General features: G+C 44.0%; 1 protein-coding gene across 1 annotated transcript; it reads left to right on the forward strand.

Annotated features, from left to right (window-relative positions):
• The first annotated feature begins 2,500 nt into the window (after positions 1–2,500).
• Positions 2,501–79,606, forward strand: VAPA (VAMP associated protein A). Its single transcript, XM_030187660.1, has 8 exons — positions 2,501–2,892; positions 5,874–5,926; positions 7,923–8,075; positions 8,632–8,735; positions 25,294–25,374; positions 44,531–44,779; positions 45,981–46,136; positions 78,793–79,606. The coding sequence occupies exons 1-8, from the start codon at positions 2,501–2,503 to the stop codon at positions 78,940–78,942; spliced, it is 1,338 nt and encodes a 445-aa protein (XP_030043520.1). The 3' UTR covers positions 78,943–79,606.
• The last annotated feature ends 44,761 nt before the right edge of the window (positions 79,607–124,367 follow it).

A 124,367-nucleotide genomic window follows, 5' to 3' on the forward strand; every position in this document is an offset into this window, starting at 1 on the left:
TACTTGTTTGCGTGTCCCTGCCTTACCCTGCGACAGCCCTTTCTCTCTGTGCCTTTGCTTCTCTGATAACTTCCTCACCAAAAACAAAACAACCCCCCCTCCCCCCCAAAAAACGGGTGCCATCTTGGAATGTCCTGCGGTAGCTCCCTCAGGCTCGCTGCAGTTGGCCCCTGCTTCCTCTGCCAAAACTCTGAGGGATTCGGCCGGCATGGAAGGGTGATGGTGCTTCTAAGGGGCCTTGGATTTTAGCTGGCATAGAGGCAACAGCAGGGACGGGACTAGTGGATTTGGGTGAAGGCTTCTGTCCAGAATTCATTCTTCTCTATCAAGCTTATCTGATGAAGCTCACCCTTCCCCCTCGGACTCCTGCAGGAGGTCTGGGGAGCCGGGGAGTTCCCTGGAAGGGTACAGGTCGGAGTCTGTTACCAGTAGTTCAGGATCAGGCTCATAAGCACAGGCGCCTTGATTCTGGGACTGATGGGAGTTCAGTTGGACCACTGTCACTTGCCCCTTCTCTCCGTGGGTGCTGAGGGGGGGCTCGTTGAGGACTGTTGACACAGAGGATTTGGAGGAGGGGGAGTTCATGTCGGAAGAGCTGGATGATCTTACGGCAGTGAGGATTTTTCATAGGGTGGAGCTGACCTCCCTCATTCTTACTGCCTTGGATGTATTACATTTTGAAGACCCTGAGGCGCAGGCAGCTGCGGTGGTGAATGTTCGCATGGCTAGCATGAGAAGATCATCTAAGGCCTTCCGGCTGCATGAAGCCATCCAGGAGATCATCATGGTGCAATGGTCTGATCCAGATGCGCCTCTGAAGGTGAAGAAAGCCATGTCGCGCTTGTAGATGCCTGGAGGCTATGCTGAAGCACGCATTTGAGGTTTCAGCTTTGGCCCTCAAAACATCCATTTGCAGTTCGTATTTGGCCTGGGCCTCCCTCGATTTGGCTTCAGCAGTCTGCAGAGCAGGAGTCAACTCCCTCCCCTTTCCCTAAGATGGAGGCTGCTCTGGTGGACGCATTGCATGATCTGGTGCGCACTTCGGCAAAGCTAATGGCTTTGGCAGTCACTTCACATAGATTGCTGTGGCTTCGTCATTGGACCGCGGATATGGCCTCTAAGCAGCATCTTACCAGGTTACCCTTTAGTGGCAAACTCTTGTTCGGAGAAGATTTGGAAAATATTGTGAAGTATTTGGGGGACTCCAAATCCCTGTGGCCACTGGAAGATGAACCTAAATCCTCGACTTGGACTGGGGCCACAAGACCTTGGTTTAGTAAGGCCAGGTGCTTTTGACCGGGTAGACTATCTTCAACCTTTCAACATCCTCGATTTCAACAACGATCTTCCTTTCGTGGTGACAAGAGGGGATCAGGTACAGCAACCCGGCAAAGTGCAGCTGCTCGCCCTTCGCAATGATGGGGCACCAGTCCATTCTTTGGGGTTGGAGATAGGGGGTTGGCTGGCCTCCTATTACCGGGAGTGGGTGAAGATCACCTTGGATCAGTGGGTTCTCAAGGTTATCAAAGAAGGTTACAGGATAGAGTTTGCTGCGCAGGTTGGAGATTCTTTCTTGGCGTCCAGTACGCTACTTCTACCAAGCGGGAAGCAGTTCTAGCAACATTTTGAGAACTGATGGCCATTGCGGCTGTTGTTCCATTGCTGTCGCTTGAAATCAGCACAGGTCGATGTTCGATATTTTTTATGGTTCCCCAAAAAAGGGGGCTCCTTCAGGCCTGTTCTCGATCTCTGGAAGGTGAACCAATTCCTCAGAGTTCGACATTTCCGCATGGAAACTCACTGGGTAGTGATAGCGATGGTGCAACCTCAGGCATATCTGACAGCCTTGGACCCCAAGGGGGCTTATTTCCATATTCCAGTTTGGCCTCTACATCAGAGATTTTTGCGGTTTGCAGTGTTGGGACAGCATTTTCAGTTCCGGGCGTTGCCCTTCGGTCTAGCCAATGCGCTATGCACCTTTTCCAAGGTAATGGTAGTGGTGACAGCTTCACTATGAAAAGCAGAAATTCGAGTTCATCCCTATCTGGATTATTGGCTCATTCAAGTGTAGGCAGAATTGGAGAGCTGTTGGGCTACTGTGTGAGTGGTGGAGGTACTTAAGTCCTTCAGATGGATGATCAACTTTTCTTAGAGTCATCTGCTCCCATCCCGGAAGCTGGAATACTTGGGTGTGGGGTTCAATACAGCCCAGGGGCTAGTCTTCCTGCCAGAGGGCTGGAGGCTCAAGTTGGTGGCTCAAGTGCTTAGTCTCTTGTATCTGCCAAATCCTCGGATTACTCAAGGCGTCTTCTGTGGTTACCTTGGGCGCAAGGCAGTATGGCATGGTGGCTCTTCCCTTCCCACTTGAGACGGAGGATGCCCTTGGCAGCCCTTCAGTGGGTGGTAGTGGTTGGGGGGCTCATTGCTTCTCACTATGCGTAGGGATGCTGGTCAACAGCGGAAGCAACCTGGCCCATTAGTTCATTGGAGTTGAGTGATGATGAATGCCCTGCTGGCGTTTCAGAAGACGCGATGTGAGTATTTTTGGACAACACAATGGCAGTTGCCTACATCAACTGACAGGGCAGAACTCAGTCGGGCTCTGCACTCTGAGGCGAGCAGGATCCTGTCTTGGGGGGAACAGCATCTTCAGCTTCTGTTGGCAGCTCACATTGCAGGACAACACAGTGTTGAGGCGGACTTTCTCAGTCGGCATCTGTTGGATGTGGCAGAGTGGGAGCTGTCAGACAACGCGTTTCGGCTGATCTGTTGGTGGAACTTGCTGGAGGTCAACCTCATGGTGTCATGTCAGAATGTCAAAGTGTCGCAGTTCTTCGGCAGGCGAAGGGAGGTCGGCTCCACAGGACTTGACGCGCTTCTTCAGCAGTGGCCGTAAGCAAAGCTGTTATACGTTTTTCCTCTGTGGCCTTTCACTGGCCGGGTTCTGCATAGGATCACCGGGGGTTAGTGATTCTAGTGGCTCTGGATTGGCCTCGATGCCTGTGGTATGCGGACTTGATCTGGTTGTTTGTGGAGACTCCGCTTTGCCTTCCTTTGTCGCTGAACCTGCTCCATCAAGGTCTGGTTCTGATGGCATATCCCTCCCACTTTGGTCTTATGGCTTGGTCTTTGAGAGGTCTAGATTAGGAAGAAGGGCTATTCGGATGCGGTGATAGCAACATTATTGTGGTCTCGTAAGTGCCCCACTACAACAGTGTATGCTTCAGTGTGGCACACCTTTACGGACTTCCGTTACCCAAATGATGGATTTCTTGCAGGAGGGACTCCAGAAAAGATTGGCTTATAATTCCCTCTTCAACTGGCGGGGCTTTACTGCTACCGAGGTCGTCTTTCAGGGTCGTCCTTAGCAGCCCACACGGACATCGCACAAGTTTTAAGGGGGGCTTTCCATCTTCGGCCCCCCTGTCGGCATCCGTGTCCGGGCTGGATTCTCAGTTTAGTGCTTTGGGTGTTAGGGCAGTCTCCCTTTGAGCCGCTACGTAAGGTGTTGGAGGACTTGACCCTTAAGACCGTTTTTGGTAGCCACGGCTTCAACTCGCATGGTCTCGGAGATCCAGGCATTATTGTGCCGGGATCCCTTTCTTCGATTTTCAGAGGCTGGCATAACTTTGCTGACGGTACCATCCTTTCTGCCTAAAGTGGTGTCAGCCATTCCATCTTAATCAGGATCTCTTTCTTCCTTCTTTTCGTCAGGAAGATTATCCAATGCAGTTTGCTTCTCTTCGGCTACTGGATGTTCGGAGGGTTCTGATACAGTACTTACAGGTGTCCAACGACTTTAGGTGCTTGGACTATCTTTTCGTTCTTCTGACGGGTCCTCGCCGAGGGGAAGCGACATTGAAACCTACCATTGCATGTTGGCATAAGGAAGCCATTATGTTGGCGTATACCCTAGCAGGTCACTTCCCTTCGGCAAGGCTTACATGCTCATTTGACCCGGGCTCAGGCTATCTCTTGGGCAGAAACTGGGGTCCTGTGGTTGGAGGAGATTTGTAGGGCAGCTATGTGGGCGTCATTGCATTCATTTTCCAAGCATTACAGAATAGATGTAGCTGCGCGCGGGGATGCGAGATTTGGTTCAACTGTTTTGGCGTGGGGAGTGGCGGCTTCCCACCCTATGTAGGAAGTGCTTTGGTACATCCCACTAGTTTCTGGATTCATCTGCTGCTGACACTAAGGTAGAATTATGCCTTACCTGATAATTTTCTTTCTTTTAGTCGCAGCAGATGAATGTGGGATCCCACCCTGATTTTCAGTCTCAGATCTTTTTCTGCATGGCTCCCTTTGCTGGGATTGGCCATGTGATTTCCATTCGGATTGGAATTCCTGTCTTCAAAACAAAAAAAAAAAAAGTTAAAGGTGCACTTTTGACACCTTGTGTCTCACGGAACTGAGATGTTTTTAGTTAATGTGTTTGGGTTGCAGTATTGCGGTGCAGGCCGCACTATTGTGGTTCGCTATTTGTGAGGAAGTTTTCTGTTCTATTGAATATCTACTGCTTTGTGATGAGACATATACTAAATGGCTTAGGGGCTGGCTGTTGGTTATGGCTCCCTTCAATTTAGTTCTCTATCTCCACCTGCTGGTAGACGGATACAACCCTCTGGTTTCTGGATTCATCTGCTGCAACTAAAGGAAAGAAAATGATCAGGTAAGGCATAATTTTACCTTTTAAACTATTGTTAGTAATTGAATGCTTTTGACTTTTAATAATATTAGTAGTCCCATGTTTGATGAAATTAACAATGTGTGCTACCCTATTTTAGAGTACAAGACCATGAAAGTTTTTTTTTTTTTTTTTAATATTTTGTGCTACTGAATTAAACGCAACTATATTTTTGCAACACGTAAGTTCGTGGATATTAATATAAAATCTGGATGTGACTGATACAGTAATAAGACTAATTTATTGATGTTGGTATAGCATTCTTTTATATTACACTGAAGTTAGGGATAGAAATCTTTTCAAATGTTTACGTTCAGAAGATTGGCTACTATAGTTGAAAATCAGCAGACATAAATCTTGTCAAAAATTTGTGTTTTTTATAAGCAAATTGAAGTTTTTTTTCAAAGTAAATGTTTAGAACATTGGCTGCTGTTTGCCACATAAAACACAATTTGTCTTATTTTCAGTATTAGTCTTTTATATATGCACATTTTTTCATACCATTTGTTTAATTTCTTTGAGTTAAATCTCTTTGTTGCTTCTTGCATCAGTTGATTCTTGTTTGAACACAGTTTGACTTTTAGAATCAATATGATGTGGATCTCGTAGATAACTCAAACAGGGTTGTCGAACCTTGGCCCTCGCCAGGTCGGGATTTTAAGCATTTCTCCAATGAATATGCATGAATTCTATTTGCATATAATAGAGGCAGTGCATGCAAATAGATCTCATGCGTCGGTGTTCTTTGGAGCTTTGGTCGTGGATTGGAGCGCATGAGTTGGAGCCTCTGACCGTCTTATGTCCATGAATCAGTTTAAGTTGTAATCTGAATCTGACCCCTGATGCTGCTAACGGGAGCGACACGGACTGTGTTGGGTTTGGTAGTGGAGTGTTGCGTGAATCTCCTTTGTGATGTCTACTTTGGCTGATGTGTAGTATTGAAATACTGAAGTACTGCAGCATACAACCTGGCACCTGGAGAGGATATCTAGTATAGTCTCCGATCCTGGAGGATTTGTCCATATTGAATGAGTGAACTTAGCAATTATATATGATACTTGGTTGGATGTTAGAAGCGCTTGGAGAACATATTGTGTGTTTTGCACGAGATAAGTTCATTTTTTTTTAATCACGATTGGGTGGGACACCATCTGTATGGTACTAATAAGTTGAATGTTTATGGCAGCCCCTGTGCTGCCTTGGAAGAGGGAGGCCTCCTAAATGGAGAGCTTCACCCTGGTGAGGCTGGAAGTTATCCTGTAGACAGGACCAGCACACCAGGGAATGCAATATCCTCTCGCACCGAGGATCTGTCTCCAGGGGCTACTGCCCAGGTGGGAAGGGTTAGGACAGCTGTTGTAGTGGGTGATTCGATTATTAGGTATGTAGATAGCTGGGTGGCTGGTGGACGTGAGGATTGCCTGGTGACTTGCCTTCTGGTGAGAAGGTGGCAAACCTCACGTGTCACCTAGATAGGATTTTAGATAGTGCTGCGGAGAACCCGGCTGTCTTGGTACATGTGGGTACCAATGACATAGGAAAATGTGGGAGAGAGGTTCTGGACTGTTCTGGTATGATTAAAGGAAAGAAGGTAAGAACATAATTTTTCCATAAATGTCTGATTGTTCTGCTGGTACGTCCCACATAAATTTTATTTATTTGTTTACATTTGTATCCCACATTTTCCCACCTATCCATACGGACATATAATAAGATAAACTACATTGGTTGACAAGCAATTTGTGTTCGCTCTTAATTTGTAAATTTGTAAGGGGTCTGGATATTGTCACGCATTCAAAATCAGAAACATGGGGCAAGCTTTGCAATGACCACAAGGTTTATGGCTTCCATTATTATCTTCCAATCCCCAATGAGGGGAAAAGGTGGCAGATACCAGGTGGTTAGACAAATTCTTGCCCCTTAAACGCTATACAAGGGTGATCCTGGAATACCTGATGATGTTGCAGGACATGCCAATGCTTATGTATACTCTGAGCTATAGCTGCTGATTTTTTCAAATGAGTACACAAATATGTTTCTCTTGAAGCTCCTTTTTAGTGTAATTTAATAACAATTCAGGGTTAGCTTATCAGACACGGCGATAGGCTTGCTTCACTACACGTGCGGGATAACCTTTAGCTAAAAATCGTCGATTCATTTGTTTTTGTCTCTCCCTTGGGGTTTTTGTATTGCTACTGTCAGAAGAGAGAGCAGTGACTTAGAGGATGACCGAAACTGGGGCTTTTGGTTCTGGCCAAAGCTGAATGTACGGCTGAAATTCGCCACTTTGTTTTGACCAGAACTGAAGCTGAAACCATAGTTCCACCCTGCCGCAAGCCCATCCCCATGAGCCAGCCCCTGACAAAAAAAAATTCTTTCTTCTGCACTGCCCACCAACTCCACCCTCCTCCACTCTTTGTAGGCCCTCCCCTGGTGTACTGTCTAAAAGCCCTGGTGGTCTAATATCCTTTTCGGAGCAGGAACAATCCCAAGTTGCTCCTTCTGCTGCTCATTCAAAGTGAAAATGGTGACTATGATTGCTTTTGACAGCGGCTGCCATTTTGAGATTGGAAATGACATGAGCAAGAGCGACTAGGGATTGCGCCTACCCAAGCTGGTTCCAAACACCAAATGGCCACTGCTACATCTCCATGGGAATTTGTGGCCGCCATTTTCACAATGCAGCATTCATGATTAGGAGCAACTTGATCATTCCTGCTCCAAAGAGGGCACTAGACCACCAGAACCGTTTAGAAGGTATTCCAGGGAGGGCATATGGGTGGGGGAGGGCAGAGTTGGAGGGTGACCCAGGAGGATGGATTTTTTGTTTGTGGGGGGTAGGGGCTGGCCCAGGCTTGCAGCACCGGCATAGACTGAGGGTAGGGAGTTTGTTTCAGTAGAAAATCTGCTGTTTTTTTGGGGCCTAAACCTGAACCCAGATTTTCAGCCGGTTTTGGTGCCGAATGTGTTCCCCGATACATCTGATTAGGTTTGATGCCACATGTTGGGGAATACTGATTTATTTATTTATTTATTTTATGAATCATCTTGAGTTTTTTTTTTTTAAACCAGAAAATACAAAACAGATGATTGCAAATAAACAACGAAATGAAACATCCCAAACTCCACTCCCCTCCTCATGTGATTGGGGAATTTTGATTTAGAAGTACGATTTAAGATTTTCATCCAGACAGTATTATATTTGAGTTTGATAATTTTGTCTTTTTAATGACAGGTCCTTTTACAGATGTAGTTACTACAAATCTTACACTTCGAAATCCGACGGAGAAGAAAGTATGTTTCAAAGTAAAGACTACAGCACCTCGTCGATACTGTGTTCGACCAAACAGTGGAATTATAGATCCAGGGGCCACCATAACTGTGTCAGGTAAAATGGATGCTTCTGAAGCAGATTGTGTCTAGTTTATTGTCTGTATTATTTCAATCTCTGTATTCAATTTTTATTTCTGTAAATTTCTGTACCACACAATCTACCATTCTTGGTGGAGATAAAATAATAAATGTAATTTTAGGTAAGAAGGGGGGAGGGGAGAATAAATAAAAAGTAAAAAATGTTCTGCTTGCCTTGTGGCATTTATTTACAAACCTTCAAGATACTCCTCTAAGCATTGCCAAATTTCTTTTGTCTTGTCAATTTACATTTTTCAGATGCAGTCTTTTCATAGCTGTAAATCACACATGGATGTTTTCCCCAGAGTTGCTAGGAATGTAAATCTTCATTCGATTATGTCCCACAGATCAATCCAGAAAACAATTTGATCATATTCAAGAACTCTGAATTGTGTTTAATACCATGTCTAAATACTATATCTTTAGTTGCTAGTATTATTCTTTTTTCCCAGTCTCTTTACCTTCTGTGGTGGGAATGCCAAGGAGTTTGACAACTAATTGTAGATACTTTTTTTTTTTTTTCCCCTTGGCAGTAATGTTGCAGCCGTTTGACTATGACCCAAATGAGAAAAGTAAACACAAGTTCATGGTACAAACTATATTTGCTCCACCTAATACTTCAGATATGGAAGCAGTGGTAAGTAAATGTTCCTGTTCATCTCAGATTTGTATGTCTGAAGGAGTTCATGTTGATTTCAGCGGTTGGCCTTGTTCTTCTGATACTATTCCCTGCTTTGTGTTTTATGTTTTAGATTTTTTTTTTTTTGCACTTTGGATTGCATTGGCTTGTGCTGTTATGAAGCAATGAAACTTACTGAATTCAAATTTGTATATCTGGTTAGAACCCCGCATTCCTTGTCATCAGCAGCAGATGAATCCATTAATTGATGGGTTGTATCCGCCTACCAGCAGGTGGAGATAGAGAACACTGAAAACCATAGTGCCTCTAGGACGGCTAGCCCCAACTGCCTTCAGTATTTCTCTATCTCCCAGCAGGTGTGGATGTAGCTTGATCAGCTCCTAGATTTCAGACTGCCTGTGGTGGCTCCTGTGCTTTGCCAGTTAAGCAGGGGTGTTGTGGCTGGTGGTGCCCACTTTAAAGGCATATAGGTTCGCCCTTTCCCTGCCTTACCCATTCCCCATGCCTCCTGGAGTCCCTCTGTTGCTGCCTGCCTCCAACTTTCCTCACAGCGTTTAAAAAAAAACAAAAAAAAAAAAACCGCGCTTTTACTGCGAGGCTGTTCTGAGGTTTTTTCCAGTGATTCTGGTTCTGTGCAGCTTGGCCAGAGCTCGTTGACTCGGTCCTCTGAGGTGACAGTGGTGCCCAGCTCCTCCGGTGAGGTCCCGCGGACGCTGTTCCGATCAGGGTAAGTTTTGGCGCGAAGCTGCCATTTTATTGCTATATTCCCGTCCTGTAGGACGATGGCTGCTGAAGGAGTTAAGCGCTGCTCCTGTTGTGGTAAACGCAGATCAGCAGTGGGGCTGTGTAAAACATGCTCCTTAGACGCTCACGCTAGTATGAGCATGGCGAGCGATGTTTCTTCCCGCTCGATGGAGCTGGCAGCGGGTGCCATTTTGGATGCGCCGCATGTCTCGACCTTGCAGTTGCGGAGGACTCTGAGTGCAGGGGGACGCCTCGTTTAGAGGCAGCCAGAGGAGCTACTACATCCGTTTCCCCTAATTCGGAGGCGGAGGGTCAGGGTGAGTTTTTTCTTCCCTGTGTTTGTGCTTTTAATGCAGGCCTTTATGCTGAAAAGAGCTCTGCCGCAGGTGTCTAATGCTGCATTGCATCCTGGCTTCCCTCCGGATGTTGATACCCCGGGGATGACTTCAGAGGTTATTTCCTCCCCTGAGCGTTGAAAACACGCTAAACATAGACGGGTACATTTCCCGTCTGAAAGTGGCGCATATCCTCCCCCCCCCCCTCCCCCCCCCCCGTGGTCGGGCTGTGGAGAGTCTGAGGGATCTGGCAGGCCCTCAGGGACGGATGATCCAGGGGAGGGTGCCTGTTTGCCACTGGATTTGGATGATCCCAGTGCGGTCTGGATTTTCCACCGCGACGAGCTGCCAGCTCTCATTTATGACGCCTTGCAGGCCCTCTCGATTGATGATCCTGCTGAAGGTGAGGCCTCCTCTATTAATCTTAGGATGGCGAGTACTAGAAGCCTACTCGGGCCTTTCCAGTGTGACTCCATCCAAGAGCTTATTTCTGCTCAATGGTCTGACCCCGATGGGCCTTTGAAAGTGGCCAGGGCTATGGGTCAGCTTTACTCTCTGCATGAGGAGCACTTGGCCCCTTTGGGGATGCCTAAAGTGGATGCATTGGTCACGGCGGTGACAAAAACACCACTCTCCCAGTAGAGGGAGGGGTCGCTTTGAAAGACATGCAGGACCGGTGGCTGGAGTCCGCGCTGAAGCGCTCCTTTGAAATTGCGGGCCTTGCCTTGAGGGCATCTATTTGCAGTTCCTATGCAGCCCGGGCATGTCTCTCCTGGCTACAGCAGGCGGTGGAACAGCCCGCCAATGGTGCGGGTCCCCTTTCTGAGGTTGCCCCGCGGATGGAGTTGGCCCTGTCATTTTTGGCTGACGCCCTCTATGATCTGATCAGAGCTTTGGCTAAACAGATGTCTGTGGTGGTGTCTGCCCGCCGCCTTCTTTGGCTGTGGCATTGGGCGGCTGACATGGCTTCTAAGCAAAGACTGGTGAGGCTACCCTTTCGGGGCCTCCTGTTATTTGGAGAGGAATTGGAGAAGATTGTGAAAGACCTTGGGGAATCTAAACCCCAGAGGTTACCTGAGGATAGGCCGAGGCCTTCTTCCAAGGGTTCTGTGTTTCCCTCCTCTTCCAGACCTCACTTCCGTGAAGCTTGCAGGTATCGCCCGGGGCGCTGTGCTGGGTTTTCTCAATTTGCCCGCAGAGGAACTCCTTTCGTTCGGACAAACGTTCCGCAGGGGCCGGTTCAAGGCCAGGAGCTCAGGGGTGTCCTCCACAACAATGGGACGCCGGTCCACTCCTCCTTGCCTGCAATAGGAGGACGTCTTTCCCTCTCTCTAGAGGAGTGGACCAAGATTACCTCAAATCAGTGGGTCCTGGACCTGATCAGAGAAGGTTACCGACTGTAATTCGGTGCCCTGGTGAGAGACGTCTCTGCTGCACGTCTTATATTCCGCCAGAACCGATATACTCATATCACCCCTCTTCTCAGGTCACTTCACTGGCTTCCAATCAGATACCACATTCAGTTCAAGCTTCTCCTTCTTACCTACAAATGTACTCAATCTGCTGCTCCTCACTACCTCTCTACCCTCATCTCCCCTTATGTTCCCACCCGTAACCTCCGTTCACAGGACAAATCCCTCCTCTCAGTACCCTTCTCCACCACTGTCAACTCCAGGCTCCGCCCCTTCTGCCTCGCCTCACCCTATGCCTGGAACAACCTTCCTGAGCCCTTACGTCAAGCCCTCTTCCTGCCCATCTTCAAGTCTCTGCTTAAAGCCCACCTCTTCAATGCTGCCTTCGGCACCTAACTCTTACCTTCAGGATATCCAGACTGCCCCAATTTGACTGCCCCTATTCGAATTGACTACTCACTTGTCCTTTAGATTGTAAGCTCTCTGAGCAGGGCCTGTCCTTTTATGTTAAATTGTACATCGCTGCGTAACCCTAGTAGTGCTTTAGAAATGTTAAGTAGTAGTAGTCCCGATGCGGCACTGCCGTAAAACGGGCGGCGGTAGAGGAGACCTTACAAGTCTTGCTGCACCTCGGGGCGGTGATCCCGGTGCCTCCCAACGAACGCGGCTGAGGCCACTATTCCATTTATTTTGTCGTGCCTCGAAAAGGCGAGTCTTGCAGTCCGATCCTTGACTTACGAAGAGTCAACGAGGCTCTGAGTATGACATTTTCGCATGGAATCCCTGCGCTCCGTCATTGCGGCGGTACAGCCAGGAGAGTTTCTCATGTCTCTGGACCTAAAAGAAGCTTATTTGCACATTCCTATCTGGCTTCCACACCAGCGGTTCATCCGCTTTGCGGTGTTGGGAAAACATTTCCAGTTTCAGGCCTTGCCTTTCGCCCTAGCCACAGCTCCCCCTACCTTTTCCAAGGTTATGGTGATCGTAGCTGCCTGTCTCAGGCGAGAGGGTATCAGAGTTCACCCTTATCTCGACGACTGTCTCATCAGAGCGTATTCAACAACCGAGAGTCGTCTTGCCACAGCCAGAGTGGTGGCAGTCCTGCAGGCGCTGGGCTGGGCGGTCAATATACCCAAAAGTCACCTGACCCCCTCTCAGTCTCTCAAGTATTTGGGGGTCTGGTTCGACACAACATCGGGGTTTGTCTTTCTCCCCGACCAAAGGCGGTGCAAGCTTCAGAATCAGGTCCGTCTGCTCCTGCGGATGCCTCACCCGCGAGCTTGGGACTTTGTCCAGCTGCTGGGGTCGATGACGGCCACCGTAGAGGTGATGCCTTGGGTGAGAGCGCATATGAGGCCTATGCAGATTGCCCTGCTTCAACAATGGTCTCCGATGTCCCAGGAATATCAACGCAGACTAACGTTGCTCCCTGCGGCCCGACTCAGTATGGAGTGGTGGCTCTCTGACAGGATGCTGCACAAAGGAATGCCTCTTTCGCTTCCTTCTTGGGGCCTAGTGATAACAGATGCCAGCCCTCTAGGCTGGGGAGCGCATTGCCAGGGAAGCTATGCTCAGGGTCTGGGGACACCCGTTGAAACGGGGTGGTCCATCAATCGCTTGGAACTGAGAGCGATATTCCAGGCTCTTATGGCCTTTCAAAAGACTCTGAAGGGGCTTGCTGTCTGGGTTCTGTTAGACAACACGACAGCGGTGGCATATATAAGTCCTCAGGAAGGCACTCAGTGCAGGGCCCTGGCCCTGGAGGCCGCCCAGATTTGCCACTGGGCCGAGCTACACCTGCAGCTTCTGTCAGCAGCTCACATAGCAGGTCAGAGCAACGTGCAAGCCGATTTTCTCAGCAGGCATCAAATCGACCCGGCGGCATGGGAACTGGCAGAAGAAGTTTTTCTTCATATTTGTGCCAAATGGGGGACTCCCAGAATGGATCTAATGGCGTCAAGTGCAAACGCCAAGGCACCTCGCTTTTGCAGCAGAAGGCGAGATCCTCACTCGGCAGGGTTGAATGCTCTGGCTCAACCCTCCTGTATGTGTTCCCTCCTTGGCCCCTGATAGGGCGAGTCCTACTGCAGATTCGACAACACCGAGGTCTGGTGATTCTCATCGCTCCAGATTGGGCAAGGCGTTTGTGGTATGCGGATCTCCGCCGGATGTTGGTGGACCCTCCGGTGCATTTGCCCCTGGTGCTGAACCTGTTGGTTCAGGGTCTGGTTTCGATGGAGGATTTGTTCTTACGGCCTGGCTATTGAGAGTTTGCAATTGAGAGACAAGGGCTACTCTAACAAGGTTATCTCCACTCTCTTGCAGGCCCGCAAGTGGTCCACCTCCGCAGCTTATGCTCGGATCTGGCGCAAATTTGAGGCGTGGGGTGTTTCAAAGGCGATCACACCCACGCGGGCTACAGTCTCGACAGTGCTGGACTTTTTGCAGGAGGGCTTACAATTCCCTGCGGGTGCAAGTGGCAGCATTATCATGCTATTGAGGGAAGGTCGCTGGCTGGTCCCTTGCTGCTCATCCGGACATTTCCCGATTTCTCAGAGGGGTGCCTAGGCTCCGTCCTCCTGTCTGGTTGCCCTGTCCGGCCTGGAACCTGGGGCTGGTGTTGAAGGCTCTTTAGTGTTTGCCCTTCGAGCCGCTTAAGCAAGCTTCGGAGAAGGATGTGACTCTCAAGACAGTCTTTTTGGTGGCCATGACATCGGCTAGACGCGTCTTGTCGGGACCCTTTTCTGCAATTCTTGGAGTCCGGAGTAACGGTACGTACAGTGCCTTCCTTCCTGCCTAAGGTGGTTTCAGCGTTTCACCTGAACCAGCCCATTTTTCTTCCTTCCTTTTCTAGGGAAGAGTTCCTGGACTCCTTTGGGCAGTTACATCTTCTGGATGTCTGTAGGACGCTGTAGCAGTATCTACAGATGTCAAATGACTTCAGGACTTCTGATCGCCTTTTTGTCTTGATGTCAGATACTCGGTATGGAGGCCCAGCGTCTAAGGCCACTATAGCCCGTTGGCTCAAGGAAGTCATTTTTTCTGCGTATCTGCTTTCAGGTCGCTCTCTGCCTGAAGCGTTTAAGGCGAATTCCACGAGAGTGATTTCCTCCTCGTGGGCTGAAACGGGTGCACTCTCTCTTCAGGAGATCTGTAGTGCGGCTACTTGGGCTTCTCAGCTCTCTTTTGCCCGGCATTACAGGCTGGATGTTGCAGCGAAGCAGGACGCTGTTTTTGGAGCTCAAGTTTTGGCTCGTGGTGTGGCCTGTTCCCACCCTAAGTAGGGATTGCTTTTGTACATCCCATCAGTTAATGGATTCATCTGCTGCTGATGACAAGGAAGGGAAAATTAGGTTCTTACCTTGGTAATTTTCTTTCCTTTAGTTACAGCAGATGAATCCATGATCCCTCCCTGTCTGACTATTTTTTGTTCAGTTCTTTCATGCAGATATAAATCTCATTGGGAGAAGTTGGAAAATAGTTATCAGAATTTCTACATGATGATCTACTACAGGAGGTTGAGATCGTCCCTCCTTTGATGCTCCTGTTCTGGGGCGATTGTTCGCTGTGAGGAAAGTTTGTTGTTATACCTTTATGGTTCACTCTGCTTTGGAAATCTCAAATACTGAAGGCAGTTGGGGCTAGCCGTCCTAGAGGCACTATGGTTTTTCAGTGTTCTCTATCTCCACCTGCTGGTAGGCGGATACAACCCATCAGTTAATGGATTCATCTGCTGTGACTAAAGGAAAGAAAATTACCAAGGTAAAGAACCTAATTTTCCCTTAGTTCAGAGAGATTGGTGACTATTCTGAGTGCTGGACTGTAGAGTTGGCAGTGTGGGGAGCTGCCACAAACATCCTGGCATGCTAGAGGTGGAAGAGAGTGTTACTGGAGGGAAATACTGCCCTTGACCCATCATCTGCTGCTTTAAAAGGGAGTCTCCCTGTGGATACCTGACCAAGGGGAACATGATGCTTTGCAGCTGCTTTGGGGGCTTTTGGAGGCTTCATGGACTAGATATTTCCCATTATAATCATGATGGGTAAGAGGAAAGTTAAAACTTGGACTGTATCTGAGCACCAGCCACTGACTTTGTGGATAAACATTTTGCAACACTCGGTCTGGCATTTTTCCTCAGTTTTCCTCCCGTTTGGGAGCTTCTTTTAGCCCTGTTGTTATGCCGCCTCTTCCCTCCCAGGAATGTTTTAACCTCAGATTTATCTGGTAGTGGAATTCTGATTGATGAGCAAACTTTGGTGCTCCTCCCCCTCAGGTTTCATTGACTGACTCTAATTTTGTTGAAGCAGCTCCTATACCTCTGTCCTTTGATGGTGGAATAGAAACTTTGAAAGAAGATAACTTAAGAGAAGTATCACTGAAAGGTATTTGGAATTTGTTGAATTAAAACAACTTGCTTCTTCAAGAGGTTTGATTTATTTTTCCTTAGGAAATTGTTAATAAATTCCAGAAACGTGACCTAAGGCTGCAGAAGAGGAAGGGGCATTAAAGTTTGTCTCAAATTGCAAATGTGCAGGCGGGGGCTGCTGTTGCACCGATTAGTTACTTTGTCCATACATTTATAGTTTGAGATTATTGAAAATACTATTAGTACTAGAATTTGAGTTCAAAATTTTCCTAAAACCTTATCTGCTCTTATGTATGTGTTTGCTACATAGTTACTTTAATGAGGTTTGTGGTTATTAATTTTGAAACTGTGTTATTATTTCTATAATATATTACATTCTTCAATAAGTGACCCATATCCCTGTAGCTCAGGGGTTGGAAAAGTAATCGGGTGTGAATCTGACAGATTCTTGCAAAATTTCTTCCAGAGCTACTTTTGATGGTCATTTTGGAGTGAAAATGGAGGAATATGTAGTATTAAGTCATACTTTGCTAAGACTATTTGAGATCTTTTATAAGGGCTACCCTGGTCCAAAGGAAATACTTTTTGCAATTTAAACCACATATATTCGCAGTGGAGCAAGCTTTTTTTTTTTTTCTTTGTTTTCTGTGGAAATGTCTTATTACATACCAGTAAATTATCTGTTAACTTTTTTGAATTAAGTAGAGGAGTGTGGTAGCCGTGTTAGTCCACTCTTAAGGTTATCAATAGAAATCAAACAAAATAAAACATGGAAAAGAAAATAAGATGATACCTTTTTTATTGGACATAACTTAATACATTTCTTGATTAGCTTTCGAAGGTTGCCCTTCTTCATATCAATGATATGCTTTGATGTCCCCATGCATACTTCCTACCCACCCCCCTCCTTTTATGAAAGGTTTTTGAGGAAATTAATAGTTATGGGATAGGAGATTGTGTCCTTTTGTGGGTTGGGAATTGGTTAAAAGATAGGAAACAGAGTACAGGTTAAATGGCCAGTTTTCTCATTGGAGGAAGATAAATAATGGAGTATTCCAGGGATCTTTACTGGAACTGTTGCTTTTAACATTTTATAAATGATCTGGAAATGGGAGCAATAAGATCATCAGATTTGGAAATGACACCAAGATTATTCAAAGCTGTTAAATAACAAGTGGTTTGTGAAAAATTGCAGAAAACCTTGCGAAACTGGACATCCAAATGGCAGGTGAAATTAAATTTAATGTGTGCAAGTGTTGCACATGGCTATAATTTGAATTTTCCTTAGCATATGCAGCAGATGAATCTAAGAACTGGTGGGTTGTGTCCATCTACCAGCAGGTGGAGATAGTGATTACAAAGCTAAAGTCAGTGATACCAGACAGCCAGCTCCTCCTTCACTTCAGTACATCTCTATCTCCAGCAGGTGGTGGACGGCGCTTCAGCAGCTCCTGGATTTGTCTGTTGGGGAAACTCCTAGGTCTTGTGGGCCAGTTGAGTTTAGGGGTGTCTGGTTGGTGGTGCCGACTTTGGGGACGTACTCAGTCTTCTGGGTCCCTGCTTCACCCTTTTCCCCCCCTTGCTTCCCGGTCTTTAGAGCTCTAGCCTTCCTCAACAGTAAAAAAAAAAAAAAAAAAAAAAAAAGGGAGCTCCTTTGCCTTCATTCAGTGTTTAAAAAAAAAAATAAATAAAAAAACCCCCAGAAGAAACAGAAGATTTCTGACAGGACCGAGCAGTACAGAGTTTCCCTGTCTTAGTGCTGTGTTTTCAGTCTGTGTGCCGGTTAGGCAGCAGGCTGCTGCGTCTGTGGGACTCTGCTTCTCCTGTGGAGACACCTGCTGTTCAGTGAGTCCCTGCTTTTTTCTTTTCGGCACGGGGGTACCGTGCTTTAATGTGGGCAGCGCTGGCATTTGAAAGTTGTTACCGCTGCGGTAGCAGATGCTCCGCAGCGGGGACTCTGTGTGGTGGCATGTTTGAACGCCGGGGAGGGAAGTGCTGAAGTTCCCCTTCCCCAAGCAACCTTTTCCCTTTTGCTGGTGCAGCCCTCTCTTTTCTCCTGATATCAGCTCTGATCCTTTCCCGCCCTGCGGCCTTGATGTGTGTGTGGGTGGGGGGCAGCGGTCCCTAAAGGACCTTGTTGTTCCATTAGAGACTGCTGGTACAGGGGATTCTCCAGCGATTGGTTTTCTTTACCAAAATCACTGAGTCAGAAACTGTTTGCATGTAGCTGGGGCAGTGGCACAAATTCTTCTCAAACTGCCCCCACTATGCAAGGGGGGATCCAAGGGAAGAACAGAACTACTTCAAGCTGCTTCTATATCTTCTGAGCAGGATGTCCTTTGCTCTGGAACCCTTAATTTGAACCTTTCTTCTTAAAGAGAGCTTGGCCTCAGTAGCTCTTTTGTGACTGGGGGAGTTTTTATGCCCATCTTGGGCAGATGGGTTCTAGATGGCTAAGTTTTCCAGAAGGAATCTGATGTGCCTTGTTTTTTTTTCAGGATGCACGTCAGCCACTGGGGGCTTCTCTGGGGCAGGGGATTTCTGACCTGATCTCCCCCCCCCCCCCCCCAAAGCTCATTCTGCTGCTCTGTATGCCTATATGTTGCAGAAGTCTGGTAGGGGAACTGACAGTTCCTTTTTAGTTCAGCCTTTGAAGTTTTCTGGCTTGTTCCCTGTCTGTCTCTTCTGATGGACCCTGCCCTGAAGAGGGGATTTCTCTCCAGCTCAGCAGTAGGGTCCATTTCTCTCAGCTTCCTCTATTCAGAGGGAGTCTTTTCAGGGCAGTCCCTTTCTGCACAAAGGCAGCAAGAATCACCTGAGCTGGAAAGCCATGTTTGCCTAAGTGGGTACATTGATAGCAATAGGCCTCACTGTCTGTGGTGAGTTTAGATTTTCTTATAGTTCCTGCGTTGATTAAGGCTGTTCCTGGTGTGAGAAATAGTGAACAGCATTGGAGCAGGGCTCCTTGTATGTTGGGCTGCTGAAAGGGCCTGTTTAGTTTTTTTATTTACAGACTTTTCTGCCCCCTCAGTTTTTCTCCGAGGGCAGTTGCTTGCACAGCTTGGAAGTTTCCCTCCTTCCTTTGTGAAATTCTCTTTATACTGGCAGTACAGGCTTTGCCTATGAGCACACCACTGAGTGTGCCTGATCTTGGAAGCTCAGCAGGGTTGGGCCTGGCAGATTTCTACTTGGATGGGAGACTGCCTGGGAATACCAGGTGCAGTAGGTTTTCTTTTTCTTTTTCTGCACCTTTTGCTCCTTTACAAATGGGAGTTTCTAGGCTTAGTGCCTTTGGCGCCATCTTTCTGTGGGAAACGTTACATATTGTTATTTTCTGGGACTAGTGCTCTGGTCTCCATGGTAACCATGGAACCTCAGTTCTGTCATGGGGGCATTTGCTTCAGGTGCAGTAGTTTCAGCAAAATAGTTTTATTTTTCTGGAACATGGTTGGCTTTCAGCCTGAAGGTTTAAAGGCTGGTTTGTGCATTATATTAGAAGCTGTCGCCCTCGGCTCCTTTTCTATGGGGCACATTTTACTTCCCTGTCTTATTGCTTGCCTTGACAAGCAGTTTTTTCCATAGCTGGGACAGTTTACACTAGGCTACAGTTAAAATGGTTAGCTGTGGTGGTTTCCCACAGCAGCTTTGCTCTTCTAGTTTTGCTCTCTGACACCGATCAAACTATTGCATTCCAGCTCCAGCTTCCACTGTATCTGTGGCACCTCTAGGTGTTTGTTGTAGTGTCTCTAAGGCTTTTATTGCACTTTTTCTTTATACTGGATAGCTGTATTCAGAGCTGCTTCAATTTAGCCTGCACTTCAATTTTCCCTGCACTTCTCCCTTAGGAAACATTTCTTTTCTTTCCTCTTTGGCCCCCTCATCTGTGGTTTCTCTGTTTGGCCATTTTGAGCCCTCATGTTCAGTTCCAGGCTTTGCCTGTCAGCATGGCTATGGCTCCATTCACCTTTTCCTAGGTTTGGGAGTTTTGCGGCATTTTCCGCAAGGACAGCATCAGAGTGCACCTTGCTCTAGACGAGATCCGAGAGTTTATCTTCCCGGGTCTTCTCGGAATCCTTGAGCTGGGTGGTCACCCTTCAAATGAGCCACCTCGCCCCATTCTAGACAGCTTTGGTACGATTTTTTTCTTGACTGAGGACTGTAGGATCTAGGTTCAGACTTGGGTGCGCAGTCTGCTCAGGGCGCTGAGTCCTTGGGCCTGGCTATGCATTCATATCTTGGGCTCTGTGGGGGACACTTTGGAGGTAGTGCTGTGGGCGGTTCTCATAGATGACATCTACAGCTCTTTCTTCTCGACGGGTGGTGTCCTGTGTTCCAGGAGTGTCAGCAGTGTCTTCCGTGGCTGTTCTCGGTATGCCTGCGCATGAACTGGTTGCTTCACAATTCCTCCCTGTGGAAGGGATGCCATGGCACTGCTGCAGTGGATGGTGGTGGTCACGGATGCGAGTCTCTCAGACTGGAGAGCCCTTTGCCTCCTCTTTTCGTCTCTGGGGTGGTGGATGGCACAGGGGATGGTGTAGTCGATCTGCCTGGATCTACTTTTGGTGCTGTTCATCTTCTAGCCTTTCAGGACACATTGCAGGCCAGGTGATGCTTGTGCCGTCTCCCCCTCCTGGACCTGCTTTTGGTGCTGTTCGTCTTTAGCACTTCAGGACACGTTGCGGGCTAGGCGATCCTTGTGCCATCGGAGAAGATGAGGTGGTGGCTGCTTCCTTGACAGAGTGGGACTCGGGAGTCAGACTGTGGCCATCAGGGCGTGTCACCCCCATGGAGTAGGCAGAGGACCTCGTGTTCCGTTTCTACACGGCCCACTTTGTGGGCTTTTCCTATGGTGAGTTCTCTTTTCTGCCGTCTTCTGGTCTTGGCAGAATTGTTATTCCGCACCAGTGCTTCTCCAACATGGCCTCAGGTAGAGAGTGCCGAGGTAGATCTGATGGCGTCCCGGCTGGATGCCCAGGTGCCTTCTTTCTTCTGTCATCGGAGAGAGGGTGATTTGGCAGGGCTGGTTGTTCTAATGCTTCCTTAGCCAGAGGACGTTCTTCAATAGTGTTTCCTTCGTGGCCTTTCTATGGCCGAGTTCTTTTCGGATCGCTGCCACTGGGGTCGAGTCATTCTGGTAGCTCTGGATTAACCATGGCGCCTTTGGTATGCGGATACGGTGAGGCTCCTGGTGATGCCTTTGTTTTGGATCAGCTTGACTCTGGGCTTTTCCTTCTGGGTCCGCTCCTGAGTGGATGATCCCTCTTGCTTTGGTCTTATGGTCTGTTTTTTTGAGAGGCCGACTCTGAGGAACATAGTTCTTTGGACGCTATGGTTACTGTTCTGTTGCAATCTTGTATGTGGTCCACGGTCCACTGCAACCACGTATTCTTGGGTGTTGAGGATTTTTTGAGGCTGGTTGTGGCCCACGCTTGGTGGTCTTCATTGCGGGCGACTGTTCCTCAGTGATTGATTTCTTTCTGCAGGATGGGTTGCAGAAGGGCCTGGCCTTCACTCGGGGGTGGTGCATTTCTAGCAGAGTGCTTTGCTCCTCCGCTGCTGTGACCTTCTCCCTGAAACCTCGTTCGTATTCTCTAGCTTGGGGCTCCTTGTTTACCTAGCATTGCTTCAGACTCCTTTTGTTCCTTTGCAGAATGCTTCACCTAAGAAATTACAAGCAGTGTTCTTGGTTGCAAATTCTTCGGCATGCAGAGTGTCTGAAGTTTTAGCACAGCTGTGCCGAGCTGTTTTTTTCTGCAATTTGCTGAGTCTGGAGTGACCTTGCTTTCGATTCCTTCTTTCTTTTCCGGCTGTGATGTGGCTTTTCTTTTTCAGCCTCTCTTTCTTCCCTTCTTTCAGGAGGGGGATTTTCAAGTGGAGTACACGGCGCTTCATCTTGTGAATGTTCAGAGGGCTCTCCAGTATTTGCAGATGTTGCATATTTTTCAGCGTTCAGATCTTCTCTTTGTCTTTGTCGCTGGTTCTTGCTGTGGGACGGCAGCCGCTGGTGTGATCTGATTGTTTTCTCGTTGGATTGCAGATACTTTGGATTTTTTGTCTGAAAGTAACCTTGCCAGTGGTGTCCAGTTTGAACTGCTGGAGTATCATTCCATCATAACACATGCTTCCAACATCAGGTGAAGGAGCTGATCTGGACTTCCACCAGACTAAAGGGACTGGTTTGCAGTTGGAAAAGCTGTTTCTCATAAATGTTCTAGAACTCCAAGTGATAACAAGTGATACTTTACACCTTTTCAGTGTTTGGATGTTCAAGATCACTCAGTGTTTGTATAGGCAGACAACCAAGTTGCCATGTTTTTAAATCAACAAACAGGGAAGGATACTTCTGCTTGTGCTAGGAAGCAGCAAGGATTTGGGGGCTTTGACGTAACCAACGGTATACTAATCAAACTTGCTCTGGCTTTTGGCAAGGAGCGAGTTAAGACCTACCACGTTGTATCCTCTGTCCCCAGAACCAAGGTAGTCATTTTTAATGACCTTTCCTGGGTTTCTTAGAGAACCAAAACAGGTTACAGTCTGTTTCAGAGCTAGGCAAGTGAGCTGTCATTCCGCTTGAGGTTGAGATCTCCTTAAGCCTGGACTTGTGAGGTCTTCCCCCGCAGCCGGGTTCCTCAGGTGCAACTGAAGTGATGCAGCCACCCAAAGTGAGGCGTGTACCTTCCATGGAGGGAATTGCTGGAGAAGGTCCTGAAGTAATGGTATCTGGCTTGATGGTGAAAGTGCAAGCAGAAGGCCTTTGGATGCAATCAAACTCTGTTTAATTGGGCCTGGGTCTATATGTGCAGCTTGTCAAAGGCTGAGGGGTTCTATCAAAAGACAAGTAACCTTTCCAGTTACTATTCCAAAAACATGGGACTGTTATAGGGGCAGTTAGAGCTTGGCTGTCTGGCATGGTTCAGAATGACTGAAATTTCAAGAGTGTACTTCTAGAATTGAAAATACGGAACATACAATTATAAGCTACTGATGTCTCTTTGATTAAATATAATTCATAGGAAGTTGGAACATATTGATAATTATACTAGCTGTCTTAATTTATACAGTGGTGGAAATAAGTATTTGATCCCTTGCTGATTTTGTAAGTTTGCCCACTGACAAAGACATGAGCAGCCCATAATTGAAGGGTAGGTTATTAGTAACAGTGAGAGATAGCACATCACAAATTAAATCCGGAAAATCACATTGTGGAAAGTATATGAATTTATTTGCATTCTGCAGAGGGAAATAAGTATTTAATCCCTCTGGCAAACAAGACCTAATACTTGGTGGCAAAACCCTTGTTGGCAAGCACAGCGGTCAGACGTCTTCTGTAGTTGATGATGAGGTTTGCACACATGTCAGGAGGAATTTTGGTCCACTCCTCTTTGCAGATCATCTCTAAATCATTAAGAGTTCTGGGCTGTCGCTTGGCAACTCGCAGCTTCAGCTCCCTCCATAAGTTTTCAATGGGATTAAGGTCTGGTGACTGGCTAGGCCACTCCATGACCCTAATGTGCTTCTTCCTGAGCCACTCCTTTGTTGCCTTGGCTGTATGTTTTGGGTCATTGTCGTGCTGGAAGACCCAGCCACGACCCATTTTTAAGGCCCTGGCGGAGGGAAGGAGGTTGTCACTCAGAATTGTACGGTACATGGCCCCATCCATTCTCCCATTGATGCGGTGAAGTAGTCCTGTGCCCTTAGCAGAGAAACACCCCCAAAACATAACATTTCCACCTCCATGCTTGACAGTGGGGACGGTGTTCTTTGGGTCATAGGCAGCATTTCTCTTCCTCCAAACACGGCGAGTTGAGTTCATGCCAAAGAGCTCAATTTTTGTCTCATCTGACCACAGCACCTTCTCCCAATCACTCTCGGCATCATCCAGGTGTTCACTGGCAAACTTCAGACGGGCCGTCACATGTGCCTTCCGGAGCAGGGGGACCTTGCGGGCACTGCAGGATTGCAATCCGTTATGTCGTAATGTGTTACCAATGGTTTTCGTGGTGACAGTGGTCCCAGCTGCCTTGAGATCATTGACAAGTTCCCCCCTTGTAGTTGTAGGCTGATTTCTAACCTTCCTCATGATCAAGGATACCCCACGAGGTGAGATTTTGCGTGCAGCCCCAGATCTTTGTCGATTGACAGTCATTTTGTACTTCTTCCATTTTCTTACTATGGCACCAACAGTTGTCTCCTTCTCGCCCAGCGTCTTACTGATGGTTTTGTAGCCCATTCCAGCCTTGTGCAGGTGTATGATCTTGTCCCTGACATCCTTAGACAGCTCCTTGCTCTTGGCCATTTTGTAGAGGTTAGAGTCTGACTGATTCACTGAGTCTGTGGACAGGTGTCTTTCATACAGGTGACCATTGCCGACAGCTGTCTGTCATGCAGGTAACGAGTTGATTTGGAGCATCTACCTGGTCTGTAGGGGCCAGATCTCTTACTGGTTGGTGGGGGATCAAATACTTATTTCCCTCTGCAGAATGCAAATAAATTCATATACTTTCCACAATGTGATTTTCCGGATTTAATTTGTGATGTGCTATCTCTCACTGTTACCAATAACCTACCCTTCAATTATGGGCTGCTCATGTCTTTGTCAGTGGGCAAACTTACAAAATCAGCAAGGGATCAAATACTTACTTCCACCACTGTATTTCTTAAGTTTTCCTGTTTCTTCAGTTACTTCTATGGACTTATTGTGGAGATTTTACAGCAAGATTGTGAAAGTTCCTCTAGAAATATTCCTGACCTTATTGCATTTATTATATTCTTGTTAAATCATCAACATCTGAAGAAGACTGGTGGTTTAGTTTCTGCATCTTTGAATGTGACTTGTATATTGGACACATCATCTGAAGAAATAACTAAAAGGAGGACCTTATTAGTTACTTATGCATAAGAACTGGACTATGACGTTTTATGTGTGGAGATTTTGGGTGGTAAAGTGTCTATTTTTGTAAAGACTCTCAGGCAAGATGGGAAGTTTCTTTTTAAAAGACAAGGGGTGACCTTTACTATCAGATTTCCTTGTCTTTCTGTAAAATTATTTATCAGAGAAATATTTTATGATCCATTTCAGTTGCAAAATGTTTTAGAAATTGTCTTCACTAAATATAATTGCTCCCCTAGCACAGTATTTGTGAATGCCTCTGGCTGTCTTTTATTATTCTTTTAGTATGATGCATTTGCTTCTTGTGTGGTATAGCTTTCTCCCCATTTGGGGGCCTCATTTAAATTGCAAGATGCTGAGAAGGTGTGTGGGTTTTTTTTCTATTATTTTTGTCTCTTTGCAATTGTAAATGAGTTCTCTTCATCAAGGTGATCCTTGTATATTATTGTAAAATTTAATAAATATAAATGACAAAAAACAAAATCTTGACCAAACCTGTAAATGTTTATACTCTGAAAACGTTTACCTGTATTGAAGGAGTTATTTTGTAGATTGACTACCTAGCTTTCTTCTTTTTGGGAACAGATCATAAAGTTCGTTAAATCATCTTTCCTTAGATCTAAAAGGGTGATCATTATTGGATTAAGATGCAGTGTTATAAATTTTAGAATGCTAAATTTTAAAATTTGTGGGTAAGCATGCAATCATATGATGAAGGATTGTGTATTCAAGAAACCTGAAAACAGGTTGGAATATGTTAAGTAATTTAATTGAATCTCATTTCATTAATATGATTTTGTTTCTATAGTGGAAAGAGGCAAAACCCGAGGAACTTATGGATTCCAAATTAAGATGTATATTTGACATGCCAGTTGATTTTGAGAAACTGGTAAGTAATCATTTAAAGTGCAGTATTTTCAACTCCTTTACAAATCTTGTCTGCTAGTATCAAGAATTTCAGTGTTATCTAGTAATGTATCATCCTCCTTAAAAACCTGGGACGTATTTTAGGTTTTGTGGTGTCTGGGAAGAATTGGATACACTGAACATTTTCTTTGTCAGATCTCTAGATCATTGTATTACTCCGTAAGTTTTCTTTCTAGCCCTTGGGGCACACTCAGCCAGTCAGGTTTTCAGGATATCCATAATGAACATGCAGGAGATTGATTTGTATGCAGATTAATCTTTCATATATTCATAGTAGACATCCTGAAAACCTGGCTGGGTGTGTCCGAAGGAGTGAGTTGAGAACTACTGTAATACTTTAATGCAGGGAATTTTCAAATCTTGCTAATGGCAGAATAACATAAGCTGCTGGGAATGTGTGGTTCTCTAAATTTTGCGTTGTGGTACCTTAGTGGAGGAGTATGCATTTCTCAAAGTTAATCACTAGAGCAAATCTGTTTACACCTAGAACATAAGGTAGCCTTTGTAAAACTAGAAAATTTTTTATTTCAAATGGAACATCAGAATTTGCTTAAAAGTTGTGACAAAATACATCCCAAAGACCTTGTTGATAGCTGACCCCGTATTATTATAGCAAAAGGCTGCCTTGAGACCCATCTATTCAAGAATAGGCATGTCCATTAAGGTGTTTGCTTTAGTAACCAGTTCTTTAGCTACAGTAGATCCACTACTCATTAACTTATTTTAATCCCATTACTGTAGTTTGGTATACCTTTGTGTTCTTAGTTTATCAGTCTTAATCAGCAATTTTCTTGCATATTTCTAGCCATATTTGACAATAAGTAAGGACATTTGAAATTACATGTTTTGGTCATATCTGTCTTCAATGCCTTGCAGTAGTTTTCCACCTTTCTATTGTAGATTTTTCATTTTCTGATGTCTAAAAAGTGCATTTGGAATTTCATTAAAGTAGGAGTGAGTTTCCCTGATCTATATAGAACATAGTGCAAATTTAGTGTGAAAACAATTATGGAAATATTCAAAAAGAAAGAATAAGAAACCTAAGTCTTGATTGCATACTCAGTACTTGGTAGAAGCCCCCTTTTCAGTCGAGGTTCATTCTTTTAAGATAAGTGACTGACAACTTTTCATAGCAAGATGGTTCAGTTTCTGGATATTTGTGACAGAATTGTTTGAGGTTTTCTGAGTGAGATGGACATCCTTTGTGGACTGTGGTCTTCAAGTCCTGCCTTAGATTTTCTGTTGGATTCAGGTCTGTGCTTTGGGCCATTCGAAGGCATTTATATTCTACTTGCTGAGCTACTCCATTGTTTTTGCTTTGTGTCTGTGATCATTGTCTTGCTGAAGGGTGAATGTTGTCCTGAGTTCTAAGCTAGTGGCAGACTGGAACAGGTTTTCCTTCGGATTTGCCTGCACCATCTGTACTAAAGTACTATTCTTTTTTCATTCATCATTTAGGTCCGTATAGGCGATTAGTCCAAGCTGTACAGATTATAATTTGACTACTTCACAGCTTCCGTTTTACTGAGTTTGGACAGTATATTATGTACCTTTATAATTAATGTATTTTGTATGATACCTTTAGCCCTATATTCTTATTATTTTTTATGATGTGTGTGGAATATTATATTTATAGATTGATTTAGATTTCGTTGGTTACATGTGTATATATATGTATGTGTATATATATGTGTTTATATATATATATATATATATATATATATATATATATATATATATATACACATATATATATATACACACACACACACACACACACACACTACAGTCCGCTTAAGTGCAAGGGTCTGGGACTAAAGAAATGCATGCAGTTAACTGGAGCGTGCATTTAACCATTGTGACCCAAAGAAGCTTGACATCTGATAAACATATGTACAGTACTGTTTATTATTATACATACAGTATACAGTTTCAGTTAACTGACGTTAGGCTTACTTGAAGTAAGTAGCTATAGTCCTCTGTACACTCTTGGATCTGTGAGTTCCATAGACTACGTCAGACGGTAAAAACTGTCATAGCACTGACATCCAGTGGCCTCCAGATAGACCCGCACGGTGTTGAGACTCTCCAGCGCTCTTGCAAAAGTGACAGGAGGAGGTTGTTGAATTTCGTCAGTATGTGCCTCACTGCTCATTACATCATCTGTTTCATCATCAGCTGTTGTTGCCTGCGTGTAGGCGCATATCTCAACATCAGCGCTATCGTCAGCTGTTTGAAGATCGTAATCAACAGCTACGTAGCGATGAAACTCCTCTTCAGTAACACCGGCTGAGATGTCAATAACCTGTCATCTGATGCGTTTGCAACAGCTGCATCTGTTTCGTCCCTCTCCACATCCTTAACAAAGCTTGCCCGCTTGTAGCAGTTCACAATTGTTGCCTGTGTAACATGATTCCAGGCTTCTTTCTGCATATGTAGGGAATCCAACAGTGATAGATTACGAGCCAGTTCAACAGTACGTTTATCCTTGCCAGTCTGGTCATCCATAACGCTCATCAGACGACGTAGCACAAGAGTCCGATAATATTGTTTGAAATTGGCTATTATGCCCTGATCCATAGGTTGGATCAGAGACGTAGTGTTTGGTGGCAGGAAGACCACCTTGACGTTAGCCTGACATCATCCCTGTGTGTAGCACAATTATAACAAAGCAACAAAATCTGACCTTTTTGTGCCCGTATTTTAGTGTGTAATTTCTTTAGCCACTGCTTCCAAATTTCCCCAGTCATCCATGAATTTACATTAGCCTCGTATGACACAGGAAGTCGCTTAACTTCCTTGAAGCAACGGTGCTGTTTGCTCTTTCCAATGACGAGGGGTTCCAACTTCTCACTCCCTATTGCATATTGCAGCAAAGGAGGATCGTTAGTCGGTCCTTCAACGTTTTACCTCAAGAAGTTTCGGCATGTTTGAATGCAAGTGTTCCATCAGGAATCGCTCGCCAGTAGAGACCGTTTTCGTCAGCATTGAAAATATCACGAGGTGCAAACTCGTTCAAGATGATAGGAAGAACTGAAACAACCCAATTTTCAGCACCAAAGTCATCAGCGTCTTGTTTTGCACTATGCTGGTTCTTGAATTTTATGTTCCTCTCCTTCCATCTTTCCAACCATCCAACAGTGGCTTTGAATTCAGTTAGTCCAAGACTTTCAGCTAGCCTGGTTAGCTTTCTCCATAAGCAGTGGACCACTGACAGGAAACTGTTTGTTCCTGACTCGAGAAAACCACCGAAGAGCATCTTCTACCTCCTCAGCTTTTCCTGCCCGTTTTCGTTTCCCTTGTGGATTTGTATTGTTTTGCCAGTCTTCCATAAGCTGGTCTTTCTGCTTCAAGACGCGTGAAATTTGACTGGGATTGACACCATATTCTTTAGCAATAGATGCTTGACTTCATTTGTTTTCTAATTTTTTAAGAACTTCTATTCATTTAGCCAGTGTTAGTCTTACAGTTGTGCGACGACTACTCCAGTGTACACTCTAACAACATTCTTTTTCTTATTCTGCCTGTGGCAGTTAAAGGGGCGGTAAATTTGAAATCTCGTTGGTTGGTACGTGCCAATCGGCTTCCATATTCCGTGCGCGCACTTATGCGAAGTCTTTCCTGCAGAGGAGCGGTCTTAAACCATGCATATAAGCGAATCTTGCACTGATCAGTGGTGCGCTAAACTGGTTTGTCCCCATAGAAATTGATGGTGCCAAAAACGGGACCGAAGTATGGCATGCAGTTAAACAGAGCACACGCTTATCTGACGTGCACTGTATGTGTGTGTGTGTTTATATATACATACATAAATAAAACATATTAGGGTACTGGATTTGAGCATAGGCAGTGTATTTTTTTTTTTAATTTTCCCTATTATATAGTAGTTAAAATTTAATGCCAAGAAGTGCAGAGTGTGCAGAAATTCAAAAGAGATGTACCAGATATGAGGGGATAATGGACCTTGAGGTGATAATGTCTGAGGATCTCAAGGTGATGAAATAGCGCGACAAGGCGGTGGGTGCGGTCAGAAGGATTCTAGGCTACATAGGGATATAACCAGCAGAAAAAAAGGAGGTGTTGATGCCCCTGTACAAGTCGTTGATGAGGCCCCCACTTTGTGTATCGTGTTCAGTTTTGGAGGCCATATCTTGCTAAGGATGTAAAAAGACTTGAAGTGGTTCAATGAAAAGTGACAAAAATGCTATGGGGTTTGTGTAGAAAGATTTTTGAAGAGAGACTTGCTGACCCGAACTTGTATACCCTGGAGGAAAAGAGAAACTGGGGTGATATACAGACATTCAAATATTTGAAAGGTATTAATCTGCAAATAAACCTTTTCCAGAGACGGGAAGGCAGTAGAACTGAGGACATGAATTGAGGTTGAAAGGGGGCTGACTCAGGAATAATGTCAGGAAGTATTTTTTCACTGAGAGGGGGGTAGATACCTGGAATGCCCTCCTGCGGGAGGTGGTAGAGATGCAAATAGAATTCAAGAATGCGTGGGATAAACATAAAGGAATCCTGTTTAGAAGGAATGGCTCCAGAGAAGCTTAGTGGAGATTAGGTAGGAACACCGGTAATTGGGAAAGACTTCTGTGGTCTGTACTCTGATATGGCTGGGCAGATTGAACTTCAGAAGTTGGAGAACAAGGCCAGTGCTGGGCAGACTTCTACGGTCTGTGCCCTGATGGTGGCAGAGTAGAGCTTTTCAGGAGCTTCGACGACAACTTCAGAAATTTTAGATCAAGGCTAGTGCCGGGCAGACTTCTATGGTCTATGCCGTGAAAATGGCAAGGACAAATCAAGATCAGGTATACATATGAAGTATCACATACCATACATAATGAGTTTATGTTGTTGGGCAGACTGGATAGGAAAAGTACAGAGAAAGATGATGCAAATGATAAAGGGGATGGGCAACTTCTCTATGAGGAAAGGCTAAAGCGGCTAGCTAGGGCTCTTCAGCTTCAAGAAGAGATGGCTGAGTGAGATATAAGTCTATAAAATACTGAGTGGAGTGGAACGGGTAGATGTGGAATCGCTTGTTTACTCTTTCCAAAAATACTAGGGCTAGAGGACATTCAATGAAGCTATTAAGTAGTAAATTTAATAAAACAAACCTGAAAAAATATTCCATTGCGTCCCACAGATCAATCCAGACACTTGTGGGTTATGTCCCTCAACCAGCAGATGGAGATAGAACTCCGTGGTTTGCTATATGTGGTCATGTGCAGCCCTCCAAACCTCAGTATTCTCTCTATCTAGCAGGTGGAGGGTCATACTAGTGCAGCTCTGTGGTGATCTGGCTCCTTTCCCATTCCCTCGGGTTTTATAGAGCCTGTAGTGGGGTTGAGGGGCTGTTGTCAGCTCTGGGTATATCTGGTGGTGCCAGGTCCCTTCCCTCCTTCCCTGCCAGCCTCCCGGGTTTCCTTCTGGGTGTAGGGTCCAGCTCCATTCTCTCCTGCCTCTTCATAAGGTAAAAAAAAAAGAAACGTTGGGGCCGTGTAGGGATATTCCCTCAGACCAAGATTGGGCACTGGGCCGAAGTCAGTCGGCAGCGCGGGGGGGGGGGGGGGGGGGGGGGGGGGGGGCTGTGTTGGATGGAGCTGCAGGGATGTCAGCTCCGTGTGAGTCTGCTAAGCGCTGTTTTCGGTGTGGAAACCGCAGAGCAGCATCGGGAGTCTCTGAGGCATGCCTGAAGGAGCAAGCAGGCAAAGAGGGAGTTCCCGGCTCGCGGGGTGGGCAGGTCGCTGATCCCTCGGTCCGTCCTGTGGTGGAAGACGGCGGTGTTGGGGCTGACACTGTTTTGGTGCGAACGCCGGTTCACTGTTCAGCGTACGCTCCCGCTGGCGCCATTTATTCATCGCCCCACATGATGAGAGCAGACACGGGCAGTGTGCTGAGCGCCCCACAGACAGACGTGGCTGAGGGGCCTTTGCCCGGTACTTCTTCCGCGGGGGTGGACGAGGCAGCGCTTCCTTTTTCCCTGGAATTTGTGCTTTTGATTCACAGGGCTTTTCAGATGAAGGGCATGGGGGGAATCGCTGCGGCACATTCAGCCTTGGGTTCCTTCTGCTAATCTGCCAAAGAGGCCACGTCTGGAAGCCATGGGGGAGGAATTGTCAGGTCCTTCTGACACCGAGGAGGGTCATTTTTCAGGGGATACCCTGCATGCACCCTCGGAGGACCTGGAGGAGGTAGAGTTGCCATCGGGGGAAGGAGATGACCCCCACGGCGGTAAGGCTGTTCCGTAGGGACGAACTCCCCTCGTTTATTGTGCAGGCTTTGGAAGTGTTAAATATTTCTCCTCCAGATGCAGTTTCTATGGCTAGTACGGCTCACTCCATTATGACAGGGAGCAAGGGTCCTTCTAGAGCTTTTCATGTTCATGAGGCTATGAAGGTGCTGATTGCCGCGCAGTGGGACACGCCTGACGCCAGCCTTAGGGTAACGCGGGCAATGATGAGACTTTATCTGATGCGCCCAGAGGATGTGGCCTCCTTTAAGATGCCAGTTGTGGCCTCCTTGATTACGGTGGTCACAAAAAAGACCATGTTCCCGGTGGAGGGCGGTACTGCCCTTAGGGACCCACAGGACCGAAAACTGGAATCCTCGCTTAAGTCAGTGTTTGAGGTGGCGTCTTTATGCCTTCGGGCCTCCGTGTTGTGGGTCCTATGCTGTAAGGGCTTGCCTTTCTTGGGTTCAGAAGGCTGCTTCGGCAGATGAACTAATTGACTTCCTGCCTGCCGGCCTTGTTGTCAGGGCTGGCATCCCTGGCAGATTTGTTATACAATGTGCTTCGGGCTTCAGCCAAGGAAATGTCTTTAGCTGTTACTGCCCCTCTGCTGAGTCTGGTTGAGGCACTGGGCGGCAGATGTTGCCTCTAAGTTTCGTTTGGCTCGCCTACCTTTTAGAGGGACGCTCCTCTTTGGCGAGGACCTCGCAGCAATCGTGAAAGAGCTTGGAGACTCTAAGGGTCAACGGCTGTCAGAGGATAAGATGGCGAGTTTTCGCTCGGTTCGCCCTGGATGTAGTACCTTGGGCCAGGGGACATATGCGTCCTCTGCAGTGGTCACTTCAGTTGGTGGTCACCCGTGGCCGAGGATTATACGATACGAATTGCTTGGACTCCGCGGGCACGCTTTGCCATACGGTGGTGGCTGTTAGCTCAGAATCTGCAGAGGGATATGCCCCTCGCAACTCTGGATTGGGTGGTCGTGACCATGGATGCCAGCCTGTCGGGCTGGGGAGCACATTGTCTCGGCAGGACGGCAAAGGGGATCTGGACTCAGACGGAGGCAGCGTGGCCGATCAGTCTCTTGGAATTGTGTGCGATTCGTCTGCAGGAGCAGGCGGTTCGAGTCCTGTCGGACAACGCAACAGCAGTAGCTTATGTCAACAGGCAGGGGGGTACCAAGAGTGCCCAGCTCACCAAGGAAGCCGCGCTTCTCTGGGGATGGGCAGAGCGTCATCTGTTCCTCCTATCGGCGGCACACATTGCAGGGGTTCTAAATGTTCAGACAGACTTCCTTAGCCGGAATCAGCTAGATCCAGGGGAGTAGGAGCTTTCTCAACAAGCGTTCTGCCAGATTACGGAGTGCTGGGGGGTCCCAGCGTTCGATCTGATGGCCCGATACCCCAATGCCAAAGTCTCCCGCTTCTTCAGCAGGGGCAGAGAGTTCGGGGCCGAGGGCGTAGACGCGCTCTTTCAGCCATGGCCGGAGGTCCTTCTGTATGTGTTTCCGCTGTGGCCCATGATAGGCTCAGCATTCGGGGCCGGTGATTCTGGTGGCTCCGGATTGGCCCAGGTGGCCCTGGTATGCGGACCTGATCCGTCTGCTGATCGACAAACCGTTACGCCTGGTGGTACGCCCCGATCTTCTGTGCCAGGGTCCGGTATGCATGGAGAATCCCACTCGCTTTGGGCTTACGGCATGGCTCTTGAGAGGTCGTGCCTTAGACGGAAGGGCTATTCTGAGGAAGTCATAATTACAATGCTGCAAGCCTGGAGCACTCTACGTCGTCATCTTATGCGAGAGTCTGGCGCACCTTTGTCTCATGGTGTGCTTCCGCAGGGATTGAGGTGGAGTCGGCTTCAGTTCATTAAATTCTAGCTTTTTTGCAGGACGGGCTGGATAAGGCCCTGTCCTTGAGCTCCTTGAGAGTGCAAGTGGCAGCTTTGGTGTGCTTTAGGGGCCGTTTGCATGGTTGCTCGTTGGCTTCGCATCCAGATGTAGTACGTTTTCTTCGGGGCGTTAGACACGTCCGCCCTCCAAGGATTCCGGTGCTACTGGGGTACTTAATCTGGTGCTGCGTGCGATGTAGCGTCCTCCGTTCGAGCCTCTGGCTAAGGCATCATTGAAAGATCTTATGTTTAAGGCTGTTTTTCTGGTGGCCATGGCCTCGGCGAGGCGGGTGTTGGAGCTTCAAACTTTGTCTTGCAGGGACCCCTTTCTCCGATTCACGGAGGCAGGGGTATGCGTCAGAACAGTTCCGTCCTTTCTGCCCAAGGTAGTGTCTCACTTTCATTTGAACCAGTTGATGATGTTGCCAGCCTTTCGAGAGGCAGATTACCTAGACAGTTTCTGGGCTCTACGCTATTTGGATGTGAGGCATGTGCTCATACGATATTTAGAGGCCACGAACTCCTTCCGTCGTTCGGACCACTTGTTCGTGCTGTTTGCAGGATGTAATAAAGGAAACATGGCGTTGAAGGCCACGGTGGCTTGTTGGTTACTGTAGGCGATTGCTTCAGCCTATGTAGCTCAGGGCAAAGTACCTCCTATTCGAGTACAGGCTCATTCTACAAGGGCCCAGGCTACATCTTTAGTGGAGTGTCGTTTGGTGCCATTGGAAGAGATTTGCAAAGCGGCAGCCTGGTTTTCGGTGCATACGTTTGCGAAGCATTATCGATTGGATGTAGCTGCGTGGCAGGATGCGGCATTTGGGGCATCTGTGTTGGCCTCTGGGGCCGACGTGTCCCCCCCTACTTGAGGACTGCTTTGGTACATCCCTCAAGTCTCTGGATTGATCTGTGAGACGCAATGGAAGGTAAAATTAGTTCTTACCTGATCATTTTCTTTCCAGTAGTCCCAACAGATCAATCCAGAGGCCCTCCCTGGTACTTGTATTCTGCCAAGTAACGAACAGTTACTTGGCAGAATAGATGCCACCGAAAAAGAGCCTGGAAAAATTCCGTTACGCGGCGGACCAGGTGGGAAAAACAAAATGGGACGGAACGGGAGGCAGCCAGGGAGGGGAAAAGATGCACACGATCCCCTCGGACACAAAGGAAGATCTCCCCAGAGAAACGGGTGAGAACACTGAGGAAATCACCAAGGCAGAAGTAGTAGGCTGGTTCAAAGAACTGAAGACAGACCTGGAAGGGGTCCGAAAAGATATCCAAAACTCACTCCGCGAGATTCGGACGGAGCTGCGAGATCTGGGGACGCGAGTGGATGAAGTAGAGGAGAAGATGGAGCGAGTGCAGGCTGAAACCCAGAGCAAAAAGGTGGAGACCCATGCAGTTACGGCGGAAATCCAGCAACTAAAAGACCAAGTGGAGGACTTGGAAAATAGATCCCGCCGCAACAATTTAAGGTTTAAAGGAATCCCTGAACTAGACATTTTCAGCAATTGCGAGGCAGTGATCAAGGAATTGTGCCAATACATTCTTAATGCGGAAGGCGAAGGAGGACAACGAGATATTAACTTGCAACGAGTGCATAGAAGTGCGGGCCCTCAGAGACAAGCAGCTCCGAGAGATATCATAGCATGCTTCTTGGATTACCCTATCAAAGAGCTGATACTGGCAAAGACCAGACAAAAGAAGATTATCCAATGGAAAAACTATGATAGGGATATACCAAGACTTGGCGGGAGCCACGATACAAAAACGGAGGGCTATGGGAGAAGTGACGGGCTACATGAGAAATAAAGGGATTAGATATAGATGGTTATTCCCTTTCGCAGTATGGATTACAGTGGCGGGAAAATCCCGAAAGGTGACGACACCAACTGAGGCGTGGGAGGCACTCAGAGCGTTGGGGTGTGAAGATCTCCCAGTTTGGGAGCAACAGCCGCCAGAGGAGAGAGAGCCACGAGCAGACTCAGCAAGGCAGATGGTGACCTCAAGAGGGACGAGAAAAGACAAAGGCGCCTCATGAAGAATTAAGAGGAACGGACTGGAGATAAGTTGGACAATAAGACAAGCATACAGTTAAACGTGGTTGGATGGTAAACTGGTGTAATGGGGGTCTGTTTGGGAGGGAGAGGGGAGGTGGGACAGTTTTTTGAATAGATTAAGGGGCGGTTAAAGGGAGGGGACATCAGGGGAAAAAGAGTTTTGGGGAGGGGGGCCTGGGGGGGCAAGAGCGGAGTATCCTTTCTGATCAATGGACCAAGCAGAGTCCGGAGAGAGGGAGGGCCAAGGGGGGAGAGGGGGAAGGGTATAGAAGGGGTAGGGGGGCAGGGAGGGGGAAGAGAAACACAAAGAGGGGAGAAGAGGGAGGGGGGGGAGGGCATGAGAATCGGTTCCTGGAATGTTAATGGGCTCAATAATCCTGGAAAAAGAACATGGGTAATGAAAGAACTAAAAAGGTTGAGGTGGGAGGTGGTTTTTCTACAAGAGACACACTTAAGGCCCAGGGATGGACACTTGCTACGTGAAAAAATATATAAGGAGATGACGACACATCAAAGCACGGGGGAGGGGGGGGGAAGAGGAGGAGGAGTGGCCATACTGATTAGGCAGACATATGGGTTGATCATTCAAAAAGAATTCAAGGATACATCAGGAAGATGTGTAGCAATCAGGGGATTGTGGCAGGATAAGTAAGTAACCTTGATCAACATCTATGCACCTAATACGGGACAAGGGGGATTTTTTCGGACTTTGTGGGAGGAAATACAAGGATTTATAGGGGGACAAGTGATCGTGGGAGGAGACCTTAATATTGCACCAGATGCATGCCTAGACCACTCGGGAGGAGGGGGATACCAATCAAGTGTGGGAAGAAAGGCACTTCACAAATTTCTGAGACAGATGGAATTGGTGGATGGGTGGCGGATGATACATGGTATGCAACGGAGATATACGTTTTACTCCAATGCTGCAAAATCATACAAGGATAGATGGGCTGTGAGTGCATCGCAACTGTGTGCAGATGATAGAAGAGGCTGCAATAGAACCTATCCAAATTTCTGATCATGCCCCGGTGTGGATCAAATTAAAGGGGTGGGGACAGGGAAAACGAAATACGACCTGGAAGCTTAATGAATCTCTACTAGGGGAGGAACGGGTGAGGGAAGAGGTACAGGCCACTATGCAGGAGTACTGGAGAGTTAATGATACCGGCGAGGTGGGGGATGGGACCCTGTGGGATGCAATGAAGGCAGTAGTGAGGGGAGTATTGATTAAATGGGGAGCCAGAAAGAAAAGAGAGAAAGGCCAGGTGATGATGGCTTTGTGGTTGAAATTGCAAAAGCTGGAGAAGACCCAGCAGAGAAATCCATCACCACAGGTATGGGTGGAACTTAAAAAGACTAAGGGAGAGGTGGAGCAGGTGCAGATGGTGGAGGTCGAATATATGAGAACACGCCTCCGGCAGCAGTACTTTGAATTTGCGAATAAATCAAGTTCCATGCTGGCTTGATGCTTGAGAGCCAGAAGGGGGAACACTATGATATAAAAAATACGGGATGAGAAGGGAGGATGGCTATATACCGATAAGGAAATAGAAAAGGGATTCTTAAAGTATTATAAAGAACTATATACAGCACCAGAAGGGGAACGGGGAGAATTTAGCTCGATATTTGGACCAGATCCCCCTGCCCAAATTGAGCGAGGAAGAGAGTAGGAGGATGGGGGAACCGATAAGACTGGGGGAAATACAAGGGGTTATCAAAAATCTCCCAAATGGCAAGGCCCCGGGGATGGATGGGTTCATGGCCTGGTTCTACAAATGTTTTGAGAGTGAGGTTAGCCCTAGGTTGCTGAGGGTGGGAAATGGAGTATTAGAAGGAGGAGAGCTCCCGAGATCTATGATGGAAGCAGGAGTGACGTTTCTTCCAAAACCGGGAAAAGATTCGACTAGATGTGAGTCATATAGACCCATCTCACTGCTAAATGTAGATGCTAAAATCCTTGCCAAAGTATTAGCTAATAGACTGGGGAGAGTACTGCCAAAACTCACTCATACAGACCAAGCAGGATTTATACCAGGGAGATAAGTGGGAGATATTAGAAGAACATTACACTTGATATGGGAGGCTCATAGAACAGACGCGGGAATGGCGTTACTGTCGATGGATGCGGAAAAGGCGTTCGACAGGATACAGTGGGAGTTCCTGTGGGAGGTGATGGATAGAATGAGCCTAGGAGGGAACTTCAGACACTGGGTGGAAGCTCTATATGAGAATCCGAGAGCATGCTTGAATATTAATGGGAATTATACTACCTTCTTCCCGATCCGCAGAGGGACTAGGCAGGGTTGCCCGATGTCCCCACTGTTGTTTGCCCTATATGTAGAGCCATTGACAGAGAAGATACGGCAACACGCAGGGGTGAAGGGGTTGTGGGTAGGAGGGCAAGAACACTGCATTGCATTGTTTGCGAATGATATGTTACTATATGTGACAGAACCGAGAGGCATACCGTTGGTTATCCAAGGGATCTTTGAGGAGTATGGCAGATATTCAGGGCTAAAGATAAATAGGGAAAAAAAGTGAGATAATGGGAATAGCACTACAGGAGGAGGTAGTGTCAGAGGTGAGAGAGAGGTATGAGTTCAAATGGACGCCGCAGAAAATTTGATATTTAGGGATACAGATACCAGGGAATTTGGACAGAGTATTTCAACTCAATTATGGAAAATTGCAGGTACAAATTAGGAATGACATGCTGAGATGGAAAAGTAAGTGGTTGCCCTGGTGTGGGAGAATGGCAGTGGTCCAAATGAACGTGTTACCGCGTATATTATTATTGTTTCAAGCGTTACAAATCGCGGTCCCGAAACTGTTTATACAGAAACTGCAAAGGTCTATAATGACCTTTATATGGGCAAATAAGAAACCACGATTGACACAAAAAATATTGTGGGGAGAGGAGGGAGGGCAGTCCCAAATTTGGAGTGGTACTATTGGGGAGCGCAATTGAGGTTGATCTTAGATTGGGAACGGGGAACAGAGAAACCGGCAATCCAGGTAGAGCAGTCGTATTGGCCACAAAGGAGATTGAGATCATTGTTGTGGACGACAGAGGTAATAGGAAAAGGACAACTGGGGAGGCAAAACCCGTACCTTCGACATCTATTAGAAATATGGGGAAATTCAAGGAAACATTGGGGACGGAAAGAGGGGGTCTCATCTATGGCCGCCATAAGATGGGAACCAAAGTTCAGGGCGGGTAGGGAAAACGCCACATTTACAAGATGGGAGCAAAAGGGAGTGGAGAAATTTGGGGATGTGTTACATGGGGGTGGTATGAGAAGTTTTGAGGAGATGTGTCACAGACATGGGATTCCGGGAGGAGAAGGATATGCATTTATTCAAATAAAACATTTTATACAGAAGGAGGGGCTGAGAAGGGGATACCCAAGGGAAGAGGAAAGTTTGGAGAACTTGTGGATAATATTGGGGAAAGTCCCAAGACCATATCGGTGATATACCGGTTCATTCAAGGGACTGAGGACACAAAACACTCATTTCAGGAGGCTTGGGAAAGGGATTTAAACTGTCAGTTTACTGAAAAGGAATGGGAAGCAATTTGTGGAGAGGTACAAAAAGCTTCAGTGTGTGTGCTAATACAGGAAAACGCATATAAGGTACTAACACGATGGTACTACACCCCAGAGAGGGTAAAAAAAAGATGTACCCAGGAGCATCAGATATGTGCTGGAGATGTAAAAAACAGAGGCACATTTTTGCATATATGGTGGACATGCCCCAGAGTGGTAGTATTTTGGCAGGAAGTGATGAAAGCAATGGTCTGAACCATAGGGACCTCAATGGTGTGTGGTCCAAGGGAGTGCCTACTGGGAATGTATAATGGAAGAGAGTAAATTGATGCGGTGGGGGTTAGCGGCCACTAAGTGTCTTATAGCGCGCTGCTGGAAATCAATGGATCCCCCAACAGTAGAGGATTGAAAGATTAAAGTGAAATTATTGTAGCACATGGAGCGCTTAACGATATACAGGAGAGAGGGAGAGCTCAGGCGTAAAAGGGTTTGGGCAAGACTTCAACAAATGATGGAGGGACTATAGAAGGATGGCAGGAATGGAGTAAGGAGGGGGAATGGGGGGTAGGGGGGAACAGCATACAAGGATCAAGGGGGGGAGGGGAGTGGGTGGGGGGATGGGAAGGAGACCAAAGGGGGTAGGGTGGAACTCATCATCTAAGGAGAAAACTGAAATTGGAGAGAGCAAAAGGAAGAATAGGGTTGGTTGGGAAGGGGTGGAAGACTTGAGTGAAAGTTCACAAGTTATGTTGTTGATGGTAACATAAGTTAGGTAGAGGAGCTCCCAGAGAGGGATAATGTATAGAAAGCTAAACACAAGAAGGATGTGCACCATATGGATTGACTGTTCTGGGGATAAAATAGAACTAATGGTATACCCCAATAAAATAGGCTACAAAATAGTATAGACTATGGAAAGAGGGAAGGATATAGCATACATAGAGTGACATGAACAAGAAGGGTCAATGGTGGTATTATAAATTAGCGAGAACATCAGAATGTAGAGAGAATGTAAAGGAAAAGAATCATACAGTGGTGTATATGGAATGATTTGATTGTTGCAAATGTTGTACACATATTTTAAAACATTCAATAAAAGAAATTTAAAGTAAAAAAAAAATTATGCCCATAACTAGGATGGGGCTGTGAGAGATGTGCTCTAGAGGGATTCTGTCCAAAAAACAGAAGAAACTGGTCCTCGCAAAAAATTAACAACACAAAACAGCGAAGATGACCCAAAAAAAGGGAGGGAAAACATAAACAAAAAAAAATCCAAGTATAAAATAAAAAATAATGAAATGATAAAAATAAAAAGTAAAAAAATAAATTAAAATAAAAAAGAGTAAAAAAAAAAAAAAGTAGAAAAAACTCAAGACACACAAAAAGATAAAACTCAAATTTTTATTGAAAGGTGATATGACTCGACACAGCTGTGTTGCGGCCCAGTCGGCCTGCGTCAGGAGTCTTTACATCATGCTGTGTGAGTGAGCCTGTTCTGCTTGCTTCCAGTGTAACTAGCAGCAGCAGACTTGGGGGTAGGATCCACCCAAAGGAAGGCACTGAGGGCAGAAGCACTGGGAAACTGCTTTGGTCACAGGAAGGGAAGAGTCGAGCTAGGGAAAGTTCCTGTGCTGTAGAAGTGAAGAATTCTGTATGTGGTTGGAGTGATGGAAGAGAAATGAAACTGTCTCCCCCCCCCCCCCCCCCCCCCCCATTGCCCCAGTACTTCTATGGGAGAAGTAGTTCAATCAGCCAAAGCATACATACTGATTCACTGTAAGACAATGATTTAATAAATTGCACCTTTTAAATTGCTCTTCCCTCTCGTATCCTCTTGTGATCAGACACATGGAAAGCCAGCATAGATATATACATACAGACACATGTACAAAACACAAGCAAATGATATAGACAGGTATGTGAGTACAGACGCATGTGTGTGCACACATGCAGAGGGATTGCAAAGAATTTCATGAGCCACATTCTCTGTGCTTCCCATCTTGAATATTTTTATAATTCTAAGTGTAAAGTGTTGTACAGATAGATGAAGCAAGCACCTGTGTTTAATGAATTTGAATTGTATTTTTAGACAGTAGAATGTGAAAAATGAAGGATGTGAAGACATTTGAAAATAAGTACATAAGTACATAAGTAATGCCACACTGGGAAAAGACCAAGAGTCCATCGAGCCCAGCATCCTGTCCAGGACAGCGGCCAATCCAGGCCAAGGGCACCTGGCGAGCTTCCCAAACGTATAAACATTCTATACATGTTATTCCTGGAATTTTGGATTTTTCCCAAGTCCGTTTAGTAGTGGTTTATGGACTTGCTCTTTAGGAAACCGTCTAACCCCTTTTTAAACTCTGCTAAGCTAACCGCCTTCACCACGTTCTCCGGCAACGAATTCCAGAGTTTAATTATGCATTGGGTGAAGAAAAATTTTCTCCGATTTGTTTTAAATTTACTACACTGTAGTTTCATCTCATGCCTCCTAGTCCTAGTATTTTTGGAAAGTGTGAACAGATGCTTCACATCCACCTGTTCCACTCCACTCATTATTTTATATACCTCTATTATGTCTCCCCTCAGCTGTCTCTTCTCCAAGCTGAAAAGCCCTAGCCTTCTTAGTCTTTCTTCATAGGGAAGTCGTCCCATCCCTACTATCATTTTAGTCACCCTTCGCTGCACCTTTTCCAATTCAACTATATCTTTCTTGAGTTGCGGCGACCAGAATTGAACACAATACTCAAGGTGCGGTCGCACCATGGAGCGATACAACGGCATTATAACATCCTCACACCTGTTTTCCATACCTTTCCTAATAATACCCAACATTCTATTCACTTTCCTAGCCGCAGCAGCACACTGAGCAGAAGGTTTCAGTGTATTATCGACGACAACACCCAGATCGCTTTCTTGGTCCATAACTTCTATCGTGGAACCTTGCATGACGTAGCTATAATTCATAGTAACATAGTAACATAGTAGATGACGGCAGAAAAAGACCTGCACGGTCCACCCAGTCTGCCCAACAAGATAAACTCATATGTGCCATTTTTTGTGTATACCTTACCTTGATTTGTACTTGTCTTTTTCAGGGCACAGACCATATAATCTGCCCAGCACTATCCCCGCCTCCCAACCACCAGCCCCGCCTCCCACCACCGGCTCTGGCACAGACCGTATAAGTCTGCCCAGCACTATCCCCACCTCCCAACCACCAGCCCTGCCTCCCACCACCGGCTAAGCTTCTGGGGATCCCTTCCTTCTGAGCAGGATTCCTTTGTTTATCCCACGCATGTTTGAATTCCGTTACCATTTTCCTCTCCACCACCTCCTGCGGGAGGGCATTCCAAGCATCCAGCACTCTCTCTGTGAAAAAAATACTTCCTGACATTTTTCTTGAGTCTGCCCCCCTTCAATCTCATTTCATGTCCTCTCGTTCTACCGCCTTCCCATCTCCGGAAAAGGTTCGTTTGCAGATTCATACCTTTCAAATATTTGAACGTCTGTATCATATCACCCCTGTTTCTCCTTTCCTCCAGGGTATACATGTTCAGGTCAACAAGTCTCTCCTCATAAGTCTTGTAACGCAAATCCCATATAATTCTCGTAGCTTTTTTTTTGCACCGCTTCCATTTTTTTAACATTCTTTACAAGATATGGCCTCCAAAACTGAACACAATACTCCAGGTGGGGCCTCACCAAAGTCTTATACAGGGGTATTAAAACCTCTTCTGCTGGTCACACCTCTCTCTATACAGCCTAGCAATCTTCTAGCTACGGCCACCGCCTTGTCACACTGTTTCGTCGCCTTCAGGTCCTCAGATACTATCACCTCAAGATCCCTCTCCCGGTCCGTACCTATCAGAGTCTCCCCGCCTAACACATACGTCTCCCGTGGATTTCTACTCCCTAAGTGCATCATTTTGCATTTCTTCGCATTGAATTTTAATTGCCAAATGTTAGACCATTCTTCTAGCTTCCGCAGATCTTTTTTCATGCTTTCCACTCCCTCTGGAGTGTCCACTCTGTTGCAAATCTTGGTGTCATCCGCAAAAAGGCAAACTTTATCTTCTAACCCTTCGGCAATATCACTCACAAATATATTGAATAGAATTGGCCCCAGCACCGATCCCTGAGGCACTCCACTACTCACCTTTCTCTCTGAGCAAACTCCATTTACCACCACCCTCTGGCGTCTGCCCGTCAACCAGTTCCTAATCCAGTTCACCACTTTGGGTCCTATCTTCAGCCCGTCTAGTTTATTCAAGAGCCTCCTGTGGGGAACCATGTCAAAAGCTTTACTGAAATCTAAGTAGATTACGTCCATAGCACGTCCTTGATTTAATTCTCTGGTCACCCAGTCAAAGAATTCAATGAGATTCGTTTGGCAAGATTTCCCTTTGGTAAAACCATGTTCTCGTGGATCTTGCAACTTATTTGCTTCCAAGAAATTCTTTTTTTCCCACATGCATCACCTTGCACTTGCTCACATTAAACGTCATCTGCCATTTAGCCGCCCAGTCTCGTAAGGTCCTTCTGTAATTTTTCACAATCCTGTCGCGAGCTTTGTGTCATCAGCAAATTTAATTACCTTGCTAGTATATCTATATTTGTATATCTATATCTCTCTATCGTTATCTCTAGTGAGATCAATCTGAATAAGTTAAAGCTGGGAACTTAATTGCATTCAGACATTCAAGTTTCATTATTGGTGTGGAGTTTATTTTCTTTTTTTTAATAGTTAACTAAATATTGAGCTTTTTTTTAAGATTTGTGAATTCCGTGCAGATGTTTTCACAGAATGAATAGCTGCTAAAATAAACGTGATGCAATTCCTGCTAGTACTGAGCACCATCTGTTTTATGATAGCTTGAATTGCACTAGAGAAATTACTAACTTATCTTTTATTGGCCACACATATTTTAAAATGAAAATGTTAATGTACGTATAAATGCACACCTATACAAATGTATGCACAATAGCAATATTTTCAGTTTATATTACTTCTTGTATCTTCAGCAAACATTTTTCAAATGAAGCGATCTGTCAATTTGTAAGTAACTGATCTGGCCTAGTTAAAGGAGATATGATATAACCTGAACTGGCAGGGACTGTAAGATTGAAAAAATAGACTGTTTTCATTTATAGCTTTCAATTTACTATGAATTAAATTTGTGTAAACTTAAGTAATTTGTTTTTTGACCATAAGCAATAAATTGTGCTGATTTGTCATAGCAAGTAAAACAGATTTTATTCCTTTGTGGTATGTGAAATCAATTCCATTGTCATAATACCTTGTGATTCAAAGCTGTAACACCAATTGCATCTGTTCATGTTACTGCCTGTACATAACATTTATGTTTTTCTAAGTAGCAGTGCGAGGTTGCAGAACCTAATCCTTTAGCCGCTGGTTTAGTCACTCCCTTAAATCTTGCAAGGACAAATCAGCTGAGTGTTTTTCCCGGCCCTGAGGGTATGGCTCATCTGCCACCCCAGGCTTTACCTACAACAGGAGCCAAGTATTTCACTCCAGTCACCAGCAACTTCCTTTCGACACCTACCAGTTATAGCAAGAAGGACTCCCAGGGACCCATCAGTGAGGTCAAACATCAGAAGAAGCAGGTTTGTTGGAGGGAGCTAAAAGTTATAGGACTGTAGTATTTAGTATATGTGCTTCATAAAATCTCTTTTAGAATTGGTATATTTATAGTATTAGTTAAATGAAGGTAGTTATAGTTTCACATAGGTATAAATCAAGCTTCATTAGTAAGAATCAATTTTTCTCCCTTTTTTTTTTAATGTTTTTCTTATTCTCCTAATTGATGATGCTGTTTAGTTTTTTGAGCCCACACTTTCAAATTCTGTTATAGATTACATTAGAGCTTTTCTTCAGTGCTCTACTCAACTTAAGATATGCTGTGGCGCATTGTTTTCCTTTGTGGCTTGGAAATATATTTTTATTTTTTTTTCTCTTACTTTATATAGAGGTATATAAAATATTGAGTGGAGCGGAACAGGTGGATGTGAAGCGTCTGTTCTCGCTTTCCAAAAATACTATACGATGAAACTACAGTGTAGTAAATTTAAAACAAATCAGAGAAAATCTTTCTTCACCCAATGCGTAATTAAACTCTGGAATTTGTTGCCGGAGAACCTGGTGAAGGCGGTTAGCTTGGCAGAGTTTAAAAAGGGGTTAGACGGTTTCCTAAAGGACAAGTCCATAAACCGCTACTAAATGGACTTGGGGAAAAATCCACAATTCCAGGAATAACATGTATAGAATGTTTGTACGTTTGGGAAGCTTGCCAGGTGCCCTTGGCCTGGATTGGCTGCTGTCGTGGACAGGATGCTGGGCTCAATGGACCTTTGGTCTTTTCCTAGTGTGGCATTACTTATGTACTTATGTGATGCCTTTTTTAAAATGCTCTGGTTTCAGTATTAGTTTTCCAGTGCAACCTTGCTTTTAACCTGTCTTCTCCTTCTTAGTATTACACAGAAAAATTTCAGTGACGTTTTCATCTGTGACCTTATAGATTTCATAGTATTTACTAGAAACAATTGCAGTTTTTGTATGCTTTCTCCCTGCATCAATAATCACTTTTGAAAACTGAGCAGTATTCTTACTAATGAAGCTTGTAAGTATAAAACCTAGTGGCAAACCCTTGAGATTTAGGGATGATTACTGATGATATGTTACAGCCTTGAAATGCCCTGCATGTTTGGACTTATTTTTTCTTTTAATCTTGTTGGGTTTGCACTTGTGTTTTATGCATTAGAATATATTAAGCTAAGGACTGCAATTCTCATTTCCTTAATACTTTAGAATGAAATAGAAATAAGCAAACATACCCCATTTGTGCTTCATAAGGATCCTAAGAGCATTGGACCTGATGATATTGAAGCAAGGAAGCTACTGGATGAATGTAAAAGACTTCAAAGCGAAGTAATGAAGCTCACAGATGAAAATCGGCAACTAAAGGTAATTTTTTTTTGCTAAATTATATTATTCCTAGAGAAATTCTGTTAGTAGTTTTGTAGGATATGAAATAAAATGTGGTCTAAGTGTATAGTGTAATTTCCCTTCTGTCCCCTGCCCCTTGGGAGGAAGGGAGACTTCAGCCTTAGAGGCTGAAAATAAGAGAGAGAACCAGGCTTAGGTAGGAGGAAACCAGTAAAAATGTTTATTGGTACTTCACAAAGCCAATAGATAATAAGTAATCTCTCTGGAGCAGTTTGTCATCCACTAGCCAGACGCACAGACTGAATAACAAGACTGCACACCTCTCATCTCTTTGTTATCACTTATATATACTGTTACAAGTTTCGTTTCTCCTAAATCATGTGACTTCTAAACTAACTTGTGATCATATATGGATATTCCTGTAATAGTCTTATTTTTTATATGTATACATATTATGGCTATTTCCTACATTATATCATCCTCTCCTCTTGTGTGCACATGCGCACCTGTGACTACTAACTTAGTTCTTATCAGCATGGCTGTGCTCATAGCAAAATGACCATGAAACCAGCTAGTTCATATCATGAAACACCTGGTGTCTCTTCCACTCCAAGCACAAATTTCCGTTGGACCATCCAGAGCTGACATGGTCCTTAGTCTCAAGGTTACATCCAATTATATCTGCCGCATATGGACTGCAGGGCCCCCAGCTCCTTCCTTGTGTCACCTTGACATGTAACATGCATATCCCATATCCTAAGAAAGCATTGTACAACTGCAGGAACACATGGTTAGGAAAACTTGGGAGCCTGCTGGCCCATCATACTGATGGCCTGCTAAGCCTTGGGATCCAGAGCCAGCTGAGCCATGAGATCCAGCTGAATCTTTCTACAGACCTTGTACCATATAACATGGCAGTATAGGAAGGATTATACAATAGGCATGGATTTCAACATAAACTGTTGCATACCAAACTGTATTGCGCTGCTTACAAAACCTTAGATACATTTTTCTGTGCACTTATAAATTTTCATATAAAAATGTCTTCTCTGAGGGCGGTTGAGATATATTAATCACACAACTGGGTGGCGTCATACAATTGTCAGCATGGATAGTCTCACAATTCTGGAAAAGCCTTTCTAGATTTTTGTGAGTGAACTCTCCTGCTTATAGGCTTGGTTGTGGCTCCCCCTTCATCCAATTTTTTTGATATCAGTAATTGGGTACTTTCTCTTTAGAGTGTGTGTTGTGGGTTGCTGCCTGTAATGATCTTTCTTCCTTCTACACCTGGTACTATTCTTTGTTAGTCTAGTTGACTTCTGTTACATTTTTATCCATTTTGTTGAGGTTTCTTGATTTATCATTCTTGGTGTGGATATTATATGGTGTGTTCGCCTGGTTGTTTTCAGCAATAAAAAGATTTTACGTGAGCTGTTTTCTCATGTCAGAAAATAATCACCAGCAGCTTCAAGCACTGCTCACTGTAACATGAAAATCTTCATGCACTGTCTGAGGATAGGTTGTTATGCCCCTTGATATGACATCTACTCAGATGCCAACTCAAGCTATTGGAATCCAAAGATTGAGGCTTCATGACATCTTTACCTTGAAGCAGAGGTCCAGTGCAATCCCACAGGCATTGAAGCATTAATGTGAAAAGATTAAGTAACTTCACTAACAATTCATTGACAGAGTGAGCCTTGCTGAAGCTTCACACTAAGACAGAAGTATGGGTTAAGAGTAGGACGTATTCAGGTTCTTAGTGCTTAATGCAAGAGAAGGATTACTTTAAATCAAGCTCAGTTCTGAGAATGTTTAACAGTAAATGAATTGTTCAAAACTTCGAGACAGATGTCTTCCAGTGAGGGAGTCTGAGAGCAGGAAGTTAGCAGTTGCTGTTCATCTTCCCCTACCACTGCAATTTCCCCACCCCTAGCTGTCTGTTCGTCTGTCCAATTTAGATTGTAAGCTCTGTTGAGCAGGGACTGTCTTTTCATGTTAATTTGTACAGCGCTGCGTAAGTCTAGTAGCGCTATAGAAATGTTTAATAGTAGTAGTAGTTGCATCAAAAGGTGAGCTCACCCTCCAAGATTCAGACTTGGCTATGCCAGATTCCAGAGATAGAGGAAAGTGCTATTTGTTTATTTTATTTATTTATTGCATTTGTATCCCACCTTATCCCACCTATTTGCAGGCTCAAAGTGGCTTACATAGTATTATTAACATGGTTTTTCCAGTGTTTCAAGTATTGTTAGTATTATATAGAGATTACTTAAGGGAAGAAAGAAAAGGGAGGAATTTATTAGGGTATTTATAGAAGGTGGGCTTTCATAACTGAATGGGTTGCTGAAGTGGATTATTGGGGCTGTAGGTTCTCATTGTAGACTTTGTTGAAGAAATATGTCTTCAGAGATTTGCGAAAGGTAGTTGTTTCGTCGATTGTTTTCAGTTCTGCGGGTAATGCATTCCATAACTGCGTGCTCATGTAAGAGAAGGTGGTGGCATGCATCAGCTTGTATTTTAGTCCTGTACAGCTGGGGAAGTGTAGGTTGAGAAATTTGCGAGATGATCTTGTGGCGTTTCTGGGAGGTAGCTCCACGAGGTTTAGCATGTAGGTTGGGGCATCTGTGTGAATGATTTTGTGTACAATCGTGCAGATCTTGAATGCAATGCGTTCCTTAAGTGGGAGCCAGTGAAGTTTCTCTCTTAAGGGTTTTGCACTTTCATATTTAGTTTTTCCATATATGAGTCTGGCGGCCGTATTCTGTGCAGTCTGGAGTTTTTTAATACTGTTCTTTGTAGCCAGTGTACAGTGCGTTGCAGTAGTCCAGATGACTTATTACCATTGACTGTACCAAGGTACGGAAAATGTATCTTGGGAAGAAAGGTTTTACTCTTTTGAGTTTCCACATGGAGTAGAACATCTTTTTCGTAGTGTTTTTCACGTGGGCATCAAGAGTGAGGTTTCGATCAATGGTGACTCCAAGAATTTTCAAGTTTTGTGAGACAGGAAGAGAACAGTATGGTGTGATTGTGTTATATTGTGAGGTAAGTACAAGACATTGTGTTTTTTCTGCATTAAGTTTTAGTTGGAATGCATCTGCCCAGGTGTGCATTATTTGGAGGCTTTGGTTGATCTTGTTGGTGATTTCATTTAGATCATGTTTGAACGGGATGGAAATTGTGATGTCATCTGCATATATGTAAGGGTTGAGGTTTTGATTGGCTAGGAGTTTGGCTAGAGGTATCATCATTAGGTTGAATAGAGATGGTGAGAGGGGGGATCCTTGGGGTACTCCACATTCCTCTTCCCTAGTACCCAAAGAACATGTTCTCTCTTGCTAATGCAACTCCAGATTTAATCTTTACAGTATTTTACTCATCATTTTACTCATCAAGCATTGAGTACCTTGAATGTCCAGTCCTTTTCAAGGCTGGTCTTTGTACTAGAATTGGGCATTCAAGACAGAATTGTGTAGCAGGACTGCTGAGATGGTTGCTTGACACTATCAAGTCAAGGCATGCTGTTTGTGTCATATGAACCTTCCTTCAGTGCCTGCAGTGCCTTCCAGTTGGTGTTGACACCAGTATAACACCTGTCTCAGTATTAGCTGTGTCATGCCCGAGTCAGAGATTCATGGGGACAACCTCTCCTGCCTCTTGATCTTTCAACATTGAAGCCTGTTGAGCACAGGTTTAGGCTAGTGCAATCTTGGCGCCCAGGATTGGCAGAATCTTTAGCCTTCTTAGAACCTATGATCTTAGAGTTGCCATAATGAGGACATCTTTGGAGGCATTGTGCTGAATAGGAATACTCCACTGAGCTTCCATCCGTGCTTTCTCTTTGCTAGGTTAGGAATAGGTGTTGACTTTAACACCTATTCTTCCCAGCTATGGCCATCTCATTTGATTCATAGTTGAGTCCATGCCACCTGTTGACCCTTTGAAATATAATTCTGGATTCCCTTAAAGTTTTTGTCCATGCTGATCCACCCCTTTTTACCAGGGTCTATGGAAGAGGAATTAGGCAATGCCACACAGTGTAGTCCCTGTTGGCAAGAAGATAGACATGAAGTATCGTGTGAATGCACTAAAGGATTTAAGACCCAGTCACCATACCAAAGTATAGTAACCAGATTTGTAATGAAATGGGCTAGGAAGTCTAGAACCCAAGCTTTGGTCCTTGTCTACAAAAGCATGCTAGAAAAGTAAGCAAATTTCCAGGTCTTGTGTAGACCGACCAGGTTCTGCCAGAAAGGGTTGTACTCTGAACCCACCCTGAATTCCACTTCATGTCAGTCCATTGTACTTCCTGTCTTCTTTCCTAAGCCACACTCTTATCCTGGAGAAAACAGCACTGTGTATCTTAGATTGCAAGCATACTCTAGTATATTATCTGGAGCATACTAAATCTCATAGGAAGTCCTCCCACCTTTCAAAAAGGAGGCTATGATAAAATGAGAAGAACGGTGAAAAAAAAAACTTAGAGGAGCAGCTGCTAGGGTCAAAAATTTACATCGGGCGTGGATGCTGTTCAAAAATACCATCCTGGAAGCCCAGGCCAAATATATTCCGTGTATTAAAAAAGGAGAGAGGAAGACCAAACGACAGCCGTTATGGTTAAAAAGTGAGGTGAAGGAAGGTATTAGAGCTAAAAGAAAATCTTTTAGAAAATAAATTTTTTTTTACTATGTGTTTATTAGGTATATTAAAAGCAAGAAGCCAGCAAAAGAATCGGTTCGACTGCTAGATGACTGAGGGATAAAAGGGGCAATCAGGTAAGACAAAGCCATAGGCGAGAGATTAAATGAATTCTTTGCTTTAGTCTGCACCAAGGAAGATTTGGGAGAGATACTGGTACCAGAAATGGTATTCAAAGCCGACGAGTTGGAGAATCTGAATGAAATTTCTGTGAACCTAGAGGATGTAATGGGGCAATTTGACAAATTGAAGAGTAGCATATCTCCTGGACCGGATGGTATTCATCCCAGATTACTGATAGAATTGAAAAATGAACTTTTGGAACTATTGTTAGTAATATGTAATTTATCTTTAAAATCAAACGTGGTACCGGAAGATTGGAGGGTGGTCAATGTAATGCCGATATTTAAAAAAAAGGTTCCAGAGGGGATCCGGGAAATTATAGACCAGTGAGTCTTGTGTCGGTGCTCTCAGGAGACTTTCTCCTGTTCTATGGAGGGAAGGGATTGGAGGAAACACCATAGGATTCATCTTCTGAGAAGTACCATGGATTCTCCTCCAACTCCCATAAGAACTCCTCATCTTGTCAGTCAAAAACTCCTCATGGGAAGGCTGAGACAGAGCATGCCTTGACTTAGAGGAACCATGTCCTTGAGAGGGGTGTTAAGGAGTCAGCTCCCACCTCGACTCTGGTGAACCTTCTTCCGCCGATGGAAAGTACAAAGAAGGGGGTCCACTTCTTCCACATTCATGCAAGCAGAAATCAACACAGGGTGGAAGAAAAAACAAATCTAAATGAACAGCAGAACACAATGGTGAGAGCTCCAAACAAAGTTTATTGGGACCCCGAAAGTAGGAGTAATATCTCTGAAACAGGGGTGCGTTTGTACAGTATGCCAATGTTTTAGAATTATTTTTTTGAAAGCATGACTCATTGATGAAAACCGGAATGTACATACAATCTCAGGGTTTACCTTTGGTATTGTACCAGTTTTCAATAATTCTTCTCTCGGTCTTGCTTGGATTCTTTTGGGAGAAATATGTTTCAGGCCTCTATGCTCATGACAATCATACCAGCTCTTCACGAGCGTCTACTTGTGGGACTTGGTGCACAAGATGCTAAACTTGGCTGACACACTCCACAGTGCAAAGAAAAACCAAGGGTGAAAGGGCGCACCAATTGTTGATGAGGAAAGTAACAAAAGATGTGAAATAGCACGATGAATGTGCTCATTAATAGAAAACAAAAATGTAAAACAGATAAAAACCTCATAATGGGCAATTGTAAGTGAGAAGAGTAACAGGAGCGGTGAAGTCATGTCAATGCTGCGTTCGGCACCTAACCCTTACCGTTCAGTGAATCCAGACTGCCCCTATCCGTTCACTTGTCTATTAGATTGTAAGCTCTTTGAGCAGGGACTGTCTCTCTTTGTTAAATTGTACAGCGCTGCGTAACCCTAGTAGCGCTCTAGAAATGTTAAGTAGTAGTAGTAGTAGTGATCAACATGCCCATAATAAAACAAATAAAAGAAGCCATACTAGGCACTATCAGAAGCCACCTTAAAGGCTATGAATGAGTGGGAGTGTACTTTACCTTGAAAAAGACGCGGGCTAAAAAGTAGGGTGAATCAATCCAAGAAAGATATATGAATGCCGCAACCAAAAGTTGCTGTGTGGTGTGCGCCAAAAAAACAGCTGTTTTAAGGCTGAAGGAAACAAAAAGGCACCAGAATATAGTGACGTCAGCTGCTGAGATGGTGACGGTGACTAAACACACACATGCACACTCCGAAGAAAAACCTACCGATGCATGGGGAAAGAGTGAACCAAAACTTAATGGATGCCACTTAAAATCAAAAGGAGACACTATCAGTTATTATACCTTACCAAAGTGTAAAGAAGACTATGAAATAGAGTATACCTTAATCCAAAAACAAGGAATACTTGCAAAAAGAGTGAACAATCTGTGCAAATAAGGAGGGAAAGAAGGGAGAATTGACAGGGGAAAGACGGTGTATATCTACCAAAGAAAGAGAAACAAAAGAATACAGAACAAAGAATAATGATATACCAAAGACATATATGTGGAATGCAGAAAAAAGTGCTAAAAGAAGAGGTGGAAATCCTCATATGTGATGAAGTTCAGAGATAAAATGATTAATGGTGAAAAGGACATACATAAACAGTCAGGTTACACTCAATATTGAAGGGATTGCATATAAAAAGGGATTGAATATAATTCTTATCTTTATATATCAATGCATTTTGCACAGTGATATAGGTTAATGAAAATGCTAATTATTTGTGATGTTCTATAATGCAAATATTTAAAAACAAAAATATGAATCAATGCATGCTAGAGTGTATATACGAGTGGACTTAAAGTTGTATAGTCCATATCAAGATTTAAACCTGATGGAAATGCCATTCGAACATGGAAGATCAATCTTTGTTGTTCTTGGAGGAGAGTTTTATCTATGTCTGATCTTTTCCAATGTTTGTTGAACATTTTGAAGATGAAGAATTTAAGATCTTCAGTAGTGTGTCCCATTTCCTCTATTTGTGTCACCAAAGGTGCTGATCCATTTTGACGATTGATATTACTTTGGTGTTCTATTATCCTTGTTTTAATCATTCTCTGTGTTTTCCCGATGTACAATAAGCTCTGTGGGCATATAATAATGTAGATAACATGACTGCTGTTGCAATTGGAGGAGTTTTGTAATATATATTCCTTATTGGTCTGTGGATGAACAAAGGTAAATCTCGATTGCATGTTTGCAGACACTATACCCACCACACCTTTGATGTCCCACAGGCTGTATGTTGGTGTTAGAATCAGGAAGTGTGGAGGGAACAAGTTTTTCTTTTAAATTTCTTCCTCAGGAATAAGCCACAATATATCTCTCCTTTCTGAAAAACTCATGCTTTTCAAGGATGTTTCAGTGTCTCCTTATACTTCTTTGAATCTTCCTGGAGAGATGTGAGAATCTGAAGGTACAGACAAAATCCAGTAGTGGTTTCTTTGGTTTTGATTTCAGAAGTTCTGCTTGATCTTTACATCTGGCTCTAAAATATCCAGATTGGATCTGTCATGGAGGGTAACCCCTTCTCTCGAATCTTAGTCATGATCCTCAATTGTCGATGGAACTCATCTTCACTCGTGCATATTCTCCTTAGTCTTAGGAACTAGCACAGAGGTACATTAACAGTGAGGGCATGTTGGTGATGGCTGCTATAATGCAACAGAGTGTTGTGATCCATTGGTTTCCCTATATAAAGTAGTCTTGAAAGTGTTCACTTCTTTGATCATCGGGTCCAAAAAGCAAATGTGCTGATGATCAAAATTCATTTTGAACTTCAGATTGGAGTGTTGAGCATTTACCCATCCGAGAAAATCTTTGTGTTTGCTCTTCTCCTTTTCATAAAATAAAAATATCAATGTAGTTTTGATGTAAGCCACTTTGAACCGAAACTTGTTTTTTGATAATAGTGGGATTTACAAGAATGGATAAATAACTCTGAATTTTAAGTCCGTTGTTCTTAAGCGTCGGGTATGTCGTTCAATAAAAGCGGACAAAATTCTGAGTTTCAACCTTCCTTCTATTAATCCACATGTTGTGATGCTCACTAATTTAACCTTTAACGACCCCTGAGGAAGGCTTAATGCCGAAACACGACCTGTGTAGGGTTCATTGGGTTATCTCCTCATATCTTTGTGGATTATCATTTGTGTATTCTGGCAATGAACTGCTTTTAATAGTTCAAGATTTTACAGTTTGCCTGAGTCTTTTGCAACTTTTTTCCCTTCCACTCCTTGTTGCTGTGGTTGTTTGTAATACAAGGACTTTCAATATGAGTATATAATGTTAGTAAGCCATCACTATGCAGCAAACTGGCCAGAGACTTTTGTGATTATCAGAGATCATAAAAATCCCATGAATATAGGATATCTCTGTGGTATTGCAAATAACTTCCTAATGGGTTATGTAAAAATATAATTTAACTTTGCTTGAACGCAAGTAAAACTGAGCTTCTCTGGGTCCCTAACAACATACCTGACGTCAAAATCCCCTTTGGAAAGTATGAACTCCCCCTCAAATCACAAGTCAGGAACCTTGGAATACAGTTAGATTCAACACTTACTCCGATTCCCCAAATCCAAGCAACCTTCAAGAGCTGCTGCTACTATTTGCGACAGCTACGCTGCCTCTCTGCTTACATCGAGAAGGTAAATCGTATCCCAGTTGTGCATGGCACGGTAACATCAAAACTGGATTACTGCAATGCACTATACAATGGTCTGACTACAAAGGGCCTGCACCAGCTTCAGTTGATTCAGAATGCAGCAACAAGACCCATAGAAGGTTGCAAGCGACGTGACCACATCACACCATTTTTGCAAAAACTTCATTGGCTTACCTGTACAATACGGGGCTAAATTTAAAACTCTGATCTTCAAGGCCCGGAAAGAAAATGACCCCGAGTATCTGAAGAATAGGATGATCCGCCACACACCGCCAAGGACACTAAGGTTCTCCCAAGGACTTTCACTAACTACACCCTCTCCAAAAGACATTACACGATGTGAGACCCGCAAGCGAACATTCTCCAGAGTAGCCCCGACACTCTGGAATGCATTGCCTGAAAGGCTCCGCTTAACACAAGACTATCTGTACTTCAGGAAGCAGGTGAAAGCTTGGCTCTTCAACCAAGCCTTCAATGGAAGATGTTACTAACTTGTTAGTCTCACTCACACACACAAGGATTGACTTGGGCTGCACATACTACAGCGGGACATGTTTATCCACTCCTACCCTAGCTGAGATGATATTTAACCATCTCTCTGACCTCATGTGCAACTTTCTTCAAATCAGTCACCTTACTTTCTAATTCTTCCTACATTCTTACTCATCTATATGTTACAACTTTGCCTTACCCTTCACCACCAATTATAATGTTCTATTACGTATTGTGTAGTCATTGCAAGTAGTATACCATGCCATACTTTGTATTGTTCGAATATTTTTACTGCTCTAATTGCCTCCTGCTCATGTTTGATCTATTCTTACTGTACGCCGCCTTGAGTGAACTCCTTCAAAAAGGCGGTAAATAAATCCTAATAAATAAATGTAAAAATGTATTCTTAAACTGATGTTACATGATGCGTCAAATCGTCTGGGATCAAATTGACGGGGTTTTATTTTCAAACATGATGGGTCAAAATGTCCTGCTTCTGCTACAGGTTATTTTTGACCAAAGTAACAGAGGACCTACTATCCAAGAAGGCATATCCTTATTTACCAGTCCTTCAAACTCTGAAGCGTTTCTTTTGTTCCTTTATTTGGAAGGTTCTTTTCGCTTGGACGTTGGTAAGTTCTCATTATCACAAGTCTCCACACCATACAGAGGAGTACTTTTTCACAGCACTTGCATGTGTTTTTTTTTTTTAGTTACATTTGTACCCCGCGCTTTCCCACTCATGGCAGGCTCAATGCGACTTACATATTGTATACAGTTACTTATTTATACCTGGGGCAATGGAGGGTTAAGTGACTTGCCCAGAGTCACAAGGAGCTTCTTCCCTGTATGAGGCTCTAAGGATTCCAAAATTCTAGTTAGTTATTTAAAGCTGCTAAGAGAGTGGAATGCTTAAATTAATACAAAGGATGAGTAGCCTAGTGGTTAGAGCAACACTTTTCAGCCAGTGTGCCGTGGAAGTTGGACCTTGAATGGAGTAAGTATTTTGTGCAAGAATGGAAGTTTTGTCTCTAGCAGTCGGTGGCAGGGAGCAGTGATTCATACGGCCTGCTCACGCCACTCCCAGAGCCTTCTTTTTGATGTAACTTCCTAATTATACATGGGCAGGAAGCATCAGATAGAAGGCTTTAGGGTGGCGCGAGCAGGCTTTATGAATTGCTGTTTCATGCCACTGACTGCTAGAGACAAGAAAACTTTTAAAAGGTACACCAGGAGGGGGGAGGGGTTAAGAGAAACAAAGCGAGATGCCTGGTTGCTGGCTGGAGAAGGAGACAGGAGGGAGAGATGCTGGACTATTTTTTTGTGGAAGTGGGGTAAGAAGAAGGTAAATGCTGGACTATTTGTAAGGGTAGGGGGAGAAGGTAAATGCTGGAGTGGGTGGGGTGGGAGAGGGAAAATGTAAAATGCTGCACCGTGTGTGTTTGTGGGGAGGGGGGGGGGGGTGTGCCTTAACAATTTTAGTGCCATATAAAGTGTACTGTGAAACAAGAAAAATGTTGAAAATCTCTGTGTTAGAGCATGAGGTTGACGACGAGGGAAACTATTCAAATCCCACTCTTGATCCTTGTGATCTTGGGCAAGCCACTTAACCCTCTATTGCTTCAGATACATACTTAAATTGAAAGCCCTCTGATGACAGGAAAATTATTTTTCATGGAGAGAGTGGTTGATGCCTGGAATGCCCTCCTGAGGAAGGTAGTTGAGAAAAATAAATTGTGGCGGAATGTAAAATAGCGTGGGATGAACACAGAAGATCTCTAATTAGAAAAATGAATGGTATAAAAAACAAAACAGGTTGCATATGTGTTTGCATGTCAAGTGGTACTTAGATGGCAACTCTGGCTGTATCAACTAATGCTGGTGCTGTGCTGGCTTCTACGGTTTGAGTCCCGCATTTAGCAGTCCGGTTTAGGATGGGTTGTAGAGAGCATCGATGGAAAGAAACTCCAGTAATTTGAAATGTGAGAACAATACCAGGCAGACTTTTACAGTCTGTGTCTCGCAAATGACAAGACGGATACTGATAGACTGGAGTGGGTTTTGACGGCAGCTCTAGTAGTTGGAAGATAAGTACAGAGCTGGGCAGACTTCTGCGGTCTATGTCCCAGAAACAGCAAAGAAAGACCATGATCAGGTATATAATATCACGTTCATTGTTGATTTAATATTGAATTATGATAGAGTATGCCCAACAGTCATATTCATTCTCATCTCCTCTCATCCGTCTGTTCTCCAAGCTGAAGAGCCCTAGCCACTTCAGCCTTTCCTCATAGGGAAGTCACCCCACCCCCTTTATCATTTTCATCGCCCTTCTCTGCACCTTTTCTAATTTCACTATATCTTTTTTGAGATGTGGTGACCAGAATCGAACACGTTCTCCGAGGACAAGCAGGCTGCTTGTTCTTACATGTGGGTCAACGTCCGCGTCGGCCCGGGAATCGGACGGCTTTTTGCAAGCAAAATATAAAAAAAGTTTTGCCAGAGTCTTCTGGCGCGCGTGTAGCACGCACCGCATATGCGCGGACTGATTTCCCTCCTGTCGCGTGAGCGTGTTCCCTCAGTTTTCTTTTTTCCGCGTTGAGGTACGGTAGGTTTTTTATCGGGAATCTCTCAAGAGCCTCTGGGTATGTCAGTAAAGAGTCCCCTTCAAACAGTTGACCCCACATTCGTAGGCCTCCCTTGTACCATCTTGTGAAAACTCCCTTTATCGTACCTGGGTAAAATAATGGATTGTGCGCTATAGGGGACAGACAAGAAAGTACCGTACGTCCACGTGAAAACAAACTATCCCAGTTGGAAAGGGTGACATATATGGAAGGACACAAGCTCCCCTCTAGGGATCTAAGCGAACTCAGGATCCACAGGAGCGCCCCCAGGGGCCGCGCACCTAAGGTGTATTGTTCCAGCTGCACCCATTGCCGATCTGGGTAATCCTGAAACCATTCCACTGCCGCACGCGCCTGAACTGCTCTATAGTACCAGGCCAAGTTGGGTCCCCCAGCCCTCCTCTCTTCTTATCCTGATACAAGACCGAGCGCGCCAGCTGCGGACTTTTCCCCGCCCAGATAAAGCGCATAATACGTTCCTGCAGTGTTACTAGGAATTTACGGGGCATTTTGATTGGAAGGGCCTGAAAAAGGTAGAGCAGGCGCGGCAAAACATTCATCTTTACAGCAGCTATAAGGCCAAACCAAGAAATGTCAAGGCCGCCCCATCTACCAAGGTCCTCCGTGAGTGTCCCAGCCAAGCCCTTATAGTTTACCGCAAAAAGATCGGAATAGCGGGCTGTCAGGTTGACTCCCAGATAACGAAAGCATAGGAAGATCTCAACGATCCCACAAGCTCCTCCGGAAGAGACACATTCAAAACTTCAGATTTGGACATATTCACTTTAAAGCCCGACACAGTCGAGAATTCCTCAATCTCCCTCAGGAGCCCAGGGAACGTGGTTAGGGTGCGAGTGACAAACAGCACATCATCTGCGAAGAGGGATAGCTTATGCTCTCTCCCACCTATGGAGAGACCCGAGATATGTGGGTTGGTTGTGAGCCTAGTGGCAAATGATTCCATCACCATTGCGAACAGCAGGGGGTTCAGGGGTCAACCCTGTCTAGTACCCCTGAGTAGTGGGATCGCTGCAGAGTTGCCCCCATTAACTCGTATACACACCTTAGGAGAGCTATAGAATGCTTGAATCCACCCCTGAAACTGAGGTCCTATCCCAAAGGTCTCGATTACTTTGTACATAAATGGCCAATGCACGTGGTCGAAGGCTTTTTCAGCATCTAGACTAAGGAGGCAAAGAGGCTTATTCATTTTCTTAGCCAGATACATTAAATCAACCACTCGCCTAGTATTATCCGATGCCTTTCTATAGGAAACAAATCCCACCTGGTCGGGGTGGATGATGGCTGGGAGCAAAGGTGCCCGGCGGTTGGCCAAGACTTTAGCTAAGATTTTGACATCAGCATTCAAAACGGATATCGGGCGATAGGACCCACATTCCGTATGGTCTTTGTTCGGTTTAGGCAGTACTGCAATCCATGCTTCCAGCATGGAAGTAGGCAAAGCCTCCCCCTTCAGGTTAAACAAGTCAGCTAACAACGGGGCCAACTCGGGAGCGAATTTCTTGTAGAATTCATTGGGGAAGCCGTCCAACCCCGGAAACTTACAGGAAGGCAGATGCTAGATAGCTTTTTGTATCTCGACCGGAGTGACCAGCGCATCAAGTAAGATCCTCTGCTGATCCGTAAAAGACGCTAGGCCACTCTCAGCTAATTATTCTAGAATAGAGTCAGCAGGAGGATTAATCTCCTGTGCATATAGCCCCTGGTAAAATTGACTGGAGCGCCTCCGTATGGATTCAGATGTATTCAACAATTCACCCCTCTCATCCTTAATGTGTGTTACCGCTCGGTCCACCCTTTGTCTGCGTAGCTTTATGGCCAAGAGATGTCCTGCTTTATTAGTGAATTCATAAGATCGAACCTTATGTCTATTTTGTATCCAACTTAATTGTTCAGAGAAGATAGAGTCCAGCTGAAGCCTCTGCCCATGCAGCTCCTCCAATACAACTGAGGAACCACTCGATTTGTGCTGCGCCTCCAGGAACCTGATCTTTGCTAGGCATTGTGCCAGCTGGACTCTACGGACTCTCGCACGCTTACTAGCTAACTGTATAAAGTAACCTCGCGAGACTGCCTTCTTAGCGTCCCACACAACACTAAGAGGTGGACCCGACTCCATATTGAATTCCAGGTACTCCTTCAGGATATTTCTACAGCCCTCCACCACCTCCCCCTCCTGCAGTAAGTCTGTATTAAGTATCCATCGTTTGTCTTTGACCTCAGCCCTAATGGTTGGCAAGGTAACCCATACTGGGGCATGGTCAGAGATAGTTGCACTACCATTTCCTGTTTGCGGCCCCCTCTCCGCTAGGGTAACATCGAGAAAGATATAATCGATATGGGAGTACGACTTATGTACAGGAGAAAAAAATGTGTAGTCCCTCATGGTCACGTGACTAAGTCTCCAGACATCTAAAGTCCCCAGGGAGTAAACCAGGGAACCCAAGGCCAGAGAGTCCTTAGATACCGATTGCTGGGGTCTCCCGGATCTATCTAGCACCTGGTCCATAACTTCATTGAAATCACCCCCCAAGATCAGAGAGTCCCTGGTAAATGTAGCTAATATGTTCTTCACTTTGGTGTAGAAGGACCCTTGATGGTTGTTTGGTGCGTATAAGGATGCGAGAGTGAGTTCCACTTGGTCTATGACAATGTGCAAGAACAAAAATCTCCCTCCCGGGTCTCGTTTAATGTTTAGTATTTGGGCCGATATGGATTTGTGGAACAAGACCGCCACCCCACGCTTCTTAGTTCCATCGGCGGAGGAGGCGAAAAAGGCACTGGGATAGTCTGGGTGGGAGAGAAGTCGCTCATGCACTCTGCGGAGATGGGTCTCCTGCAGCAGGACAACATGCGGTTTTATCTGCTGTAGCTCTTTGAACAATTTCTGCCTTTTTTGAGGCATGTTCAACCCCTTCACATTGTACGATAGTATCTTTAAATCTGTACTCATTAGTAAGATCTTAAATCAAGGTTTAACAAGTTGAATCCATCCACTTCATGTACAGGTGCTCCCCTAAACCGGTGATGCCCCCAACCCACCCCACCCCCCTGTCTAACACCAACTCGGAGGCACAAGGCCCCATAGTGGGAAAAGAGAAAGTAACACACCCGCATCCACACAACCCAGCTCCCACACCCCTCCCCAAATTACCCCATAAACCACCAGGGTCTATTAGATTTCTTACCTATGCCAAGCGCACTCATCCTCATAAGAGACCCCAGCGCGCCCCCCCAATCATTTAAGCTACCTCCCCCCCCATATCCCCAGCAACATTGCTACCTTAAACACAACATCCCCCCTCCCCCCCCCCCACTTTTGTTGCCCGCCCCGTAACATCCATTAATAAAGGGTCTTAAAGTCCCTTTTGCAAAGGTAACATAACGCTTAAAACATAACATAACATTTGTTGCTCCCTGCTGCTTTTCCAGCCATTGGCACAGACATAACCGTTGTCCCTTCAACCGCCGTGCGGAGTGAGACTTCGAATAAGATATACCAACCAGGCTACCACAGCAATTCAGGTTTCTTCCGCGATCACTTTTCTTTTCGGGTTGTTCCGTTTAGTAGTGGAAGGAACCCGCTGCCATTTTTGAAGTTTAGCCTTCATAGCGGACGCTAAGTCACCTGGGGGCTTGCTCGTTTTCACCAGGCCCGCCATGTGCAGGGATGTCCAAGCTTCGGTCAATGATGTTACTCTGTTTTTGGCTCCCTGGAGAGTATAGTTCAGAGAGAAGGGAAAGCCCCATCTGTACGTGACGTGTTCTTTAGTTAGAATGTCCAAGGCTGGTTTCATGAGGCGTCTCTGCTGTAAAGTAAACTGCGAAAGGTCTTGAAACACAGATATTTTAGCTCCGCCATATTCCAGGTCAGGCTTTTTCCTGGCGCAATTAAGCAGTTCTTTCACTTCATATCGGTGAAACCGTGTGATAATGTCCCGTACTCTATTCTCCTGCCTCTGGCCAAGGGATCTATGCGCTCTATCTATCTCTATCTTTGCCGCTGCAGCATCGGCCCCCAGCAGAGTGGCACACAGTGTTTGTATAATGAGCAGGACATCTTTACTCTCGCCGCCCTCGGGGACTCCACGGAACCTAAGATTGTTCCGCCGTCCCCTGTTCTCAAGATCATCAAGCTTATATATAAGGTCTTTATTCTGTTGATCCAGGGCTTGAAGATGGGCTTCATGCGAGAGCAGGGACTCAGAGTGCTCTTCCAGCTTTGCCTCTGCATCTTCAACTCTGTTGCCCAGCTCACGGAGGTCAGAGCTCAGTACCTCCATCTTGTCCAAGATCTCGTCCTTCGATTTTTTTTTTAATATCCTCCTGTATTCCTGAAAGCAGCTGGCGAAGTTCGCCTGAGAGTCCTTTTTTTGCCGGGGGCTTCCGCGATTCCGACATCGACAGCGCGGAATCAGTCCAAAGGGGACGCTCGCGCCATTACCTCGTGGCACTTAGCGGTTTTACTCGTCCCGCTGCCAGCCGACTTCTCAGCCTCCTTAGGTCGCGCCAAAGACGCTCTACTCATGCTGTTATCGATGAGGAGCAATAAGGAACGCTGCAATCGATTTTAAAGTAGCTGGTGAGTGCGCTTTATAGCTATTTTGTGATTCAGGGAGTGGGAGCTCAGAAGCTAAGCTGCTATCGGTAGCGGTGACGTCACTTCCTCCTGAGGAGGCGTGAGGATTCCATGTCCTCATCGGTACCGAGGAGTCTCGATGACGGGCATTGAGCGAAGGCAAAGAAGCACTGTCATCGTTCTCCTTTGACAAACGGTGCCGGGAGCTCTGGGGCATCGAGGGAATCGGCACCCGAGAAGTGTCTGTGCCAAGAGGATCGCTCTTCCTCTATTCAGGAGGTGCCGATGCGTTGGTCTTCTGGAAGCCGGTACCTGCTCCCGAGCCTCGACAGATTCTGCCACTGGCTCCTTTACCAACCCCGCAGCCTTGTCCAACGGCGGCTCTCAATGAGCAGATCAGGGCCTTGCTTCCAGAGCTTCTGGAAAGATTGCTGCACCAGTCTGCTTCGGTGTCGGGGGTGCTTGCGCGTTCCGTACCGTCTGTTGCAGCGGCATCTGGCCCTTCGCCTGTGGTGAGGTCCCCGACCTCGGTGCCGCCTGCGGTATTGATGTCGGCTGCCACCCAGGTCGAATCCCCTTCGACATCGGTGGAGGAAGCTTCACCAGAGTCCAGGCGAGCGTTGGCTTCTCGGCACCACCATCGAGAACATTGTTCCTCGGCGACGAGGCAGGCTCAGTTTCGGACTGCTCTGAGGGATGTCTTGTCCGATACTGAAGATGAGTGTTCGTGGGAGGAAGAGGAAGATCCCAGGTACTTTTCTTTTGACGATTCCTGTGGGATTCCCTCTGAACCTTCCCCTCCACCAGAAAGGAGACTTTCTCCACTGGAGAGTCTATCCTTTACCTCCTTTGTCCAGGAAATGGCTGTGGCTATTGCCTTCCCTATGGAGGTTGAGGATGAGCCCAGGGCTTTGATGCTTGAGGTCCTGGATTATCCTTCTCCGTCTAGAGAGGCGGCAACGGCTCCTTTGTATAATGTACTGAAGGAAGTCCTTATGCGAAACCGGTCGTTCCCTCTGTCTAATCCCGTGATCCTGAAAAAAGCTGAATCCCAGTATTGGATCCACGGTGAACCTGGTTTGATGAGGTCTCAGCTACCTCACAATGCCATGGTGGTGGACTCTACCCTCAAAGAGCCAAGAGTACTAGGGACTATGCCTCGGTGCCCCCAGGCAGAGAATCTAGAACTTTGGACTGTTTTGGGAGGAAGACATATCAAGCCGCTATGCTCGCTGCCAAGATCCAGACTTACCAGCTCTTCACGAGCGTCCACTTGCGGAACTCGGTGAGGCAACTGTCCAGCTTGGTTGATGCACTCCCTTTGGAGCAGGCCGAGCCTTTTCGCCAGGTGGTCAGGCAGCAGAAGGCGTGTCGAAAATTCCTGGCTAGGGGTATGTATGACACTTTCGATGTATCATCCAGGATTGCTGCCCAAGGAATAGTGATGCGCAGACTCTCGTGGCTGCGTGTCTCTGACCTGGATCATTCGGTCCAGCAGTGGATGGCGGATGTTCCTTGCCGGGGGACAGCCTTTTTGGTGAGACAGTAGAGGATCTAGTTGACCAGATCAAGAAGCATAATGATGCTATGGATTCTCCTGCCGGGCGTCTTCTGCTACTACCTCCTCATCCAGGAGGTTTTTTTGGCGGGAAGAAGAGTGCTCCCTATTCCTATGCTAGGCGAAGGTCCACTCCTGCTTCTTGGCAGCCTGTCCAGCCTCAGTCCCAGCGTTCTCGTCAACAGCGTGCGCCTAAGGCCACTGCGGCTCTCCAGCAAAAGCAAGGGACGGGCTTTTGACTGGCTTCAGTTCAGCATAGCCTCAGTAAACGTGTCCGTACCGGACAACTTGCCGATTGGGGGGAGGTTAATGTTTTTTCACCAAAGGTGGCCTCTTATAACCTCCGACTGGTGGGTTCTTCAAATTGTCCGGTTAGGATACACCCTCAATCTGGAACCCAAACCTCCAAATTGTCCACCGGGAGCTCAGTCCTACAGCTCCCAGCACAAGCAGGTACTTGCAGAGGAACTCTCCGCCCTTCTACAGGCCCAAGCAGTCGAACCCATTCCACCAGGGGAAGAAGGGCTGGGATTCTATTTCAGGTACTTCCTTGTGTAAAAGAAAAAGGGGAGGGGATGCGTCCCATCTTAGACCTAAGGGCCCTGAACAAATTTCTTAGAAAAGTTCAGGATGGTTTCTCTGGGCACCCTTCTTCCCATGATTCAGGAAAATGATTGGCTATGCTCTCTGGACTTAAAGGATGCTTTTACACACCTCGATACTTCCAGCTCACAGGAAGTATCTTTGATTTTGGCTGGGAACACAGCACTTTCAGTACCATGTACTGCCTTTTGGCCTGGTGTCTGCGCCCAGAGTGTTTACAGAATGCCTAGCTGTAGTCACAGCGTCTCTACGCAGACTAGGAGGGCATGTGTTTCCTTATCTCGACGATTGGCTGGTGAAGGGCACCTTGAAGGAAGGTGCTCTGGAGTCCATGCAAATGACTATTCAGGTGCTGGAGCTACTGGGGTTTGTCATAAATTATCCTAAGTCCCATCTCACCCCAGCCCAAAAATTGGAATTCATTGGAGATCTGCTGAATTTAGCTCGGGCTTATCTCCCTGAGGCGAGGGCGGACAACCTTCTGTCCCTGGTGTCCATGGTTCGAACGTCTCAGAAGGTCACGGCTCGGCAGATGTTGAGACTTCTGGGGCACATGGCCTCCACAGTTCATGTAACACCCATGGCACGTTGCCATATGAGATCAGCTCAATGGACCCTAGCTTCCCAGTGGTTTCAAGCTGCGGGGGATCTAGAGTATGTAATCCAGCTGTCCACCGACTTTTGGAATTCTCTTCAGTGGTGGATGTTTCGATCCAATTTAACCATGGGATGACCATTCCAAGTTCCTCAGCCAAGGAAAGTGCTGACGGCGGATGCATCTCTCCTGGGGTGGGGAGCTCATGTAGATGGGCTCTACACTCAGGGAGCCTGGTCCTTTCAGGAAAGAGATCTGCAGATCAATGTCGTGGAATTAAGAGTGATCTGGAACGCTCTAAAGGCTTTCAGAGATCGGCTGTCCAACCAAATCATTTTAATTCAGACAGACAATCAGGTTGCCATGTATTACACCAACAAGCAGGGGGGCACCGGATCTCGCCCTCTGTGTCAGGAAGCCGTCCAGATGTGGCTCGCCGTCACGGCATGTTTCTCCAAGCCACTTATCTGGCAGGCGTAAACAGTCTGACCGACATGTTGAGCAGGGTAATGCAACCTCACGAGTGGTCACTGAACATGGGCATTGTCTGCAAGATCTTCCGAGCGTGGGGCACCCCCTCGGTGGATTTTCTTGCCACTCGGATCAATTATAGGGTCCCTCAGTTCTGTTCCAGGCTTCAGGCCTACGACAGACTAGCGTCGGATGCCTTTCTCCTGCATTGGGGGACAGGCCTTCTGTATGCGTATCCTCCCATACCTCTAGTAGGGAAGACTTTGCTGAAACTCAAGCAAGACTGCAGAACCATGATCCTGATAGCACCCTTCTGGATGCGTCAGATTTGGTTCCCTCTTCTTCTGGAGTTGTCCTCCGAGGAACTGTGGAGATTGGAATGTTTTCCAACCCTCATCACCCAGAACGAGGGGTCGCTTCTACATCCCAATCTCCGGTCTCTGGCTCTCACGGCCTGGATGTTGAGAGCTTAGAATTCGCCTCCTTGGGTTTTTCAGAGGGTGAGTCCTGAGTCTTGCTTGCTTCCAGAAAAGATTCCACGAAGAGGTGTTACTCTTTCAAATGGAGGAGGTTTGTCGTCTGGTGTGACAGCAAGGTCCTAGATCCTCTTTCTTGTCCTACACAGACCTTGCTTGAATACCTTCTACACTTATCAGAGTCAGGCCTCAAAACCAACTCAGTAAGGGTTCATCTTAGTGCAGTTAGTGCCTATCATTGCAGTGTAGAGGGTAAGCCTATCTCTGGACAGCCTTTAGTTGTTCGCTTCATGAGAGGTTTGCTTTTGTCAAAGCCCCCTGTCAAACCTCCACCAGTGTCGTGGGATCTCAACTTCGTTCTCACCCAGCTGATGAAAGTTCCTTTTGAGCCACCGAATACCTGCCATCTGAAGTACTTGACCTGAAAGGTCATTTTCTTGGTGGCCGTTACTTCAGCTCGTAGGGTCAGTGAGCTTCAGGCCTTGGTAGTACATGCACCTTATATCAAATTTCATCACAACAGAGTAGTCCTCCGCACGCACCCTAAGTTCTTGCCAAAGGTGGTGTTGGAGTTCCATCTGAACCAGTCAATTGCCAACATTCTTTCCCCGTCCTCATACCTGCCCTGGCGAAAGCAGTTTGCATACCTTGGACTGCAAGAGAGCATCAGCCTTTTACGTGGAGCGGACAAAGCCCTTTAGACAGTCCGCCCATTTGTTTGTTTCTTTCAATCCCAACAGGTGGGGAGTCGCCATTGGAAACGCGCTTTCTCCAATTGGCTAGCAGATTGCATTTCCTTCACTTATGCCCAAGCTGGGCTGACTCTGGAGGGCCATGTCACGGCTCATAATGTTAGAGCCATGGCTGCGTCAGTGGCTCACTTAGTCAGCTTCCATTGAAGAGATTTGCAAAGCTGCAATGTGGTCATCAGTCCACACATTCACATTTCACTACTGCCTTCAGCAGGATACCCAACGCAACAGTCTGTTTGGGCAGTCAGGGCTGCAGAATCTGTTCAGGGTTTAGAATCCAGCTTCACCCCCTAGACCCATTTTTGTTGTGCTCCCGGCTGCACTCTGTTAGTTGTTTATGGTTTCAGGTCAATCTATGTTATTTCCTCGCCGTTGCGAGGCCCAATTGACCTCGGAGAAAGCGAAGATACTTACCTGTAGCAGGTATTCTCTGAGGACAGCAGGCTGATTGTTCTCAGAAACCCGCCCACCTCCCCTTTGGAGTTATTTGCTTCTGTTTATGCTTTTTGATTTAACTGAGGGAACGCGCGCATGCGCTCTGCACGTGCGCCAGAAGACTCTGGCAAAACTTTGTTTTATATTTTGCTTGCAAAATGCCGTCCGATTCCTGGGCCGATGCGGATGTCGACCCACGTGAGAACAATCAGCCTGCTGTCCTTGCAGAATACCTGCTACAGGTAAGTATCTTCGCTATATTTGAGGTGCAGTCGCACCATGGACTGATACAAAGGCATTATAGCATACTCACTTTTGTTTTCCATTCCTTTCCTAATCATACCTAACATTCTATTTGCTTGCTTAGCTGCCGCTGCACACTGAGCAGAAGGTTTCAACGTATTATCAACAACAACGCCAGGATCCCTTTCTTGGTCGTTGAGTCCTAATGTGAAACCTTGCATTACTTAGCTGTAGTTCGGGTTCCTCTTTCCCACATGCATCACTTTGCACTTGCTCACATTAAACATCATCTGCCATTTAGACGCCCAGTCTTGTAAGGTCCGCTTGTAATTTTTCACAATCCTTTCACAATTTAACAACTTTGAATAACTTTGTGTCGTCAGCAAATTTAATTACTTCACTAGTTACTCCCATCTCTAGATAATTTATAAATATGTTAAAAAGCAGCAGTCCCAGCACAGACCCCTGAGGAACCCCACTATCTACCCTTCTTCATTGAGAATTCTGACCATTTAACCCTACTCTCTTGTTTTCTATCCTTTAACCAGATTTTAATCCACAATAGGACACTACCTCCTATCCCATGACTCTCCAATTTCTTCTGGAGTCTTTCATGAGGTACTTTGTCAGACGCCTTCTGAAAATCCAGATACACAATATCAACTGGCTCACCTTTATCCACATGTTTGTTCACCCCTTGAAAGAGATATAGTAGATTGGTGAGGCAAGATTTCCCTTCACTGGCTTTGTCTCATTAATCCATGCTTTTGAATATGCTCTGTAATTTTTGTTCTTGAGAATAGTCTCTACCATTTTGCCCAGCACCAACATCGGGCTCACCGGTCTATAATTTCCCAGATCCCCTCTGGAACCTTTTTTAAATATCGACGTTGCATGGGCTACCCTCCAATCTTCTGGTACCACACTCGATTTTAAAGATAAATTACATATTACTAACAATAGTTTCGCCAGTTCATTTTTCAATTCTATCAGTACTCAGGGATGAATACCATCTGGTCCAGGAGACTTGCTACTCTTCAATTTGTCAAATTGCCCCATTACATCCTCTAGATTCATAGAGATTTCAGTCAGTTTCTCTGACTCGTCAGCTTTGAATACCATTTCTGGTACCAGTCTCTCTCTCCAAAATCTTCCTCAGTGAGGACCGAAGCAAAGAATTCATTTAATCTCTCTGCTATAGCTTTGTCTTCCCTGATTGCCCCATTTATCTCTGCCATCTAGCGGTGCAACTGATTCTTTTACCTGCTTTTTACTTTTAATATGCCAAAAAAAAATTTTTACTATGTGTGTTTGCCTGCAACGCAATCTTTTTTTCAAAGTCCCTCTTTGCCTTCCTTATCAGCGCTTTGCATTTAACTTGACATTCCTTATGCTGTTTCTTATAATTTTCAGTCGATTCCTTCTTCCATTTTCTGAAGTACATAAGTACATAAGTACATAAGTAGTGCCATACTGGGAAAGACCAAAGGTCCATCTAGCCCAGCATCCTGTCACCGACAGTGGCCAATCCAGGTCAAGGGCACCTGGCACGCTCCCCAAACGTAAAAACATTCCAGACAAGTTATACCTAAAAATGAGGAATTTTTCCAGTCCATTTAATAGCGGTCTATGGACTTGTCCTTTAGGAATCTATCTAACCCCTTTTTAAACTCCGTCAAGCTAACCGCCCGTACCACGTTCTCCGGCAATGAATTCCAGAGTCTAATTACACGTTGGGTGAAGAAAAATTTTCTCCGATTCGTTTTAAATTTACCACACTGTAGCTTCAACTCATGCCCTCTAGTCCTAGTATTTTTGGATAGCGTGAACAGTCGCTTCACATCCACCCGATCCATTCCACTCATTATTTTATACACTTCTATCATATCTCCCCTCAGCCGTCTCTTCTCCAAGCTGAAAAGCCCTAGCCTTCTCAGCCTCTCTTCATAGGAAAGTCGTCCCATCCCCACTATCATTTTCGTCGCCCTTCGCTGTACCTTTTCCAATTCTACTATATCTTTTTTGAGATACGGAGACCAGTACTGAACACAATACTCCAGGTGCGGTCGCACCATGGAGCGATACAACGGCATTATAACATCCGCACACCTGGACTCCATACCTTTCCTAATAACACCCAACATTCTATTCGCTTTCCTAGCCGCAGCAGCACACTGAGCAGAAGGTTTCAGCGTATCATCGACGACGACACCCAGATCCCTTTCTTGATCCGTAACTCCTAACGCGGAACCTTGCAAGACGTAGCTATAATTCGGGTTCCTCTTACCCACATGCATCACTTTGCACTTGTCAACATTGAACTTCATCTGCCACTTGCACGCCCATTCTCCCAGTCTCGCAAGGTCCTCCTGTAATCGTTCACATTCCTCCTGCGACTTGACGACCCTGAATAATTTTGTGTCATCGGCGAATTTAATTACCTCACTAGTTATTCCCATCTCTAGGTCATTTATTTTCTTTTAGGTGTAATAGCTTCCTTCAGCTAACTTTTTAACCATGCCGGCTGTCATTTGGTCTTTCTCCCTCCTTTTTTTAATACGCGGAATATATTTGGCCTGGGCTTCCAGGATGGTATTTTTGAACAGCATCCACACCTGATGTAAGTTTTTGACCCTCGCAGCTGCTTCTCTGTTTTGTTAGGATTTATATACTGCAGGATTAAGTTTAAATATAGGAAGCAAGCAATTACAGCAGTAAAAATATTTGAACAATACATAGTATGGCATAGTGTGCTACTTCAGTTATTTTATTATGTATTGTGTTGATAATTTAATAGTCATCATACGGTGTAAGAAAAAGTGGAACACATAGATAGGGGAAAGGGAATTGGGACTTGATATACTGCCTTTCTGAGTTTTTTTTTTTTTTTTTTTTGCAACTACATTCAAAGCAGTTTACATATATTCAGGTACTTATTTTGTACCAGGGGCAATGGAGGGTTAAGTGACTTGCCCAGAGTCACAAGAAGCTGCAGTGGGAATCAAACTCAGTTCCCCAGGATCAAAGTCCACTGCACTAACCACTAGGCAAAATTAGAAAAGGCATGAGACATTTTGCAAAATGTGATCACGTAAAACTGTCGATAACAAAATGTGCTTTACATAGGGGGTACAAACACGTGGAGCAATGAGATAGTTTTAATGGATGTATTAAATGGGGCAGAAGTCAGTTTCAAAGATGCAGGGTTATGATATGGAAGCTGTGGAAGGTTCATTTTACCCTAAAGAACAATTAAAAATCAAATTTGCCCTGGATAAGGTGTAGCGTATTGAAAAGTTTTAGAAGCAAAAGGAAGGGCTGAAACATGAATGGAGAGATTGGCCTGAGAAATTTAACAGTTGGATGCTGGCCTCCAAGGTAGAAGACATCTAAGACTGCCCATGAAAATCAACATGAATGATAAGGAGGTCTACATCACAGTACCTAGCAATGCCTGTGTGGAAATATTTCCACAAAACACAATTCTAATATTAGGGTATGGTTAGCAAGACCTCTGGATCTACAAGGCCTATGGGAAGTGGGTTTGGTGGAAATACAATAACCTCACACGTAGGACAACATTACAAAAGACCAACCTTATGCGTTGATGGTACACGGCATACTGGGTGAAAAATTCATAGTACAGAGAGGCCAGTACCCAAACCTGGAAGCTTTAACGGAGAGTATGAACAAGGATGTTGCTGCTCACTTTGGCATACAGCCCTTGTGAATCTTTTACGACCCTATGAGATGTAGAATCAAAATAAAAGTAATGGGTTTACCTGTGCTCCACTGTTCAGACAGCAAATTAGTGAACGTTTTGGGGTTAGAACTCAACATTTCTACTAACCATACAAACATGCCCGTAAACATCACAGGCAGGTTTAACACCTTTGTATCTCTACACAGACATTGTTGAGCATCAGTTAGTATGAGATCATTTTGTACAGCTGCTGCGCTGCATCCCCTTCAAAGGGGCAATGAGATTATCACCTTCACTTATAATCCCCATTATGTCCCTGTAAACAAGCAATGCATTGATTCAATCAACTTTTGAAATAAGGACTGATCAGAACAGCCACGCATCATTTTGCTACAGGGAGTTGATCTTTAAGCTTCACTTGTGACCCTAGAAAGTGATCGCATTTTAACATGGTGGTGGTTAAAAATTACAGCGACACTATGGCGTACAGAATTATGTGGCCCAGGCTGGGCAAAGGCTTTCAAGGTTTTACAGGTTGCCCATTATGTACAGAGTGGGGGGGGGGGGGGGGGCATGGGAGTCCGTAGTCTCATTAGAAAAGCATTACTGGTACTGAGAGAGGGCATAGAGATTGTTAAACCATGTGTGAAAGGTGCAGCTATAAAAACACATCCGAAAACGTAGAGTAGTCTGGCACTAGTGGTAGTGTGAAAAGTTCTTAAAAGAAAATGAAGCAATCGGTTGCTTTTAGAAGGACCACCCAAACCCTTTAAAGAAGGAAGCCCAGCTTTGTAGCATCTCAGAATCCTAAGTGTAAGATTAAGAGGAGAGACGATACTACAGAGCCCAAAGATATATATTTTTTTGAGAATAATCATGGTGTTTTTGCATCCCAGGTCAGAAGAATGTGTTAAATAGGACCTCTTTCAACTGTCATCCACCGAAACAAATATAAAAAAAAAGCATTTATGTGGAAACAAAGCCTTTATCGGCCTTATTGGAATCCACACTGCTTGACTTTTACATCGCCGGTCACAGTGAAGATTATTTGGATTTGAACAATACACTGTTTTACATGATGTGTAAGATCATGAAAGAAGGGGCATATATCGCAGAGGTGGCCAAAGTGGCAAGTACTGTTTGTGGTTATGATTTATTCTGTCTTCTCCATGCACATGACATTTCAAGCACATTGTACATGCCTGTTCCCTGTATGTAAGTACAGTGCAATCTGCGTAAGTGCAAGGGTCTGGGACCAAAGAAATATATGTGGTGCATGCACTTAACCGTTGTGAGCCAAAGAAGCTTGACATCTGATAAACAAATGTACAGCACTGTTTATTATACATACAGTATACAGTCTCCGTTAACTGATGTTATACAGTCTCTGTTAACTGATGTTAGGCTTACTTGAAGTAATCAGTCATAGTCCTCTGTACATTCTTGTGTCTGTGAGTTCTATAGACTTCGTCTGCCAGACGGTAAAACTGTCATAGCACTGACATCCAGGGGCCTCATGATAGGCCCGCATGGTGTTGAGACTCTCCAGTGCTCTTGCAAAAGTGACAGGAGGTTGTTGTATTTCGTCAGCATGTGCCTCACTGCTCATTTCATCATCTGTTTCATCATCAGCCGTTGCCTGCGTGAAGGCGCATATCTCGACATCAGTGCTGTTGTCAGCTGTTTGTAGATCGTAATCAACAGCTACATAGTGATGAAACTCCTCTTCAGTAACATCGGCTGGGATGTCAATAGCCTGTTCATCTGACGCGTTTGCAACAGCTGCATCTGTTTCGTCCCTCTCCACATCCTTAACAAAGCTTGCCCGCTTGTAGCAGTTCACAATGGTTGCCTGTGTAACATGATTCCAGGCTTCTTTCTGCATATGTAGGGAATCCAACAGTGATAGATTACGAGCCAGTTCAACAGCACGTTATCCTTGCCAGTCTGGTCATCCATAACGCTCATCAGACGACGTAGCACAAAAGCCTGATAATGTTGTTTGAAATTGGCTATTATGCCCTGATCCATAGGTTGGATCAGAGAGATAGTGTTTGGTGGAAGGAAGACCACCTTGACGTTAGACAGCCTGACATCATCACTGTGTGCAGCACAATTATCACAAAGCAACAAAAACTGACGCTTTTGTGCCCACATTCTAATGTCTAACTTCTTTAGCCACGGCTTCCAAATTTCCCCAGTCATCCATGAATTTGCATTAGCCTCGTATGACACAGGAAGTCGCTTAACATTCTTGAAGCAACGGGGCTGTTTGCTCTTTCCAACAATGAGTGGTTCCAACTTCTCACTCCCATCCATATTGCAGCGAAGGAGGATGGTCAGTCAGTCCTTCGACGTTTTACCTCCAGTAGTTTCGGCATGTTTGAATGCAAGTGTTCCATCAGGAACCGCTTGCCAGTAGAGACCTTTTTTGTCAGCATTGAAAATGTCATGAGGTACAAATTTGATCAAGATGATAGGAAGAACTGAAACAACCCAATTTTCAGCACCAAAGTCATCAGCGTCTTGTTTTTCACCATGCTGTTTCTTGAATTTTATGTTCCTCTCCTTCCATCTTTCCAACCATCCAACAGTGGCTTTGAATTCAGTTAGTCCAAGACTTTTAGCTAGCTGATTAGCTTTCTCCATAAGCAGTGGACCACTGACAGGAAACTGTCTGCTCCTGACATGAGAAAACAACTACTATTACTATTTAGCATTTATATAGTGCTACAAAGCGTACGCAGCGCTGCACAAACATAGAAGAAAGACAGTCCCTGAAGAAGAGCATCTTCTACAGCCTCAGCTTTTCCCGCCTGTTTTCGTTTCCTGTGTGGATTTGTATTGTTTTGCTAGTCTTCCAGAAGTTGATGTTTCTGCTTCAAGATACGTGAAATTTGACTGGGATTGACACCATATTCTTTAGCAATAGATTATTATTATTATTTGTTACATTTGTATCCCACATTTTCTCACCTATTTGCAGGCTCAATGTGGCTTACATAGTACCGTTGTCCGGTAGAGAAACAAATACAGGGTGTTGTGGTTAAATAAGGTTCGTGTAATTCAGGCACAATGGGGGTCGAAGAGAGGAAAGGTTATGTAGTGTCCATTACGAGCTTTGGTTTTGCTGTGTTGCAGAGTGTAAGCATTTATGTTGGGTCGGTCAGGTATGCCTTTTTGAACAGGGTGGTTTTTAGTGATTTCCTGAAGTCTAGGTGGTCGTAGGTTGTTTTTACAGCTTTTGGCAGTGTGTTCCATAGTTGTGTGCTTATATAGGAGAAGCTGGATGAGTAGGTTGATTTGTATTTGAGGCCTTTGCAATTTGGGTAGTGGAGGTTTAGATATGTTCGTGATGATCTGGTTGTGTTTCTGGTTGGTAGATCTATGAGGTCTGTCATTTATCCTGGGACTTCACTGTAGATGCTTGACTTTGTTTTCTAATTTTTTAAGAACTTCTATTCGTTCAGCCAGTGTTAAAGTCTTACAGTTGTGTGACGACGACTACTCCAGTGTACACTCTAACATTCTTTCGCTTATTCTGCCTGTGGCAGTTAACCAACAAGATTTCAAATTTACCGCCCCTTTGTCACGTGCCAATCGACTTCCGTATTCCGTGCGTGCGCTTATGCGGAGACTTTCCTGCAGAGGAGCGGTCTTAAACCATGCATGTAAGTGACTCTTGCACTTTGTCAGTGGTGCGCTAAACCGAAGTTTGTCCTCATAGAAATTGATGGCGCCAAAAACGGGACCGAAGCACGGCATGCAGTTAAACAGAGCATGCGCTTATATGACGTGCACTTAAATGGAGTGCACTGTATTCTTATTTGTTTTTGAATAAGTGTAAATTTATTATGTAATTTTAATTTTGTATTTTAATTATGATTTAGAATTTTACATTAAGTTTTTTGTTGTAGTTTTTACCCCTAACGCAGCCTGTGGGTGAAAAGTGGCCATGTCGGGTAACCGTTTTAATACATTTCTATTTTTGAATATTGATCTGCTTTGTACATTTTTTTTTAAGTTCAATTACACTTGTCTGTTGTTTTCAGTATTCTATCAATGCTAACTTATGAATTTAAATGGCATTAGTTTTTGAAAATCTCTCTATATAAAACGCACCTCCAACGTTCTATGAAGCCTCTTTTAGCCAAAAGTGAAGGGGGTGAGATCGCATTGTGTCTGCCCCGCCCACGCGTCAAACGTGATGACGTCGAGGGCGGAGCAATTACACTCAACCAATCGCATCGCTCGGCAGCGAAGCGTCAGGGAAGGAGGCGGCGCTCTCGACGTCTAGCCTTCCCTTCGTTGTGTTCCGCCTTCTTCTGACGTCAAGGATGACGTCAAAAGAAGGCGGAACACAGCGAAGGGAAACCTAGACGTCGGGAGCGCCGCCTCCTTCCCTGACGCTTCGCTGCCGGAACCGCCACGGAGGTAAATTTTAAAAGAAGAAAAAAAAAAAAAAACCCCCGATGCATGGATGCGAAGGGGGGGAGGAGAAGAGGGCGGGCCAGGCTGGGACATGGGAGAGAGAGGAGCATGGATGCGAGGGGGGGTCATGGAAGGGAGAGAGGGGACTTGCTGGAAAAGGATGAATGGAGGCGGCAGGGGACAGAGGAGCATGGATTGCAGGGCAGGCCTCAGGCAGAGAGGGGAAATGCTGGATAGGGATGAATGGAGGGGGCAGGTGACAGAGTAACATAGATGGCCATGGATTGGGACGGCAGGGCTCAGGGAAAGGGGAATTGCTGGATAGGGATGAATGGAGGGGACAGATGGGCATGGATGGATATGGATTGCAGGGCAGGCCTCAGGCAGAGAGGGGAAATGCTGGAAAGGGATGAATGGAGGGGGCAGGAGACAGAGTAACATGGATGGCCATGGATTGGGAGGGCAGGGCTCAGGGAAAGGGGAATTGCTGGATAGGGATGAATGAAGGGGACAGATGGGCATGGATGGATATGGATTGCAGGACAGGCCTCAGGCAGAGAGGGGAAATGCTGGAAAGGGATGAATGGAGGGGGCAGGGGACAGAGGAGCATGGATTGCAGGGCAGGCCTCAGGCAGAGAGGGGAAATGCTGGATAGGGATGAATGGAGGGGGCAGGTGACAGAGTAACATGGATGGCCATGGATTGGGACGGCAGAGCTCAGGGAAAGGGGAATTGCTGGATAGGGATGAATGGAGGGGACAGATGGGCATGGATGGATATGGATTGCAGGGCAGGCCTCAGGCAAAGAGGAGAAATGCTGGAAAGGGATGAATGGAGGGGGCAGGGGACAGAGGAGCATGGATGGCCACACCCACACACTCTGTATCACACTGTGTCTCACATACACACTTGCACACACTCTCATTCTCACACACACACTCTCTCACAAACACACTCACACCCAGACTCACTCTCTCTCTCACACACTCACACTTTCACTCTGACTCTCAAACAGTCACTCTCACATACACTCTCCCAAACATACACACTCCGAGGAAAACCTTGCTAGCGCCCGTTTCATTTGTGTCAGAAACGGGCCTTTTTTACTAGTGTTCAATAAAACATGTTTGAAGTTTTACAGATAGACTTATTTTTCTTAAGGAAGGTTTTTATTCAAGGGCATTGTGATTTTGCTTACATATTTGTCTCTTAGTAAGAAGGCAAAAACATCCTACACAGATCTATCCAAAATCATGCAGTTGTATTGAAAATCTAATTAAAAATGTGTGAGAAGAAAAGTACAGGCTAGGGTGGGTGCTGCAAGCCTCCTTGTTCAGCAAAGGGAAGGGAGATGAAAAGTTCGTATTAATCATGCTTTTGGGAGAGTATATGGCCTAATGGTAAAAGCAGTGGGTTATGAACCGGAAGGAATCAGGGTTCAGATTCTGGTTCCTTACTGGTAGGTACTTGTACCTACTTAGGGGTATGTTTACTAAGATGCGTTAGAGTTTTTAATGCGTCTGTAAATTTAAGGCACGTTAAACGCTAATTGCGCTATATATTTCTATGGGCATGTTAGCGTTTAACGCGCATACACCATTTAAGCACGTTAAAAATGCTAATGCACCCATAGCACCGCTTAGTAAACATAGCCCTTAGATTGTAAGTTCTTTGGGGGAGGAACATATTGCACCTGAATACCACTGTGCAATGCTGCATACATCCAGTAGCATTATAAAAATAAGCATTATTAAAAATGTGTGACTAGTCAGACACTTATACCATACCCCTGGATTCTGTGTGTGCCCAACTAATCAGGTTAATTTGGTGCTAATTGCCACTGATTTCAATTTGCATACACATCTTGCTATGTGCTATTCTATAAGTGTGCGCCCAAATCCCACAGCGATCAACCCAAAAGGGGGCATTGCCATGGGAGGTGCATGGGCAGGTCAGGGACATTCTTAAAATTTGCTTGCAGTGTTATAGAATACTGGGAATGAGCGCCCAAATTGGGCAGTGGGAATTACATCTGGTTTCACGAGGCATAAGTCCTGATGTCAAAATTTGTGCACCCAAATTGGCACTCTGTGCTATTTTATAATGAGTGCTCATCTTTGAGTACCCATTATAGAATAGCATTAAGTAAGGATTTTTGTGTGTGTGTGGGGGGGGGGGGGGGGGGGGGGGGGGTTGGTGCTGATTTTTGAGCGCCATTTTCTGTATCTAGCCCATAGAGTGTTGCTTATGTCTCCGTCATTATCAGAGGTCTCATGGCTATTTTTGGTTGGAGCAGTGGGTGTGTCTTGGGCAAATCACTTAACCCTCCATTGCCTCAGGTACAAACTTACCTCCCTGTTTACAAAGCCGTGTTAGCAGCTGCCAATGCGGTAATGCTGACACGGCCTATTCACTTTGAATGGGCTGAGTCAGCATTGCTGTATGGATTTGAAAACTGGGGGGGGGGGGGGGGGGGGGGGGGGTGTTAGATAAGTGCTCTGAGGACAGGAAAATACCTACTGTACCTAATTTGCCTTGATCTGCAACTGAAAAAAGCCATGAGCTAAATCCAGGTCTCTTCATGTTCAAAGTAATATTGCAAAACCATACTTCAAACATCACTGAAATGTGAAAAATAGTTTTGTAAGTTTATTAAACTGTGTATAGCAGCCCAACAATCAACCATCAAGGTGGAAGTACAACTGCCTATTTAATTTTTGCCTCATTTTTTTTTACAGGATGAAAAATTGAAAGGCAAGAAGGGAAACAAGTCAGGAGCGGGTCGGGTCTTGTGCTTCCGAGATACTGGCACGAAACCTCTTCCTTCACTTCTTGTTGTAATTGCAGCCATTTTCATTGGATTCTTTCTAGGAAAATTCATCTTGTAGAGGAAAGCATGCAATGCTGTTTTCATTTCTTTCTTTTCTTTCTTGGCCATAAAAAAAGATTTGTTTGCCTACCAAGTCATTGGTATTAATGGTCTTCAGTGACCATTTTATGTACAACATCATATGGGCTTTGCCTTCAGTGATTTCAAGGTTAGAAAACACAATAAAAAAGCAAACTGTTCGGCTAATGGACAAAACTGTATATGAAATCATCAATAGCAGGTGTCAGTTGCACAATGAGTCCTTTATGAAAATTCATTAAATAAAAAATGTTCTATTTCTTTTTGTGGTTTTAATAAGAGTTTATGGAAATGTTGAGTCTTGTAAATGTTATTTTAGTCCTTTTAAATTCTATCTGTTGCTGTTAGAACTTCAAATATGATTTATTTGGACTGCTGATTTTACTCATTCGGAAATTTTGGTATTCAGGGGGAATGGTGCCTCTGGACACACAATTTTCTCCTGCACCTTTGCTAGTATCATGGCAGATTTTCCTTCTTGCCACAGATTATCCTTTGTGAGGCAGTTGACTGAATTTTTCGTCATTACAATACTGTCCCATGGCTAACTTTTAAACAAAGATAAATAAAACTGTTAACAGATTTTTTTTTTCTGCTGGGTAGACTTTTTGTGTCTGTTTTAATATTAAAAGGGAATCCTAAGATGTTAAGCATTTGTGATGTTGTAATTAAAACCTGGCAGGAATACAAGTTCTATATTGGTAATAAAAAAAATGCATACAACTGACAGTGAAGTAGTGAACAATTGGTTACATTCTGCAGTACTTTACCTGATGTCTTCATTTGCCATGTCTGATGTAGTTATTGTTGGGCATAAGAATAAATTTAAGAACATAAGCGTTGCCATACTGGGACAGACCAAAAGGCCATCAAGCTTAGTGTCCTGTTTTCAACCGTGGTCAATCCAGGTCACAAGTACCTGGCAAGATCTCAGAACAGTAAAACAGATTTTATGCTGCTTATCCTAGAAATAAGCAGTCGCTTTTCCCAAGTCCATCTTAATAATGGCTTATGGACTTTTCTTTAGGAAATTATCCAAACATTTTTTAAACCCTGCTAAGCTAACTGCTTTTACCACATTCACTGGCAACTAATTCCAGAGTTTAATAACATGCTGAGTGAAAAAAATAATTTCTCCAGTTTGTTTTAAATTTACTACTTAGTAGTTTAATTGCATGTCCCCCTAGTCTAGTATTTTTGGAAAGAGTAAACAAGTGATTCATGTCTATTTGTTCCTCTCCACTCAGCATTTTGTAGACCCCTATTATATCAGCCGTTTCTTCTTCAGGCTGAAGAGCCCTAGCTGTTTTAGCCTTTCCTCATAGTCGTCTCATCCCCTTTATAGTTTTTGTCACCTTTCTCTGTACCTTTTCTAATTTCACTATATATTTTTTTGAGATGCAGTGACCAGAATTGCACACAGTATTCAAGGTGCAGTCGTACCATGGAGTGATACAAAAGCATTATAACATTCCTTTCCTAATAATTCCTTATAATCTATTTGCTTTCTTAGCTGCCACTGCACACTGAGCAGAGAGGTTTCAATGTATCGTCAACAATGACACCTACATCATTTTCCTGTGAGGTGACTCCTAATGTGAAACTTTGCATCACGTAGCTCTAGTTTGGGTTTCTCTTTCCCACATGTCACTTGCAGTTGCTCACATTAAATGTCATCTGCCTTTGCATGCCCTGTCTTCCAGTCTTGTAAGGTCCTCTTGTAATTTAATTACTTCACTAGTTATTCCCATCTCTAGATCGTTTATAGATACCTTGAAAAGCAGCAGTCCCAGCACAGACCCTGTGGAACCCCACTATCTATTCTTCGTTGAGAATACTGACTATTTAACCCTACTTTGTTTTCTATCTTTTAACCTGTTTTTAATCCACAATAGGACATTACCTCCTATCCCATGACTTTCTGATTTCTTTAGGAGTCTTTCATGAGGTACTCTGTCAAATACCTTTTGAAAATCCAGATAAACTATATTGACTGGCTCACCTTTATCCACATGTTTATTCATCCCTTCAAAGAAATGTAGTAGGTTGTGTGGCAAGATTTTCTTCGACTAATCCATGTTGGCTTTGTCTCATTAATCCATGCTCTGTAATTTTGTTCTTTATAATAGTCTACCATTTTGCCCGGCACTGAGATCAGGCTTACCGGTCTATAATTTCCCGGATCACTTATGGAATGTTTTAAAAAAATGGTTATATTGACCACCCCAGTCTTCCAGTACCATGCTGATTTTTAAAGATAAATTACATATTACTAACAATGGCTCTGCAAGTTCATTTTTCAATTCTATCAGTACTCTTGGATGTATACCATCTGGTCCAGATGATTTGCTACTCTTCAATTTGTCAGATTGCCCCATTACATGTTTGAGATTTACAGAATTCATTTAATCTCCCTCTAGGCCTTGTCTTCCCTGAGTGCCCTTTTTACTCCTTGGTCATATAACGTAACATAACATTTGGTTTTGTGTCCCGCTAACACCTTGTAATTCAATTAGGTAACCGAGCTAAAGACCTAAATCACCTGGGAAAAGAAAGTCAATTTAAATTAAAAATGTATCCTGTAAAACAAATTTCTGGAACAACAGGGGCTTAACCTGCTTCCTGAACCTCAAATAAGAATGAGAGGACATGCACATTGCAGCAAATTCCTTCCAGTGCCTGGGAGCTTGACTTAATCTTCTCTTTCCTTTAGGCAAATGAAAAGAAACGGTTCAGCTGACTCTTACCAGCTTCTTTCTTCTAATATAGCTAAAAATGTTTTTACTATGTGTGTTTTGCCTCCAACACAATCTTCTTTCCCAGGTCTCACAGTGCCTTCCTTATCAGCGCTTTGCATTTGACTTTCCTATTTTCAGTCGGATCCTTCCATTTTCTGAAGGATTTTCTTTTAGCTCTAATAGCTTCCCTCACCATCCTTTTTAACCATGCTGGCTGTCATTTGGCCTTCTTTCCTCCCTTTTTTACTACATGGAATATTTCTGGTCTGGACTTCCAGGATGGTATTTTTGAATAGCATCCACTCCTGATGTAAATTTTGTAGCTTTGTAGCTTCTTCATTCTCCTCAATTGATGATAGTCTCCTTTCTGAAAATTAAATGCTAATGTATTGTATTTCATCTGTGTACTTCAGAGATTATATCAAATCTGATCATGTTATTATCACTATTATCAAGTGGCCCCATTGCCATTATCTCCTGCACCAGATTATGTGCTCCACTAAGGATTAGGTCTAGTATTGTTCCCCTTCTTGTTGGTTCCTGAACCAGCTGCTCCATAAAGCAGTCCTTGATTTCATCAAGGAGCTTTACCTCCCTAACATGCCCTAATGTTTCATTTACCCAGTTAATATTTGGGTAATTGAAATTATTGTGTTCCCAGTTTGTTAGCCTCTCTAATTTCTGATAACATTTCTGAATCTGTCTGTCCATCCTGGCCAGATGGACAGTAGTATACTCCTTTCACTATCTTTTTCCCCTTTACATATGGAATTTCTATCCATAGGGATTCCAAGATGTTTTTTGTCCTGCAGAAGTTTGTCTATTTGATTTAAGGCCCTCGTTAATGTATAATGCTAGCCCTCCACCAACTTGATCCAACCTATTACTACTATATAATTTGTACCCTGGTGGTATGACACTGTCCCATTGGTTATTTTTCTTCCACCAAGTCTCAGATTCCTATAACATCTATGTTTTCATTTAGTGCAATATATTCTAACTCTCCCTTATTTCTTAGGCTTCTGGCATTTGCATACAGACATTTCAAACAATGTTTGTTATTCCTAAGTACAACTTGCTCAGCAGTTGATGGTAATAATTTGCTAACTTGAAAGCCTGTCTTGCTCTTTATTTAAATACATCTGGTCTGCTATGGTCTCTATTGCAACCTTGCTATTGGGATGCCCTATTTTTCCTGTTTTGGTGATATCTTTCAAGGTCCGAACCATGTGCTTTTGAGCGAGTGTGGCCTTCCTCCAGTTTCTGGTTTAAGAGCCGCTCTATCTTCTTTTTAAATGTTGATGCCAGCTGTTTCCACCCTGGTTAAGGTGTTCATCTTTCTGGAATAGTCTCCCCCTTCCCAAGAATGTTTTACCCAGTTCTAGCAAATCTGAAACCTTCCTGCCTGCATCATCACCTCATCAATGCATTGAGACTCCGGACGTCTGTCTGTCTCCTGGATTGAGAGCACTTCTGAAAATGCTACCCTGGAGGTTCTGGTTTTGAGCTCCACCTTAGCACTGTCTAAAATCTTATCTAGGTGCCACGTGAGGTCCACCACTTTGTCAGCAAGCAGGCAAAAGTGACCAAGCAATCCTGATGTCCACCAGCCACCCAGCTATCTAAAGTCTAAAATGAGGTGTCCTGTGCCTGTTAGCTGTGTTTTGTACTGATACTACGGTAAATGCAAAATAGCCCCCATAAATGCTAGCCTATGGAACTGTAACAGACACTTTATATGCTTAGAAAAAACATTCCTTAAACTCCTTTGCTAAGTGAGCAGAGTAACTTAAAATAAAGTCCCTGAGGTTGCATGTTTAATTCTAAGTCTACCTTTCCCCAAGTTTTTAAAAGTAATTTCCCAGCAAATTCTTACCAGTAAAAATCTCTACCTCTCTGGAAGTCTTCTCATAGCACCTATAGAAGGTATAAACATGATAAAACAAAAGATTTTGTATTTGTTTAGACACTTAAACTTTTTGGTAAGTCACACATGTTTAAATCATTGTACCATCAGGTTTTCTAATTCCAAACAGAAACATTATTCATAAGTACTTCATAAAGTTGTTACAAACGTTTTAAAGTCTGAAGGATTTTTATTGTAGTTTGGATGTTTAGATTGAGTGCCATAGGAAAGTTACTATTACTATGAAATATTACAGATGATCTCTCAGTTTCATGTAATTCTTTGCTGGTATATCTTGCATTGTTGTTCATGTAAACCAGCTCTTTATTCTTACCTTTTAAGTCGTTAAGTAAATCAGTTTAACAGTGTAAGGGGGGGGGGGGGGGGTACCTAGGCCCCAGCTAAAATCTAATTCAAATACTTGTGTTTAAATGGTGCCCTTCACAGTTGAATACCAGATGTTCTGTAGGTTCATAGTGGTGTTCAGTTCCAACAAGTTCAACTGTTGTATGATTTGAATTAATGCAGTTAAATGCTTTTTTTTCCTTTTAGTTATCTGGTGTGTGTGTGTGTGTGTGTGTATATATATATATATATATATATATATATATATATATATATAAGCAAATTCTAAAACAACCGTTATTACTTACAAATCTTTATTTAATCATTACATTTACATATCCACGTTATTGTTCATTAATCATTATAAAACTTCACTTATTTTCACCAATCACTCTTCACTCACTCATACACTATCTGCACACATATCCCCACATATTTAAACCTTCTTAAATTACCCTTATAGCACCATTTTTTAATAACTTGCCATCAAGGACAACAATGGTCAATCTAACCCAATAACAACACACATAATTCAATTATATGCAAAAGTAATTTTAAAAAGTTCTTTCAAGTTCTTCCGAGTGTCCGATAACACTTGAGATCATCCAAAAACTCATATCATTTTATTGCACATAAGTTTGTTCCATTTGCAGGAAATCCACTGTTAATTTACTTGATGGGTAAAGTTATCACCAAAAATATCTTCGCTTCAGGATTGTATTCCTGTTAGAAAGTTCATGTGATTTTCACCATCTATTGTCAATCAACTGTTGTCTTTAACTGATTGCACTATTCTTCATAGCTGAAGACGTTATTGGTCTAAGTCTGTAGCGATGCATTCTTTCTTTCAGTAGAGAGAGAGTTTATAAATGTATTGTACAACAAAATGTTTCCTTTGATTTTTAGCATTCTGTAATGGAAAGCTATACCATGTGCTGTCATTACTGATGTTTTTAGTACCCCTCTTTAAACATCTGTCTGTTCAGAGGCAAATTTGAAAATACAAGGAGTGACTATTTTCCACTGACAGGTGCGCACATATCATATTTCATATCTTTTCAGGGGAAATTTGTGTGGGGGGGGGGGATCAAAAGCACGTTTATAAAAACCAAACGGAAATAACAAAAGTTAGATAAGCCTCCAGACAACATAAATCAGTATTTGGAGGAAACACATTCAGCAACAGTTACAGACGTGAGCTACTAGGATAGGTCTCCACCTAAATTTGTTAGTTTTAGACTATTCTTTAAAAATCTGTTCAAGCTCTATCAAATACCTTGGTGGACTATTGTTGGAAAGAATCTTTAAATCTTGTCATAGAATTTTGATTGGATTGAGATTGGGGATTTACCTGGACTGCTTAGTCAGTTCACTGTGACTGTAATCTGAACTGAAAAAAAGGTGTGAGCTAAATCCAGGTCCCTTCATGTTCAAAGAAAAATTGGGCAACCATACTTCAAAACATCTCTCAAATGTCAAAAATAGTTTTGTATTACAAAACTGCTAGAAGGTGATCTTGTGTCTCAGTTTCAGCCTGTTTTGCAGAGGATTTTTGGGTTTTCCTCAGTGACCTTTTCTGTATTACATTGATTGTCCCTTCTGTCCTGACAGGTGTGCTAGTTTATGCCAATGGTAAACATCCCCTTAACATGAGGATGCCGCTATCATACTTCATAATAGGAATGGTGTTCTCTGGGTGGTTTGAAGTGTTAATTTTGCACAAAACAGCATTTTGCATTGAGCCAGGAAAGTTTTTTTTTTTTTTTTTAATATAGTTTTCTCAGAGAACAAAAATTGTTGCCATATGGTTGAAGTATCTTCTGAGCTTTCTTTTGCATATGTCAAATACAATTAAAGGTAGACTTCCTTGAGTAATGGTTTCGTTCTTGCCATTGCACAATTCAGGCTAGATTGTAGAATGTCTTGGATATTGTTGTTGCATGCACACTTTGAGCAATCTTGGAAATGGAAGCTTGCAACTCTTTCAAATTTGCAATTTGCCTCTTAGATGCCTCCCTGGAAGATTCTTCCTTGCTCAGTTACCCAGTTTGAAGCGGTTGCCTGATCTAGGCAGGGTCTTAATGTTGGCACATACCTTCACCTTAATCGTTCTGACTTTGCTGTGACAGATATTTCAGAACTCTGCAATTCTTTTCTACCTATTCACAAATCTTTTTCATATGTTTATCCTGGAATAAAGAATTTGGGTGCTCATGTTTGGGTCTTTGCTTTGAAATGCGTTAGGCAGCAGAATAACCAACAGGAACTGCTGAATTTATCCCGTTGCCATCTAACTGGTACTTTTTAGCACAGGGTGGGACTAGCTCACTTGGTATGTGCTTTTGGAGACAGTAAACTACAAAGCTTGTATTTAAGGATTGCAACAGAAGCTCAAAGGAGATCGACTTCCTTATCGTCTTCTCCAGACCAATCCCTCTGATTGGGTAATATGCACTCCTACCAGCAGAGGGAAACTGAGAATTATTGAACAGCGCTTCTGTGTAACGGACTGTGTAACCCTGACCTCAATATTTCTCAGTCACCCAACAGAGGTAGGTGCTGTGCAACCCTACTCCATATTTTTGGTGGGTGCGCTGGTTTTGGCCTCTTGGTTTTAGTTAGGTTTATAGGTTCCCTATAGGGATCTTGCTTAGTGGTTTAGTAAAAGGAACAAAAAGAAACCTTGGGAGAGAAACAGCTGCATTGATCTCAGGCTCTTAGCCCCATGCTTCTTTTGGGGGATGTACACTCCAGGCTCCGGGTCCCTCCCCCGCTCCCACTCCCCTCTGCCCTTAGCAATGTGCCTTGGCCTTAGCTCTCCTTCTCTGGGAGAAGTTCCTTCAGGCAAGGTCCCTGGTGGGAACAAAGCACCGTTCTCTTTCAAAAACAAATATCTATCTATCTATCTATATAACATAGGAAACGTCTGGGGGACACTGGGCACTTTGGTTTCTTGGCACCGGTTTTTGGTCCCTTCGCTTTTGCAGCTGCAATCTTGGAAAAGAAAAGAAAAGCCAGAACCAAGGCAGTCTGGGAGGATTGCAGGGAGTTTGGCAGTGGGACGCTATTTTCTGGTCCCCGTGAGGGTGGCTTTTCTTCCCGCCCTTCCTCCTCCAATGGTACAGTCTGAGAAGCCGTGCCAGTGCACAACCTGTTCAGCGCACCATGTGGTCTCCCATAGCACTGGTTTGTGCAGTTGTGCAGGGTTTGCGAGGAGGTGAGACCTGGTTCTGTGGAGGAGCCGGATTTGGGTATTCCGACAGTGGTAGGGGCAGCTAATTTGCTTTCCTTGAGTCTCTCCAGACCATTCCTGAGCCCACCCAGGAACAGTGAGATCGTTGAGATTTCTTCCGTTTGAGATTTTTATTTATTTTATTTGTTACATTTGTATCTCACATTTTCCCACCTATTTGCAGGCTCAATGTGGCTTACATAGTACCATAAAGGCGTTCGCCAAGTCTGGTAGAGAACAAATACAGTGTGATGTTAAGGTCGAATAAGGTAGATATGCTTCAGGCACATTAGGGGTCGAAGATAGGGGAGGTTATATAGTGTCCAATACGATCTTTGGTTTTGCTGTGTTGCAGACTTGAGGCATTTATGTTGGGTCGGTAGTGTACGCCTTATTGAACAGGTAGGTTTTTAGTGATTTCCTGAAGTTTAGATGGCCATAGATTGTTTTCACGGCTTTCAAGGATTGCAACTACATCTGTGTTTTTTTATTAAATTTTGTTCCAGTTATTCTTTTTGGTGCTCTTTTCCTTCTGGGGAGTTCCTGCTGGGAGCTCAACTTCTGGTGGGTGTTTTAAGTGTTCAGTTCCTTGTGTGTTAAGTTTTGGGTTTTTTTTTTTGTCATTGCTGGGCTTTTCGAACAACTGAGCAGGTCAGGGTTGCACAGTCCCTTATACAGGAGCACTGTTCAATAATTCTCAGTCTCCCTCTGCTGGTAGGAGTGCATATTACCCACTCGTAGGGAATGGTCTGGAGAGACTCAAGGAAAGCAAATTAACAGGTAATACCTAATTTCTCCTTTTATCCAATCAAGCTGTTACACTTTTTTTCTTTTTCCTACTTTTTCTAAAGAATATTTTCGCTTGGCTGTTCTGGATAGAATGCGTGGATAGATTAAAAAAAACACTCAATTTATTTTACTCCCAAGCATTTTAATCAGATTTTTGTGTCCAGAAACGTTTGCTGGTTATGGGATGGAAAATTTGACCTCAAATTGAAAGTGATTTCATAATTGTATTACATAAAAATAGTCTGCATTAGTAAAGCTGGAGACGTGTGGTGAGTATTATATTATAGTTTAGGAATATTTAGAGTGCTTGGTATCGGTGCTAAGGAATGAATTGTAATGGTTGTCTTTGATGGGATTAAAATGTACAAGACTGATATAAAAACTGCTTTATGTAGTCTATCCAAAACAGTGTAAACTTTTTTTGAAGGTTACACCATGATTTAAGTGACTGGCTAGAAATATTTAAAACTCCGCAGGTATCCTGAGTGTGGTATTTATATGTAACACACACAATATTTTGTTACAAGGAGTGACTTTGGATGAGTCAGACTTTTTATGTAATGACTTATGGAATATGGATTAAGCTGTTTTTTTGTTTCTTAAATGTTCAGAACATCTTACCTAGCTGTGTCAGAATTTTCTGTGGGGATCAAAATACGAAAGACATCGATTTTGAGATGACACTGACAGTATCATGGCAACTTCCTTCTCCACATCTGTGTTTCTATTACAGTAAATATAATTTTTTTCAAAAGTTAGTAATTAATTTCTTAGGTGAGTTATGGCTAAAAGATATTGAGTACATCGCAAGACGAAATAAAATTGCTGAATTGCAGTTCACTGGTAACTTATTTTTTAAAAACATAACAAGCAGATATTTGTGAATTTTTCATAATGTAAGTGCACAGCAGATGCCCATTGCAATGTGTTGTAATATACAGGAAATTATTTTTCTGCATGGTAATATAAGCATAAGACTGTTGAAATTTAGTTTTGTGTGCTTTACATAATATGCTTTTTAATGTCATACCAGACTGTATTTTTGCCATTCACGGAACATTTTATTATAAAAGCAAAAAATCTAGGGTACTAGGGTACTGTACATGAGCGAGCTTTTTTTTTTCTTTTGATGCATAAAAGAAAAAAGCTAATTGTGTGCTCTGAGAGTGATATAGTTTATAAGAACTTAAGAGTAGCCATACTGGGTCAGACCAATGGTCATTCTAACCCAATATCCTGTTTCCAACAGTGGCCAAGCCAGGTCACAAGTACCTGGCAGAAACCCAAATCATGGCAGTATTCCATACTACAAATCCCAGGGCAAGTAGTTGCTTCTCCATATCTGTCTCAGTAGCAGACTATGGACTTTTCCTCCAGGAAATTGTCCATACCTTTTTTAAACCCAGATACGCTAACAGCTATTACCATATCCTCCGGCAAAGAGTTCCAGAGCTTAACTATTTGTTGAGTGAAAAAATATTTCCTCCTATTTTTTTTAAAGTATTTCCATGTAATTTGAGTGTCATCTAGTCTTTGTATTTTTGGAATGAGTAAAAAATAGATTTACTTCTACTCATTCTACACCACTCAGGATTTTGTAGACCTCAATCATATCTGCCCTCATCTGTCTCTTTGGCAAGCTGAAGAGCCCTTATCTTTTAGGTTTCCCTGTGGCTCTCCACTGTTCACTCTCCTCCATTGAGAGAAATGACCATTTAACCCTTCCCTCTGTTTTCTGTCTAATAACCAATTCCTAATCCACACCAGAACCTTGCCTCCTATCCCATGACGCTTTAATTTTCTCAGAAGTCTCTCATGAGGAACATCAAAACCTTTCTGAAAATCTAGATTTCCTATATCATCTGGCTCACCTTTATCCACATGTTTATTCACGCCTTCAAAGAAATGAAACAAGTTGTTGAGACGACTTCCCTCGGCTGAACCCACTCTGGCCCTTTAAACCATGTTTGTCTATTTGTTTTGTAATTTTATTCTTTATAGTTTCCACTATTTTGCCTGGCACTGATGTCAGGCTTATTGGTCTGTAATATCCCAGATCACCCCTCGAACCCTTTTTAAAAATCAGCATCACGTTGGCCACCCTCCAATCTTCAGGTACTACTGATGATTTTAAAGACAGGTTACATATCATTAACAGTAAATCAGCAATTTCATGCTTGAGTTCTTTGAGTACCCTTGAATGTATGCCATCCGGTCCAGGTGATTTACTACTTTTAGTTTATCAATTTGGATCTTCCATATCTACTATAATAAAACGCACCCTCAACGTTCTGAGGACACTGACGTCACTGCAGGCACTCAGACACCGGTTCGTAAGTTCATGGTGGTGAAGTCAGAACACTCACCATGTCTCCATGTCCCACCCTCACGTCACACGTGATGACGTCGAGGGCGGAACATGTACACAACCACGCAAATGAACGGGGAGGGGTGCCTACTCCTCCCCTTCCAATGAATCGCAGCCACTGAGGATGTGCCCATCACCCCACCCCTTTTGCGCCATCGCCCCGCCCCTTTAACGCTAGCACTCCGCCCCCGGTCACCCCCTCTTCCCCCCCCATCACCTCCCCTCCCCTTATGCTACTATACCTGGTGGTCTAGAGGTACCTGTTCGCTCGGGGCAGGAAAGAAAGATCCCCCGCTTTCCTGCCCGAAGCGCTGCTGCTAGCTGCCCTGCTGCATCCTCTGTGAGTCGGGATCTCCGTGTTTCAAAATGGCCACCAAGAGTTGAAGCAGCCTCGCGAGACTTCAACTCTCGGCGGCCATTTTGAAACGCCAAGAGCCGGACTCGCACAGGATGCAGCAGGGCAGCTACCAGCATCGCTATGGGCAGGAAAGAGGGGGCTCTTTCTTTCCTGTCCTGAGTGAACAGGTACCTCTACACCATCAGGGATACTAGCGTAAGGGGAGGGGAAGGGAGTCCCATGCCCGCTAGCGCCATTTCATGACATGCAGAAACGGGCCTTTTTTACTAGTAAGTACATAAGTAATGCCACACTCGGTAAATTCCAGGTTTACTGAGATTTCTTTCAGTTCCTTTGCATCATCACCCTTGAAAACCATTTCCACTACAGACAGATCTCTTACATCTTCTCTAAGGTCCGAAGCAATGAACTCATTCAGTTTCTCCGTTATGCTTTTGTTCTCCCTGAGTGCCCCTTTCGCTCTTTCGTGATCTAACGTCCCAAGGATTCCCTCCCCAGCTTTCTATTTCTACTGTGAGTTTTAGCCTCTGTGGCTATTTTTCTTCATATTCTCTCTTAGCCTTCTTTATTAATGCTTTGAATCTGACTTGCCAGTGTTTCTGTTGCTTCTTATTTTCTTCATTTGGATCCTTTTTCCATTCTTTGAAGAGCAGTCTTTTGACTGTAATGGCCTCTTTACTTCACCTTTTAACCATGCTGGCTGGCTGTTTTCTCTTCTTTTCCGCCTTTTGTAAATATGTGGAATGCATCTGGTCTGGGCTTCATTTGGTGTCCTAACCTTAGCAGCCAATCCTTTTATTTTCTTTTAACCATTTTCCTCATTTTTATAGTCACCCTTTGGAAAATTGAATGCAACTACAGTAGATTTCCTTTGTAGGTTCATCCCAGATAGTAGTTCAGACTTGATCATGTTAAGATCACTGTTTCCCAGGGAACCCAACACTGCAACTGCTCGCACTATGTCGTGCACACCACCAAGGACCAGATCCAAAATGGCTCCTCCTCTTGTTAGTTCCTGGACCAGTTGCTCCAAGAAGCAGTCATTACATCTAGAAAATTTATCTCCATTGCACTCCCTGATGTAACATTTATCCAGTCAATATTATGGCAATTGAAATCACCCATTATTATAGTGTTTGCCAGCTTTCCTAATCTCTGTAAATATTTCTTCATCCGTCTGTTCGTTCTCTCCTGGAGGATGGTAGTACAGCCCTAAAGAATATTCTTCCCTTCACACATGGCGTTTCCATCCATAATGGTTCCACGCTTCTATCTGTTTCATGTGGAATGTTTATTTTATTTGATTCAATTCCCTCTAACATATAGCGCAACCTTCCCTCCCCCTTCCAATTTGATCCTCTTTATCATTATGATACAGTTTGTACCCTAAGTGTCCTATTGATTGTCCGCTTTCCACTAAGTCTCTGATATGCTTATAGCTACTTAATCGTTTAGTGCTATGTACTCTTAACTCTCCCATCTTATTTTTTAGGCTTCTAGCATTTGTATACAGGCACTCCAGATTGTGTTTTTTCCTTGGATCTATAAGTTGAAGGGGTTAAAATGCATCCTTTATCCTGCTCCTTCATTTAGCATGACTGGCTTACTTTCAGCATTGTTGAAACCTCTGTACTGGGATTCCCTAAATGTCCTGTTTCAATAGTATCCTTCAAGGATACTCCATACTGAACCATGCTCTCCTGGGCATCTGTCGGCTTTCACACCCACTGTAGTTTAAAAGCTGCTCTATCGCCTTTTTAAAAGTTAGTGCCAGCAGCCTGGTTCCATCCCGGTTAAGGTGGAGCCCATCCTTTCGGAACAGTCTCCCCATTTCTGAGAATGTCGCCAGGTTCCTAACAAATCCAAATCCCTCATCCCTGCACCATGATTTCAACCATGCATTGAGAGCTCTGCCTGCCTTTGGGGTCCTGTGTGTGGAATGGGGAGCTCTTCTGAAAATGCTGCCCTGGAGGATCTGGACTTCAGCTGTCTATTTAAGAGCCTAAATTTGGCTTCCAGAACCTCCCTCCCATATTTTCCTGTGTCACTGGTACCCACGTACCAGGACAGCTAGTTCCTCCCCAGCAGTATCTAAGATCCTGTCTAGGTGATGCGTGAGGTCTGCCACCTTTGCACCAGGTAGGCAAAGTGACCAGGCGATCCTCATTTCCACCAGCTAACCAGCTATCTATATGCCTAATGATCGAATCGCCAACTAGAACAACTGTCCTAACCCTTCCCACCTGGGCAGAAGTTCTTGGAGACGCATCCTTTGTGCGAGAGGATAGTGCATCCCCTGGTGGGCAGGTCCTGGCTAAAGGAGTACTTCCTACTTCAAGGTGATGCTGTCCTAGGAGACCTCCCTCCTCCAAGGCAGCACAAGGGCTGCCAGACTGGAGGTGGAACTTCTCTACAATGTCGCTGTAGGCCTCCTGTATGAACCTATGTCTCCCTCAGCTTCTCCAAGTCTGCTTCTCTAGCCTCAAGAGAACGGACCCATTCTCTGAGAGCAAGGAGCCCTTTGTATCGGGCACACAAATATAACTGCTCACCAGTTGGGAGATAATCATACATGTGACACTGAATGCAAAAAACTGGATAGCACTTCTCTCACTGCTGGACTGCTGTCTCCATCTTAGTATTTTTGATAATTTAAAGCTTGGTAAGGTATTAAGGATATTGTTCTAATATAAAAAAAGTATTTAGCTTATATGGTATCTTGTGTAATTTATTTAGTGTTTTCTTCTTAGAAGGTAATAAAATGTGATTAAAATTCTATAAGACCACTCCTCCCTTGTTAACCTAATTAGAATAACTGACTATAGATGAAGTTCTGCTAAGGTGGGTGGGAGGTAAGACTAAACTAGGTCCTTGCTATGCCTTCTAGAGGCTGTCTGTTAATGTTGTAGGCTGTGACAAAGTTCAAGCTAAATTGCTCTTTATAACCTTTGCAAATATTTTAATTCCTCACACCTTAATAACTATATCAGGTCAGTAGCAGTGCTACCCCTCCAGCAGCGAAAAACAGAAAATAACTGTCTTTTAGAACAAAACTTTTCTTTGGCTGGTTTCTATAAGTTTAAAACTATGGGAAAAGGGTTGTACAGAATGGATACTAGATAAAAATGCTTGCTTCTCTCTCTCTCTCCCCCCCCCCCCCCCCCCAAAAAAAAAAAAAGACTAAACCAGGTCCTGCTGTGCCTACGAGAAGCTATCTGTTAATGCTGTGGTACAGAGTTCAAGTTTGAAAACTAGGGGAGAAAGGGTATGGAGCCTAGTTGATAATTTGCTTTTTTTTTTAATTCTGCCTATCAATAACCTACAATTCCTCAATTTATGACCTAGCATTTAAATATAATAAATGACGGCAGATAAAGACCTGAACATCCAGCCTGCCCAACACGATAAACTCATTTTACATGGTATGTGATACTTTATATGTATACCCGAGTTTGATTTTGTCCTTGCCTTAGGGCACAGACCGTAAAAGTCTGCCCAGCACCGTTCTTGTACTAAAAGTTCTGAAGCTAACATTGAAGCCCCTTAAAATTTACACTGCAGCCCATCCATTTACTATCATATGTTGCTTTCTTCTTTTAGAGAGCGAGATTTGAGCAACATCCTTTTGAAATAAATGTTTGCTTGTGATTCATAAGTAGGGCACCTGCAAATGTGTAGTCAAAATTAAAAGTTCTTAAGGGGCTTCAAAGTTCTTTTAGGATTACAATTTTGTTTATAATGTTTTAGAATTTTTTTCCAAGTATCTAAGTGTGTGTACTGGTATAGGCTTTAGGTTATTTGGGCTTTCTGAAGTTTACTTGAGTGATTAAGACTTTTTTTAAGGGGCTGTTTTATTTACTAAAAGACATTAAACCAGTTAGCAGCATGCAAAAACAGGCTACTGCATAAATACGTTAAATCAATTTGCATATTTTTCTTCTGTGCACTAAACTGCATTATTTAAATTTTTTTTGAGTTTTTCTCTGAGGAGGGGACTTAGTATGGACAGAGGATGGACATGGAAGTGTTAACCAGCTAGTTCGCTATGATTGAATGGGAGGTGCTAAATGCTCCTGCATTAACTTTCTACAGGTACATGCACTAATGGTAACTGTACATGATTTGCTAATTAAACATGCTGCCCAAAATCTGGGCTTAGTGTGTGATAAAGTCCCGTGTTATAACATGTTAAATCCAGATTGTACCACACTTTAGTAAAATGGCCCATAAGTGATGGGGGGAGGGAGGAAGGCTGGAAAAAGTGATACGACTCCTTAAAAGTTTCCTGGAAGAAAGGAGAAACAGGTGATATGATACAGGCGTTCAAATATTTGAAAGGTATTAATCCGCAAATGAACCTTTTCCGGAGATGGGAAGGCTGTAGAACTAGAGGACATGAAATGAGATTGAAGGGGGGCATACTCAAGAAAAATGTCAGGAAGTATTTTTTCACGGAGAGAGTGGTGGATACTTGGAATGCCCTCCCGTGGGAGGTGGTGGAGATGAAAACGGTAACGGAATTCAAACATGCATGGGATAAACATAAAGGAATCCTGTTCAGAAGGAATGGATCCTCAGAAGCTTAGCCAAGATTGGGTGGTGGAACTGGTGGTGGGAGGGGGGGCTAGTGCTGGGCAGACTTCTACGGTCTGTGCCCTGAAAATGACAGATACAAATCAAGGTAAGGTATACACAAAAAGTAGCACATATGAGTTTATCTTGTTGGGCAGACTGGATGGACCGTGCAGGTCTTTTGCTGTCATGTACTATGTTATTATGTAAATTAGTTTGGCAAGCAGTATTCTCTATTTTCTTATGAAAGTTCTATAATTGCTTAGTCATTCAGTGCAGTTTAGTAGAATTGATTTAAACCTTCAGTCTATATTCATTCTTAGTGTGAACCCCATACTGATGAACTGAAGACGGGAATAAAATATAACCAACCATTGTAATCTCCAGACTTCTGCTTGTTTTTCTGCTGTAATACCCTCCTTTGAATGGCATTCTCTGCCTTGTCCTCCTCTCCATTAACTCCTACTTGTCTCTGTGCTTGGCATTTCTGCATTTTCTACCTTATTTCTTTTTCTTTGGGTTTTTTTTTCAGCTTTCTGTTAAAACATGAATAGATTTATTCCTATGACAAAACAAACAAACACAAAATAGGAAAACATTACAGTAATGCATCATTTGCCCAGTCCCTATGAAAAATGAAAACACCACAACTGTGGCCCATGAGGTCCTAGTCAAATTTTTAGTTCAGATGTAACTAAAGGAACACTAATCTCAGGGCCGGTCCTAGGTCTCTGGTGCCGCCCTGCAGACTATGAGTTGGTGCCCGTGCCCCCCCCCCCCAGCACCTCCTTTCTCTCTTCTCCCACCCTGCCCCTGTCCAGCGATTCTCCTTCACCCCCATCCCCTGCCATACCGCGCCGCCCTTGGTGTTTTAAATCTTTATCTTCATTCCAGCAGCCGCGTCATTTGAAAGCCCTGCCCCGTCTCAAGCCTTCCCTTCTTTCGTGAGTTTGTTCCCTCAGAGTCCCGCCCTCCAGGAAATGACGTCAGAAGGCGGGACTGCGGAACAAACTCACGAAGGGAGGGAAGGCTAGAGACGGGGCAGGGCTTTCAAATGACGCGGCTGCTGGAACTGAGGTAAATTAAAGATTTAAAGCACCAAGGGCGGCGCCGCAGTGGCGCCCTTGAAGGCAGGCGCCCCCCTGCAGTGCTTACCCCGCTTACTGGGTTTGACCGGCCCTGACTAATCTGATATTGACATCCACTCTTCTGCTGTACTCATGAACAGCTTCCATATCCAGAAAACATCAGTATTGTTTTTTTAAGATCAAAACAGAGATTTTTACGTTATATAAATATTTTATTTATTTTTAAACTATAATACTAAAGACTTGTAATACTGCTATTTACTAGAACTCATACAACAGTAGGGAGATGATTAGCTAGATACTCAACTCATGGTCTGGCAAAGCTGGGAAGGGAACACTTGGTGGTGGTGGTGGGGGGCTTAATGTAATAAGCCTTCTTTAGAGTTGTGCATTGAGCCTCAACACACATTTTCCTAACATAGTGAAAAAAAGGTTTTTGCCCAATGCAGTAAACAAATGGTATGCAAAATAGTCCAGTGTTTAAAAGTAATCCTTGGTGGCCTAAATGGGCCCCATTTAACCCTGCCCATCCCACTAGGACCGATCTCTGGTTGCCAAAGTTGACAACCCTTTTTTTCCTCCCCAGTTTACACTCCCTACCTGCTTTGGGTTTGGATGCAAGGGCAATATCCACTTATACCTGTGCATAGTCCTGCTTTCTTGCAAAATGTTGGTGCCTGATCCCTACTGGTATGTAGTGATTCACTACTAGGGGTCATTATGCCAAATAACCCAAAGTGGGTGGGCTTGGGGGTGTTTAGGGCCACTTAAGCCACCAGGGTCTTTACCCATGTGTTATCTGAGACGATGTATTATACCTTACGTCAGATGACCCTTAGCTATTACTCTAGAGTTCTTACTTCATCCCTCTTGTATTCTTGAGCAAATCATCTAACCCTCCATGCCTTATCTTGCTAGACCAGTACAGACTAGTGGGCTGTTTATTATTTAATTTCTTATATACCACCTGCAAGCTTGTAAACTATTCAACAGAGGGTTAATTGACTTCCCCAAAATCACAAGTTGCTGCAGTGGGATTTGAACTGAGCTCTCCAGGATCTCATTTCAAAAGGCTACTGCACCATTTGGATGGAATTCTTCTCAAAATTTCCAAATCTGCAATTTTGAAATCTCTTTTGCAGACCTCTGTCTATGTATTTAATCTGCAGTGCATCCAAAACACAAGGGGGCATATCAGGCATTTTGAAGGCGTTTTACAGCTGTAATGGAACAAAACCAAAATGATCTAGACCCGTTTTTCTAATAAGACACAAAAAGGTGCCCTAAATGACCTGCACCCACTAAAAACTGCTCCAAGGACCTGCATACTGCTGTCAGGGAGCTGATTGACATTTCAGGCTGGCAAAAACGTTTTTTTTTTGGGTGGGAGGGGGTTGGTGACCACTGGGGGAGTAAGGGGAGGTCATCCCTGATTCCCTCCAGTGGTCATCTGGTCAATTGGGGCACTTTTTGAGACTTGGTTCTAAAATTAAATGGACCAAGTAAAGCCGGCGCAATGCTCATCAGAGCCGGCCATCTTTTTTCCATTATCGACAGAAGCCGGCCATCTGATAACCACGCCCCCATCCTGCCTCCCATACCCTTCCGAAACGCCCCCCTTGAAGTTTGGCCGGCTCTGCAACGGAAAGCAGTTGGAGCCAGCCAAAATCGGCTTTCCATTATACTGATTTGGCCGGCTTCGGGAGATGACCGGCCATCTCCCGATTTGTGTCGGAAGATGGCCAGCGATCTCTTTCGAAAATAAGCAGGTTTGTCTTCAGTAGTTTGTTGATGTTTTATATTGATGTAAATTTTAATTTCCATTCATGTATGGTGTTTGTTTCTCACTCTAATTGGATGAAATGGGTTAAATTCATTACATTAATTGTTAATTTGGACAAGTGTGTCAAATTTTAATTTGCACTATATGACATGTAACTTCTCTGTTTATCAATAAGAATGTGTATCATATCAAATGAAGCTTTCAAGTTAAGGCTTTTTCACTTCTTTTTATTTTTAATTTTTCTTTGTATCTAATTTGGCAACTCCAGTAGTTGGAACATAAGAACAGAGCTGAGCAGACTTCTATGGTCTATGTCACAGAAACCCCAAAGAAAGACCATGATCATGTATACAATATCACATTCATTGTTGATTTAATCTTGAATTGATAATGAATGTGACTGTTGGGCAGACTGAATAGCCCATTCAGATTTTTATCTGCCATCACTTACTATGTTATGTTACTATGTTAGAATGTGTTTACCACTTTTTGAAGAAATTTACCCAAGGTGGTGTATATGCAAAAATAACTGGAAATAGCAGTAAAAAAAAAAAAAATTCAAATAACAGTACACACTATAACATAGATGCTACTTCCAAATTCAACACAACACAGTATGACATCTTAGCAGACAGCACAGGGGTAAATGGAGGTGAAACAAATAGATAAGAAAGAGTAACAGAAACTAGAGAGACATGACTAGTGATGAAAAAATTGCACATGGAGTCATAAAATGTGTACATGTTGTAAGCAAATCCTGCTGCAGTAAATGCAGCCAATGTTAGTCCTTGTCCCCCAGATTCTATATATGGCACCAAAATTTTGGCACAAATCCAAGATGGGTGTGCAACTAAATTAGTTAACGAACTATTAAGAATGAGTTAATAGGCCTTAACAATCAATAGTTGCACTTAATTGGCACTAATTTGGGTTGCACATGCATCTACTTGAGCGCTATTCTGTAAGTCCATAGCCTGCATCTCAAAAGGGGGCATGGAACAGGGGAGGGCTTGGGTGAGTCAGGTGTGTTCCAAAAATGTGCATGTAGTTTTATAAAATAAATGCTATGAGTTGAGCGCCAACATGCCATGAATTGAGCGCCTTCAAATTATATGGATCCTAGATATAATTTTGCTCCCTTCAATAATCCATACAGAACAATCACAAATACTTTTCTTTTCAATTTTTTGCCTCGGTGCTCATAACCAACTCTCATTGAATGTTGGAAATGTGTATTAGCACCAAGTTCTTCATAGGCTTTTAAATGCAATCAATTTCTTTATATTTTCATGGTTTTAAGTACTTATCTTAATGAATAATCAGACAAATCTTAATGAATAATCAGACTGGGGGTTCAGAATTGTCCGACATGCATGTTTCACCAGCTAGGCTGTGTCAAGGACCTCCTCTTTTGCCATTTTCAGTCACATGCATGTTTCGTCAGCTACGCTGCATCAAGAACCTCCCCTGCAAGATTAAACATAAATCATCTCAATTCATCGTGTATAAGTCGTATCTTAGTTTCCCATACAAAATGATCCTCCCTTTATACTCTACATTCAGTATAAATCTCATATTTACCCTTTGCCGTTTTCAGTACCAGCCTTGCAATGTTACTCATGGGATTCCCCCTGCAAAGATGGTGGCGGCGTTCTAATGGAATTTATTAAATCCCTCCTGTCATGACGTCTCTTCCCCCTCTATATTCTCATTGGATGGAACCTAACGTCATCAATATTAAGGAAGCCCATTCCAATTCGGCATTTAAACCCTTCGGGGCAACTGTTTCCAAAGTGTAGATATACCACTGCTATCTGTAATTCAACAGTTTATGTACCGATTGAGCACCAACATTTATGCCAGGTTTTGGTTTGCATGGACATCAGCATTCAACTGTAGGTGCAAGAATTGACTCTGTGCTAATCCATAAAGAGCGTTAATCTCAAAGCACTCTTTATAGAATACTGCTTAGTGCTGCTTTTCCAGCGCTGGTTTTTGAGCGCCATTTATAGTTACATGGGGAAATTCTATCTAGTTAGTAGCTTCTATCAAAAGGCTTGGGAGAAGAGCCAACCTTTCACCTGCTTCCTGAAGTAGAGATAGTCTTGTGTTAGGCAAAGCCTTTCTGGGAGTGCATTCCAGAGTGGGGGCTACTCAAGAGAAGGTTCGTTGGTGGGTGTCATATCAAGTGATGTCCTTTGGAGAGTGTGTGGTTAGGAATATTCCTTGGGAGGGCTTTTGTAGAGAGAGATCCAGTTCTTCAACTACTCTGGCCCATTTCCTTTTAGGGCCTTGAAGATAAGAGAGGGTTTTAAATTTTAGCCCTTTGTGTACTGGAAGCCAGTGGAGTTTGTGCAGAAATGATGTGATGTGAACATGCCACTAGTTGGTTTCTTCTCTGTGATGAGCTACTGCAGTTACTTGTGACAGCAGTTTGCAGCACTTCTTTAAACAGCCAGCAGGTGGCATTATGGTTCTTATCAACCCTGGCTAGCCCACGTAGTGGGACCAGTTGGAAACTGAGCTCAGAAATCTGACCAGGGATCAGTGTTTTATGAAGAACTTCTTTCACCTGTGGTAAAATCGTTTTGCTGTTACATTTAAAAAAACAAACAAACAAAAAAACTGCTCTTCAAATACAGCACCTAACTTCTTTGTTCAGATTCAGGAATTGTGTTATGACAATTTTTGTTTATTGGATTATTTGTATGTTGCCTAAATCCAAAATTGCTCCAGGACTTTACTATAACAAATATATATTGGTGCAAGAAAACCCCCCCAACCCTGAACATAGAATAAAAAATAAAACAGAAGGCTAAACACCAAAAAGTATGACAAACTAAAATATTTCAGTGTAAACAGAAATCCTGCCTACTAATGAGAAATAGAAAAAAGTAATTAAGAAAGGAATCCAAATGACTAAAACGCTGACTTCTGTTATAGATTATCTACCCTGAGCCAGAGGATGGTAGCAAAAGCAGTCTTTGGACAGCTTTGTCAGATATGATGATATCTGCATCATCCCAACTTCATGGGTTTGAATTCCATAATCTTGGAATCATGTAAAGTCCCTTCTAGTAATTTCCATGTAGCAAATACACACAAGAGCAGAGTAACCTCTTGAGTGTAGTGTTCTGGTAGGGAACATACCACTCACACTTTTCCAAAGCATTTTATATTTTATAAATTGCTATGTCAGAATTCACATTTACATTTAGATTTATTACACTTCTAACCTGCCTATCCATACAAATCTAAGCAGAGATTTATATGCTCAAAGCAATGTCCAGTAAATATTTTGGGTCCAATTTGTACAAGCCTTGTAAAATCAGAGTAAGAACTTTGATATCAATCCTTTCCACAATACGTAACCAGAGCAATTGATAAAGACCAGGTAAAATATGGTCAATAGTTTAATATTTTGTCAAAGCAATGCATAAAAGGGATCATTTTGCTAACAGTATATACTAATCTATGGTAGGGCCCTTCAGCATGAAACGCCCTGCTGTAGGTAATGCCTGCTAACAGAGATGGCACATACTGTTAGTAAAAACCCCCCACAAAATGCTAAAAGTACATGGAAAAATTAGAGCTGTACTGCATAGCATATTTTACTAATAGGCCAAATATGAATAACGAAAAATAATATTTGACCAAATACAAATGATGGGCATTGAGCTTTAATATGACAAAAAAATAAAAGAAGCAACGTGAAATCAGAAATCAAGTGTTTATTTTGGTAGTATTTAGCATGGTAGAGCCTTAGATTATTTGTATTTGAATTTAAATCACTATTCATCCATAATGTATTTGGGGCACTATTTGGGATGAGATTGAATCAAATAAATACTCGGTACAGCCCTAGAAAACAAAAAAAATACACAGAATTAAGCATGTGTATCATATCACATGAGCTGTGGCATTCAAATAGAGGTATATTACTAATATTGCTAATATATGTTTTTTGAGGATAAAAATGCTAGATGTGTCTACCAGATGGCAGTATTCTCCCACTAGAGCGACCGGTCTAAGGTGCCTGTTTACTAAAGGTGTTCTCCCATTTTGTGTCTATGAGAAAAATGCTTAGTAAACAAGCCCTAAGTTTTGTACCTGGGGCAATGGAGGGTCAAGTGACTTGTCCAGGAATTTAAACCCTGGCCTCCTTACAAATAATACATATTATCTATATAAGCTGTTTCTAATGTTTGGTAACTCAATAGCAACTTAAGGCTAGCACAGCTGAAGCCCGGTGGCCATTTGGCAACCTGTCAGAAACATAGACAGTATGCTTTCTGGGCCAGGCAGGGACCTAACAACTGTATCTCGAATATTGTGTGCAATTCTGGTCACCACATCTCAAAAAAGATATAGTGGAATTAGAAAAGGTACAGAGAAGGGCGACAATAATGATACAGGGGATAGGATGACTTCCCTATGAGGAAAGGCTAAAGCGCCTAGGGCTCTTCAGCTTGGAGAAAAGGCAGCTGAGGGGAGATATGATAGAGGTCTATAAAATAATGAGTGGAGTGGAACAGGTAGACATGAGTGGAGTGGAACGGGTAGACATGAATCGCTTATTTACTCTTTCCAAAAATACTAGGACTAGGGGGCAAGCAATGAAGCTACAAAGTAGTAAATTTAAAAGAATCGAAGAAAATATTTCTTCACTCAACCTGTAATTAAACTCTGGAATTCATTGCCAGAGAATATAGTAAAAGCAGTTAGCTTAGCGGGGTTTAAAAAGGTTTGGCTAGCTTCCTAAAAGAAACGTTGATAAGCCATTATTAAAATGAATTGGGGAAAATCCACTGCTTATTTCTAGGATATACAAAAAAAGAAGGAAATTAATGGCTGAACTCTACCTTGATATAGTTGTAGCATACACAAATTGAAAAAGGAGAGCTACTTGACACAACAGAAATATATTGGAAATACCAATATGTGTATAGATATAAGGAGCGTCTCATACAGTCACATAGACACTTGTATGTGTCTGGCTTTTGTTGAGCCCGTGTAGCTGTGACAAAATGTAATCATAGACTGCCCCCAACCACCTGTGATGCACGGGAATTGCGTTCTAAGTGAATGTGCTTTAATGTCTTATTGTGATCGTCACTCTTTTTTTAGTGTGATTTTTTTCTCCAGTGCATACATGGGGTTTAGAGTCTTTACTTTAAAAAAACTTTTTATGCTGTTGTAGTCAAACGAAGCAATATGGAAAAGATAAGTATATATTTTGACTTCTCATTTTCTAGGATAAACAGCATAAAAAGCATTGTACTGTTTTGGGATCTTGCCAGCTACTTGTAACCTGGATTGGCCACTGTTGGAAACAGGATGCTGGGCTTGATGGACCTTCAGTCTGTCCCAGTATGGCAATACTTATGTACTTATCTAATTCATCACCCTTTCCATGAAGAAGTATTCCCTCAGGTTACTTCTGAGGCTATCCTCTTTCACCTTCAATATATGTCCCCTCATTCTAGAGCTTCCTTTCAATTGAAAGAGACCCACCTGTTCATTTATGCTGTATAGGTATTTAAATGTCTCTGTCATATCTTCCCTTCCCCACCTTTCTTCCAAAGTATACATAATGAGATCTTTAAGTCTGTCCCCATACACTATGACAAAGACCACGGACCATTTTAGTAGCCGCCCTCTGGACGGACTCTAAAATGTTTATTCTCACCAACCCACTTTTCCACTTCCAAATTTTCCTTTAAGTGATTGGGTTGTATCTTTTCAATATGGAACTGGCCTTCTGTTTCTTGGATTTTTATGTATAATTTTATATTTTATTTGTAAACCACTTTGGTCTCCATAAAGTAATGGCATTGCATTGTTTTAATAAACATAAACATATCTTTTTGAAGGTGTGGTCTCCAGAATTGTACACGATATTCTAAATAAGGTCTCACCAGAGTCTTATACAGGGGCATCATCACCTCCTTTTTCCTGCTGGCCTTTCCTCTCCCTATGCACCCAAGCATCTTTCAAGCTTTCACCGTTGCCTTTTCTACCTGTTTGGCCACCTTAAGATCATTACATATGATCACACCCAAGTCGTGCTCCTCTTTAATGCACAATTCTTTTCACCCCCTAAAATGTACTGTTCCCTCAGGTTTTTGCAGCCCAAAAGCATGACCCCTGCATTTTTTAGCATTAAATCTAAGCTGCCAAATTGCAGATCATTCCTCTAGCTTTACTAAGTCCTTCTACATGTTATCCACACTATCTAGGGTCAGTGGCGTAGGTAGGTGGGGCGCCAGGGGAGCGGCCGCTCCCCCAAATGGAGTTCTGTTGGCGCCTATTTTTTTTCTCAAGTCATGTTGCATTGAAAATGTGCACCGGCGCCGGCGGAAGTCTGCTCTCGCGCCACTTTCGCTCCCCCCCCCCCCGTTACCTGGCTCCGCTTCTGTCAAGGGTGCCTTACCCTATTGCAAATTTTTGGTATCATCCGCACAGAGGTAAACTGTATCAGACAGCCCTTCAGCAAAATGTTAAAAAGAACTGGCCTTGCGGCAAACCACTGGTAACAATCCTTTTCCTCAGAATGAACTCTAAAACCACGGGTAACATCCTTTTCCTCAGAATGAACTCTGTTTACCACTACCCTCTGTTGCCTTCCACTCAACACATTCCTAACCTAGTCAGTCACTTTAGGGTGCATACCGAGGGCACTCAGTTTATTAGTCATCTATGCGGAACCGTGACAAAGGCTTTGCTGAAATCTAAATACACCACATCTAGTGCTCTCCCTTAATTCAACTTTCTGGTCACCCAGTCAAAAAAATCAATTGGATTTGTCTGACAAGACCTACCTCTAATGAAACCATGTTGCTTCAGGTCCTGTATACCACAGAAGTCAGACTTACCTAGGGCTACCATATGTCCTCTTTTTGAGGACATGTCCGGACGGGTTTTGCCAGTCCGCCCGTTTTTCCGGATTTCTGGACAAATGGGCGGGCAGCGGGCCTATCCTAGCCTCCCCTTCCCTTACTTACTATCTACTGCCCTGGTGGTCTAGTGACCTCTTCGGGGCAGGAAAGAGCCCCCTCTTTCCTGCCCGGAGCGCTGCCCTTGCCCTGCATCCTGTTGCTGTGACGGTCTCGGGATTCAAAATGACTGCCGAGAGTTGAAGCGGCCTCATGAGACTTCAATTCTCAGTGGCCATTTTGAATCTCGAGACCGTCACAGCAACAGGATGCAGGGCAAGGACAGAGCTTCTGGCAGGAAAGAGGGGGCTCTTTCCTGCCCCGAAGAGGTCACTAGACCACCAGGGCAGTAGATAGTAAGGGGAGAGGAGGTGACAGGGGGGCAGAGGAGGGGAATATGTGACCCAGGGGGAGGGGAGGGGAATATGTGATAGGGGTCGGGGTGAGGATGCGAAAGGGGCGGGGTGGGGAAGGGGCAGGGCATGTGTCTTCTTTTTGAGAGGACAAAACCCTAGACTTACTGGCCTGTAATTCCCAAACTCTTCCTTCTGCTGTTGTGGAGAGTGACCACATCTGCTCTACAGTCCTCCAGGACCACTCTTGACTCTAAAGAAACATTAAAAAGGTCAGCCAGTGGAGCCACTAGAACATCCCTATGTTCCTTTAGTACCCTCGGATGTATGCCATCCCGCTCCATCGCTTTATCCACCTTTAGTGTAGCCAGCTCCTCATGAACACAGTTCTCTAAAAATCATTCAGGGATTACCACTCCTCCATTCCTATTTGTGTCTTTCTTCTGCAGTCCAGCTCCTGGCCTTTTAGCTGTGAACACAGAACAGAAAATATTTAAATAATTCCACCTTATCTGTATCAGCTTCTACATATTCCTCCCCTTCAGCTTTGAGTCTCACAATGCCACTTTTGCATTTTCTCCTATCACTAACACATCTAAAAAAATGTCTTGTCCCCTCATTTTACCATATTGGCTATTTTTTTTCTTCCATTTGCATCTTTGCTTTCCTGACTACCAGCTTTTCTTAGCTTTTTCAGATATTGCCACCTCTCTTCCTCTTTCTGCGATCTCTTGTAGTCTATAAAGGCTCTTTTTCCTTACATTTTCAGCTACTACTTTTGAGAAACAAAGCATTCTCCTTGTCCTATTACTTTCCTTACGAAAAGGGTTGTTGCCCACTGCTTTCTAACTTCTTCCAGATGTTCTTATCGAGAGAACAATTCCTTGAGGCAATCCCCCATCTGAATAAAATTAGTTTTTATTTTGAAGTCTAGAACCTTTACTTTTGAATGAACCCTCTCCACACCTAACTTAATATTAAACCACACCATCTGATGATCACTGAATGATGGATGATCACCTACTATAACATCAGAAACACTCTCCCCATTAGTAAGCACTAAGGACGTCTTTAACAAAGCCACACTAGCGATTCCCGTGTGGCAAATGAGAGGAAGCCCATAGGAATTGAATGGGCTTCCTCTCATTTGCCGCACCGAGAATCAGCACTGCGGCTTTGTAAAAGAGGCCCTAAGTCCAGTATGGCCTTTTACATGCTTCATGAAGTAAGGCTGTTCTTGAGTTCAGGGTAGCCTCTCTGGGAGTGAGTTCCAGAGTGTGAGGGTTACTGGGAGTGTTTCCTGGCAGATTTCTTTTGATGATGGTACAGACAGTGATGCTCCTTGACAGCACCTTAAAGGCCTCAAAGATGTGTAGAGGGTTAATTTATTTTTTAGAGACTCTGACTCATTTTGTCTTGAGGGCCTTAAAGATCTTGTGTTGGTCGAAATTGGAGTGAATATCACTAAGGAGTGCTGTTTTGACTGTCTCTATGTTAAAATGTCTTTGGAAACCAGATTGTTGGGGGTGAAGAGCTAGAACTCTGAATACAGTCAATTGATGGAAGATAATTTTCTCCAAAACCTTAAATGAAAAATGAAGGTTGGAGACTGGGCAGTAGTTGGAGGGAACCAATGGATCAAGGCTAGGTTTTTTCAGGATTGGTTGAACGGAGGCTGATTTCCAGAGATCTGGAAATTGTCCAGAAGAAAGACTTAGATTAATTAAAGATAGAAGGGAAGGTAGCAAATGAAGCCCTGGTGCCTTAAACAACTAGGGGGAACAGGGTCCAGGGAATAGTAGGTCGAATTCAAAGACGATAGAAGAACTTTCGTCATAGAAAGCAACGTTTCTTGCTGGAAAGAAGACCATGTTGAGGTACCGGAGAGTGAGAAAATTGTTTCAGAAGAAGAATCAGTGGCTGGTAATGAGGAAAAAGAGCACACAAGAGTGTTGATTTTGTCCACAAAGTAATTTCCAAGGGATTCTGCAGGAGGCCATCGATCATCCGCCTGTGTGGCAGTAGGGTTTAAAGCTTTATGATACAAGGTATAGAGCACCTTATTAGGGTTGGGAGATTTCAATAAACTGTCGGTGACATACTTTCTTTGAGTATTTTTTTAGTTGAATATTGTAAAGCCGATGAAGCTCCCTACATTTAGAACGAGAAGATGGTGATCTTGATTTTTTCCACAGTCGGTCAGCGAGACGCAACTGGTGTTTTAGTAAGCGAAGAGAAGAAGAGTACCAGGGTTTGTTTTTTGAGGAAGGACAAATGTTGTTAAGAGGGAAAACAATGTGTAAAGATGATCTATTCTTCATAATGAGTGTGAGCTGTGTGAAAGATTACGCGTTCTTTCCCTGATAGTTGCATGCATGAGCCACCACACATATGCAAACCATTGTGCATGCGCACATTGTTTATTTTTTTTATATAGGCATTTATATCCCACATTTTCTAATTTGCATTGTTCAATGAGGCTTACAGTGAAAAATGTGCCAAAGAAGTAACAGGAGAATGCCTATATGTAGATCAGAACAGGGTCCAAAGGAGTAGAGGATGACACATGACTTCACATGTATAAGGAAAACAGATAAACTTTATTCAAAGCACCAAACTTGACCTGACACGGGTCCGTGCTTCGGCAGAAGACACCACCTGCATCAGGGGTTTTTTAGTGACGGCTCCTATAGGTGGTGCTGTGGAAGAACGATCTGCTGTGATTGCAGACAAAGTGGAAAAACACAATATCACTTGTTCACCGAGACCATAAAGAATGCTAAGCTCCCAGCAGCAGTAAGCAAAAAGGTACCACCTATAGGAGTCTTGTCACTCAGACCCCTTATGCAGGTGTTGTCTTCTGCTGAAATAGTAAAGTTTGGTGCTTTGAATAAAGTTTATCTGTTCTCCTTACATGTGTGAAGTCGTATGCCATCCTCTACTCCTTTGGACCATGCGCTAATGTTGCCATTAGTGCGCAGCCATTTAAAAAATTACTATGTTAGCACTTGCCGACGACCTATTTTGTAAGCGGTAAGAACTTATTCAATAATCCTGCACTAATCAGTTAGCACGTGGTAATGTTGCTGCTCACTGGTGAATATAGCAATTTTTCAAACAGCAAAATGTTTATCTTTTTGTTTTGAAATTGGCCATTTGCTAGACATTGCTGAACTTGTTGCATTTATGTTTTTGGACCATTTTTGGAAAAAAAAAGGTCCAAGTGAAAACTCTCAAAATCAAGCCATTGGGACGTGGGGGGGGGGGGGGGGGGGGGTGTCAGCATTCTTAGTAGACTGGTCACACAGACATCCCAGCAGAGCAGAGGAGCACTGCAGTGGATCTCACATAAAAGGTCCTAGGTATACATTTTATCATTACCCCCTTACATTATATAGCGAGTCCTCCAAAACCACCAAAAATCTACTGTTCCCAACTGTACACCACTACAATAGCCATTATGCCTGCAGGTGTCACCTCTATGTGGGTACAGTAGGTTTTTGGTGTGCTTTGGGGGAGGGGCTAACACTTTCCACCACATGTGTAACAGTTAGGGTGGATTCTGAGCCTGGGTCTCTTTCTCCACAGTACACTGCACCGACCACTAGGCTACTCCAGGGACCTGCTTGCTGCACTAATAGAACTGGCCATAACAGCTGAGGCTGTCATAGAGGCTGATATGTACTACTTTCACATGTTTGGAGGGTGGGAGGGGCTCAGTGACCACTGGGGAAGTAAGGGAAGTGTTATTCCTTTATTCCTCCAGTGGTCATCTGGTCATTTAGGGCACTTTATTGGCTTAGTTGTTAATGAAACAGGTCTAGCTCAAAATGTCTTAGTTTTTGTCCTGATCATAGGAGCCCTGTATAAGAGGCTTGGGGAGGCTAAGCCTCCCCAGGCCAACCGTAACCTTCCACTGGCTACCTCCTTCTCAAAAAACAAAATTGTATCTTCCTCTCCTCTCCGCGCCGGTGTCCACCCCCCATTCGTGGCACCAGCTCCTCACTTCGTCAACCTATAATCATGGCTCTCTGTTCCTTCCTGCCCCCCCCCCCCCTGTGCATTTAACCCTTTTATTTTCAGTGGTTGCGACAGCAGTGAAGAAGATAGCACTGGGGGCTCGCCTCCAGCTTCTCCCTTCCCTCACACAGTGTCCCGCCTTCTGTGATGATGTATTTCCTGTTTCCACGAGGGTGGGACACTGTGTGAGGGAAGGGAGAAGCTGGAGGTGAGCCCACTGTGCTGTTTTCTTCACTGCCATCGCTGCCACTGAAAATAAAAGGGTTAACTTGCGGGGGGGGGGCAGGAAGGAACGGAGAGGAGGGCTGATGGGGAGCTGAGGGAGGGCAGGGAGAATTGCTGGACATGGATGGGAGGGGAGGGCAGGGGAGAGAAGAGATCGCTGCACAGGAGAGCAGGGGAGGGCAGGGGAGAGAGGAGAATTGCTAGACATGGATGGATAGAGCGGGCAGGGGAGAGAAGAAATTTGCTGGATATGGATGGATGGAGGAGAAGGCAGGGGAGAATGGAGAGTTGCTGGACATGGATGGATGGAGGGGAGGGCAGAGAAGAGGAGAATTGCTGGACATGGATGGATGGATGAATGGGGGCAGGGGAGAGAAAATTTGCTGGATATGGGTGGATGGAGGAGAGGGCAAGGGAGAATGGAGAGTTGCTGGACATGGATAGATGGAGGGGAGGGCAGGGGAAAGAGGAGAATTGCTGGACATGGATGGATGGAGGAGGCAGGGGAGAGAGGAAATTTTCTGGATATGGATGGATGGAGGAGAGGGCAGGGGAGAATGGAGAGTTGCTGAACATGGATGGATGGAGGGGAGGGCAGGGGAGAGAGGAGAATTGATGAACATGGATGGATAGAGCGGGCAGGGGAGAGAAGAAATTTGCTGGATATGGATGGAGGAGAGGGCAGGGGAGAATGGAGAGTTGCTGAACATGGATGGATGGATGGAGGGGAGGGCAGGGGAGAGAGGAGAATTGATGAACATGGATGGATGGATGAATGGGGGCGGGGGAGAGAGGAAATTTGCTGGATATGGGTGGATGGAGGAGAGGGTAGGGGAGAATGGAGAGTTGCTGAACATGGATGGATGGAGGGCAGGGGAGAGAGGAGAATTGCTGGACATGGATGAATGGGGGGGGCAGGGGAGAGGAAATTTGCTGGATATGGATGGATGGAGGAGAGGGCAGGGGAGAATGGAGAGTTGCTGGACATGGATGGATGGAGGAGAGGGAAGTGGAGAGAAGAATTGCTGGACATGGATGAATGGGGGCAGGGGAGAGAGGAAATTTGCTGGATATGGGTGGATGGAAGAGAGGGCAAGGGAGAATGGAGAGTTGCTGGACATGGATGGAGGGGAGGGGAGGGCAGGGGAGAGAGTAGAATTGCTGGACATGGATGAATGGAGGGGACAGGGGAGAGAGGGAATTTGCTGGATATGAGTGGATAGAGGAGAGGGCAGGGGAGAATGGAGAGTTGTTGGACATGGATGGAGGGGAGGGAAGTCAGGAAGGAGATGCACATGGAGGGCAGGGAAGAGAGGAGAAATGTTGGACAAGGATGGAGGGAAGGAAAGACAAAGGAAGGCGATGCACACGGATGGAGTGCAAGGGAGAGAGGAGAAATGCTGCACATGGATGGAGGGGAGGGAAGACAGAGGAAGTAGATGCACATGGATGGAGGGGAGGGGAGTGAGGAAAATGCTGAATATAGATGGAGGGGAAACTGCTGAATTTAAGGGCTGGATCAGAACACTTTGAGGGCAGATGCTGAAACTGGAGAAAGGATAGGGACAGGGCTACAAAGGTAGACCTGACGCATAAGGACACAGGAGGATGGTGGACATGGTGAGAGAAAAAATATCAAATGGAAAGAAGACACTGCATAAAACAGAAGACACTGGGACCAAAGCGAATAGAAAAACTAAATGATCAGACAACAAAGGTAGAAAAAAGTATTCTATTTAGAATTTATTAATTGGAATATGTCAACTTTTGGAAATGTGCATCTGTGATATTTTGCATGTAAGTTTCAATTTTTCTAGTATTGCTGTATGCTGAGTCTGACTTCTTGAGGTAACTTTCCAGTTCAGTATTTTGCCTTCATATCTGTTGTGTCATGTGTTTTTCATGTGTGATCAAGGTGCAGTATTCTGCTGGTGTGTAGTATTTGCAGCCCTTTTTGTTTTTCACTAGGTTGTGTACTGGTGTTTTAGAGCCCGGTGTAATTACAGTGCTGCCTTTCCACGCATAAGGTTGTAGCTCGTCCTATCCTTGGAATTAGTGCTGTTATAGTTTGGTAAGGTTATGAGTGTGTTTTTGCACAAGTTTGTGTATAGTGTTTTGCAGTGGAGAGATTGTGTGTTGGCCTTACCGAAGTGGCACCAAAACATCAGAAAGGGTGTAGAGCCTAAATCATGACACACTACCTCTTGAAGGATCTACATATGGTCGTTAATGAAAGGAGCTCATTGTGAACACTATCCACCCTAAAAGGGTGTTTTGTGGCTCTACACGAGAATTGTGATATTATGATCCCTTGTTTTATATTGTTGACGGTCTGCATTTTCCGTATGAGTGGTATATTGGTGTATTAGGGTCTGCCTAGTGTAATGTTTATGGTACAGTAAGGTTCTGAGTGTGTTTTTGCACAAATTTGTGCATAGTGTTTTGCAGTTGAGTGATTGTGGTTAGTATATGCTTTGAGCAACCACTTTATTCTTTGACATATGATACATATCTAATATCTAAATTTAATAAAATGTATTGTGACTATTTTATTTTTACTTAATTTTTTTCTGTGTTGTCAGACAATTATGGATGTAAGCTCCACCCCTGGCCCCACCCCTAATCCCGCCCCCTTTAGCCTCCCCAAACAGTTGGGCCACCGACCGCCTATGGTCCTGGACCGTTTTGTTTTATTCCACTATGACAGAAAAATGTCCCAGTGTCAGGAATGCCCAAAATCCTGCCCTTAACATGCCCCCAACATGCCCCCTTCTGATTTGAATGCACTGCAGATAACAGCATAGAAAAAATGTTTAGAAAATGTGTTTTGAAAATAACAATTTGAATGTTTTGGCAAGTAAAATGTCCTAATGCTGCTTTAAGCTACTTTTTAAATGTTTTTCTCTTTTGAAAATGAGCCCCATTGTGTTGTTTACTGCCAAAATGAATAGACAAAATCTTGCTTTATCGCCTCTCCCATAGTTCATTTGCTTAATTTTCATAAAATTATTATTGGTATTATTAACATTGCATTCACAGCCAGGGGTGTAGCCACGGACGGGCCTGGATGGGCCCAGGCCCAGCCATTTTTGCTCCAGGCCCGCCCACCCTAACTAGCCCCAACCCAACAACATCTAAAACTCATTTTACTAACCTGGCTGAAGTTGTGACTGCAGAAGCAGAGTACAGCCGGCTCAGCCTTCCCCTTCTCTCTCAGCTGTGGTCCCGCCCTCATTTCCTGTTTATGCAAGGGTGGGACACTGATAGAGAAGGGGAAGGCTCAGCCGGCTGTACTCTGCTTCTCAGTCACGACTTCAGTAAGGTTAGTAAAATGAGTTTTAAGCTATGGCTGGGTAGCAGGAAAGCAAGGAGGGCTGTTGAGGGAGAAGAGATCGGGCAGGGGGGTTGGAACTGGAACTTAGGGGGGCAGGTGGGGTTTGGGGCGTCACTGGACATGGAGGGGAGGGCAGAGGAGAATCGCTGGACATGGATGGGAGGGAGGGGAGAGGAGAAATCGCTAGACATGGAGGGGAGGGCAGGGGAGAGAGGAGAATTGCTGGATATGGATGGGGAGAGGGCAGGGGAGAGAGGACAGTTGCTGAGAAGTTCTGAGAGAAGAGGACATTTCTTTGGTAAGTGAACGCTACTTTGCTTGTGCTTTGGGAACTTAAAGATTGGGGTTTAAAGGAGGAATTGTAGGTTAGTGTTAAGCAAACTTAAAAAGCAAATTTCAACAGCTAACAGAAAACAGCTAATCTCCATAGTCTTTTCCACTTAGTTTTAAAAGCCTTGCACCACAGCATTAACAGAATCTAACAGCCACTGCAGGATCTAATTTAGTATTCCCACCCACCCCTAGGACAACTCCTCATTTATAGTCAGTTATTGTAATTAGGGTAACAAGCAAGGAGTGCTCTTATAGAGTTTTAAATACATTTCATTACTATCTAAGAAGGAAATACTAAATAAATCATACAATACACTATATAAAGTAAAATACACTTTTATATTAGGCTAATATCCTTAATACTGTAGCAAGTTTTAAAATATTGGAAAACTCAAAAACACTAAGATGGAGTCAGCAGTCCAGCAGCGAGAGGGGTGCTATCCAGTCTTTTGCATTGAGTGTCACATGTATGATTATCTCCCAGTTGGTGAGATGTCATATGTTTGCGCCCGATGCAAAGAGCTCCTAGCTCTTAGAGAACATGTCCGTTCTCTTGAGGCTAGAGTAGCAGACTTGGTGGAGCTGAGGGAGACAGAGAGGTACATAGAGGAGACCTACAGGGATGTTGTAGAGAGGTCCCACCTCCAGTCTAGTAGCCCTTGTGCTACCTTGGAGGAGGGAGGTCTCCTAGAAGGAGAGCATCACCCTGGTGAAGTAGGAAGTACTCCTGTAGCCAGGACCTGCCCACCAGGGGATGTACTATCCTCTCGCACTGAGGATATGTCTCCAAGTGCTGCCCGGGAGGGAAAGGTTAGGACAGCTGTTGTAGTTGGTGATTCGATCATTAGGCATATAGATAGCTGGGTGGCTGGTGGACGTGAGGATCACCTGGTGACTTGCCTGCCTGGTGCGAAGGTGGCGGACCTCACGCGTCACCTAGATAGGATTTTAGATAGTGCTGGGGAGGAGTCTGCTGTCTTGGTACATGTGGGTACCAATGACATAGGAAAATGTGGGAGAGAGGTTCTGGAAGCCAAATTTAGGCTCTTAGGTAGAAAGCTCAAATCCAGATCCTCTAGGGTAGCATTTTCTGAAATGCTACCTGTTCCACGTGCAGGGCCCAAGAGACAGGCAGAGCTCCAGAGTCTCAATGCGTGGATGAGACGATGGTGCAGGGAGGAGGGTTTTAGATTTGTTAGGAACTGGGCAACATTCTGGGGAAGGGGGAGCCTATTCCGAAAGGATGGGCTCCACCTTAACCAGGGTGGGACCAGGCTGCTGGCGTCGGCATTTAAAAAGGAGATAGAGCAGCTTTTAAACTAGAAATGGGGGGAAGGCCGACAGTCGCTCAAAAGCGCATGGTTCGGGAAAAGGTATCTTGCAAAGATACCTCACAAACAGGGAAGATAGGGTTTCTGGATAGTGAGGTTACACAACAGACCGTGGTAGGCCAGGTGCCCTTAAATACAACTAAAGATCAGACAAAAGATGTCAAATCAATAGTGTCAGGTACTAAGCATCATGCAAATAAGAACAACAAACATACTCTGAAATGTCTATATGCAAATGCTAGGAGTCTAAGAAATAAGATGGGAGAGTTGGAATATATTGCACTAAATGAAAAATTGGATATAATAGGCATTACTGAGACCTGGTGGAAGGAGGATAACCAGTGGGACACTGTCATACCGGGGTACAAAGTATATCGTAGTGATAGGGTGGACCGGACTGGTGGAGGGGTAGCATTGTATATTAATGAGAGCCTTGACTCAGATAGATTACAAATTCAGCAGGACACAAATCACACCTTTGAATCACTGTGGGTTGAAATTCCATGTATAAAAGGGAAAAAAATGGTGATAGGAGTGTACTACCGTCCGCCTCGCCAGGATGAGCAGGTAGACACAGAAATGATAAAAGAAATCAGAGACGCGAACAAAATGGGCAATGTGATAATAATGGGTGACTTCAATTATCCAAATATAGACTGGGTAAATGTAACATCGGGACACGCTACAGAGATACAATTCCTTGATGAAATCAAGGACAGCTTTATGGAGCAACTGGTGCAGGAGCCGACGAGAGAAGGAAAAATTCTAGACTTGGTCCTTAGTGGAGCGCATGATCTGGTGAGGGACGTTATGGTACTGGGGCCGCTTGATAACAGTGACCATAATATGATCAGTTTTGACATCGACCTTGAAGTAACTGTACACAGAAAGTCAAATACGTTAGCGTTTAACTTTAAAAAAGGAGACTATGATAAAATGAGAAGAACGGTAAAAAAAAAACTTAGGGGGGCAACTGAGAGAGTAAAAACTGTACAACAGGCGTGGACGCTGTTCAAAAATACCATCCTGGAGGCCCAGGCCATACATATTCCGCAAATTAGAAAAGAAAGACGGAAGTCCAAAAGACACCCGGCCTGGTTGAAAAGTGAGGTGAAGGAAGCTATTAGGGCTAAAAGAAATGCCTTCAGAAAATGGAAGAAGGAACCGTCTGAAAATAACAAGAAACAGCATAAGGAGTGTCAAAGCAAATGCAAGGCGCAGATTAAGAAGGCCAAGAGGGAGTATGAAGAAAAGATAGCATTAGAGGCAAAAAAACATAGTAAAAATTTTTTTTGGTATATTAAAAGCAGGAAGCCGGCAAAAGAATCGGTTGGGCCGCTGGATGACCGAGGGGTAAAAGGGGCGATCAAGGAAGACAAAGACGTAGCGGAGAGACTGAATGAATTCTTTGCTTCGGTCTTCACCGAGGAAGATTTGGGTGGGATACCGGTGTCGGAAATGGTATTTCAAGCGGACGAGTCGGAGAAACTTACTGACTTCACGGTAAACCTGGAGGACGTAATGGGGCAGTTCGGCAAACTGAAGAGTAGCAAATCTCCTGGACCGGATGGTATTCATCCTAGAGTACTGTTAGAACTGAAAAACGAGCTTGCGGAGCTACTGCTAGTGATATGCAACTTATCCTTAAAATCGAGCGTGGTACCGGAAGATTGGAGGGTGGCCAATGTAACGCCCATTTTTAAAAAAGGCTCCAGGGGAGATCCGGGAAATTATAGACCGGTGAGTCTGACGTCAGTGCCTGGGAAAATGGTAGAGGCTATTATTAAAAACAAAATTACAGAGCACATCCGAGGACATGGATTACTGAGACCGAGTCAGCATGGCTTTTGTGTGGGGAAATCTTGCCTGACCAATTTACTTCAATTCTTTGAAGGAGTGAACAAACATGTGGACAAAGGGGAGTCGGTTGATATTGTGTATCTGGATTTTCAAAAGGCGTTTGACAAGGTACCTCATGAAAGGCTACAGAGGAAATTGGAGGGTCATGGGATAGGAGGAAATGTCCTATTGTGGATTAAAAACTGGTTGAAGGATAGGAAACAGAGAGTGGGGTTAAATGGGCAGTATTCACAATGGAGAAGGGTAGTTAGTGGGGTTCCTCAGGGGTCTGTGCTAGGACCGCTGCTTTTTAATATATTTATAAATGATTTAGAGATGGGAGTAACTAGCGAGGTAATTAAATTTGCTGATGACACAAAGTTATTCAAAGTCGTTAAATCACGACAGGATTGTGAAAAATTACAAGAGGACCTTACGAGACTGGGAGACTGGGCGGCTAAATGGCAGATGATGTTTAATGTGAGCAAGTGCAAGGTGATGCATGTGGGAAAAAAGAACCCGAATTATAGCTACGTCATGCAAGGTTCCACGTTAGGAGTTACGGACCAAGAAAGGGATCTGGGTGTCGTCGTCGATAACACACTGAAACCTTCTGCTCAGTGTGCTGCTGCGGCTAAGAAAGCGAATAGAATGTTGGGTATTATTAGGAAAGGTATAGAAAACAGGTGTGAGGATGTTATAATGCCGTTGTATCGCTCCATGGTGCGACCGCACCTTGAGTATTGTGTTCAATTCTGGTCGCCGCATCTCAAGAAAGATATAGTAGAATTGGAAAAGGTGCAGCGAAGGGCGACTAAAATGATAGCGGGGATGGGACGACTTCCCTATGAAGAAAGACTAAGGAGGCTAGGGCTATACAGCTTGAAGAAGAGACGGCTGAGGGGAGACATGATAGAGGTATATAAAATAATGAGTGGAGTGGAACAGGTGGATGTGAAGCTTCTGTTCACGCTTTCCAAAAATACTAGGACTAGGGGGCATGCGATGAAACTACAGTGTAGTAAATTTAAAACAAATCGGAGAAAATTTTTCTTCACCCAACATGTAATTAAACTCTGGAATTCGTTGCCGGAGAAAGTGGTGAAGGCGGTTAGCTTAGCAGAGTTTAAAAAGGGGTTGGACGGTTTCCTAAAGGACAAGTCCATAAACCGCTACTAAACAGACTTGGAAAAATCCAAAATTCCAGGAATAACATGTATGTTTGTACGTTTGGGAAGCTTGCCAGGTGCCCTTGGCTTGGATTGGCCGCTGTCGTGGACAGGATGCTGGGCTCGCTGGACCCTTGGTCTTTTCCCAGTATGGCATTACTTATGTACTTATGTTATGTACTTATGACATGAATGGATGGAGGGGGAGGGCAGGGGAGAGAGGAGAGTTGCTGGACATGGATGGGTGAGGGCAGGGGAGAGAGGAGAGTTACTGGACATGGATGCAGTGGAGGGCAGGAGAAATGCTGGACATGGATGGAGGGGAGAGAGGAGAAATGCTGGACATAGATGGAGGAAGTGAGATGAACATGGAGGGGAGGGAAGAGAGGAAGTGAGATAGTGAGATGAACATGGATGGCGGGGCGGAGAGAGAGGAAAAATGGTGGACATGGATGGAAGAGAGGGAAGAGAGAGAGAGAGAGGAAGGAGATGTATATGGATGGAGGGGAGTGAAGAAAGAGAAAGGAGATGCATACTGACAGAGATGAGGGAAAGGGAAAAGAGGAGAAAAACTACACATGGATGGAGAAAATAGATGCTGGATGGAAAGAGGGAAGAGAGGGGGCAGATGCTGGTTGGAAAGGCGGAAGAGAGGGGGCAGATGCTGGAAGGAAAGGGGAGAGAGAGGGAGTAGATGCTGGATGGGGGGGATAGACTGTTCACTGCCTAGGGCAAACAAAAAAAGATGTATTTAGTCATTAAATATATCTCTTTTGCCCTGGCCTAGGCAATGAGGAGCCCATCTCCACCCAGTAAGTATGTGGTTTATGTTGATGCAGGGCAGCTGTTGGGTAGAATACTTAGAAATCCATCATAAAGTGCATTGTAAGGCATTATTTTGTAGTATCCCAAGAAATACTACTTATACAGTGGTGGAAATAAGTATTTGATCCCTTGCTGATTTTGTAAGTTTGCCCACTGACAAAGACATGAGCAGCCCATAATTGAAGGGTAGGTTATTGGTAACAGTGAGAGATAGCACATCACAAATTAAATCCGGAAAATCACATTGTGGAAAGTATATGAATTTATTTGCATTCTGCAGAGGGAAATAAGTATTTAATCCCTCTGGCAAACAAGACCTAATACTTGGTGGCAAAACCCTTGTTGGCAAGCACAGCGGTCAGACGTCTTCTGTAGTTGATGATGAGGTTTGCACACATGTCAGGAGGAATTTTGGTCCACTCCTCTTTGCAGATCATCTCTAAATCATTAAGAGTTCTGGGCTGTCGCTTGGCAACTCGCAGCTTCAGCTCCCTCCATAAGTTTTCAATGGGATTAAGGTCTGGTGACTGGCTAGGCCACTCCATGACCCTAATGTGCTTCTTCCTGAGCCACTCCTTTGTTGCCTTGGCTGTATGTTTTGGGTCATTGTCGTGCTGGAAGACCCAGCCACGACCCATTTTTAAGGCCCTGGCGGAGGGAAGGAGGTTGTCACTCAGAATTGTACGGTACATGGCCCCATCCATTCTCCCATTGATGCGGTGAAGTAGTCCTGTGCCCTTAGCAGAGAAACACCCCCAAAACATAACATTTCCACCTCCATGCTTGACAGTGGGGACGGTGTTCTTTGGGTCATAGGCAGCATTTCTCTTCCTCCAAACACGGCGAGTTGAGTTCATGCCAAAGAGCTCAATTTTTGTCTCATCTGACCACAGCACCTTCTCCCAATCACTCTCGGCATCATCCAGGTGTTCACTGGCAAACTTCAGACGGGCCGTCACATGTGCCTTCCGGAGCAGGGGGACCTTGCGGGCACTGCAGGATTGCAATCCGTTATGTCGTAATGTGTTACCAATGGTTTTCGTGGTGACAGTGGTCCCAGCTGCCTTGAGATCATTGACAAGTTCCCCCCTTGTAGTTGTAGGCTGATTTCTAACCTTCCTCATGATCAAGGATACCCCACGAGGTGAGATTTTGCGTGGAGCCCCAGATCTTTGTCGATTGACAGTCATTTTGTACTTCTTCCATTTTCTTACTATGGCACCAACAGTTGTCTCCTTCTCGCCCAGCGTCTTACTGATGGTTTTGTAGCCCATTCCAGCCTTGAGCAGGTGTATGATCTTGTCCCTGACATCCTTAGACAGCTCCTTGCTCTTGGCCATTTTGTAGAGGTTAGAGTCTGACTGATTCACTGAGTCTGTGGACAGGTGTCTTTCATACAGGTGACCATTGCCGACAGCTGTCTGTCATGCAGGTAACGAGTTGATTTGGAGCATCTACCTGGTCTGTAGGGGCCAGATCTCTTACTGGTTGGTGGGGGATCAAATACTTATTTCCCTCTGCAGAATGCAAATAAATTCATATACTTTCCACAATGTGATTTTCCGGATTTAATTTGTGATGTGCTATCTCTCACTGTTACCAATAACCTACCCTTCAATTATGGGCTGCTCATGTCTTTGTCAGTGGGCAAACTTACAAAATCAGCAAGGGATCAAATACTTATTTCCACCACTGTATATATAGTGCCCACCCATATTAGCTCTGGGCCCAGCCAAAATGTCAGGTCTGGCTACGCCACTGATTCACACTGTCCTTAATTGCAATTACTATTTTAAGTGACTGAACACTTGGACACCAACTTTAGATTGTTTTTTTCCCCCCAAATAATGGGAGTCTTTTACTAAAGCTTAGCTCAAGTCATCTGCAGCCTGGCCCATAGGAATAAAATGGGCTCTGCTGTAGATAACTCGAGCTAAGCTTTAGTAAAAGACTCCCAATATTTGTCAGTCACATATTTAAGCAGGTATGAAAAAAATTTCTTTCTCTTTCATAACTGCATTTAATGCAGTCCTGCTATGCAAGGACATTTTTTGCTTGTTATTGAAATAAAGGCATACTGTAATGAAATTCTTCATCTCAGTACACAGATCACTGTTCTTCAGGAAAGAATTAAAGGATACAACCTCATGGAAAAGATAAAACCTAATTTTAAAGGTGAGTGATAGGGAAATAACATCATCTCTGCTGGAAATTATATTTGGCATACTATAATATGGAGACTGGCCAAAAAGCTGATGCATTCATAAATATGAACCAGGTGCCGAGAAAGTTACACATATTCCTGTGAACTGGGTTGATGCTTTCTCCAGTTCAAAATGAGATATTCAAGTATTTAACAAAGACTTTTTTCCTTTCTGGAAACGAGACCTGTTCAATCAAAGAATGAAGCAATTCAATAGTTTACAAAAAAAAAAAAATCATCTCTAGTAGTATTGGTTAAGTGGAGAAATCATATACCCTAAGTAAAACTTCTGTGCACACAGATCTTTTCTGTTTTGAATGGATAAGAGCCAGATTCTATAAATGGTGCTCAAAAAATTGGTGCTGGAGGGTGCTAATTGCTATTCTAGAAATGGCCCTCCGAGCTAAGTGTTCTTTAGTGGAAGAGTAGCCTAGGGGTTAGTGCAGTGGACTTTGATCCTGGGGAACTGAGTTCAATTCCCACTGCAGCTCCTTGTGACTCTGAGCAAGTCACTTAACCCTCCATTGTTCCTGGTACAAAATAAGTACCTGAATATATGTAAACTGCTTTGAATGTAGTTGCAAAAAACCTCAGAAAGGCAGTATATCAAGTCCCATTTCCCTTTATAGAATGGAGTGCCAATTCCATGTTCCCAAAATTGTGCACTAGCATTTGTGCAAGCTGAAACCTGGTGTAAATGCCAGTGCCCAACTCATGGCCTTTGGGTGTGTAAACTAGGCTATTTTATAATACTGTGTGCAACTTTTCAGCACGCCCCTGACCTGCCTATTCCTCTCACCCTCTCTTGAGCTGCATGCTGTGGGATTTAGGCACTCGCTGTTATTGAATAGTGTGCACCAGATGCCCATGCAAATCCAAATTATTGGCATTTAACTGTAATAATTGTTAATGCCACTTAATTGATAGGTTATGGCTTGATAACCAATTTATTTGCACAAGTATATAGAATCCAGGGATATATACTACACGAGTCACAATCGGATTTTTGACCCGCACACAGCACAGAAACAGTATTACTCACCCTTATATCTAAAAAACCCGTTTGTGACTCGTGTAGTATATATCCCTGGATTCTATATACTTGTGCAAATAAATTGGTTATCAAGCCATAACCAATGCGAAGAAATGCAAAGTGGTGCATTTAGGGAGTAGAAATCCAAGGGAGACGTATGTGTTAGGCGGGGAGAGTCTGATAGGTACGGACGGGGAGAGGGATCTTGGGGTGATAGTATCTGAGGACCTGAAGGCGATGAAACAGTGTGACAAAGCGGTGACCGTAGCTAGAAGAATGCTAGGCTGTATAGAAAGAGGTTTGACCAGCAGAAGAAAAGAGGTTTTAATACCCCTGTATAAGACGTTGGTGAGGCCCCACCTGGAGTACTGTGTTCAGTTTTGGAGGATGTATCTTGCGAAGGATGTTAAAAAAAATGGAAGTGGTGCAAAGAAAAGCTACGAGAATGGTATGGGATTTGTGTTACAAGACGTATGAGGAGAGACTTGTTGACCTGAACATGTATACCCTAGAAGAAAGGCGTAACAGGGGTGATATGATACAGACGTTCAAATATTTGAAAGGTATTAATCCGCAAACGAACCTTTTCCGGAGAGGGGAAGGCGGTAGAACGAGAGGATATGAAATGAGATTGAAGGGGGGAAAGACTCAAGAAAAATGTCAGGAAGTTTTTCTTCACGGAGAGAGTGGTGGATGCTTGGAATGCCCTCCCGCGGGAGGTGGTGGAAATGAAAACGGTAACGGAATTCAAACATGCGTGGGATAAACATAAAGGAATCCTGTTCAGAAGGAATGGATCCTCAGGAGCTTAGCCAAGATTGGGTGGTTGGGAGGTGGGGATAGTGCTGGGCAGACTTATACGGTCTGTGCCAGAGCTGGTGGTGGGAGGCGGGGCTGGTGGTTGGGGGGCGGGGATAGTGCTGGGCAGACTTATACAGTCTGTGCCCTGAAGAGGATAGGTACAAATCAAGGTAGGGTATACACAAAAAGTAGCACATGTGAGTTTATCTTGTTGGGCAGACTGGATGGACGTGAAAGTCTTTTTCTGCCGTCATCTACTATGTTACTAAGTTCAAACAAGAAATCTCAATTGGCAATAACATACTTCTCCTGCAGTTCGACCTATCCAGCGCATTTGACATGGTAGATCACGATATCCTCACAAAACTACTGGACAAACTAGGGATCGGCGGAAACATTATTAAATGGATAAAAAGTTTCATCACCACTAGATCCCACCAAGTTAAATCAACCTCTACAATATCATCAGCGTGGTCTTCAAAATGCGGAGACCCCCAAGGTTCGCCTTTATCCACGATCCTCTTCAACCTTATGATGATTCCCCTGCCTAAATCCCTATCCAAATCTGGTTTAAACCCCTTCATCTATGCAGATGACGTCACCATATTCATTCCTTTTCAATCCAACCTTGAAGAAATTTACGATAAAATAATCACTGGCATGAACATCCTAGCCTCCTGGGCTAACGCTTTCAAGATGAAAATGAACAAAGAAAAAAACTCAATGCTTAATCCTCTCATCTCAACATTGCACTCCACTCCCAACTACCCTGACCACCCCCGACGTTACAATCCCAATATCTGACAATCTAAAAATCCTAGGAGTAACATTAGATAACCAGCTTACTCTAGAAACTCATGCAAAAGCCATAACGAAGAAGATGTTCAACATGATGTGGGTATTGAAAAGAGTAAAACCATTCCTCCCCCCAAAAACTTTCCGTAATCTGGTACAATCCACAGTACTCACCCACGCTGACTACTGCAACAACATCTTCATTGGCTGCCAAGCCCAAATCCTGAAAAGGCTCCAGACCGCCCAAAACACAGCAGCCAGACTCATTTTTGGAAAATCATGATTTGAAAGCGCAACACCACTCCGTGAAAAACTCCACTGGCTCCCTATCAAAGAACGAATAAACTTCAAAGCCCACACAATGATCCACAAGATCATCCATGGAGTATCTCCAAGTTACATGACCAATCTGATCAACCTCCAAGCCAGGAACAGATCCAAATCTTCTCGAACATATCTCAGTCTACACCTCCCCAATTGCAAAGGTCTTAAATACAAAACCTACTACGCATCCAATTTCTCCGTCATAGGCAGCCAACTCTGGAACTCCATACCAAGACACATCCGAACAACCAACGAACACCTACCATTCCGAAAGCTGCTGAAAACTTACCTCTTCAAACAAGCCTATCCAAACGACCCAACTTAGTTTACGAACCAAATCACACCACTAATATTACCCATACTTCAATCTTTACTCCCACATCTCTTCCTCTTGTTCTACTCTATACAACGATGTTATCTTTGTGATACTTTTGTACCCATACATTGTTCTACTCCCTACAACTGTATTATCCCTGTGATACTTTGTTCCCATACATTGTAAGCTGCACTGAACCTGCTATCAAGCGGGAAAGAGTGGGGTATAAATGCTACAAATAATAATAATATACTATGAAGAGAGTGTGAGAAGAGGAATGAGGCCTTATTACTACTACTAGCCTTATTAGTGCTTCTTGACTTGTCAATTGTGTTGACCACTAATTACTAGTTGGTCAGTTGTCTGAATGAAATTTATCAGGTGAAGCCT

Source organism: Microcaecilia unicolor, chromosome 1 (assembly GCF_901765095.1).
Source record: "Microcaecilia unicolor chromosome 1, aMicUni1.1, whole genome shotgun sequence".
NCBI lineage: Eukaryota > Metazoa > Chordata > Amphibia > Gymnophiona > Siphonopidae > Microcaecilia > Microcaecilia unicolor.

What these genes read in the sequence shown, in the direction of transcription:
- VAPA (XM_030187660.1), top strand. Translation starts at nt 2,501, where the DNA reads ATGAATGCCCTGCTGGCGTTTCAGAAGACGCGATGTGAGTATTTTTGG. An exon ending in GGCCACCATAACTGTGTCAG is followed by an intron (nt 8,076 to 8,631) that starts GTAAAATGGATG and finishes TCCCCTTGGCAG; the next exon opens with TAATGTTGCAGCCGTTTGAC. An exon ending in CTTCAGATATGGAAGCAGTG is followed by an intron (nt 8,736 to 25,293) that starts GTAAGTAAATGT and finishes TTGTTTCTATAG; the next exon opens with TGGAAAGAGGCAAAACCCGA.